Source organism: Mauremys mutica, chromosome 1 (assembly GCF_020497125.1).
Source record: "Mauremys mutica isolate MM-2020 ecotype Southern chromosome 1, ASM2049712v1, whole genome shotgun sequence".
NCBI classification, from domain to species: Eukaryota; Metazoa; Chordata; order Testudines; family Geoemydidae; genus Mauremys; species Mauremys mutica.
Window position 1 is genome coordinate 246,729,003 of NC_059072.1, and position 104,399 is coordinate 246,833,401.

The window sequence follows — 104,399 nt, forward strand, 5'->3', positions numbered from 1 at the left end:
TGTCACAGTCAGTAATAAGCAGAGCTGGGCTAAGAAATTCCTGGGCCTTTGACTTCAGTGTTTCTTCAGACCAGGAGGTGCTTATTACTTCAGATAACCTCAAATTATCATCATCATTAGGCTTGGCAAGATTCAGTTTAAATTGCTAGGCGTGGGTAAACGTCAATTTCACCTGACACTGAAATCAATGGGAAAAAATCCATCTATAAGAGTCGGCAAGCGCAGCCTACCTCAAAGGTAGTGCCCCCAGGGAGCTGGTGCAATGGGCACATGGCCACGCAGAGGGCCCTCTGCAGCCTCACTATCATGGCCCCACTCCCTCCCTCCCAGGTGGGGAGTACAGATGATGTCCCCGGGCAGGAGCCGCTCAGCAATGGGGTGGACTTCCCTGCAGATGGGGATTTGTCCTCCTCCTCATGGCTCTGGCCAGGAGTCCATCCTGCCAGGACTGCAAACTCCCCCGCTCCTCATGCCTGCAGGGATCCAGTGGCACTATCTCCAAAGCCATGCAGAGAGCCCTGGCAAGCTCTGCTGCCACAGCCCCACTCAGTAGGATGACCAGACAGCATGTGTGAAAAATCAGGATGGGGGTAGGGGGTAATAGGAGCCTATATAAGAAAAAAAAAACCCCAAAATCAGGACTGTCCCTATAAAAATCAGGACATCTGGTCACCCTACCACTCAGCAGCCGAAAACATAGGAGACATGCCCAGGCAGGAGCCATTCAGCCATGAGAGTGGCCTTCCTCTAGACTGCAGGGTCGTGGATTTGCTCGTGGCTCTGGCTAGCGTGGTGGGTATCTGCTCCACTGGGCCAGGATCACAGCCGATCCCTCACCTTGCACCCAGGAGACTTGGGCCCCTTGGCCGTGCTGGGCCCTAAACCCAACCCCAATTAATTTCCTGCAACTGTGATAAAGTCAAAAATCAAAGAAAATACTTACAAATAAAAATCTATATGAATCCTCAAATTTAGACAAAAATGGAATTTTGAAAAGCCCAAATATAATACTATTTTTGACATATCCCTGTTTGTGATTATCATTGTTCCTTTTGACAGCAAAGATGCACATATTAAGGTATATTAGGGTGTAAACTCTAAGCAGAACCATGAGAAAACTGGAAGAAATGGCAACGCTCAGCAGATTTGTTACAGAAAATAAGCTGCGGTCACTGACTTCTGACATCAATATTTATTTCATGAGTGGATGTCAATGTTTTACCATGGTCCTCTCTGACCTGAAGCATAAACACTAATTTTCTCAAATAAAAGAGTGAAAGCCTAGTAATTTGGGTAACAAATTCTCATCTTAAGGCCTCTTTAGGGACCTATTCTCAGTCCAACAGATCTCTAAAATAAGCATCACCCATGTAATACATGTTAAATTCCTTGCTAGCCCGGGATGGTCTTTCCAAGTGCTTTCGCATGAACAGCTATGGACATAGCAGTGTGTATTTTGTTTCTTTTGACTTATCCACAATCAAGCTGCCCCATGCAAACAAACAGAACTATTGTATATTTTCTTTTACTACTAAGAATTTAAGTTAATTATTTTCTGTATCAGGAGTGGACATATCACAGTCCATGATTGTTCTCCATCTATATCTGCTAAAAAAATACCCATTTCTTATTGGTACAGGCAACCAAATTATTAACTTCAAATCAATTTGAGGAAAGCTAGCTTTTTTGTTTTTTTCCTGTTTGTGACCTGTTCTGATTTCTGCAAATATATTAGTCATAATTATATTTACTGTATAGTACAGCCACATAATTAAACCCTCAGGTTGTTTGCAAATTCTACTTTAAATAGTTGGTGTTTGTGGTATGCAGTTGGTCACCAAAGTCATGGGATAATGTTAGTGGTCCCTGATTTAAAACAAACAAAAAAATACCTCAAGCCAAAACCAGAATACCACCTGGCACACCTTTTCATATACAAATACGAGTAGCCATAAGAAAAACAGATAGTTGTGTGAACAGCAACCTGCTGGTGACTAAAGCTACGGTTTAGTCATGGTATTTTTAATTAAAGTAATGGACAGGTCATGGACAATAAAAAAAATTCATGGCCTGTGACTTGTCCATGACTTACTATACCCCTGACTAAACCTTAGCTGGGGGTCCCCTACTCTGGGGGACCCTCGGGGGAAGCCACTACTCTGGGGAGTGCTGTTGGGGAGGCCCCGGGGTGGGGGCACTGCTTGGGGTGGGGGCAGGGCTAGTGGCACCAGCTTCCAGGAGCTGCCAAGCAGTGACTGTTCCTGCCACCCCCAGGATCGCTGCTCAGGTGGTCCCTGGGATCAGTCGCACTGGCTGCTGCTTGGGCAGTCCCCAGGGCCAGCTGCCTGGGGCCACCCGAGCAGCAGCCAGTGTGACTGGCTGTGGGGCCGCCTGAGTGGCTGGCTACAGAGTGGCTCCAGCAGCGGCCGGTTTGGCTGGCTCTGGAGCCAGCTGCTTGGGCGGCCCTGGGGTCAGCCACACTGACTGCTGCAGAAATCACAGAGCTTGTGAAAAGTCACGGAATCCGTGACTTCCCCAGCCTCCATGACAGACACGGAGCCGTACTTATAACTATTCCTGAATGACAAATAAAAAGGAGCAGCCCTTGGGCTGAACTGAACAGTCATTTGGAATTTGAACCTGCGTTCATGAGCACTCTTTTGGCACTAGGGTGATCAGATGAGATGAAGAAAATATTGGGACACATGGGGGGAGTGGGGGAGGTTGTCCACCGGCGGAGGGGGAAAAAAAAAAAGCCGAGTGCTGCTGGCAGAGCAAAATATCGGGACAAAGATCGGTCGGGACGCAGGAAAACCACCCAAATATCAGGATGTCTGGTCACCCTATTTGGCACTATTCCACCAACTCTAGTTATTAGCTGTAGGTGAACAATGCGAGATCTGTAACACAATTCATTCAACAACCGATAGGGCTTGGACTAGGGCATATTAGGCACAAGGAGCAGGAACTTGGGACACTGTACTCTTCTTTTTGATATTCAGTTATGTGCTTTTTCCATGAAGACCAGGGCCGGCTCGAGGCACCAGCGCAGGAAGCAGGTGCTTGGGGTGGCCAATGGAAATGGGTGGCATGTCCAGGACTTTGGCGGCAAGTCCCTCAGTCCCTCCTGGAGGGAAGGACTGGCTGCTGAATTGCCACCGAAGAATTAAGCGGCACAGTAGAGTCCACGCCGAAGTGCCACTGATCGCGGATTTATCTTTTTTTTTTTCCTTCACCGCTTGGGATGGCAAAAAAGCTAAAGCCGGCCCTGATTAAGACTAATAACTTTACAAAATAAAGCAGAGTGATTTATTTAAAAAGCCAGAAAGAAACAACTAATGCACTATATTAACCCACTGCTGTTGACTATTCACTGTGGCTTACTCCAATACTTCACAGAATTGAATTGACCGGTAATGGATTTTTCACCGCTGAGTTACTTTACAGTGAGAACAGCACGTGTATATAAATGCATATTCAGTAACAGCAGATAAACCGTTTATGATCAAGAGAAACAGCATAATTAACCAACAGCTTGCTTGTACTTCTTTTCGTACTGCCGACTGTGGAACTGGAACATTATACTAAATGTAAGAGCATATTACATTACTGTTTCACATGGCTAAACACTATTCATTTTGCTTGGTTTTCCATCACAGTGATTACCTTTTTACATTCAACACTTAATATCATTTCAAAATCTACAGAGGTTTCAAATCTCCCAAGTTTCAAAGTACAGCATTATGGCATCAAGTGTCCTGGTAATGCCTCTTTTGCAGCTGGGGGTTTCAAGCATTGTCAGAGGTAGTCTCTCCAGCTTTGCAGCCACCGATTGTGTCTTCTTGGCGCTAATGAAATACAAAATTAATAATAGTAATGCCATTACTAATTCCCTGAGCCATCCAAGTCCCTGGTCTTCAGATATTTAAATACTTTTCTTAAACAAAAAAAAAAAAAAAAAGGTGATTGTGACATTGGCAAAGCAAGTGCCAGCTCTTGTCAAGGCTTTAGACCTCAACCCAGGACTGACAAGGGAAACCAGTCCAGCTCACCTGTGTGGTAGTAGGGTTAAGATGGGTATTGGGCTTATCACAATGTGTCTAGACTTTACGAAATGCTTGCAAGACACTACATGTATTAATCCTACTCATAAGATCTGTATCCCATGCTATAAAGGTAATACTTAAGTTTCTGATTTAAAATGGTTAAAAAAAAAATGTTCACCCTGTAACTGTCGACCCGTCAGAAGGGCTTGAATTCTGGAAGGAGGAAATAAAGATAGTCAAGAAAATTTCTCATCTTTTTTACTAGTTGGACTCTCAGAGGGCAGGAGCAATGAAACAGAAGAAGAGATCCCCAGGGTCATAAAATGGAATCATAGGAGTAGAAGGGACCTTGAGAGGTCAGCTAGTCCAGTCCCTTGCATTCATGGCTGGACTATGTATTTTCGAGACCATCCCTGACAGGTGTTTGTCTAACCTGCTCTTAAAAATCTCCAATGATGGAGATTCCACAGCCTCCCTAGGCAATTTATTCAAGTGCTTAACCACCCTGACAGTTAGGAAGTTTTTCCTAATGTCCAACCTAAACCACCCTGGCTGCAATTTAAGCCCATTGCTTCTTGTCCTATCCTCAGAGGTTAAGGAGAACAATTTTTCTCCCTCCTCCTTGTAACAATCTTTTTTTTTTACCTACTTGAAAACTGTTATCATGTCCCCTCTCAGGCTTCTCTTTTCCAGACTAAACAAACCCAATTTTATCAATCTTCCCTCATAGGTCATATCTTCTAGACCTTTAATAATTTCTGTTGCTTTTCTCTGGACTTTCTCCCATTTGTCCACATCTTTCCTGAAATGTGGTGCATAGAACTGCAAACAATACTCCAGTTGAGGCCTAATCAGCGCAGAGTAGAGAGGAAGAATTACTTCTTGTGTCTTGCTTACAACACTCCTGCTAATACCCAGAATAATGTTTGCTTTTTTTTTTTTTTTGGAAAAAGTGTTACACTATTCACTCTTATTTAGCTTGTAATCCATTATGGCCCCAGATCCCTTTCTGCCATACTCCCTCCTAGGCAGACATTTCGCATTTTGTATGTGTGCAACTGATTGTTCCTTCCAAAGTGGAGTACTTCACATTTGTCCTTATTGAATTTCATCTCATTTACTTCAGACCATTTCTCCAGTATGTCCAAATCATTTTGAATTTTAATCCTATCCTCCAAAGCTGCTTGCAATCTCTCCCGGCTTGGTATCATCCACAAACTTTATAAGTGTACTCTCTATGCCATTATCTAAATCACTGATGAAGATATTGAACAGAACCAGACCAATGACTGATTCCTTCAGGACCCCACTCAATATGCCCTTCCAACTTGACTGTAAACCACTGATAACTACTCTCTGGGAATGGTTTTCAAACCATTTATGCACCCACCTTATAGTAGCTCCATCTAGGGGCTTGGCTACACTTGCAAGTTGCAGCGCTGGTAGAGGCTTTCCAGCGCTGCAATTAGTAACCGTCCACACCTGCAAGGCACATCCAGCGCTGCAACTCCCTGGCTGCAGCGCTGGCTGTACACCTGGCCAGGTTGGGGTGTAGCGATTGCAGCGCTGGTGATCCAGCGCTGCTCATCAAGTGTGGACACACACCAGCGCTTTTATTGGCCTCCAGGGAATAAGGAGATATCCCAGAATGCTTTTAACTAAATTACTCTCTTTGTTTTGTTATGCAGCCTCTCTTTGTTTTGTTGTTGTTGTGTATTTGGTTGTCATGGGTTTTGTTACTATGGCAACTGAGTTAGACTATTAAGGGATAGCTCAGCCGGTTTCAACCAGCTGAGTGAGCTCTCTGTTTCTGTAAATAAAATGGAGGTTTTGGTTAGCTGTCTGCTCTCTGGCCTCAAGTGATTGTTTCCTACACCGGCTGCCCCAAGGACTTAACACTGGCGACGAGGATGGGATCCTGGTGCTGCTCCAGTAACAGAAGGAAGTAGAAGTCAAGGTAAAGACCAAACAAAGAAAAAAAGCTGCTTGTTTGCACTGACTGTGAAAGTGAAACTAAAAATCATGGCTACTCTGACCAGGCCCCTGGAGCCTTTTGATGAGAATACAGAGCAGTGGCATGTGTATACTGAGCGTTTTGAGCTTTTTGGTATTGCAAATGACATTACAGAAGCGAAGAAGGTGCCAATATTCTTAACTGTTGTAGGGGCTAAAACCTACTCTCTGCTACTCAGATAAAGAAGGCAACCCGCGTTGACCCAGTATTATCCCAAGTTATGGACCTGGTGATGCATGGAAAATCTCGACAAACCTCTCCGGTCTCACCCGACCTTGTTCCCTACATGTCCAGGCGGACGGAGTTATCGGTCCAATCTGGTTGTTTGTTGTGGGGGAGGCGTGTCATTATTCCACCACCCCTGAGATCACAGATGTTAGAACAGCTACATTCCGGTCACTGTGGAATAGTGCGCATGAAGGAAATTGCACGAAGCTATTTTTGGTGGCCTAGATTGGACAGTGCTATTGAAGAGAAGGCAAAAGCTTGTATGTCATGTCAGAGTGTAAGAAATGCACCCCAGTGGGCACCCCTACACCCATGGGACTGGCCTGAAAACCCGTGGCAACGTATTCACGTTGACTTTGCTGGCCCCCTTGAAGGAAGCATGTTCTTGGTGGCAGTAGATGCCCATTCTAAATGGCCAGAAGTCTCTATAATGCAGTCCACTACTGCAGAGAGTACTATCCAAAAACTATGAGGACTTTTTAGTCGTTTTGGTCTGCCAGAACAACTTGTGAGCGACAACGGACCGCAGTTCGTCTCTCAGGAGTTTCAAAATTTTATGAAGGCAAATGGGATACACCACATCACGTCAGCACCATATCATCCGTCCACCAACGGATTAGCTGAAAGATTTGTGCAGACAATGAAAAACGCTTTGAAATCAGCAAAGGGACAACACTCCATTCAAAAGCGTCTGGATACCTTCTTACTTTCCTATAGAAACACACCTCATGCTACGACCCAGGCTTCCCCAGCCTTTCTAATGATGGGACGACAGCTGCGCACTTGCTTTGATCTGCTGAAACCTTCTGAACCCAGACAAACTGTGCAACATCAGCAGCAATATCAAGTCATCAGACGGGCACCCAGAGCAAAAGACCGAACCTTTAGCCCAGGACAGCCAGTTTTGGCTCGGAATTATACTTCCAGAGCTAAATGGGTCCCGGCCACAGTCATCACTCAAACAGGACCTGTTTCCTATACAGTCCGGACTGCAGAGAATCTTACCTGGCGGCGACAGTTGGATCAGCTGTTGCCAGGTCATGCCAGTCTTCAGGACCCATCTGCAGTTGAGGGGTCTGACTTCACCCCTCCTGGTGAGACACCGAATCATGAGTCACCTGTTCCTGACTGTTCTCCTCCATTACTGCCGGCAGCTGAGATACCCCTTTGCCCAGCACGAGCTGATACCACCTCCTCACCTATTCGTGCTGCGGACCCTGAGCCCCTAGTACTTTTGGGTGCAACAACACCAGAAGTTCGCCGTAATCCACCTAGAGACAGAAGGCCTCCTCATCGGCTGGATCTTTAGTTAGGGCGAACCCACGGTTATGGGGCAAAATAATCCCCAGGGTTTAGCCGGGAATGGAGGCAGTCTACCCTCCTTCTCTAGTTTAGTGTGTGTTTTATTTAGGGGATGTTCTTATTAGGGGGGGAGGAATATGTTGTGTATTTGGTTGTCATGGGTTTTGTTACTATGGCAACTGAGTTAGACTATTAAGGGATAGCTCAGCCGGTTTCAACCGGCTGAGTGAGCTCTCTGTTTCTGTAAATAAAATGGAGGTTTTGGTTAGCTGTCTGCTCTCTGGCCTCAAGTGATTGTTTCCTACACCGGCTGCCCCTAGGACTTAACAGTTGTGAACTCCGATCGGAGCTCCGTTGAACTGCTTATCTAAAAAACAAACACTGATCACAGCAAACAGGAGCTATCTGTACCTGGCTGTGAACGATCAAATGAGAGGCAAGCAGTTTGCTTGACAGAGAAACAGCGTTGGATGCAGGCTGTTTGCAATTAAGACTAAGGGTTCGCGAACATTTTGTGATTTTTAAATCCAGGGAAGCTAACACACAGTGTTGGCTCCAAAAATCCACTCTCTATCTTCCCCGCTCCCTGTCACAGTACACCACCCTCCACCCCCCTCTTTTGAAAAGCACGTTGTTGCCACTTGAATGCTGGGATAGCTGCCCATAATGCAGCACTCCCAACAGCGCTGTAAATGCTGCAAATGTGGCCACACACCAGCGCTGGTAGCTGTGAGTGTGGCCACACACCAGCGCTGGCCCTGCACAGCTGCATGACCAGCGCTGTAACTCCCAGCGCTGCAACTTTCAAGTGTAGCCAAGCCCTAGGTTGCATTTCCCTAGTTTGTTTATGAAAAGATCATGCGAGGCAGCATCAAAAGCTTTACTGAAGTCAAGATATACCACACCTATCACCTCCCCCCATCCACAAGGCTTATTATCCTGTCAAAGAAAGCTATTAGGTTAGTTTGACATGATTTGTTCTTGACACATCCATGCTTACTGCTAATTATCACCTTATTATCTTCTTGGTGTTTGCAAATTGATTGCTTAGTTATTTGCTCTATTATCTTTCTGGGTACAGAAGTTAAGCTGACAGGTCTATAATTCCCCGGGTTGTCCTTACTTCCTTTTTTATAGATTGGCACTTTCCAGGCCACTGGAATCTCTCCCATGTTCCATGACTTTTCTAAGATAATCGTAAATGGCTCAGATATCTCCTCAATCAGCTCCTTGAGTATTCTAGGATGTATTTCATCAGGCCCCGGTAACTTGAAGACATCTAATTTGTCTAAGGGTATGTCTACACTACGAAATTAGGTCAATTTAATAAGTCAATTTTTTAGAAATTGATTTGATAAAGTCGATTGTGTGTGCCCCCACTAAGCGTATTAAGTCGGCGGTGTGCATCCACAGTACCAAGGCTAGCATCGACTTTCGGAGCGTGGCATTGTGGTAACTATCCCACAGTTCCCAGCGTCTCTGTCGCCCATTGGAATTCTGGGTTGACCTCCCAATGCCTGATGGAGCAAAACATTGTCGCGGGTGGTTCTGGGTACACGTCATCAGGCCCCCCTTCCTCCCTCCCTCCATGAAAGTAACGGCAAAAAAATTGTCTCTCACCTTTTTTCCTGGGTTACCCATGCAGACGACATACCACGACAAGCATGGAGCCCGCTCATCTCACTGTCACCGTATGTCTCCTGGGTGCTGCTGGCAGACACGGTACTGCAGTGCTACACAGCAGCATCCCCTTGCCTTGCAGACAGTACAATATGACTGTTAGCCATCATAGTCGTCCCGTGGGTGCTCCTGGCTGGCCTCGGTTAGGTTGGTCGGGCAGACATGGGTGCTTCTGGCTGGCCTTGACAAAAATGGGGTGCCTGGACAAAAATGGGAATGACTCCAGGTCATTCTCTTCAAGTTTTGTCTAATGGAGATTCAGTCCTGCCTGGAATATCATGCCAGCTGGAGGCTTCTGCCTCAGGCTGCTCTCCCAGTCGGCAGCACTGTGTGGTCACACCTACCCCAACCTACCCCTTGCTCATGAAGCCTGGAAGTAAGGAGCAGTTCAACTATAGGCTGAGCAAGTGCAGAATGGTGGTAGAATGTGCCTTTGGACATTTAAAAGCTCGCTGGTGCAGTTTACTGACTCGGTTAGACCTCAGCGAAACCAATATTTCAATCGTTATTACTGCTTGCTGTGTGCTCCACAATATCTGTGAGAGTAAGTGGGGGAGACATTTATGGCAGGGTGGGAGGTTGAGGCAAATCGCCTGGCCACTGATTACATGCAGCCACACACCAGGGCAGTTAGAAGAGCACAGCAGGGCACGCTGTGCATCAGAGAAGCTTTGAAAACCAGTTTCATGACTGGCCAGGCTATGGTGTGAAAGTTCTGTTTGTTTCTCCTTGATGAAAACCCACCCCCTTGATTCACTCTACTTCCCTGTAAGCCAACTGCCCTCCCTTCCCCCCTTTGATCTCCACTTGCAGAGTCAATAAAGTCATTGTTGTTTCAAATTCATGCATTCTTTATTAATTCATCACAAATGGGGAGATAACTGCCAAGGTAGCCCAGGAGGGGTGGGGGAGTAGGGAAGCACAGGGGTGGGGTAGTTGTAGGGGCACCCCTTAGAAGGGCATGCAGCTCATCATAGAAGTGGCATGTCTTGGGCTTTGACCGTTTGCCTCTCTGGTTCTTTGGTAGGCTTCACACAGCACTGCTGCGGGTCCATTATAACCTCTGTCCTTCATGTCCTTGGAGATTTTTTTCAAATATTCCGGCATTCAGTCTTTTGGAACAGAGTTCGGATAGCACGGATTCATCTCCCTATACAGCGATCAGATGCAGTACCTCCCATTCGGTCCATACTGGAGCTTTTTTGCGACTCTGGGACCTGTGCTGATGAGCTCTGTATGGTCACCTGTGCTGATCAGCTTGCTCTGTATGGTCACTTGTGCTGGCCAAACAGGAAATGAAATTCAGAAGTTCGTGGGGCTTTTCCTGTCTACCTGACCAGTGCATCTGAGTTGAAAGTGCTGTCCAGACCGGTCACAATGGAGCACTCTGGGATAGCTCCCGGAGGCCAATACCGTCGAATTGCGTCCACACTACCCCAAATTAGACCCAGCAGGGTCAATTTCAGTGCTAATACACTTGTCGGGGGAGGAGTACTGAAATCGATTTTAAGAGCCTTTTAAGTCGACAAAAATGGCTTCAGCATGTGGATGGGTCCAGGGTTAAATCGATCTAACGCTGCTAAATTCGACCTAAACTTGTAGTGTAGACGAGGGCTACGTAATTTAACTTATTCTTTCCCTATTTTAGCCTCTGATCCTATCTCATTTTCACTGGCATTCATCATGTTAGACACCGAGTCGCTATTAACCTTTTTGGTAAAAATCAAAAAGTCAATTTACCACTTCCGCCATTTCCACATTTTCTGTTATTGTCCCCCCCCACCCTATTGAATAATGGACCTACCCTGACCCTGGCCTTCCTCGTGCTTCTAATGTATTTGTAGAATGCTTCCTTAATACTCTATGTTTCTAGTTAATTTAATCTCATTTTGTGCCTTGGCCTTTCTAATTTTGTCCCTACATACTTGTGGCATTTGTTTATATTCATCCTTTGTAATTTGACCTAGTTTCCACTTTTTATAGGACTCTTTTTTGAGTTTCAGATCACTGAAGATCTCCTGGGTAAGCCAGGGTGGTTTCTTGCAATACTTCCTATCTTTCCTATGCAGTGGGATAGTGTGATGTTATCTGATTAAAATATGACCTGTAGATCATTGTGGCAACCACTGTTATATATTTGAAACAAATCTTGCATAAAATGTGGCATCTAAGATGTCTATGATTCCCTCATTGGTGGCAGATATCGTCAGTAAGGGGAGGCTGTGCCTCCCTAAACAGCCTACTGTGGCCCCACCCCCAGGCCAGCGTACCTCCTGTAGGGACTTGGGGCCACTGAGGCAGCTGGTGCTGGGCTGCGCTGCCTGCCTGAGCATTGGGACTGGGGGCACAATGACTGCTGCCCGCCCGCCTGAGGGCGCTGTCGCTGCAGCGCACCAGGGTTGGGGCCTTGACCCCTCTCTATCCCCAGCCGTCCACCAGGGGGCCGCAGTGGGAGGTCTTTGGGCTCTTGCAGGGGATGGGGAGTGAGGAGGGGCAGAAGGGGAAGTGCGGGGGCCTCAAGCACAAGGCGAGGGGGTGGGGGTTAGCCTCCCGAGGTGCCTGGGTCATCAGCCACCCATGGATTCGCTGAGTGTGATTATGCTAGCTGTATGCATGTATCACTTTTGTATTTGAAGTTATGAATACTGGCTCTATACCTGGATTTCAAATGTTTGCTCCTGGGGTAATGCACATGAAGTAGTTAGCCAGCATATCTTGGAGGGACTATTCAAATTGAGTGGCCCATCAAAAGGACACTTGTTACTGGGACAGTGACATCTAATTATAGAACATACCACCTGTTTGTCAAAAAGCAGGGCAGAGACCCCAACCTGCCCTGAAATTGGCACTCACTGTCCTGAGCCACTCTGGACAGCGTGGCAGTAAAAATGGCAGTTTAGAGTGATAATTGTTTTCCTGCTGTACCAGGTCCCAATACATTAGCAGCACTACCCTGGCCCAGGCAAATAAAGAATGAATTCAAACTCACACGGGTGCTCCAGGGAGGAGCCATACAAGGAGTCACTCCAGAAACTGGAAGAGATTGTGTTTGGGAAAAGACTGCTCCCCAGGCCCGTGGGTATGGGTTAACAACGTGTCTCAGCAGGGGATTTCTAGGTTTTGTTACCTGTTCTGCAACTGAGAAAAGTAGGCACCCCTGAAATTTCTGAGTCACTTCACCAGCCTAGTCACCTTTAAGGTACTGACATTCCAATGGAACATGGACGTTCAGTGAAAGGATAAAGGAAACAGTATTTTAATGCAGGCAAGCGGAGATTAAGGCAGAATCATTAGACTTTTGGCCCAGTAGTCTAAGGAGGGATCTAAAATAACAGCACTGAGTCATTGATAAACCAAGGGCCCTGGGACACCATACTCAAGATAATATGGTTGAACTGAAGGCATGCCTAGCAGCAACAGACCAGTGCTCAAGTCTTTTTTTTTTTTTTTTTTTTATTAAAGTGCCAGAATGCATCATTTCACCAGCCATACATACGGCCAGGTAGAGAATGAAACCAGTTACCAATCATCTCTTTGTTTACTTTACAATTATCAGAAGTACTGGAACACCATTCCGGCTCCCCACAAACATGCCAGGAGAGTGCTCACACACGACTCAAGCAGCCACAGAGCCTATGGAAATTACAACGTAGCTGGTAGCTAATTGCTTTAATGTCACAATCCTCTCCTAGCTAAGAAAGAAATGAACAGAGACAGCTGGAGCTCAGTGAGATGAGGGTCTGTAAATCCCTTGTGTGATTCACACAAGCTTACTTAAAAAAAAATGCAGTGCACTGTGCAGCTTTCTCTACACCTGTTAAGCCTTTGAAAAGTCTCCCATCGTACTTAATGCTGCTGAAGCACCAGCAGTGCTGACATTGAGAGTGCTAGCAGAGACCAGCATCCAAACAGTCATTTTACACACCGTATAGATTAGAGCGGCTCTGAGCAGGGTTAGACGACATGGTGCTAAGACCACTGGTAGACAATCTAGACCTGGTCTTTGTCTTCACTGATAAAAAAAAAAAAGGTGTTTTTAACATGCATTAGCAAACCTGCTATAAAAGCCTAATGGAGACAAGATGCTGTAGTTTTATCGTAAGGAAAACTAGGTGGGGTCAGCCATGTTGACCTCACATAGTACCTCAAGGTAAAAATTATAGTGCCCCATCTGTAGTACAGTTTTGCAGTCAGATAACTATCATGCATTTATTATCTCGCTATAACCCCCTCCCCGCAAACCGTTGGCAGTAAAGCCATAGTGCAATACAACTCACTCTTCCTAGCACTGCTCAGCTAACCAGTAGCTGCAATGGTTAGAGTCCTATAGACATTGAGAGGAATACATTGTTTCAGGTACTGATGTCTCAAACCGGTTACATTTTGTCTGCAGGTAAGGTATCCTATCCACCCAAAAAATAAAGCACAGGAATCAGTTCAAGAGGGGCTGAGTGCAACTAGCTAGAAGTACTCAGAGCAGACTCTATTTGCTGCAAAGGCAAAAAAGTGTTTGGATAGGGGTTGACACACAAAGTTTTCAGTCAAATTCTGAAGAATTCACTTTAGCCACAGAACTAAAATCCTCGAGGATCAGAGAAGAATGTGTACAAAAAACAAAACAAAAGCCTCTCTAAATGTGATGTAGGTGTTATTTAGAGACAGTAAGGAAAATCCTCTCACTAAAGGTAGCCTTTCAGCCCAAAGGCTTTTGCTCATGAAAGTTGTTTGGATATTTTAAACACTGTTTAAAATGCTTTGTTTGTATTAAATATAATTCTTTGCTTACTAAGCAATTGTGTGGTGTTCATTTTGGTAACGATTGGGAGCTATTAAAATCTAAGTTCAGAGTTACACCTGGGTTTGGCTTGGAGTAGTGCTTTCTCAAACGATTGAAACCTGGCCAGCGCATCAGTTAAAAGCTGAGGTGAAGGAGGGGAGTGTATTAGCAGCTGTACAGATTGTCCTGATCTTCTGATTAGACAGGTGCACGAAGATGTTAAATAACATTCTGCAAGAGGTGATAGGTGATCCACGGTAACCCAAACAAAGGCTTAGTAAAATGAATAAATGTTAGTACTCCAGTTTATATACAAACGAACGACTGAGGTACAGAATCTTGACCTTACCTACAAGTTACCAAAACCTGATTTTTGGCTCTGGAGTGAGTTAATAAGGTGGTTTTGTACATAACCCTTCTATCAGGTGGAGTCAGCAGAAACGAGGACAGAGTTCAATATCTAGGGGTTCCTCTTAACAATACAAAACAGGACCAGTTCAAGACCTCAACCAGTAATCTGGGAAAATTAAACACCACCCCAGACACCTGTAAGAGGCAATACTTCCCCTTTTCCAAGCATTGAGTCTGTGTATAGCAAAGGAAAGATTTAACAAAAGGTGAAGGACCCCAGAATTAATTGGGGAAAACACCACAGCCACAATTCAATAGCATATGACCATGAGCAAAACACTCACCCCAGAGTATGCTGGGCAGTGACCTTTGCCTCAGTTTCTCACCTTGCCGTGTGAAAGGCCAAATAAAAATGTTCCTCTAATACACCACTCCCCTCTTCCTCCACTGCACCCCACTCCCAGTTGCTGTTCTTAATCAATGAAGACCCAGAGTTCAGAGGTGTGTTCATGTGAATTCACCTCTGACCCTGGGGTGGAGAGGGATGAGGGGAAGTGTTGAGCAACCCCTCAGCTGCTGCGCCATCACAACTGGCTCACAGTTGCTGCTGTTCACTCTTCCACCATTGCCGCCCTTGGCTACTGCTGCCAGCCCCTGCTACCGCCAGGGGCGGCTCCAGACCCCAGCACACCAAGCGCGTGCTTGGGGCGGCATGCCGCGGAGGGCGCTCTGCCGGTCGCCAGGAGGGCGGCAGGCGGCTCCCGTGGACCTCCCGCAGGCATGCCTGTGGAGGGTCCGCTGGTCTCATGGCTCCGGTGGTCAACCAAAGCCGCAGGACCAGCGGACCCTCCGCAGGCACGCCCGCGGGAGGTCCACCGGAGCCGCCTGCCACCCTCCCGGCGACCGGCAGAGCTCCCCCCACGGCGTGCCGCCCTGCTTGGGGTGGCGAAATTTCTAGAGCCGCCCCTGGCTACCGCTGTCTCTCTCTCTGTTACGACGTCACATTGTGAGGTTCCACCACCTAACCCTGCTCTCAGTGATTTCAGCAGGTAGTGGGGAACCTCACTGCTAATACAGGTTGTGCAGCCTCTTTCTCTGCAATACTGTCCCACACCAGGTCTAAGGCTTAGCATTTGGTTATCAGCAATTTCAGCTCCAGTGATCACTGAACAAAACAAGAACTTTCAATTGAGTCTAATCAGCTCTGTCTTTAAACAGACACAGTTTGACCCTCCCTCTCCACTATGATTTCTTAGGCAGAGTCCACACCATCAGGGAGGAACACCTCTCCCCAGTCTCTCTCCCCCCTTCACTGGGATTTGGTATCCCCACCCCTGCTTAGCAAGTGCAGTTCAGTTTAGGGTGACCCCTTCAATCAGGGCACGTTAAAGGGCAGCAGAACTGTGCTTACTCATACAATAAGGATAGCATTTCATTAGCTCTAAGAAAATTGAATCCAGGGGTAATGTTAAAAGATTATATAATACACAAGTTAAGAAGAGAGTGTCTGTACATCTGGGTATAGTACTTAGATTTAAAACAAACTTTGTATTTGTGGATAAAGTCATAAGATACATATAGTGCATAATCAGCAATAACCCAAATTTAGATAAATTTAATGATACAGTTTAGATATTAGAATCCAAATACTTGGGTACATCACTCATGAAAAGTTATGCAGAGAGTTGGTTGTAGAAAGCAAATATAGGAATGAACGTAGATTGTCCCTCAGTATTTGAGAAATTAGGGTAGGTTGTCCATTATTGGCACGCCAGCTCATCTCTCCTGGTATTGCTGCTGTCCTCTAGATAGTGATTTGTAACCCAATACCAGCCAAACGTGATCATTTCAGCAAAACAACTCCATCATGCTATCCACCTAGGCAGAGTAGCATGTCTGTGCAAACACTGTCTACTCCTGAGGTCTTTTCCCCCAGCGCATCACTAGGTGTCAGGGGAGAGCTCATTCAGACACTGCTTACATATATAAGATTGTTAAGTTTGGATAAAATTAGATGCATGTCATTGAGAGCAATACAGAAGTTTCACTGATTGCCCTCAAAACACTTCACGCCATCCTGAATCCAAAGATTTTAATTCTTTCATCTCTGCCCCTTCCCTCTCTTGAAAGGAGTGAAAATGACCCCCATCCCAGCAGGGCAGCTGTTAATTATGATTTGAGCTGGTAGAAAATAATTTTTTGCTAAAACATTTGGGAAAATATGATTGCTTCCCTCCCCCTTCTCTCCTTTTCCATCTTTTGCCTACAGAAGAGAAAGGGGGGGGAGGAAGGAGGTGGGGAGAAGAATGGGGGGGCCCTAAGACTCACCCACAATATTTTCATGAAACAAATTTTCTGCAGAAATTTTCATTTCCATAAAACACTTCTTCACTGAAAAATGTTATCCAACAGAATAGTGATCAGCTGTATTATGACAAGCTTTCTATCTAGGTTTTTCTACTGCACTCATGACTGTAGTATCAGAATGGATTCCAAAAAAGTCAGACAAATATTAAGAGTCTCTGTTCGTTCTCTCTCCCATGTCCACAAACATCTCCCGCACTGGCACACACCAACAGTATCTGTAGGACCAGTAGGGAATTTGACTCCAAGAAGGGGGTAATTGGCAAGAGTCTGGAGCTGGCAGCAGTAAAGATTTTGAAGCCATGGGGAAAGAGAGCTGAAGGAGCAGGCAGGTAGGAACAGGCATGGAGCCAAGCTTGAACGAGGGAGGTTGTGGTGAAGGGGACTTGGGTGTGTTGGAGAACTTTCCAAAGTTTCTTTGGACAAAATGGCACGTAATGCTCATGCATTGCTGCAGTGCTTATGCATCGCTGTAGTGACTGAGGGAAGGGCTGCTACTAGTCACTGCAGTAAATAGTTCTCTACTGGTGTAAATGCATTTCCTACCTCCAGAGGTTGAGAGCTGATCATTCTCAGCTATCACCTTTCCATTATGATCTAAAAGAGTAAAAATGGGCCAGACCACAGGTCCATCTAGCTCAATATCCTGTATTCCGACAGTGGCCAATACCAGGTGCTCCAGAGGGAATGAACAGAACAGGCAATCATCAAGTAATCCATCCCCGCCTCGCCCATTCCCAGCTTCTGGCAAACAGAGGCTAGGGACACCATCCCTGCCCATTCTGGCTAATGGGCACTGATGGACCTATCCTCCATGAATTTATCTAGTTCTTTTTTTAACCCTGTTATAGTGTTGGCCTTCACAACATCCTCTGGCAAGGAGTTCCACAAGCTGACTGTGCGTTGTGTGAAAAAATACTTCGTTTGTTTTAAACCTGCTGCCTATTAACTCAGCATTTGATCTGAGCAGTGTCTGTACTGCAGCCACCTTCCTAGCAGGGACTAGAAATAGATGATTTCCCACCACGGATTCTGCTCTATTCTGCATCTGGTTCTCTTTTTAAAAAGACACCTCATAATTGACATGGGGAGATCAAACTAGGACAAATGTAAAACCTTGCACATTGACTTGTATATGGACTGCCTGCTCCTCCTCCTCTCTCCTTTTCTCTACTGTCTTGTCAATATAGTACCTAACCATACCCAACCTTTTACATTCATAGGTACAACATACCTAGAACTTTACCTCCACCCTCCAAAAAAGTGCAAGGGAACAAGCTGTCCTAAGATAATCCTGAATGAGTAAGCCTGTGTCTCTGTTTCTTTTTCGCAAGCAGAGGGCCCCTACGTGTTATTTGCAGTAGCTGTTTCTTCATTTCTCCCTGAGCTGCGCATGTTAGACGTGAGCAGTCCTGTTCCAGGAACCACTCCAATCTAATACGTGAGGGCAAGCAGACTGACTCCCAAAGCAGGGACAAATGACTCATGCTCGTATTAAGAAATATTTAACCCCTTGGTGCCAGTAGTCAGGCTTTCCAACATTAAGCACTTATTAAAAAAAAATGCAACTCCAAGCAGATATTAACTGAAAGAAGCAGCTGAAAGTATACAGGCAGCTAGGTTTTTGTTTTAAATTCAGGCTAAGACCTCTTATAACCAGAAGTACCTCAACTGTATCTATCTTAGCACACATTCTCCCCTCTCTAAGGCAGCATTATTATTGATTGTAAAAACTCAAAAACGTCCTACATTAAAAGTAGGCCATGGAGGCAGATGACATTCGTAAGGGGCCAGACAAAACTGACACACACACACGATCAATTACCAGCACTCTTAACAAAAATTACTTGTCTGATGGCCCAGAAGGCAATGGCCTCACGAAGGAGCCACCACTAAAAGACACAGGATGCCAGCAAAAGGCTAGAAATTCAAATAAATCCAGTCCAGCAGCAGTCAAAACAAACAAAACCAAAAACAAAACAAAAAACCAACCCAGAATGTTCTTAATACATTCTAACAGGATTGAAAGTATTAAATGCTATTACATAAATCAGTGGAATGACCTCATTTAGACTGATCACAATATTCCATCTAAAAAAAGGAATTCAGAGACAGGCAACAAAAAGTAGAGGAATAGAAAGTTGTTGATGACAAGAGTGAAATACTTGATAAATAAGAGGGGATATGATAATGGTTTACAGGATATTGAATGGCACAGAGAGGTAGAGCAGGCATTTCTATTTATCTTCTCTTAAAAGAAGATAACGGAGACTCCAAGAAACAGAAAGGCAGCAGATTTAATGCTTGTCGTTTTATTCAGTACAATTAACTTGCAGAACTCATGACCACGTGATGTCAGTGAGGCCACCAGCCATCCAGGCTTCACGAAAGGATTGGATTTTTTATGATGATTGACGGGAACATCCAGAGTTTCAATAGTCAGGATTTAAAAACTAAACACACCAGAAGTTTGCAAGGGCAAGAAACGCTCATTTTTCTAGGCACAAACCAGCTGCTAATTGAGGGGTTCGAAAGGTCCTGTTATGCAGATTGCCCAGTTGAGGGTTTCTTCAACCTTCCTCTGAAGCATCTGGTAAGAAGCCACTGTCAGAGACAGGATACTGGACTAGACAGACCTCTATGGCAATTCCTACGGATATTGTACAGAATCACACCTCAGCACAGACAACTCCTGTCTCCTGATACTGGGAGGAGAGGGGGGAGAAGAGAGGGGGATTGAAGGAAAGTCTTGCTTGGCCCCTGTCCCCAGCAACCAGGCCCAGGCAAGGAGTGGCCTGCCACAGAACAGCAACCCGGAGTGGCGGGTCCCTCCCCTTCTGCTCTCCACCCAGGCCCGGCTGCCAGGGACAGGGGCTGAACATGGCAGGGGGCAGGCAAAGCAGCAGGATGGAGCCCCTCCTCCCCACCCCGTCAGGCCAAGCAGAAATCTGGGGAGCATGTGACCCCACATATCCCCCACGCATCATCTATTCACTTCAGTGTCTCATCTTGTCTTTGCTTAATGTGAGCTTTAATATTAAGCTTTTAAAAAAAATGTTTAGGCATCCTTAATGGTAGCGTCACAAAAACAAACAAAAAAGCTATGGCAGCCAGGTTGCAATATTTTCTATTTTTTTGTTTTAATTGCACTCCAGATACCATACCTTCTTGAACTATTCCACCTCACTTAAGACTGAATGAAGAGACACTCCTGCAGTTCATGGACATGGTATAAACCAATGGCTTGCCTACTTGTGGCAGTCCTTAAAGCGACATTAATCTGCAAATGCAGATCAATACTAAATACTGAAAAGCCTGAGTAGAATTTAGATGAAAAGCCGGGTGCTTTGTGTGCATGCTAGCCACTTTAGCTAATTTAGACTTTTCAGAAACCTCAGATGCATCAAGTAAATATTAAATAGCATTTCTTCCCCTGGAAATAGGCTGCACAGTTCCAGGGAAAACTAGAGAGAAGGTTTTCTGAGATTCCCTTGCCTTTACTGGTTTCCCCCAATTCATTCTATGGTGGTGATACATTGCTCCTCTCTGGAATGAATAACAGTTTGCCTCCAAAACCCCAAAGCTCTCCCAGGACATATAAAACCATCTCCACTGCATTGGCTCTTGGCCCCCAGCCTCTCATTGGGGACTCAGACTGTTGTGTATTTGGTTGTCATGGGTTTTGTTACTATGGCAACTGAGTTAGACTATTAAGGGATAGCTCAGCCGGTTTCAACCGGCTGAGTGAGCTCTCTGTTTCTGTAAATAAAATGGAGGTTTTGGTTAGCTGTCTGCTCTCTGGCCTCAAGTGATTGCTTCCTACACCGGCTGCCCCTAGGACATAACACTGGCGACGAGGGTGGGATCCTGGTGCTGCTCCAGTAACAGAAGGACGTAGAAGTCAAGGTAAAGACCAAACAAAGAAAAAAAGCTGCTTGTTTGCACTGACTGTGAAAGTGAAACTAAAAATCATGGTTACTCTGACCAGGCCCCTGGAGCCTTTTGATGAGAATACAGAGCAGTGGCATGTGTATACTGAGCGTTTTGAGCTTTTTGGTATTGCAAATGACATTACAGAAGCGAAGAAGGTGCCAATATTCTTAACTGTTGTAGGGGCTAAAACCTACTCTCTGCTACGCAGCTTACTACACCCTGTTAAGCCTGAGACTAAATCTTACAGTGACATAGTGGAAATCCTGGGGTCTCATTTCTCCCCAAAACCACTGGTAATTGTTGAAAGATATAAGTTCCACAAAAGAGACCAAAAGGAAGATGAAACAGTTGTACAATTTGTAGCCATTTTAAAAAAAGCTAGCAGAACACTGTGAATTTAAAGAGATGTTAAATGATGCCCTGCGTGACAGGTTAGTGTGTGGCCTCTGCAGTGAAGCTATACGGAAGCGCCTACTGACAGAGGCTCAGCTTACATTACAGAAGGCTGTTGATATTGCTGTCTCCATGGAACTGGCTACAAAGGAGGCACAATACATCGGTGCATCCCCTAGGGTGCAAAAAGTGTCACAAGAACTGACCCACAAAACGGTGCAGAGTCAAGAATGTTACCGCTGTGGTAAGCTGGGTCACCAGGCATCAGAATGCTGGTGTAAGGACCTGGTGTGTCGACACTGTGGCAAAAAGGGACACATTGAGTATGCCTGTAAACAAAAGAAAAAGAGGCCTGTGGTCTGGCCGACAAAAAGAGGAAACTTGCATACCCTAGAGCAGACCCAGGATGATCAAGGTGACACCTCCTCACAAGAGGAAGTGCCACTGCATGTTTTGTCTTTGGCAGCGGGCTCACATGAATACTGGGTAAACTCCCTTATTGGAGGGCAAACCTATACGCATGGAACTAGACACCGGTGCAGCTGTCTCGCTGGTTCCTGAGACTGTGTATAAGGAAAAGCTACAGCATCTTCCACTTAAGGCAACAAAAACTGTTCTGAAGACGTATACAGGTGAAGCTGTGCCCATGTTGGGCACTATTGATGTTAAGGTGGAGCTCAATGGACAGGCGGCTAAATTGCCACTGTTTGTGGTGAGGGGTGACTACCCAGCCTTAATGGGTAGGTCTTGGCTTGGGAAGATTCAGCTGAACTGGGCAGAAGTGCACCGGATGACTAAAGAAGAAACCAGTCTAACCCCTATACTAAGGAAACATGCTGCTGTTTTTGGAGATGATTTGGGAAGTATGAAGGGAATCACTGTGACATTGAACATTAAACCTGGCAGTCCACCAAAATATCTGAAAGCCCGAACTGTGCCATATGCCATCAGGCCAAAAGTTGGTGACCAGGCGCTCCAGGTCTGCTTCAATGGAGTCCTAATACCAGTTACCCATAGCTCATGGGCCACTCCTATCGTTCCAATAGTGAAGAAAGATGGCTCTCTCCGGATTTGCGGTGATTTTAAAGTCACTGTCAACCCAGTGTTGTGTGCAGAGCAATACCCGCTTCCCCGCATCGATGACCTCTTCGCAGGCCTGGCTGGGGGACAAAAGTTCAGTAAGATTGATCTGAGTCAAGCATATTTACAGATGCACGTCGATGAAAAGTCCCAAGAGCTGTTGACTATTGTGACTCATAAGGGGCTTTATCGATACTGTCGCCTACCCTTCGGAATCACATCGGCTCCCGCCCTGTTCCAGAGGGCTATGGACCAGATCTTGTGTGGCTTGTCAGGAGTTCAGTGCTATCTGGATGATATCCTGGTCACTGGAAGAAATGAAGAGGATCACTTAAGGAATTTAGAGGCTACCCTACAAAGACTGGAAGAGTATGGCCTATGAGTTCGCAAAGACAAGTGTGAATTCTTCAAGCCCTCTGTTGAATATTTGGGACACATCATCGATTCTGCAGGTCTTCATAAGGCCCCTGCAAAAGTTAAAGCTATTGTGGAGGCTCCCCCACCTCGAAATGTAAGCCAGCTACGCTCATTTCTAGGACTACTGAACTATTATGGAAAGTTCATCTCACAGTTAGCCACACTGCTAAAACCACTTCATGAGCTCCTTGGGCACAACAAGGCCTGGAAGTGGACTGAAGCCTGTGATGTTGCATTTAACAAAGCTAAGGATGCATTGTTAAATTCTGAAGTTCTAACGCACTTTGATCCATCCTTACCCCTGCAATTGGCCTGCGATGCTTCCCCTTATGGAGTGGGAGCGGTCGTGTCACACATTATGCCTTCGGGAGAAGAAAGACCTGTTGCTTTTGCTTCACGCACTCTAAGCAAAGCAGAAACTAACTACGCCCAAATCGAACGTGAGGCATTTAGGAATTGTTTTTGGAATTAGGAAGTTTCATCAGTACCTGTTTGGGCGAAAGTTTACTCTTCTTACAGACCATCGACCTCTGACATCAATCTTTGGACCCTACACAGGCATTCCCCCATTAGCTGTAGTCGTATGCAACGTTGGGCATTGATACTTTCTGCACACACATATGAAATCAAATATCGGAAATCCACTCTGCACGGCAATGCAGATGGCCTCTCAAGGTTGCCTTTACCGGTCAAACATCAAGATAGTGCCCAAAAGGAAATCTTCTACTTTGAACAGGTAGAGAATACACCCATCACTGCTACTCAGATAAAGAAGGCAACCCGTGTTGACCCAGTATTATCCCAAGTTATGGACCTGGTGATGCATGGAAAATCTCGACAAACCTCTCCGGTCTCACCCGACCTTGTTCCCTACATGTCCAGGCGGACGGAGTTATTGGTCCAATCTGGTTGTTTGTTGTGGGGGAGGCGTGTCATTATTCCACCACCCCTGAGATCACAGATGTTAGAACAGCTACATTCCGGTCACTGTGGAATAGTGCGCATGAAGGAAATTGCACGAAGCTATTTTTGGTGGCCTAGATTGGACAGTGCTATTGAAGAGAAGGCAAAAGCTTGTATGTCATGTCAGAGTGTAAGAAATGCACCCCAGTGGGCACCCCTACACCCATGGGACTGGCCTGAAAACCCGTGGCAACGTATTCACGTTGACTTTGCTGGCCCCCTTGAAGGAAGCATGTTCTTGGTGGCAGTAGATGCCCATTCTAAATGGCCAGAAGTCTCTATAATGCAGTCCACTACTGCAGAGAGTACTATCCAAAAACTACGAGGACTCTTTAGTCGTTTTGGTCTATCAAGTAATCAGACGGGCACCCAGAGCAAAAGACCAAACCTTTAGCCCAGGGCAGCCAGTTTTGGCTCGGAATTATACTTCCAGAGCTAAATGGGTCCCGGCCACAGTCATCACTCAAACAGGACCTGTGTTTCCTATACAGTCCGGACTGCAGAGAATCTTACCTGGCGGCGACATGTAGATCAGCTGTTGCCAGGTCATGCCAGTCTTCAGGACCCATCTGCAGTTGAGGGGTCTGATTTCACCCCTCCTGGTGAGACACCGAATCATGAGTCACCTGTTCCTGACTGTTCTCCTCCATTACTGCCGGCAGCTGAGATACCCCTTTGCCCAGCACGAGCTGATACCACCTCCTCACCTATTCGTGCTGCGGACCCTGAGCCCCTAGTACTTTTGGGTGCAACAACACCAGAAGTTCGCCGTAATCCACCTAGAGACAGAAGGCCTCCTCATCGGCTGGATCTTTAGTTAGGGCGAACCCACGGTTATGGGGCAAAATAATCCCCAGGGTTTAGCCGGGAATGGAGGCAGTCTACCCTCCTTCTCTAGTTTAGTGTGTGTTTTATTTAGGGGATGTTCTTATTAGGGGGGGAGGAATATGTTGTGTATTTGGTTGTCATGGGTTTTGTTACTATGGCAACTGAGTTAGACTATTAAGGGATAGCTCAGCCGGTTTCAACCGGCTGAGTGAGCTCTCTGTTTCTGTAAATAAAATGGAGGTTTTGGTTAGCTGTCTGCTCTCTGGCCTCAAGTGATTGCTTCCTACACCGGCTGCCCCTAGGACATAACACAGACAATGTAGCTCCAATAGGAAGATGTTGCTATGCATCTGAACAAATGAAGAATGAGTCACATTTAAAGGTGAAGTTATTTCCCCTCTATAATGTATTCAAGTTTCATTTATCAAGCTCATTCAGAGAGCAAAATGCCAGACCATCCTCTGAGTGAATTTTGATTTAGAGATAATACAATCCACACACACAGAACAAGTCCAATAAAAAAGCCACACCCAAGCTGTTAAACCTGTACGAAGAAATTGTTCCATGAATGTAAAAGTGCTGCCATTGAGAGAAGTGATTCACAACTAATCTACTCAAATCGCCTTTTACAGTGCATAGATTATAAATCTTCTCACATTTGTTATTCTAGTTTACTCACTTGTTTTATACTCCAATGGTTCATAATGAGCAACAGTGAGTATTCAGCACTCCTGTTCCAAAGTGTAAGCTGTGCTGGACAGTAGCAATTGCCCACTGGTAAAATGGAGTTTCTGTTCCTGACTGAGTGAAGGTAACAAGCATGATAACTTTTAGCCACCGCTGCAGTTTTCAGTCCGTGGGAAGCATCATGGAAGATTGAGAGAACTGGAGAAAGCTCTTAGCTTTTCCTTTTTGGGCCACACAACAGCCTTAGCAGAGAAAAGGCTGCAAGAAAAACCTCTTGCTACGGTGAGAGATTTATTGGTTGTGTGCAGCTTTTTCCCCAGCTGCCACACAAAGTAATTGTGGGTATGATTTTAGCTGTGAAAGGTGCAGTCAGAGATCCTTGTCTGGCTCATTTAATTGCCTCTGTGCTGGGACTGTAGAGATTTTGGAAATCATCTTTAGTGTGTTAAAGCAGCATTGTTTTAATATACTTACATATAGATGTAATTACTTGAACAAGTGATCTTTACTTTCACTCTACAGGAGCACTACCACAACTGAAGCTCAATTGCTTAAGTACTCACAGAAAACATATAAAGGAAGCACAAACCTGGCTGAAATCAGCTTTTTTTTTTTTAAATACATATTTCCAGTATTAGGTTAGCTATCATGCCTGACATTCCCCTTCATGGCAAGAGCGACTGAGATATTCCACAGTCTATCAATATTTTCCTCTAACCCTCAAAATTGCATTTATATATTTTCTGCATAGCTCCTTGGCAGAAAAACAAAAGCCAGTATGAGCAGAGAATACATCCTGACATTTTTGTAAGGTACATCTACTGACCATTTCAAACCAAAGAATAGGTGTGGGTGGCTGCAGTGTCTCAACTATGAATGTTAAGAGTCAATAAACCAGTTCAATATTTGAGGGGAGAAAACTAATTTGAAAATTTAATTATAAACCAGTCAGGTTCGGTTTAAAAATCAGCAATCCAAGCTCCCTATGCTGGAATTTCTGAAACAGAGAAGGTAACTATGTAACCTCCATCCTTAACCCTGCTCCATTGCCTCCCACTTTTTATTTTATGTATTCATCTCTAACTCCCCCTTTTCTTCTGGTCTCATGTTCTTTACTATCCTCCCACCCCATCAGCACTGCCTCTTCCCATTCACAACTCTCTCACTGTTACTTCCTTCTCCGTAGCTGGCTACATGTCCGAACCTTGTCCTTTTCCAGATGCCACAACTCTTGCCTAATGTAGATGAGGCACTTTCCACTGCCATGTCATGGCACCCCTGAAGTACTTCAGGAGCTTGTCCCAGAGTGAGTAATTAGATCAGAGATCTATGGTTTGGGGTTATTAAGAAAATGAAAACCAGTCCCTAATGACCATTTTAAAGGAGGCCAAACTCATGGCTAAAATAGCCAATTGGTCAACTGGACAGCAACTGTCTCTGTTCAGAAGCACTATTTAGTGTACAGTAATGCTAGAATTTTTTGAGGCCTCTGCCATTCTTGGTGGATAGTGTGCTGTGGTCTAGCCATTGCCAGTCATTCTTATACCATGCTACCAAGAAAAATGGAAGGCTGCTCCCTGAGATATCTGGGCCTAAAATAAACTGATTTCTGTCTTGGCCAGGTTTGTCAGTGGAGGAGTGGGTAGCTGAATTGTCATTTTCCCCCCACCCCTGCTAGAAGCTTAGGAGATAACCTAGGGTTGGAAGGCCAGCAAAATGGCTAAGGAGTGAAAGGCATCAGATAACTGACACAGGTTAGACTCCCCCAAGCACAGGCTAAGTAGAAAGAGCTGGACCTATAAAAAAAAAGGTGGAGAAAACTTTTGAGGATCTGATACTTTCACTGTGGTATCTGATAGCATGGGAGTCAGTGCAGCATATAACTGCAGATAGAGCAGCTGCTGAGAGCGAGAGAAGAGGGGATTTTGGATGCGGTGTGATGCCTCAGTAATGGCATTGACTGGCCAAGAAAGGAACTACATTACACTTGTATGCTGACAAGATGCAGTTGAGAGGGGAAAAAGAAATAAAAACAAACAAACAAAAGGATGCTCAAGACACTAGGAAGGTTTCAGAGAACCTGGGATGGAAAAAAAAAAGAGGAATAATAGATAGTCTTTAAGGTGCCATTGGACTAAAATTTATTTCGGCATAAGCTTTTGTGGGTAAAACACCCACTTCTTCAGAGGCATGGAGTGAAAATTACAGATACAGGCATACATATATAGTGGCACATGTAAGGTAACTCCCTTCTCTTCATGTGCCACTATATATTTATGCCTGTATCTGTAATTTTCACTCCATGCCTCTGAAGAAGTGGGGTTTTTACCCACGAATTACCCAAATAAGTCTGTTAGTCTTTAAGGTGCCACCAGACTCTTTATTGTTTCTGTGGCTACAGATTAACATGGCTACTCCTCTGATACTTAGTGGATAGTCCTGCATCTTAGAAAGCTTCTGGTTTAGCCTCTCTTTAGAAAGGAGACAGCTTCACAGTGGTCATAGCTAAGGCTGTGAGTCTGTCATGGAGGTCACTGATCCCGTGACTTTCTGGGACCTTTGTGATTTCTGCAGCGGCTGGTGCAGCTGACCTAGGGGCCACCTGAGCAGCTCGGGCAGCTCCTGAGCCAGCTGCTGCTGGGGCAGGCTTGGGCCACCGTGCCCCCACCCCAGCAGGAGTGAGTGTGGGAGGAGGCTCCGGGCTGAGACAGGGGGTTGGGGTGCGGGAGGGGGTGAGGGCTCCGGGCAGCACTTACCTTGGTTGGGGGCTCTATGGAAGCAGCAATATGTCCCTCTGCGCGCTGCCTCCCCCTGCAGGCACCACCCTCGCTTCGCCCATTGGCCATGGTTCCCGGCCAATGGGAGCTGTGGAGGTGGAACTTAGGTGGAGGCATGCTGCCCCCATCCCAAGAGCAGGAGGACATGTTGCTGCTTCCAGGGAGCCTGCCAGCCCCTATCCCCAACAGAAGCGGGAGTTACCCACCCCCTTTACCACCCACGGCACCCCTGGGCTGGCCCCAGACCACTGAACTTTTAGTTAGGGGTATATATTACAAGTCATGCACAGGTCACGGGCCGTGAATTTTTGTTTACTGCCCGTGACTTTTATTAAAAATACCCATGACTAAAACATAGCCTTAGTCATAGCTACTGAAGAGCGAGAGAGACTCCTACAGCTTTAAAGCAGATCTCATAAGGGATCAACTGGGAAAAGACATGCTTAAGTCCCAGAAAAGACTGCAAAGAGGAAGAGAAAAAAGGAAACCCGAGAGTACCTTTTGATACAGGAAGTGCAATACATTCTTCCACCATCCTTTCACTTGTGATCTATAATCACCAGGACCTCTTACAAAGAGCTTCAGCCTTCCAACAGTAGTTTGACGACCCCAATTAAATAAAAATTCCAACCCCTACTCCACATCATGTTAAAGAAGCATTCTTGGGAAAACACTCATGTGTTGTCTGAGTGGTCTGCCCCAAGACAGATTTACAGACAATTAAGGTGTTTAAAATTACAAGAAGTGCTAACGGAAACTGATTACAAGGGCCTACAGCCCTAAATCCAAACTAACAGCAATAGATTCACACATGCACACTTCCAAGTAACCATAACATTTCAAATAGGATGGGTTTTTGTTAAAAAACAACACACTGCTAAATGTGATCTGTTTATTCAAAATGTCACATAAAATTAAATACATTTCCCATGAACATTGCAAATATACATTAAATGAACATTGCAATTTTTAAAAAAAAGTTTGGCTTTGCTTATGCAACAAGTACCAAATGTGGTTAGAACATGGACTTGTCCTGAATTTACTAAATACAAAATGGCAGTTTAATTTATATTTATACATATGTACATACAGTTTCATAACTAGCTTTAAAACAGTAAAAAAAATTGTTTCAAGTTTATCTACATTACGCATACTTGTTTTAATCTGGTCACAAGCCCCAGATGAGATTTTGTTATTGATACAATCATCTCACAACTGCAAATTTAAGGCGCTACCAAATACCAATTCCACCAGTGTGAAAGGTAATATGAACCGTGTACAGCTTTTTGAACAGCTTTATATTTCAGTTTCAAAATGGACTGGAGTATGAGAAAGGGAAGCAGTAAGAAACTGAACTGACCATCAGCATGTTAGAAATCCAAAGCAGTCGATTAAATGAAACACAGACTGGACATGTTAAAATACAGTAGATAACAAAGGCCTTGATGGCAAACAATTTACATGCTTCTTGAAAGGTGAAGCTACAAAATATTTTTTGAAGTCTTACAGGTGACTCACAAGGGAAAAAAGTTAGATTTGGACATTTTTGTTTCTTTATGATGTATAAAGGATCTCTCCAAAGTGGAGACTTTTCTACTACATTGCCCACGCTAGGAAATAAGTACGAAAGAAGTAGTGTGTTAAAGGGCAGCGAAACACCTGTCTTTTCCAGCTGCTTAGCTCATGGTTTCAATACTGTACCATGGAGACAAGAACTAAGTAAAGATGTAAGATAGCTGCAATAAGGACATTGGCCTCTAATCCAGAGAAGAGGCAACTGGCTCCTCCATCTATTTGCTGCTGCACAAACCACGACAGGAGAACTTGACAGGAATAAAACACGCACTAGAGACTCTGTATGTGCCCATGAATAGGGATTCTCTTTAGCTTTGCTATATGATCCAGTATTTGATGTTTTGGAAGAAACAGTGAGTTTGGGTTGTTAGTTTAACATCTGCATACAGATACTGACTTTCATATTATTTATCCAAAATGTTAGTCACTTAAGTGTTTAAAAAGAAATATTAATTATTCATATTAACGTAACACCCAGGAGCCCCAGTCATGGACCCGGACCCCATTGTGCTAGAAATAGTTTAAAACTCACCAAAAATTCTGTTGCTCAGCTTTCACTCAAGTGATGACATTTCATTAGTTATCCTGGCATCCTTAGACTAATGTAATTTAATGCAAAAAAGCTAATTAAACAAAAAAAGGAAGACAATCTTAAGTCTTCTTTATTGCTGTTCTATGATGTATTAAAAGTAACACTTGGTTTTGTAGTGTCACTTTTAAAAGTACTTAAAGGACAGACATCTTAAATCACTGGCTTTTGCAAAGAGGAGAAATTCACATTGCCTTCAGTAATTAGAATTCAGGAGACAGCAACTAACATTTCAATTCTACAAGGAGGCATAACTGTGTAAGGTTACGCTTGCATGCAACACTGTGCAGGTGCAAGGCCTAGGATTGTATGATTCTGTCAATGTCCCTTTGCAGCCAAAACATTAAAACTCAATGCATGAACAGACAAGGAGAGAGAAATGGACAAGACAAAGACAGAGCAAGGACAATGATGACAAGAGTGGCATACAGAACAAAAAACAATGTGAAAAGTTCACAAAGAATTCATTTTCCCAACTGAAAATGAGTTGGGTTGCCAAACTCTGAAGGTGAACTATCTAAAGTGCTGGTAGTCTAAAATGGGTTAGCTGGAAAAACACTGGGATGAAGTATGAGAGTTACTAATGCATGGATGGAGGGGGAAGTGCCCCAAAAGACTTCAAGCTGTTTCGTTTGCAGCTTTGGGGCTTGGATGCCTTCTCAGAATCTCATACAGCTTTTACTTTTAGTACTCTTATGACAGTAGCAGAACTGCAGCAAGGCTATTGTGGAGATTACAACATCATTGGTTGTAAGTTATGCACTTCACAATTCAAAGGATAAATTACAAATCACTAACTAGAAAAGGTGTGGTCAAGGTAGAGGCAATTACAGTACATTCAGAGCAGGTTACAGAAACCACTTCTGGTAACGGTTTGCGGAAAGAAAAGTTAACTAGATCACTGGTTTTCAACCTGTGGTACGTGGACCCCTGCAGATCCACAGACTGTGTCTAAGATTTCCAAAGGGGTCCACACCTCCATTTGAAGTTTTGTAGGTGACCTCAAATGAAAAAAGTCTGAAAACCACTGCACTAGATACTTTAGTTTCCCAGACCACAAAGGTTGTAATTACAGTATCCAAGAAAGCAGGCAATACATGTTAATGCATTTGTTTATGCAGTTTTCTTCCAGAACTCATGTGCAAATTTTTAATATACATCTTCATGGACCAAAAAACAAACCAAAACAAAAAAAAAAGATTCAAAGCAAACTAAAAACTAGGCACTTTAAACATGTAGATAAGACACCATTTTTATCATACCAGAGTGTTGCACATGAACAAGTGTCTCTAAAAGCATCTTGCTATACTTTGAGCACAGAGATTCTGGCTAACTTTTCATGTTGGTAAAATTACTTCTACTTATAGGAAGCTACACAATTAAATTAGTAACACTGTTCATTATTTCAGTCACTCTTTAGAAAATTAAGTAGTTTGACTAACCAGCAACATATTCAATAGCTATCAAAGAAAGATATTAACAAAGCCAATATATTAAAAAACCAAGACAAACAAATGAAGATGACACCTACACTTAAGCTTGCATTGAGACTTGCCTTTTGTTAGAGTTCAGTTTGGACCTCCTTTTATGATGTCATCACAGACCAAGGTTCTCACCATGTGCAGCACTTGTGATATAAAACACAACACTAACTTTTAAACTCAAAGTTCTAACAAATACTCGTTCTAATGTAACATTAGCTTGGCACATCATTTGAAGGTGGGAAGGGAAATGGAATCTTCCCCAATGCTTATCCTAGTCAAGTTTACTTTAAGAACACGTCAGCTGAGTACTACAGCATGCTTTCCCAGAATTTGGAGTGAAATCGCTATTTTCACAACAGCCTTTGACTAGTTTCATGTTTTAGGGAATTTGTTTTGTTTGTGTTTAGTGATAACAGACCAGCTGGGATTACTTTGATTTTCTAAAAATAAATGCACGCCTTTGACATTTGATATACTCATTCCACTACAACATGCAAAATCACAACACAAGGAATTACTTAAGGCTATCAAATTGCTGTTCAGTAGCTACTACTCTTTCCGACACACAGCTGTGCCCATGTAAATACTATGCTCCTGGACAATCTCCAAAACCTTAATCTTGAAAACTGTTTTATAGACCAATATTTCTTGAACGAGTAGATCAAAGTGCAGAGAGAATCTACCAACTCATTAAGAGAGCATCCTGTCAGCTATGCACTTTGTTCACAGGGAAAGTTGAGTTTCCCTTCTGCTGACCATCTCAGGAAAATTGTAATAAATCCATCTTCAGTCTGTGATCCATAGAAGGGAAAATAATTCTCTGCAAAGTGTAAATCCAAACTGCACATAGGCCATTTGTGGTGTTCTAGTACTTTAAATTCAGTCTCTCACAGGCTAGAAACATCAACTCTTGATTAGGAATAGTACTTCAAAGTAGTTATCCACAACTATCAACTACATTGTAATTGTAGCACAACTTCATAGGGGCTCAGATTTCACTAGGACGACAGGCACAGAGTGCTTATTAATTACAGAGTAGAGTGCAAAGTTTGGTGAACATCCAGAATAGCAAATGTCAGACACAACCAGAAAGAACTGTTCATCTCTGCATGACGGTTTTTAAAAACATATCTACCAACGTACAGTCAGTGCCTGTTCACAGGTAAGTGCATGTCATCTGGGTCTCTTGCGTGTTACAAATATTAGTACACGTCTGATGGCAATAAGACGATCTTTAAGGGAAGTCATAGCAAGTATAGCCAGCTGAGCCCTGTTTTCTAATGGCAACACTGCCAATAGCCACCAGTACCAGGCTGGGCCACTGGGGTTACTCTGCAAGAGAAAAAAAAAAACCTGTTTACAGATTACAGGTTAGTGTTAGCAATCTTCCCTCCCGTTTTTCCTCTATTTTAGTAGATACAACTAATGTCCATCTATATATTGGGGGTTTCTTGAGCTCTACACCAACTTCAAATGTTTCCTCTTTGTGCAATGAAGTAGCAATGACATCTTCAGAAGCCAAAACCACAGGGAGTAGTTGGCAAAGTTTTTCCAACCTTGATTCTAGTGAACTAGAACTGGGTAAACATCAATAAGCTGAATGTGTGTGAGACACAACAGACCCTTCTCTATCAGATATTTGACTGGGAGCCCCATAGATCTAGGGTGGTAGTGCACGTTTAGGAAATATTTACCTGTGGCTCCGATTCTTTTCCTGGCATTGATCCAAAATGATTGAGAATTTGTGCTTTCATGTTGTCTTTAAGGGAAGTAAACCAGGCAACAGCTTGATCATAAACCGAATCATGAAGACGGACAAGTTCTTCATACTCTGCTCCCTCCACCTTACCAAGAAAAAGAGGATATAAAAATCAGATTCATTTCATATTCTGTAAGGAATAGGGAACCAATTTAAACCCAATTATGGGTAACAGCAACAACTGCTCCTTACTAAGGGATGGTTATGCCACTTAAAGTGGATCTCTCCAGCTAGCAAAGTGGTGCATAAGTCTCATGCATCCCAAACTCATGCCAGTTTGGTTTTTTGATCTCTCCTACAGAAGTTTTAGGTCCTTTTAGCTGTAGGGATATTAAAGAAGGTACTAACAGTGATTCCCTCAAGTGACAGTGACCCCCCAGGTTCACCAAGTACAAAAATATTTTAAGTTCTTATGTTAAAACTTGTAAGCTCCTGTCTGCAGAAAACACTGATTGTATCTGTCCTGTGAAAGATACTCTATTACTATGTAAAACTTACAAACAAGTTAATTGACTTTGTTCTTGAAGTAAACACTATGCTAGCCTTAAGCTGTAATTGATACAATGTAAACAAACAGACTCCCACCCTCTGTGATTACAGGGCCGGGAATCTCATAGGAATTAACACACCCCAAAAGTGGTGGAGACAGTAAATTAAAATATGGTTAAGATATGGAATGTATGTTGATGAATGTTTGATGTACGTGAATGGTTAGGGAGGTGCCAGCCTGGAAAGGATCCATCGGCCGAAGAATGTGTCAAGTGCATTCAGACAACCCCCGGAGGGTAAACCACCAGACAACCCCCGGAGGGTAAACTGGGATCCACCCCAAACACCTGGAAGGAATGTGCCACTTTAAACAGTGTGGAGCCACCAGGAATGTGCCATCTGCTAATTGAGCCAACCACAGCAGGATGAAACAGTCCCATAGACTAACATAGGAATTAATTCCTATAAAAATGGACTCTAAAAACTGAGGACTTTGAGTCTATGGTTCTGCTGCCAGCCTCCAGGCGCATCAGGTGCATCTGATACAGACTCGGCTCCATCCTCATGACCAAGATACCTGGCCAATAACTTGGCATGAGCAACATCTAGGCTGGTAACTACAACACCTATACAGAACCTGAATGAATGATTGTGTGAATGAAAGTGAGTGTGAATGAAAGTGAGTGTGTGTGTGTAAGGAATAAGTAGTGATAGGAATAAGTAGTAAAACGTTGTTTGCTTTACTATTATATTTGCAATAAATGTGGCATCTTTGCCTTATCCCTTTCAATAAGATCCTGCTGGTTTTTATTATATTGGTATAACACAGCAACCAAGTCATAAGTATTGCTATTCGAGTCTTCAGTTGATTAGGACTTCCTCTGATTGAGAATGAGGAGCCCTCCTCCTAGGGCTTCTGCATTAAGGGGATTCTACTAAATAGTAGCGTTGTTTTCAAATACAGTAGAAGTGGTACTCAGGTCAAGGGAGTAGTGGAAGGATGGCAGGGAGAAACAAAACAAGTAAGTGAGACTGACTTCCCAGTACCAGGGATGGTATTAACGAGGTTTCTGCCAACATACACAAACATTTGATCTGACTATACACTTCACCTTCACTCAGTGGAGACCCTGAGCGGTAACATGGGATATTAGACTACTTTAACCTTGGAGACACATTTTATCCCCATTCTCTCTTTTTCTGTGTGTGTGTTGGCAATTGAACCACACAGCATAAATTGGGAGAACCCTCCTAGAAATTAACAGGCTTGCAGTTAGCTGTGAAAGTCTCTGCTTGGGAACCGTGTGACCTGACTGGACTTTGCTAATGCCATCCACTGGCCTGAACTCTCCAATGAGCGCACTGTGAAGCGGTATCACTGTTTTACTGGCACTCATTTGAGAAATCCAGCATAACACTAGACATTATGCAGGCCATTCTGGTTTTGGCCAATAAATTCCATCACATGATTTTGCTAAATTTTAGAAAAAAAGTTATTTTAAATTGGCAAATTTCCTTAGATGCCATGCATACACAAGCATTTGAGTAACAAAATGTATTAGTACCAAGTTCTCTTCTTTAAAATGAATTCTACCTTTAAAAAACAAAAAACAACCCCCCCCCCGCTTTTCTATTCAGAGGTCAGAGATCATCTGTGGGAGCTAGAAACAGATACTGTGTATCAATGCAAAGTATGGAATCCTAAGCACTTAAATAAAACTTAGACGTGTGTGTCTTTAGAAGGGTCTTGAACCAGTGTCATTTTTAACTGCTACTGTAGAACCTGATACAACCTATCTTTTCAAGTATCAAAGGTTTGAAAGCTACCCTGAGATTTGATGATGACATAAATACCACTGGCAGAGATGATTAAACTACAGAAAGCTAGTGACACAGTCAGAAAGGCAAAATAATTTATTCCATGGTATCAGAAATAAAGAAAATATGTCTTATGACCATGTAAATAAGTAACTTCAACTTGAGATGTGACAGGGACAGAACATTTAAGTGAACCCAAGGAAACATGAATGCACAAGAGATCACCTTTTTATCTTCAAGATATTCAATGTTCGCAGTGTTATACCCATCTCGTTGACCGTGGTTCAAGACCTTAAACCGACGAACACCAACCGTATCAACAACTGAACGCCCATCAGGAAAAAACTTTACATCCCTGATCTCTAGCATGCAGCCATAATCGGCAAACCTGAAATGATAAAAGGGCACAGAAAATTAGGGAGTCACACTGACAGGTGTATACAAGTTCAGACATTTATAAGCATACTGGACCCGATTCACCACTGTTACATTGATGGAAAAACGAAAGTAACTCCATGATTTTCCAACACAATGATGCTTTTGGTACGAAAGTCTCTCTCTCTCTCACCCCCCCCCCCCATGATTAAAGCAACAGCTTTTTAAAATTAGAATTATTTGTGGGGAAGGAGGGAGGGGCAGGTTTTTAAATTGAGCAGATTTCATGCTGTGAGTTCCTGAATGCTGGGGGCAATTTATGCAGGGTTTTGCAACTATTTTATAAAGAGATAGCTCTATTTCACTGCTGAGGAAGGCATAGTAGTGCCTAGAGAAGATGCTAAAGCTGTGCAAGTGAAGTGAATGTCTTTTATTGCTTCAACACACTTTTACTCCACTTGGGCCTCTGATAAATTTTCCTATTGCTGCTACTACTGGTTCAGCTCCAATCGTGAAGACAATGATGGGACATTTTAGCAAAAACAATCTTAGCACAAGACATTGAAAGTTAATTAACATTCCACTGTAAGCAAGTTCTGATAACTTGCACTCTAAGAAGATTGGGAGTATCACCCACCATGTAGATAATAAATGATGCACTCCAAGGGGATTACTACTCCTCTCCCTCTCTCTTTATTTCTGGTTGGGTGGGGAGGAAGAGAAGGAAAAGAAGTTGCCACCAGTACTTACAGAGGAAATCAGGGAGAGAAAACCTTAGTTGCTGTTATTACTACAGCTGGTCTCTGCTGGGTGAGAGATACCAACCAGAGACTCCCCACCCACCAGCTGCCAGTGCCACCTGCAACTGGAAGAGCAACCAGGAAGAGGTATTTTGTCAGGAAAGTCCTCTCCTGTTCTAGAGAAACTCCATGTAACTGGGTTGCACACTACACCCGTTTAGAAGAAGGCAACTGGAGCTAAAATCATGCATTAAAATTCAGGCTAATTACTGCTGAGTCATGATGGCAGGTGGGTCCAGTAGCTCCAGTGTGAATACATTATTTGTAGTACCTAGGGACACTGACCAAGATTGAGACCATGTGCGCCAGGCACTGTACAAGTCAGGAGGTAAGCTCTTCAGAGCAGGGATTGTCTCTCTTCTAATAGCAAGGTAACGGGAGTGTCTGTGCCAGAAAGAATTAAGCCAGAGGTGTTCTTACCGATAAATCCTAAGAACAGCCACACTTGAGAAACAGCTTAAGTTGATGTTTACACTGTGTTATTTCCATGTTACCAATAAAGCTAAGCCCCCAGAAGGGGGAGGATTTTGGAAACTAACTATTTTGCATGCTCCAAGGACAGAGCAGAGAATCCAGTTATTCTCCAGTTCCTCCCTCTTTCAAAGGAATCAGCAATTCACTGCAAGAGTCCACTGTACATGCTCACAGCTACACCATGCCATCAGGGGAAACAGAACCTCCACGACCTCTTTAGGATTCTTTGATTCCTACAAATGCAAAGCTCGTATCTAGTGTCCTCATCCACCAAGCATGTAATTCTCACTCAAAGAGCCTAATTTTCCACTTCAAACACCTACTGTATGTCCAGCTTTATTAACCCAGGATATTCATAAAAGTCTGATTTGAACCCAAAGCTTAGGAGACAGGCAGATGTTTTAGGGTACATCTACACAGGAATAAAAGACTGATGGCATGGCTGTGGCTGGTCTAAGTCAGCTGACGCAGGCTCATGGGCTAAAAGTTGCTGTGTAGACTTCAGCTGCGGCTGGAGGCTGAGCTCTGGGACCCCACCCTCTGAGGATCCCAGTCCCGAACATTTTTCCGCCCCAGAGCCCACACCCCGAGTCTGCTGACCCAGGCCAGCCATGGGCTTTTTATCCCTGTGCAGACATACCCTTACAGAGCAGGCAGACAGAGCAACCCTCACCTTGATTTAGTTAACAGTCTTTACTGGGAACCAAACTGTGCATCAGAAATTGCCATAATGGGCTCTCTGTGGTTCTACTGGCCCCAAACTAGTCATACATAACGTAATAGGAAATAGATGCCATGTGCACGCCAGTCTTTTGACATGTTACTATTTTCTAGTTAAATATAACATAACTATTCCAAAGCATATCCCCGATGAAACACTTTCCAGGAATACATAAAGGCAGTTGGATGGATAGCTAGAGCATAAGTCAACTTTCTGGGTCTAACACTGAGATATTAGAAATCTCAGTAGAAAGGGGATGTTTATAGATTATATAAAAACCTGGCAACAAAACAGTAACATTTGCATCTGCTAGCGTGAGACCTAAAAAGGATCCAACTCATTGTGGAAGACCAACAGTACTATGGTTCTCCACTGGTTTCCAAAAGTCTTACAACAGGGATGTTCTCAGCAAGATTCCTTACCCTTTTAGTTCATCAGCTAAGCACATGCCAAATTGTTTGGTACCAGTTTCCATGCATCTTCTTATCATTAGCCGATACCGAGGTTCAAAGACATGAAGTGGGCAAGGGATGGTAGGGAAGGCCATGGTACACACAAAGATGGGAACATCTTCATTCAAACTGCAAAAATACAAATACTAGGTCAGTCTCCTCCCACATACTGTATTTATTCAGCACAAAATCTCATAGTTGAGGTTTGATTAGAGTGGTTTCTCAGACTCTTTTCTCATAAAATAAGCTCTAGGCCAACAAAAATGTGTTGCTTAAACAGGCACCAGAGAACCCAGGGCTCTCCCAGCTATTATTGTACTCTAGGTACCAATACCTCCATTCTTTGGATTTAATAGAGAACATTCGGAAAATGCAATCACATTCTCAAGCATGTGCATGGAAAAAAGCATCTAATTTGCACATCACCGAGTCTTACAGCTTTTAACTGTAATTTTAAAAAAGATACATTACTGTATACTACATATACTTTAAACATGGCAGGAAAGCAATCCTTATATTCCAAAGTGACGTGGGGTGTTTGTAGAAATTCAGTGGAAATGGGGACTCACAGACAGAGTTAACTTTCAGCCTCTAGTTTTGTAATATACATTCATGTTACTTTCATTTTTCTGTTGTGATTTTTTTATTCAGCTATATGGCAAGTACAAGTAATCATGGATAAAACCACCAATGCACCTACTTATAAGCATGTCCTTCTCCTACTCCTAATCCCCTACTTCCTACTCTCAGGGAAGATGTTTTTATTAGTTCTAAATTATGCGGGTTTTATTCATAGGAAATAAATCACTATATTTATTGCCAAATAAACTTAATATTTTCCATTGATGTTGTGCACCTCTCATATCCAAGCCTAGTTTTTCCTTGATTACTATCTACTACAAACATGCCAGCATGGGAACAGATTAAGTGAACCTTTGAAACCTACTTTCATAAATAAATTAACGGTTTCTTTAGTAATCCGGATCAAAATAAAATTTTACAACATTTAGATACAACAGAAAAACAACTTACTTTGATAACTCCTTCATTTCTTCTTCATAAACTTTCTTTCTTTCGGACAATTCTTCCGGCAAGTAACGAACTATTAGTTCTTCTGTAAGGACAGTCTTTTTATAAGTTCTGCTTGCCAAAAACTATTGAGAAGAGAGTTAAAGTTTAAGTACTAATATTTAATCAGTTCTGTCTAGCCCCCACTCCAAGAGCAAGATAGCTCAAGATGGTTCGCAAACAGTGACAAAACAATGAACGCAGCAGTAGTTCTAATCCTCCTTCCTTTCTCACTCTTTCAAAAATGTAACATTATCTCTAGGATACAAGAGGGGGGAGGGATAGCTCAGTGGTTTGAGCATTGGCCTGCTAAACCCAGGATTGTGAGTTCAATCCTTGAGGAGGCCACTTAGGGATCTGGGGCAAAAATTGGTCCTGCTAGTGAAGGCAGGGGGCTGGACTTGATGACCTTTCAAGGTCCCTTCCAATTCTAGGAGATTGGTATATCTCCAATTATTACTTATTATTACTTGAAGAGCGGACACACTATCCACTTCAGTGCCCATAAACTTCCAGAAGGGCGCATTTGTCATAGGTTCTATAACATATAATAATAATAATAAAAAAATAGGTACTCTTCAGACCTGTGAGAATAACTGACTTGCAATTCACTGGCAGTGCCAAAGAGTTGAAAACAGTTCAGTTAGACTCGAAAATTCCAAAATATTTCAGGTTTGGTTCACCATATCAAAGCGTTGGGAAAAACTTGTATCAGGCCATCTAAAGGAAAAACATTTTGGATAGTCCCTTATTTACCTAGCTGTTAAAGCACTGACCCAGGATGTGGAAAACCCAGGTTCCAATCCCCACTCTAGAACAGGGACTTGAACCTGGGTCTCCACCACTCCCAGGTAAATGCCCCAACCACCAGGATTAGAGAGTATTCTCAGTCTCTTCTGTTGAAGCTATTGCACTCTGTATAAAGTGTTTAAGTATTCACTGGACCAGAGAGAGTGAGCAAATGAGAATGACTATCACCCGGTGGTTAAGGCACTCTCCTGGGAGGGTAGGCACCACTCAGGTTCCAGTCCCTGCTCCAGTGAATATTTAATCATGTATGCAAAGTGCAACAGCTTCAGTAGGAGAGAAGTGGGGAGGGTGCTTTAACCGGGCTAAAGAGTGTAAGTGGTTCACCACCACTTGTAGTTTGGTGAATCTAACGAACAAAAACAAAACATTTATGTTTCAGAAGTGTTGAAACAAAGCTGGTTTGACATTTCTGAATTTCTTCGGACCCTTAACCCTCTGCCTCCACCATTTTGACTGGAACAACTAGCTAAAGCAGACAGGAGTTTGTGAAATGTTTTGGTCTATGCAAATCAGCATTTTTCTGCTAAATATTTTCTGTTTCTCCCTCACCACCACCACCACAGCCCAAAACACTTTTGCTTACCTCTAGTCCTCTTTACTTAGTGTAAAGGACATAATCCCTTTTGACTCTAAAGCTGCCAAGTTATTGCCACCTGAGGAGTCTAAATATTTGGGAATCACATTTCCCGCAGCTGAGCATACATTCTCTACACCAGAATGGCCAGAAGCGTACTTTGTTCCCCAACCCAGTATCTGTAGAGATACTGCAGTGACAGTACGGCCTCTTCAGCATTTTCGGAGTCTTCGTTAGAGACTACAAAAACAATGAAAGCTTATGCCCAAATAATCTGTTAGTCTTTAAGGTGCCACCGGACTCCTCGTTGTTTTTGTGGATACAGACTAACACGGCTACCTCTCTGATATTTGTTAGAGACTGTTCAGACAAAAACTAAAACGCCTCATTTCAATGTGAGAAAGTAAAATGCAAACAATTTTGGTCAGTACTTCCCTTCCCTCCAGCCTGCTCCAGATTATTAATACAGCTTAACAAAGACTAGTGTTTGTATTCAGACTGTCTGGGCAGAGCACAACAAGACTACTATGTTGGCCCTATACTGTTCAGCTGTATGAATGCATGCAAAGAGATTTTGCACAATATGCCAAGATCTTAATAAGAGCTTCTAAACAAATCCCTCACAAATACAAAAACTTACTTCAGAAAGCTTTTCTTTGCAGAGTGGGCAATAGGGGTTATGATCAAGGCAACGCTCGAGGCATTTGAGACAAAACGTATGTCCACAGGGAGTGGAAACAGGCTCGTAGAATAACCTGAACAAGATAGGTGGGACAAAATAAAATTGGTTCTTTATAATTTCCATCCAACACACAAACAATACAGATAGTAATGAGTCACTAAGCCTATCATTTTTAAAGCTATTTCCCCTCTGCACGTCAATCTTATGAGACATTATTATCTCGTCTCTAGCCTAGGATGTAAAAGGGATTTCATTTTTAAAATAAATTCATTATGTTGACATGTTGCAAAAATAATTTCAGCCACTCCACTGATGTTAACATTTATTACATTTTTGCAAAGATGAAACAAAACCTTTAGTTCATGTTAGAATAGCTTCCAGTACAACCCTTCCCTCAAAACCAAATACATTTGGCCTAAAGTTTAGGAAGACTCAGCTCTATGCAGTCATACCTCATGCAGAGGGAACACTCAAAGTCAGATGCATCCACAAGGATTGCTGGTATCTCACGTAATGCAGAGGTGGCAGAGTTTTCAAGTACAGTATCTCCATCTAAGGGAGAAGGACAGCTCTATGTCAAACATTCAGGTAAAGCAGGCACTATGTATTATGGAATCAGAGTAGTGACTCCAGGCTAGTTTTCTACGATGAACCCAGTTTTTGTATCGGTTCTCTATGAACACAAACTCCCCAGCAAAAAAACTCCTTTCCACCTGAAATATTACACATGACCTCCTGCCAGAGGGTAACTTTTCTGAGAGGGTACTGTTGGAGAGCCAAAGTTTGAGACAAGACAAAAAACACTTCAGAGTTGGAAATAGATTTTAATTTTTCAAGAGTTTTTCCATGTTTCAAACAAACAAAAAAAACCCACTCCCAAAACAAGCTTAATTTAAGAACTCCACATTTAACACCCCCTTCTCCCTCTGAAGTCAGGACTATTGCATTTAAGTATTTTTTGGGAAGGCCGGAGGTAAATTTGCTAACACATTTGAATCTAATAACTTGGCTGTTGCAGTAATGTTTTGCGTTCTCAAGGGCAGGCACTCTTTATAGAAGAGTGAAGAGCGTTAAACTTCTAGCACAACCTGCTTTGTTGGCAAGTTCTGTATAGCTGAATTCCTGATTTTCAATAATTTTAAACTTAAAGCACAGCCCAGAGCATTAAGCTCTGTGACTAAACCAAGCCGGCTGAGTGTTTAAGGGCTGACGCCAGAACAGCTGAACTAAGAGACCTTAGTAAATTCACAGGCTCAGCCTAAGTCCCCCAAATCTGCAGACTCCTAAATTCTTGGGTCTTGAGAAACTTACAAATGCTTCAAAACCGAGTGGACAACTCTTGTCTCCCTGTAGACAAGATTTCTACAAGTTTGGACCTATAAGCTCTGTAGCAGTACAAGCTCCATAATGGTTACTCTGGCGCTTACAAGGTCTGATCCTGCAATAAGATCTCTGCAGGCAGATTCCTTCATCTGTGCACAGCTCACTGCCGGATCAACATCTTTGTCCAATAATTTTAACACTGTAGTTCAAAAAGCTTAAGCAGCAGAAAGTCTAGATATACTAAGCAAAAGTTCCAATACCATTGGCAACTCTGCCTCCTAACCCTCTGGTGGTGGAGTCTAACTAGATGTCACATGAAAAATTAATTTCCCCCCCTTGCAAGCAAGTTACAACACTGATTTGTTATAGGACAACCTGTACACAATCCTCTGGCCTGTATCAAGTACAGGGGAGAGATGGAGGGCATTGGGGTCTTGTGGCTGATAGATTAGTGGTTTTCATGGAAAATGGTTCTTTAAACCTATATCTTGAGTGTGGGATCCCTGAATAGCAGCAGGACCCTAAATGGGCTATTCAGCAGACAGTAAAATGGCATCACATCTTGTGTAAACCGTAAATTGACAGAGTGTGAAATGGCTCTAAACCCCTTACTGTGAAGGTAGGGGAAGGTTAAATTTCCCACTCCAGTGATTGGGTGGGTTTGCCGTTCACAGGCCACCCTGTAGGAGTTTTCCTATCACAGCAGGGTGGGGACCATTTTTATTACCTGGAAGAAATGTGTTTTGTGTGGAGAGGTGGAAAACAGACAGTGGCATTTACAGTGTGTAAATTTCAAGGCAGAAGTCAGATTTCTAACCTTCAACATTTGGTGAAACAATGAATGGCAATACAGTGGAGATTTAAAAAAAAAGAAAAGTCCCATTAACCAATTATTTCACTGTACAGCACATTACTGCCTTCTAACATTCCACTGCTAACCCCTTTAGAGATCTTTGTTTAAAAAGTCTGAAATATCTATGCAAGAAGATATATCAAATAGCAGAATGGATGGGGCTACTGCTCTTTTAAATGGATTCTTTGTTTCCGGGAAAAAGAGATATTAACATGCGACGCAAATTAGCTCCCCCTCGTTGGGCTTACTGTGCATCTTTTTCATGTAAAGAGAGACACTGAAGTTTAGCTATACCTCAGAGGCCTAATAACTACAGCACTCTTGTCACCAGCAGTACATTAGATAGTGGATGAAACATCAGAAAGGCAATATTTGGAGAAGTGTGTATTCCTTAGATGAATCAAGACTGTTCTGGAACAATATATTGATGTTTGGACAAGGGTTTCAACTCTGCTCATCACAACAAACAAGAATGACTAGTTGTCTAAAGTCATGTTGCAGCCGTGTAGCCCTCTGACCACACATGCCTATTTGTCACCTACCACCCCACACTAGAACCCATATGGGTATCAAACAATTGCAACCCATAGCCAATGGGAACCACATCCTGAAAGAAATCTTTCCTGAACTCCCTCTTCTAGCCTTGAAACAACTCCCCCACCTCACCACCAGAAGCAAGTTCCCCACTATGATCTTGAGTGAACTCGCACACAAAAAACAACAAAAGAAAAAACCAAGCCACCATACCATCTCTGGGTGAATGCTTTTCACAAAGCGATCACTCTATATCTAACCTATCAGCACTCATCCTCAAAGGAAACCTGCACAACACCCTCCAAAGATGAACCTGGGAGCGTAAATTCATAACTTTACTAGACACTAAAAATTATGGTCTTAATAAAAGAGACAGGATTTCTAGTTTATTACAACAATTTGTAACCCACTACCTCCCCATTTTTGTCCTATTACTGCAGAGGTGTTAATGGGCCACTTCACATTGTAAGTCTCTTAGATTGTGTCTTAGCCACTTGTACTAAGGTTATGTCTACACGTAAAATGCAACAGCAACACAGCTGCACCACTTCAGTGTAGACCAGGGGTTCTCAAATTGGGGGTCGGGACCCCTCAGGGGGTCGCGAGGTTATTACATGGCGGGTCGTGAGCTATCACCCTCCGCCCAAACCCTGCTTTGCCTCCAGCATTTATAATGGTGTTAAATATAAACACAAGCGTTTTTAATGTATAGGGGGGGGGGGGGTTTGCACTCAGAGCTTGCTGTGTGAAAGAGCTCACCAGTACAAAAGTCTGAGAAGCCCTGGTGTAGACACTACCTACACCGGTGGAAAGGCTTCTTCTGTCCGCATAAGTAATCGACTGCCCTGAGAGGCAGTAGCTAGGTTGATGGAAGAATTCTTCCATCAACCTAGCACAGTCTATGCTGGGGGCTAGGTCAATATTGCTGTGTCTCAGGGTGTGGATTTTTCACACCCCTGAGACACATAGCTCTACTGAAGTAAATTCCTAGTGTAAACCAGGCCTGAGTACCTTTCCTAGACCTGAAGAACAGCTCTGTGTAGCTCTCTCATTTTCTCTCTTTGAGTTTTACCTACAAACAGTAACAAAGCAGTGTTATTTTCCTATCTATTTTAAAATACAGTGCCATAACCCAATCCCCCACCCAAAACACAACAGGACAGACCTTTTTTAGGAATCTTATTAGGGACATCCAAGCTTTGTAAATCCGTCAAGTCACTGGATAGCTTTCTTTTTAAACGTGCACCAGGTAAGCTGGAGAGGATTGTTCCCAATGACTTTTTATTGTCTTCAAAATGCAAATCCAGTACATTGGGAGAAAGAGACGAATTAGTGCTTCGAAGTACATCGGGCTCTTGGGACAGGGCTTTTGTTAATCTGAATACAGTATCCTGAAAAGAGACAAACTGTATGAAAGTCAGACAGATTTTGTTTCCTTGTTTTCTGCACTAATTTTATCCATAGAAATAAGACAAGACAGTGTCATGGTGGCAACCTGGTAACTGATCTGAGCCAATACTAATAAGAGATACTTGCTCCAATTGCCTCAGAAATAGAGGGCTATTTCTCTCATTACAATTATCATTCTTTTCTAATCACACCTCCTGACATATTATAATTGTGCATTCTCAAAGCGCACACAGAACAACAAAAAAAAATGTTATTTAAAACATGATGGGACACCATATGAAAACAGCAATTTGGCTCTTTTAGAAAGTGGTACCCCAATCTAATTACATTAGGCAGCCTCAGGGTATGTCTACATAGCAAAGAAAAACCCATGGCTAGCCCGTGCCATTTGACTCAGCCCCACAGTCCGAGCCTGTTTCCAGGTTTGGGCCCGAGCTCGGAAGTCTACACAACAATGAAACAGCCCCACAGCCCAAGTCCCACAAGTCCGAGTCAGCTGGCCAGCCACGGGTTGGGGTTTGTTTGTTTTTTTTAAACTGTGTTGAGAGATCTAAATACAATTCATACTTCCTTCTATCTTTTTATCATAGTGCTCTAAAGCTAGATTCCCGCCCTAAAATTTGAGAGAGGAAAAGATGCACTAGTAATAACTAAGTTTGTATATAAACATATGCAACTATTCAAGTCAGGTAGATCGGATACAACAAGATGCTTCAAATTTACTCTTAGTGTTAATATAGTTTGAATATTTTATTCTTTACCTCAGAGCACCCAGCAGCAGAACCATCTTCAACTGTATTTAAGCTGCTTAAAAATGCAGGTTTCAACCTTGTCCGACTAGAGAAAGGTGCAGCGAGGCTGTCGTGCACATTTTCAAAGGCGGGGAAAAACATCTCACACATTATCTAGTAAATGAGAAGAGAATTTTTTGAGGTAGAGTTACAGAAACAAAGACGTGTGTAGTCTAAATGAAGGTTGGTTACTTGTAACCAGGGTTGTTCAAGATGTACTCTGCATATTCACAGGTGTAGCCTGCACGGTTAGAAAGAACTCTAGCTAGCAGTAGCTCTTGGAGCACTCACATGCCTTACCCAAACCTTCCCTCAGTGAACACTCAATGTTCCAGGGAGAGAGTATAAAAGGGGCATGGCACCCCAGCTGCCTCAGCTCCTTCCCCATGCGACAAGCCCTCTGTAAGACAGACTCCAAGACAGTAGGGAAAAAAAACAGGCAGGGAGTGTGAATACGCTGGTTACAGGTAAGTAACCTTCATTTCTTCTTCAAGTGCCCTTGGCATATTCCCACACATGAGACAGTAGTCCTCTGATGAAGGATGGTGGGACCATGGAATCCTAATTGACTAAAGGACTGCAGAATAGCCATACCAAATATGCATCAGATCTAGATTCTACTTATGCATTTGAGTGGTCGACCTGCTCAGGTGATATACAAGGGTATTTTGTTCCCCCCCCCAATACATGAATTGTTATTGGGTGATCACCTTGTTACAAATCCCAGACACCTTGCCTGTATGCACAACTGTAGGGAACGAGCTCCCCTTCATTTCTTCAGATCATATAAACATTGTCCTATTGTCTGTCATGATCTGGCATACCCTATGTTTGACTTGAGGCAGAAGTGATTTGAGAGCCAACCTGATTGCTCTCTATTTTAAGATACTGATATGTAGATTCTTTTCCTTTGGCGACCAGTGAGCTCTTACCAATAGATTTTTGTTTAAATGGGAACCACCCAACCCAGCATAGATGCATCAGAGATAGGTATTACTGACAGCAAGACAGACTAAAAGGTATAACCTTCATTACATTTAGAGCATTCACCACATCAGCGTTGTTAGCTTTTAAGGTAGAATTACCAATTCACAATGAACATTGTGTACGCCAAGTTTGTAATTTCTCCTAGCCAGTTCTGCAGGTCTCATCTGAAGAGGAGTGTGTGGGTCACTGACGTGACTGATGCTAAGAGACCCAGTAACTGGGGGAGAATAAGGGGGAGAGAAGAGCATTGACTATTGTGGGGACTGCCAAAGATGCTTCTGGAAGAAACACTTTGTTACCTCGAATCTAATATGACCCCTATGATAGGGATCTTTTGGGTTGTTGGATTTAGGAATGGCTTTTCCCAATTTATGCATAATCCAAGATCGGCAAAAAGTAAAACATATTTGATCCGCATGTAAAATGATTTCTTCCCTCAATAGACACTAACTATCCAGCTATCTAGGTAAGGATATACATAAATCCCATTTTCTCTGATATGCTACCATTATAGATGAGCATTTCATAAACAGCCTTGGAGCTCTAGATGAGCCAAAGAAGATGACTATATACTGAAAATGGTCCTCTCCTACCATGAAATGAAGATATTTCCAGTAATATGGTCTTACTGAAATATGGAAATGTGTCTTAAATACAGAGCTGCAAATGGATCCTGAAGGGAAAGAGGAGTGATTATAGAGGTTGGAGATAATACAGAAACTAAACTTTTTGATGTTTTGACATGAAATTCATGGAGCACCACCACACTCTCTGATGGTGATGATGCGGATGTGTCTGATGTTCTCCCCTGGAGAAGGCACCCTTCCAGAGTCTGGATCCTATTCTTGTATCTCCACTAATTCTTCCTCTTCTGGTAACAAAATCTCTTACCACTGTAGGACACCTTTCAGGACTTAGAAGCACTCTTGGCTCTATACCTTTTGGTTCTGAAAATTGAATGTTCTCTTGGTACCAAACTGGCGAAGGTCTATTTTTATACATAGAAACATCTTGATAAGGTTAAGAAGAAGATGACCAGGAAGACCACAGCACCCCAGGGGGAACTTGCCAGTCAGTTCAAAGGCCCACACTCAGATCTGGTGGGAAAACCGGTCTCTAGATTGGACTTCCAATTTGTATCTTCTCTGAGCCAAGCCCTCTCTCATTTCAGATGGAACTGGAGACAGCACTCTCCTTGGCTGAATAAAAGACAGCGTGAGGGGAAGGGAAAGCACACACACAAAAGAAACCCTTTCCTAGAGACCTAGAAAGGGGTCTTAAATAGTGGGGGCAGAGGAGAGATCCTGTCTTCAATTCTTCTCTGTGCAAGTACTTAATTGAATCTGTTACAACAAAGTGTCTGTAACTCAATTAAGCAGGTAATGGAACCAGAGCAGGATTTCATAGATGAATTTGTGCCATAACTACTATTTGTTGTGGTGCCATGTCAGAACAGGTTATTGCATCATCCTATTCTACCCCCTCATCGGTTCCTGAGCTCTTGTATCCAGGATTGGTTCCTAGAAGACCCTCTGGCAAACAGTCTTTCTCTTGAGGATCAGCTCTTTGCAAAGAGGCCGACACCAGTGAGAACCCAGAGCTCATGCTCACCATGACAGTTGTGTTCTTTTGTCGTGGATTGGCTCTAGAAACAGAGGCCAACATCACAATAGTTGTACTCATTCGCTCAGTACTGGGTACCAAGGTGGAGGTTTTTTCCTTTCCCTCAGACTTGCTCAGAGCCGACACTGGTCTATGAGATTGTTCAAATCTTGTACTCTCTTGGTTCTGGGTGGTTAAGCTTCCTTATCCTTAAATCTCCGTAAGTCTGTTCAGTCTCTCCTTTTCAGCTCATGTTGTAAAATACAAGCAAATCGAGCATTCTGAAGGTGAATGTGCCTCACCTAAGCATGCCAGGCATGTGGATTGAACGCTAGAAACACTACCAGACATGACATCTTTTAAAACTGGGCTTTTTATTTTTTTGTTTGGCAATCAAAGAATCCTGAAACCAAAAGATTTACAACATAAACTAATGCTAAAATTAATTTTATAGTTAGAATTAGTTAACTAGCTAGCAAGGTGCAAATCCAGGAGCACTTCCTGATCCATTCAGCAGGCCACGGTTGGAAAGAACTGAGATGGCTGAAGTGCCACATCCCTTTTATACCTGCACCCCCAAGAACATTCGATGTTCATGGAGATCTGAGGGACAGCGGGAGAGGTGAATGAGTGCGCCAATGGCTACTGCTAGTTAGAGTTCTGCCATTCAAGAGACACCAGTCGGGGCATTCCCATGAGTGGGAAATGCAGACGACACTTGAAGAGCTGGTGCGTTGGGCGGGAGGGGGTCACAGACACTGCAGCTTCTCTAAGATGAACTCACTGAACACACCAGGGCTGTTTGCATCCATTCATTCTCCCTGCTCTGCTGCCCACACAATGCCCTCTCTTTTAGGGACTCCATGAAACACCCCCACCTCTCCTTCATGGCAGAGGCTGAGTCCCTCTGTCCCCCACAGGTCCCTCCATATGACTATCCCCATTCCCCCATGCCAGGATCTGTGCCCCTCCTCCTCACTCAACCCCCCACCCCCCGGTTCCTGCTATCCCCTACAATATTCTGCATAAGACTCTCTTTTATAAGAGTCCAGGCTACAGACTCTCTTCCCCCCCCTCACCGCAAGTTATGCTGCTGATTCTGATTTCTCTGCCTGCAGCATGGGTGAGTCTGATTTTCCTGTGAATCATGCTTTTCCGGTGTTCTGATTTGCACCAACAAAATTTAGGTCTGTGCCCACTGATAACCTAGATCCGTTCCCTGAAATTCTGGAAGTCATTATTCTATTAGACGGACACCATTAAGTTGAGGTTAGACCTCACTTCACTCAGCCTATGAGCATCTGCAACTTGCTTCCAAAGGACAATGGTAAGGCACACAGTTTAGTAAAACTCACCTACAAGACAGACAGGCAGGTGATCAAGGAGATAGAAGTCTCTCCCATGGCACAGTACTGTGCAATTAGACACACTAGGGTTTTATTTGATATTGTGCCAAAATGTGGTGGTGGTTTTTTTTATTAACGTGGAATGTATCTGAATCCTAAGATTTTCCTTAGCTGTAGGGCACAACAGACCCGCATACAAAAAAGAATGGCATGATGTAGTTACTGTACCTTTTGGGCTTCTTTCTTCATTAAGCTCCATTCAGGATTTAAGGCAACACAATAAAGAAACTCCTTCAGTGCTTCCTCAGTCCTTCCCAATCCAGAAAGAGCTTGTGCTTTCACATAATGACCCTGCATGCAAACAAAAGGTATGTGAAACTGACATTTCCAAAGTGACATTGTAACACGAGACCAATGAACACTGCTTTTATTTTCTCAAGACACATGGCATTCTTTCAAATGGAGCAGAAGTTAGAAATAGGATGGAGAGTGGGTTGCAGTGCTCGGATCTAAAAGTACAAGATGATGCTTCCATTCCTGTTGTGGCCTTTCATGGGCTGCGGAGACCGGGAATGGAACAGCTTTTCCTGAAATTTTTGCACAGCTCCACAGACCCTCTGGATAATGTCAAGTGATCTCATTTGAGCAAACCAATAGGTAATCCTTTTACTTCTGGGCTGAGAGAGTTTGGCACCAATCATGGGGTTCAACTTCAGATAAGGGTAGTTGGGAGACCTGCACATAGATCTGAGGCATGAGTGGGTGGCTTCTGATGCTGCACTTGTTCTACCTATCACTTGCAAAGAGGCATTAGTTTTTCCCCTGTTGTACTTAATGGACTGCTTCACAATGTACCATATAATCTCTATTTCTTTCCACAGTGTCTAACCTCTTTCTCCTCCACCTCCCCAAAAAAAGGGCAGCCATGGGTCATGTCTAAGATTTAGATACACACATTGTTGAACCAAAATTGAGTTTAAAATATTGAAACAAACAGCATTTTCCTCAGAAAAGCGATGCAGTGTAGAGGGCTGGTTGAGCCACTGGGGGAAAACACAAATCTGGAGGGAATTTCAGGAGGTGGAGCATTCCCCTACTGCCAGTGACTGATGGGTCTGGTTCTGTCCCGAAGCATGCCAACGTACCCATTTTAACAGATCAGTGGACTTTATCATGAAGGACCAATGGATGTACACGCCACAGCAATTCCATGCACTAGCACAGATTTAAGGTTCCACCACAGACCTTGTTGTTTTATGTAGAATTTAAGCTTTCATTCAAGTGTCTAGCCGTTGTTTGCCAAAATAGCTTTCCAAAAGTGACCTAGAAGAGTTCTGTCCTCACCACAAAGAGACGCTGATACATATTTCTGTCTCTGAAGCATGAGAGTACCGTACCTTGGGCCACAGGGGTTTGTTTTGGCAGAGTGCATCTGCATCATGGAGAGCTTGTTGATAGTTTTTCATGGTTATCCACAGTTCTGCTCGTTGTGCTATTAACGAACATTTGCAGGGAGCTGGAAAACAAAACGAGAAGGTTAAGAACTCCATGAAGTGAAGGATAATCACATGTAAAACACAATATCCTAGCCTGAACTTGAGTTCTCCCCCCCTCCCCCAAATGCTATTGCAATGAAGTATTTTATTTGTATGCTTACCTACTAGAAACAAAAAATTCCTCCTCTTCGTCCTGTAAGCTATGTATATTCTTTTCTCAGCATGGCACTAATCAATTATTCTCACATATATAAAGTTCAGGAGAGTCTTAAGAGTTTATGAATAGGGCTGGCAGAATTAGATTTTTTTTTCTAATTATGACAATCAATACTGATGCTTATTTAAGGTTTTTTTCTCCTTTTTTAAACTATTTTTTTCCCCCACAGTTGCTGGGGGGAGGTCAGGTTGGGGCTGTGGGGGGGTTCCCAGCACCAAACAGTGGGGCCCATGACAGCAGGGAGGCTGAGGTCCTGGCCCAGAGGAGCAGAGACCTTCTCTTCCCCGCTCCCCCCAGGATGAGTCCTGGACCTGGAGGCCACCCCACTGCCAAATGGCTCTGCTCCTGGCCAACAGCCATTCTGCAGTGGTCTGGCTGCCTCCAGGGCCAGGGACTCGTCCTCCTCCTTGCAGTCCTGGCCTGGCATCACAACTCCCCAGCCAGGACTGCACGTCTTCCCTGCATCTTGTGCCTACCGAGATCCAGTGTCACCAATCCTGCGGCAGCACAGGGAGCCCTCTGCCACTCCACTGTCATGAACCCACTCGCTCCTGTGACAGCAGAGCTGGAGAGGGCTCCCTGTGCTGCCCCAGGGCTGGTGCCACCTGAACCCACAGGCCTGCTGACTGTTGCCCATTGATTTCCAACCCCCCCCCCGAATCAATTTCGGGGTCTCAGCTGAAATCCATGTTTACCAACATTTATTGACAAACTGAATCCTGAGAAGCCTAATTATGAATACATAGCAAATAACGTCCTCTGACTCTCCACAATTCTGTTGTATGCTTTGACTACCCATTCCTTGGGGGAAAGAGACCCAATGTCAGTAGTGCCAAGCACACTTCTGGGGCAATACAGACACTACCTGACATACACAAGCATTCCATTCTGGAACACCTTGCACAAGTCGAATTTTGTGCAAGTCAGGGACGTATACTTGACAATTATGGAAAAAAAAACCCCCAAACCCCTGCTTACAGGACGTTTTCCGTAAGTGCGGGTTTGCGTAACCCGAGGAGTGTCTATGTAGAAAAACTTAAATCGAAATAAACACTGCACACATTCACTGAAAAGTATAAAATGCACAGAGTAAAGGCACCCTAAACTTTATGATCCTGTTTACCACCATGCTATGTCCCTGCCATCCTCTAACCTCCACGTAAAGTAGATATGGGTCTATCATAGAAGTCTTTTAGCTAGCTGACAACTTAAGCCTTGTATACTTTGGTGGCAATTCATTCATGAATCCGATGAACTGTAGATTGTAAGCCACTTAAACATCATGGCTTCCCCTCCCCTGCCCCCCAGTTCCCTAAAGACTTGGGTATATGGAGTTTAAGATGCTTAGTCCTACAGCTCTGAGGGTATGTCTACACTACCCGACGGATTGGCGGGCAGCGATTGAACCCTGAGCGTTCTCCCGTCGACTCTTGTACTCCACCACCACAAGAAGGGCAGGCAGAGTCGACAGAGGAGCGGAAGCAGTCGACTCACCGCAGTGAAGACACCTTAGATCTATTATAGCTTTCCAGATCTATTCTCCCCGACACTGTAAACCAGGCCTGAGCCAGCACATACCTGTATCTTCCCACAACGTTTGAACTCTTCACCCTCACACCAAAGCTCTGCACAGCACTTTCCTTACTCCATTGTGTGCCATGGGCTCTGTCTTTTTCCTCTGTTACTTTTCCTTTCATGCCTTTTTAAATATTTTCCCTTTATACCTAGAATGATCTCCATTGTCTCCTCAATATGGACTCTCTCTCTCTGCTTGGATTTTCACTGCAGAGTTCCCTTATTTTCTCCCCAGTTACCCAGCCTCAAATTTTAAAAACACTCTATTTCATACCCATTTATAATATAACTTGTATTTGTTTTAGCCCTTATCCCACTTCCTTACCCTTTTTGTATCTTATCTTTATTTTATGCATGTTTCCTGGCTCCCCATTTAAAGTTCCATAGCCATCACAGTTCAGTTACAAGCTTATCTTCAGAATCACAAAAGCGTTTCTCTCTTTTAATGAAAGGAAAGCAGCAATTCTGGAACACAGCAGTGCAGGGAAGGTTGAATTCAGCAGCCAATTCCCAAATAGCCAAGTACATGAAAATATATGAAAGGAGAGAGCGCTGCTCTTTTTCCTCCAGAAGTAGTACAAAAGTCAAGAGTTAGATCAAAGAAGACAGTGACAAGTACAAGCTACTTCAGGATCACTACCTCCGTTTACTCTGAAATGTAAGGGCATGGCCAATCATGAATAATGGTCTATAAATGTTAGGTCGACCAGAAATAAGACTTTCCAGAACTGCTAGAGCAAAGTTTACCAAGAATATAGATTGAAGAAAAACAATGTTCTCCAGAAAGATTAGTCCAGTGGCAAGACCCAAGCCTAAGCAATTGGAGTTGTGTGCGCACAACTCCAAATGAGTTCACTTGTACACAAAGCTTAGACTGAACTACTTACATTTGTAATCTGTTATCATTCTCGCACAGCACACCGCATTGAGAGTTTAAATTTACTAACTATACAATTCAAGAATAATAGACAGATTAAAGTACTTCATGCTGGATCATATCCAGAACTAACTGTCACCAAGAAAATATATTATGGTATAAACTACTACTGAACTCATTCTACAACACTAAATTAAAGCTGATAAAGTAACAGTTTTCGGCAAACACAAGGGTCTTTCAAAGCTCCCATCTATCCAGCCCCTCTTTCAACAGCTGGCCAAATGACCATAGTTAAACTTAAACATTTGACATTTCTCTGGTTTTTTGTTTTTTGTTTTTAAACCTGACTTCTACACCCTTTATGAGATCACTAAAATTGCTACCACAGGGGTCTGATGACATCCTGTTCACGCTTGAACAATAGTATCAAGTTGTTCAGGTTGAAGTATTCTATGAGAGCGCCCACCTGAATTTATTAATGAATTAGCTTCAGCTCTGCTCACATCCCCTTTGAGTTCAATTTGAAGGCATTCATCAGAGTGAGTTTTACTCACATAAAAAGTGAGTAAAAAGCAAGTTTTGAGTACACATGTGCCAGCATTCACACCAAAAACTGTTACACTCTACGTGGGTTAGAACATTGACACAGCCTGCAGAACTTTGAGGAGTGCCCTGGCATACAGACAATTAAACAATCCAGACAACTGGCTGTAAATACTAAAGATAGGATCCTGTACACACATTGGGTACATTCAGGATGATTAAAGTCATTCTGACAATAATTCTTATAGTAAATAGTTTTTTCCAGGTATCAGGTGTCAGCCAAGCCACATGTTGCTTGGAAAGGAAAAATATTTCAAGTTTCTAAAAAAATTCTCTTAATCCTGCTCAGCTACCATCTCTCCCTGAAATATTAGACACAGTTTCTTCAAGTCATTTTCCCAATGCTAAATGAGTTACACATCCAATCAAAACAGTACCATTAACCCACATGTTCAAAATTTCAGCTTAGGAAATGGTCTATTTCAAAGTCTCCATAACTGCCTATTGTTCTCCTGAGGACTCCGAGCTGTCAAGGAAAACCTGGAACTGTATATGAATGTCTTGGGTCCTGATCCTTTTTATCTCAGGTCTGCTTGATGCTTCATGCAGGCTTGAGGGCACAAACAAACAGATTTGGCCCAAAGGACACTACTGATAAAAAGATTGTGATCTAGTGTGTGTGTGTGTGTGTGTGTGTGTGTGTGTGTGTGTCCCATGCACTAGAGAAGTGAACACACACACTCGAAGAATTGATTTTACACATACCTAGTTCAGCATACTTAGCAGATGGTTGGCAAAAGACAATATACAAAAACATTTTACCCAGGAGCCAGTGGCGTGGTTTTTATTTTAAAAATCTCTCCTCTAAAGATAAAATGCATGTTGCATCACCATTCTCATCACAGTTTAGAATTCCAGCTAGTGTGATTTGAAAGCTTCTACATCCCTTGAGCTGATTCACAACGGACTAGGTAGGAGGCAGATGTTAATTATTACACAAATAGTGGACAGCATTTCAGGCCAGTTCCCAAGAAAAACGCTGATTTTAAGTTGGGAAGTTCAGTTGCAAAAGACAGCATCTTTCCTGACATACATGAAAGTGTTCACAAACTAACCAAGTGATGCTTAGGATTCTAACTTGAGTGTTGTCATTAATTTGGAACCCAGTGTACAGAAATACTTTAGATCACTTGTTTCAATGTGCATTTCTTTGAACACTTAATATTTACTACCTAGGTACCTTAGGTCCTCCTGAATAGTCTCAGGCCTGGTCTACACTAGAAAATTAGGTCTGTTTAACTATGTTGATCAGGGGTCTGAAAAATCCACACCCTGGAGTGGTGTTGTTAAGCTGACCTAAGTCTCCATGTAGATAGTGCTAGGTTGACAGAAAAATTCTTCCATTGACCTAGCTAGCACCTCTCGGGGAGATGGATTACCTACATCGACAGAAGAACTCCTTCTGTCGGCATAGGTAGTGTCTACACTGAAGTGTTTCAGCAGCACAGCTGTGCCACTATGGCATTTAAGTGCAGACAAACCCTCAGTTTTTAAGACTTATTTACCCACTTATCCGAGTCATTAATATATTTGTACACCAGATTTAGACCACATTTTTAGAGTACCCTGTTATTAGTGTCATTCCACACTGAAGACTAACCATTTCTTGCCACTTCATTTTCTAGCTTATAATTTTTATTTTATTTTTTAAACAGACCAGAACTTTGTTCTTTTCACACTATGATTACCTCCCTTAACAGTTTTTGCAAGGGATTTTATTAAAATCTTTTTGAAAATCCAAGTAAATTGTTTCTACCAGTTTTCTTTTGTTCGCTATTTTACTGAAAAGTGTTAGAAAACATTAGATTGAAGAAAATTATTTTACTTCAAAGTGGTTTATTGCTACTATATCAGGCTTATCTAGGTGCTTTATACCTCCATTCTCCTCCTCTAAAACACCCCCAAAGAACTTCCACATGCTATTTCACTTAGTACGGAACAAAGACTCAGTGGCTTCTAGTTTTCATATCCCTCCCCCACGCCCCAATTTTAGAGATTTCAGCTTTCCCCAGTCCAGGAGCTATTTTAATACTACTACACAGGTATTTATGGTACTCCACAGAAAGTAAAACAATACAACTCAGACTTACAACCTATGTTAAAAATACCTCATAATCAATATAATATGGACACTCAGAATGGTTTTTCTACATCAATTAATAGGTCCTCCAGGTAGCAGATTATGTATATTTAAAAACTGCACTGCCATCACCACTAAATCTTGCTAATCACCGAGATAATTAGCCAAGAAACAGTATAAGAGATTCTAAATTCTGCCCAGAAGAAAATCTGACATCAAAAGGGAATGACTAGCTTCCTCCCCTTACCTTGAGATTACATCTCTAAATCTAATGAGGAAGGAAGTAGTCCTACATCAGATCAGCTACATAATTTATATATAATGTCTGCAGTCTTACCCTCAAAGATGCTAGAATGAACTTTGAACAGTGATCTTCCCCTCCTTAAATACAAAGAAAGGCAGCATCAGAGAGATTCAAGAGCATTCTGGTGCAGACTTAGATTTGCTTATACCAAACATTCCCCCCTCCACTCCCCCATCAAGATCCAAATCACCCAGCACTTTTGTTGGAAGTATATTGCTCACCCTAGGAACTGTGTATGTGGAAAGCCAGTTCCCTCCTATGGGAACTGAAAACACTTCTGGGCAGGGAGGGTGGTTTCTTTGTACAGTGCCTAGCATGATGGGACCCTGATTCCCATTGTGGCCTCTGGGTACTACTAGAATATTAAATACCTCTCTGTGGGGAAAATGTTTGTACAGAGCTTTGTATACTTGAGTGCTAAGCATAATTTTCAGAGTTCAGTGGCTCTATCAATGTTACATTTTGATTTATGTAAGCTTCAGCAGTATACCTCAATTTGTATCAATGGATACCAACATGGACTGGGGAATCAGATAGCCTTGGCCCAAAACTGTTATAATTCAGTGAAGAATTAAAAAGAAGAAGCTACTAAGGAACATCTTTTACTGCTCATACATGACCATACACTATTTTGGCTATGTAGCTAATAGAAGGAGCTAGTTAGCAAACCCTGTTTTGTAAATGTTGACAATCACTGATGCTTATGAAAGCAAACAAGGCAAACAAGAGCCACCATATTTTCCTGCTCTCATGAAACAGGGCAAGGGATATTTAATGTTGCTAAACAAAAAAAGGACAAAGCATGTCGTGAGTGAAGAGTAGAGAAGTTTCCAAGACCATACTTTATCTCAAAAGAGTACAATACACACAGGCTTGGCAATATCTTTCAAGGGAAGCTACTTATTCACTGACTTCCACAAGCAGAACACCTGGTATCTCTTGCCTAAGGAAGGTGGTTGTTGACCAGGAAATTTCAGTGGTAGAGCTGCATTCCTCAGAGAAACACAGCAGTGATGTCTCAGAAGGAAGTGGATGTTTTAATACCATTTCTGTCCACCTCTTCCCCCATTTGAAGTTTACTTAATGAATCCCTTATTTGTAACACCCTGAGGCCTTAATCAGGACTGGAGGCTTCATCATGCTGAGCACTATAAAGAAATAGCAGCTAGCCCTGCCCCCAAAGAGCTCTCAGTCTAGTTGTAAGACCAGACGTAAGTGGCTTAAAAAAAAAAATCAATTAAAAAGGGGCAGGGCTGGGGTGGGGGTGCTGTGGCACCCCACAAGGGTAATAGCAGTAAAGTCAAAATTATATTAGCTAGCTAGCAGTAAGCTTGATTAGTCCAATACAAATCTTTAAAAATAAAAATTTTACCATTAAATATCCTTTGCCTATCGTTTCAAAGCTTTGCTTTCTTTGTTCCAAGATTGTTTGTTTTCTGGGAGGAAAGGGGAAACAAACAAACAAACTTACTTTTAAAAACCTCTCCCTTTTTCTGCAGCTGACTGAATATTTTCTCCAGTAATAATGCCCTATTGCTTTATTCTCTTTTGTATTAAGGGTGCTTTATGCATCCCTAAAAACCTATACCAATAAAATATTAAGTAATGCACACAGATAAGGGTGAAATAAGCTATTAATTTTCATTTTTATAATTAGAATTCATCTGTATTTTTATAACTTTATAGTCTTGTTTTCTGTGAAAAAACTCATAAAACATTTGAGCAGCAAAGTGAAAAAATAAGCGTGTCCTGAAATGAACTTTATAAAACTTTATAAAACTAAACAAAAAAAATAAGATAATTACAAAGTTAGGATTAGTTCAAAACTTTGCACTCCCACTCTATTTCATCCCTTTCCCCATTATAGCAAGAGAGACTGCAGTTAACATACTAAAAAAAAAAGTTTTAGACAATGATGTTCTTGTATTATTAGTACATCATGCACCATTTAATTGTCCATACTACTCTGCCTAATTTTAAAAAAAAACATTTAGTGTACTGCACATCCAATCCCATAACCTATTCTGTATTTATTCCTCCTCATCCTTCATCTCCCTTGGATGTTATCTGCTCTTCCACCCACTCCTGTATCTGACCATTTTTCATTTAGGTCCTGAACCTGCAATCTAATCTACAGACTCCTGCACCCAGGTGTAACCCTATAGGCTTCAGAGGAACTCTGTGATCAGGCAGATCTGCTTGTGCATGCCCAACCACAGGATCAGGTCCTTAAACTGTAAACTTTTTAGAGCAAATTCTCATCTGATATTTTCAGTAAATTACTCAGTGTATTTTAGACCATTAACACCAGAAACAGTATTAATGCTCTTCTGCAATCAAGCAGATTCAATTGTTAAAATAGGAACAGAAATCTGCAAGATAAAAAATAATCCATATGTAAAGAATCCCTGCCTCATAAGAATGAGTGGCTGAGATAGTCTCTAGGTAACCATAACTCCCACTTTAATTTCTTTTTTCTGTGCACATGCAACAGCTAAAAGGAGCAGGTTTCTGAGTCACGTTTTAAGCAAATTTGATATATAGGGCACTTAAGGAAGGGCATGAATTTCCTTTTTAGCTCAAACCCTTTCCAGAAAGGGTATCGTTCATTTGAAACATGTGCTAGAGACACACGCACTTCATTTGGTTTAAAAAAACAACCCACATCATTTACAGTCATAAGAGTGTTTTGTTCTGAGATCTCTCACAGAAGGACTAAAATGCGTAATCTGACAAAGGTTATACGGTGTTCTATACTGTGTACTGAAAATTAAACATTACCTTGATTAATTTTTTAAACAGCTGCAAAAGATCTTCCAACCCAACAATCAAATTAGTTGTTTTTTTGCTAAAGATCATTCCATTTTGAGAAATATTTTTCAACTTAACCAAAGCCAAATCAGACACCACGAAGTGCTTTGGAACTATTCAAATAAGTAGTAGGCAAATCCTCTTTATCACATAGGAAAACTAGGTCAACCAGACCCTCCTTCCCCTATTACCTCCAAAAAAGAGAGAGGACAACCATAATCCTTGTGAACAGCTCAGGAAGTCCGACTTAGAGTCCCTCCTTGCTCTTCTGGGCTAGGGAAGGTTGTTGAAATGCATGGCCTTTCAGAAAGGCAGGCAGAAGGGAGAGCCATTATTATTTGCTATTATGTAATCAAGTACTTAGACTAGGGGTCGGCAACCTACGGCACGTGTGCCAAAGGTGGCACGCGAGCCGATTTTTGATGGCACGTAGGGTGGGCTGAGCTGCTCAGCCTGCCGCCACTCTGGGGTTCCCGCTGCTGGCCCCTTGCCAGCCGGTTATCAATTTATAACTCAGAAGCCTGTGTGCAGCTTAAAGTATCTAAATAGGTGCCACCAGACATTGGAAAACTCAGCAAGGAAAAGCAAGGGCAAGGATCACACTAAACTAATAAGATCTGTATTTTAATTTAATTTTAAATAAAGCTTCTGAAACATTTTGAAAACACTGTTTACTTTACATATAACAGTTTGGTTATATATTATAGACTTAGAGAGACCTTCTAAAAAACGTTCAAATGTATTACCGGCACGCGAAGCCTTAAATTAGAGTGTATACATGAAGACTCGGCACACCACTGCTGAAAGGTTGCTGACCCCTGACAGACTGTAAACTCTTCATGGCAGGAATCACCTTTTCTGCCTTGGTACAGCCCCTAGCCCAAGGGGGTCCTGATCTCTGGGGGATGCTATAAAACACTTATGTCATAGTCTTCCCTTAACTAGTAATGGAGTTCCAGTAAATTACGTAAAAGCCTCCACTTTTGACCAGGAATTCTGTTTCTTCACTTTTTAGAACCAGATTTCTGGCTTTAGCTAACATGGATCATTTCTCTAACCCCCTGCAGCCCTCTACTACAGGGTGGGATGTGGACTACTTCAAAACAGATCGTTGTAGTGCCTTATACTCAGTTTACGTACACCGTTTTTCTGAAGCAAGGAGGGGAGCAGACTCAGAGGAAGAAAGATGAGAGCGCAATTATGATGTGAAACCTGGAACGTAGCATACAAACACAGCTAACGTAACTGTCAATGGAAGTATGATTGCCCAATTCTAGGACAGCTCCGCTGAACAATTTACTTTTGTCATACTCATCTAGAGTCAGTTTCCCAACCTGTGACTCATGTTAAAAGTCCAGGACTGCATTGGCTGTGAATGTGTTCCCCTGTTCATACTCCATCTCTATAAGGAGAGTTGCTTCACATTTCAGAAAAATATGGGAACTCAAAGAAAAAGCACCTAAATATTTCACACACCGAATCATAATTTCTCCTTTGTAAAAAAAACTGCAACTTTTATGACTTCAAGTCTCAGCCTTTCAAGTTAATTGTTTCTGATATGAAACTTGCTGCTTCTGTTCTAGGTCAGGTTTTGACAGTGAGCTATAAAACCTGGTTGAGTCCAGAGCAGCTCCAATAACTCAACTCCAATAACTTTTACGCAAAGTAAAAGTTTACTTTGAAGTTAATAGGAACTCTCAAGTACCCCTCTTCTGGCTCTGCTCTGTGGAGGGTTCTCTGGGAAGGGGGTGCTGTGGTTCTTAACCTGTGGCCCAAAATGATATATAGGTTGAGAACCACTGCTAAAGCACATATGAGCTCTCATCATAGGCCAGGACCCCATTGTGATAGGCATTGTACAAACACAAAATAAAGAAACGGTGCCCACCCCGAAGAACTTAAGTAGACTGTCCCCTGCTTCACACTTTAGTTGAGAGAATTCTTACGCAGGGCTCCCACCAATACCGTTCCACCAAACAGATGGCTCTTGAGAGTGACCACCACTCCTGCTACTCCCACAGACAACTGGGGCATCGCATCACCCTCCTGCAAATTCCATTCCTGGAGTCAGAGCAAAGCAGCATTGCCACCATCCTTGGAGTGTTCTGAGTGGTCTTTCCCCAAATGCCTCCTGCCCCCAAGCTCTGTGAACGCTCTCTCATCAATTCAAAAATTTTAGAGAATGTTGCCAGCATCAACAGGCACAAGCCTAGTGATTTTGGTGCAGATTGGAATACTATAAAAGCTTGAGTCAGTGGAAAAATTGTGGGCAGAGGGGTCTAGTCTGCCTAGTGTTGCATGGACAGTAATCTCTCTGGGGGCCACTGCTGCTACCTACGCATATGAGAAGCAGCAGCTTAATTTGCTGCACAGAGTGACTGTCTGTAGCCTGGACTCTTACAGAAATGGGAGCCTTCCAGGAGGGTTTTATGGGGGGCAGGGACCCATAGGGCAGTGGAAGGGTGGAACAGGAACCCACAAGGGAATGAGAGGAAGACATGGTGGAGATGAGGAAAACAATGGCTGGGGGTGGGAGAAGAGATGGGGAGAGGAGGGGAAAGGAAAGCAAGGACCTGGCTGGGGAGAGGAGAAAGCAAAGGCCCTGCTATGAGGGAAGGAGGGAGAACGAGGGCAGAGACCCTGGCATAGGAGACAAAGGGTATAAAGGAGAGGAACAGAGAACCTGACTTGAGGGAGAGGCAGGGGGTTTGTAGGGAGTGTCTGCAATAGAGAGGGATAGGAAGGTGGCACACGGGGAACTTGTGGGTAATGGAGGGATGCAAGGAGCTCCTGGTGTGCGCAATGAGCTCAGTCTACACACGCTACAGCGTGCGCAACCCCCTAGTAGAAATATCAGGAATGTGAAGCGCAGCTTTCCCTTGGAGCTCCAATTTGGGATAGCAGGAATGGTTCCTGTGAATGCTCATCTCACTGAAAGGGCAGGTGCACTGCATCTTTTACAAACATACCCTTTATTTAAAAGGTCAGCCAGTCAAGTGTATTGAACAGGGTGGATTTTGATTAAAAACAAATAGATTTAAATCATGATTTAAATCACTAGTCAGGAAGACTCGATTTAATCATGGATTCTTACATAAAAGTGCATTCTTGTGAAGAATTTGTATTAAGGTTATAACAACCAACAACTCATAGATGTAGGTTTCATTTTTAGAAGGTACACGCTATACATTTTTAAAGTGATTTATTTTGAAAAAACTTTTCAGATTAGTTTTACAGCTACATCAGAAAATGAATGACTGGTTATTCCATTTATCACAGGTAACTGAAGCAGATATTTATGAAGTCACTGGGAGGTAAACTATCTCCAATTCAACAGGTTAATCATTAATATTTTGAGGATTTTCTTGCCATGCTGTATTAGGAGGAGATCACCACCAGTCAGACATTTAAATTGTTTTATTAAAACTAAAAAACAACGTTATGTATTCTGGATTTTTTTCTTCAATGGCAAACATAATATTTTAACAAAAACAAGCGTAAGTCCCTCGCTTCTCACATTTATCTCCAGACTTCTTCTCCTTGTCCAGATCTATTCTGCCCCCAACCATCTTCTATTCACTGAACTTTTTGAAACTTTGCACTTTTAGAGAGAGGTAAGGGATTGACTCTGTGTACACAAATTTGCAGAGGACCAATAGAGTTGAAGTCTGTTATTTCTCACCTCTATATATTAATTTATTTTAAAAACATTTTTGCAGTTAACAAGCATGTTATCTCTGGAGACACAAATCCAGTTTGAGAACTGCAAAACTAAGCATTTCTGATATCTTCTAGTCGGAGCACTGAGTCCCAGGTAGATAGAAAGATTAACCTAAATAATGTATACAGAAGCCCCTGGGACCCCATAAGATTGGGTCCCTAATCCATGAACGATTGGAACTCATTTACAAAACTTTTCTTAAGCATTACATGAATATATTGCCTCATACTATAGAATTAGAATTCATAATCCCTATTCCATGATGAGATATCTTTGAGCTATAATGTATCTTAATTAAAAAATTTTATATAGGTTTTCCCCCTCAAAAAGCATTTTATAAAAAAAAATCAGATTTTTAAAATTTATTTAAAAAAAATCATTGATTTTTATCCACCTGGTATTGAAAATGAACAGGGACTATGTTTCTTTTTTCCTTTTGCAAGTCTCCTTTTAAAATTAGAGACCATTCAATACAAAAGGTTTTGTTTATTGTTTTCTGCTTCCACATGGTGATGCACAATGAAGAGTCAGAAGGCTGGGGAAAACAAGAGGATGAAAAATACGAAAAAACATTAGCAGTATGCATCTACATCTGAGATAACATGACAATTCACAAGCTACATCATCTATTAGACAATTTGTGGCATTAAGGGCTAGCAGGTAGGAAAGCACCAGACAATCTACAGAGTCACTTTTGGTCAGCTTTGTCACCTGCAACTGTGGAAGTGAGAGAAGTGTTACATGCACTACCCTGACACAATGTTCAGCAGGGCCCACAAACAGGATTTTAAAAATTTGTTTAACTTTTGGGAGAAAAATGCTGCTTTATTAAGTTTAAGTGTCATTTATTGTTAAAGCCCTTACTAGAAATGGTTGCTATTATATCCTCAAGTCAGTGCACTTTACACAAAGATAGCATCTAGCTCTGCTGGCCTCACGTTAGGTAAGGTTCGTGCTCACGTTCAGATATTAAGCAAATGTACAGTCTGGGCTCCAGAATGTCAGTTATTGTACAAAGTTTAAGGGCCATATGCTGTCTCCAGGTAAACAAAAAGGTCTCATTAACTTCAACAAGAGCTTTGCCACACTTACCCGTGAGCAGAATTTCACAGTTATTTTACAAGATGTGCAATCTGTTCAGGAGTTGTATGTGCAACAGGATGAGTATGCTGACAATCCTAGTGAGAGGAGGTCTGAACAGCAGTATTGTACACAAGCTCCATCCTGGGAGACCATTAAAAAACTGCAGTTGTCCAGTTGAGCATGGAGAAGGAGATCATGTGGCTACTGCCACAAAACTACTGCTCTCTTGTTACCTTTGAGAAGGGTCTATTAGCCTTATTTATGAGGTGCTCAGAGGCATGATAATTTGTTCTTTTGGCTTGATAGCTCAATGTTTGCTATCCAAAGAGGTTCAGAGGAACTTCTGGCAACAGAAGGCACCAATTCCCTTTACAGTTTCCCTCCCCTGCCTTCTCCCCAGCCAGTGACCAGTCTGCTCTCGCCCTGGAGTTGATCACAGCCCGGATTCCATTAGCTCCAAACTAAACTTAAAGCCAGCAGTGTGGTGTGGAACACACAGTACATTCCTTCTCAGCCCCCACAGGAATGAAAAAAGACAATATGTTAACTGGGTATAATCTTCAAAATGGAGCATATTCCAGATACATACGTGCAACTCAAACATTTCTAGTTTGTTAGCAAACATATATACATTTATGAAGGCTACAAACATACAAAACCTGAAAGACAGGCAAAACATTTAATCACTGGACTATATTGCCAGTAATTTATTAATGTAGCTGCATACAAAAAAAGCTTATATGCCATATTTAATTCCTTTTTATTCTATGCAAGGAAGTCAGATGCAATCTATGGTCACAACTGGGTTTTGTACCTTTGAATTGCACACCCTTACTCAGCCAACTTCCTTGCTGAGTAACTGCCACCTACTTCATCCAGTAATTGCACAGTTCCTTAAAAACCTACAGTTTTAGCCCAGCTTCAAAATATATTTTTATTTCGTTACAGAAGAAGCGTTTGTGTTCAGAGGACACTTCCAAGGCTCTGGAAGATATACAGAAATACTGTATTATTCTTAAATCTAGTTATCAACAGAGTACTTTTATCTCAGACTCTGGGTAAGAGGAAGGATTTGTGTGGGTGCCATGGCAGGGGCCTTGGGCATTGTTGCACCTTGGTTCCTCACACACTCTGCCTGTGACACAATAGTGGAGCTAAGGGAAAAGCTGATATCCCAGATCACATGTGCTTGTTAACCTGTAGTAGTATATGCCAACATTTGACAGTTTCCTGGTCATTCTCCTCATACATCTACCATTCCATTCCTCTATTCTTGTTTATGCTACTGTCTCACTACTGCATCAAATGAAACAAGTCGGAATGAAGTAGCAGATCAGTATGAGGCAAAGTTAAATTGAACATCGGCTCTTCAATCAGCTTGAATTCCAAGAAACCCAAATCAGACAAACATCAACAGGGTTATTTGGCACTTCAGTCACTGGAGTTAAGATCTGCTGCTGTGAATCTCACTGAAGATCTGCAACATTCCAGGCCATAGGGGCCGACTCCGAGAGTGCTCCAGGGCTGGAGCACCCATGGGGAAAAATTATGAGTGCTCTGCACCCACTGGTACAGGTGCTCCCCACCCCACCTCCTTCTCTCTGCCTCCTCCCCTGAGCATGACATGTCCCCACTCGCCCAGCTACCTCCCAACTCTTGCTACCACCAAACAGCTGTAGCAAGCTCCGGGAGGGAGTGGGGAGGAGCGGGAACATGGCATGCTCAGGGGAGGAGGTGGGGAAGAGACAGGGCTGTGGATTTGGGGAAGGAGTAGGAATAGGTGCAGGGAGGAGGGTGGAGACTTTGGAGAAAGGGTTGGAACGGGGCTGGGGCAGAGGTGGAGTCGGGGCCACCAGCGCCAGTAGAAGTCAGTGCCTACGTTCCAGCCTATGGTTCTATAGTTTAACAACTAGTAAAATATATGCAACTAAGAACTTTCTTAGAACAGTGCAGGTATACATCACTATTTTTTAAAAATAGTTAGGAAAGTCAAAGATAACTATTAAGTAATCCAGCTACACTCATGCAGTGAGGCAACTGCCTCCAAATTAGAACATATCAGTTACAATCCTGGTTATTTTAACAGGGATAGCAACCTTATTTAAGTCCCAACATCTATACACACCACCAGATTTATTTTGGTAGGTCCCAAAAGTGGACTACGCAGTTTATTAATGACGGAATTAGTGGATTAAAGCAAGACTTCACAATACAAGATCAAAGTATTTCTACACATAAAAATCCACTTTTGATACTACCCCACATCAAGTCTGTTATTTCTCCTGCTCCACTTGAGCTGTCTGTTCTGCCCTCCTCTACGTTAGCATAGATTATTTTGTTGAGCTGTATGTTTGTTTTAGGATGAGACTTTAAAGCAGGAAGAAACGGCCTGTCACTTCTCCACAGTTAAGAGGGGAAAGGAAACTAACAAACAGCTTCTCTGGCCCAATCCATATTTGCCCCTAACAGCATCACCTGGAAGAAGTACAAATGGTGACCTCCCCTGTCTTAATGCTTTGTCCACGACTTTGAAAAGAGGAGAAGAAAGGGAGCATGTTTTCCATAGACAAGTGTCCTCCCTAGATCAGACAGTGGAAGGGGAAGCAATCTTACTCAAGATAGTGATTCTCCATTGATGATGAAATATCTGATCTGTTTTACTGTAGTTGTCTTTTTTGTACAGTAGGAGATTCACTGGCATGTTTTCAGTTGGTGTATGTGGTGCAACAGGTTTAATTTACCTTTCTTTTGCTGCTAATCCAGATTGTGCTTGGTCCCATCCCTTGCCCCCCGCCTCCCACCTCATCTAAACATTTCATTTTTGCATCTCCAGCTCCACTCCCTTTAAGTTTTTGGTCCTCATTTCAATTTAAAAAAAATTATACTATGTTGCTACAAAGTGAGCAGAGTACACATACTGCCCAGTAGAGAGACTGAAATCAATTATTTTGTTCTAAGAGACTATTCAAGATTGTCCTGCAAAGTGAGTGTAAAGGTGGAGCAGAAGGAAAAATGCAGGATACCCACATTTTTTATTTAATTTCCCCATGGAAGATGTTCTGCAGAGAACACCTTGCACATATACTTTTTGCCTAAATAAAATGATGTGCCTGTTTGGATGGAATGGTATGCAGACTCAGATAATCAAACAATAGATACACAGCTCCTCTTTGTGGGTCAAACATGGTTTCATATTTAACAGTGCAAGACATGGAGCCCTTTGTTTTATTTACAGCCATGTCAACTTTTCCTAAGACAATAATGTAAACATTAGTAAGTTATTTCTAGCAATTAATCTTGTTGAAAGTGTAACTGTGTATGGCCAAAAGCTCACAGATCTGATTACAAACAAGTTTCTCCCATGCAACTATGACAGAGTGAAGCAGGAGTTTCCAGTACATATTTTACATGAAGGACCTTTTCACCACCAGTCTGAAAGGATTTTCTAGAAATGCTGCATAATGAGTCATCAAACGCAGGCAGATAAGTGTTTCATTTTGAAGTCTGATGCACTGGATACAAAATCAATAGTGGGACTAAAAATAAGAACTACCATTCTTTACTGCATTTACCAGCATTCATTCCCAAGCTTTCACACTGTGAAACATCCTAACAGTCTCTCTCAAAACACTTTTCATACCATTAGCAATCAAAGACTGCCTCTTCTATTTGCATGAGCCCTCTATAGCAACTACAGCAACTGTAATGGTCTTCAGTGCAATAAGTCAAGGATGCGGAACTGAGCATATACCAGGATTTACTCCCACACTAGCAGGCGAACACAGAAAACACCAACAAATGTCCCAAAGAGATCCTTTCTCAGAAGATACTATCACGGCAGGGACAGCCCTAACTAACAAGCTTCAAGAAGAAAGGCAACAGAAATGGAAAGAACTGAAGGAATAGACATGACCCACAGTAATAGGAAAGCATTGTTGACCTTTCACAAGCTGAATAATGACCCGAAAAAAGTAGAGCAACACCACAAAAGTCAGCCAATCAGGTAGCACACTGGCTTCTGCTCAACAGGAAAGCTCTGAACAAGCAGCTTATAGTCCTAATTGTAGTATTTGTACTAATTGCAAACTGATCTGGAAGAAAATCATATCAGCCTGTTGTACACAATAAATGAACTCAATGCCGGAACAAGTCACTTGAAGAATGACAAAGCAGCTGGACTTGACATATGCATGGAGCAAATTAAGCACTATGGTCCTGCAACCACCTTATGGGTATTATGCCTTTTTAACAATTGTTCATCAACCTTTAGATTACCCAAACTATGGTGACAAGCCTGTGTATTAGCTCTATTGAAGCCAGGAAAGATTGCCTGGTCCCAAAGAACTTCAGGCCAGTATCACTCCTATACCACCTTTATAATCGCCTTTCACGTCATATCTAACACTGCCAAATTTAGATTAGGAGAGTCCTGCACTGGCCAAACACTAAAGACCCTCCAGCATGTAGAAGAGGGATTCAAGAGAGGGATGATAACAGGCGGTGTGTTCATAGACCTTTCAGTTGCATACAATACAGTCAGCCAACAAAACCTCCTTGCCAAAGTCTACGATACAATGCACGAACACCACCTAGTGCAGCTCATCCAATCTCTTCTGGAGAAGACACATTTTTACATAGCACTGTGTAAGAAATGGAACCGCTTGAGACAACAAAATTGTCTCCCACAGGACAGTGTGCTACCACCAACCGTCTTCAACATTTTATATTATATATACACACACACACGTGTGACCAGCCCATACAGAGCAATACGAGGCACTTCACATAGGCAGATGATCTATGCATCACATCACAGGAGAAGGACTTTGCCATTGACTAGAACAGACTATGAGCAACATCTCAACTTACTACATCAAGAACCAGCTTCACATCAACCCAACCAAGATACAGGTGATAGCTTTTCACTTATGCCATCGAGAACCAAAGTGGAAACTAACCACCAACTGGAATGGAATCCCACTGGCTAATCACCTGAACGCTGTCTACCTGGGGATGACCTTGGACCAAATGCTTTCCTTCAAAGCACATGCAGACACTAACTTTCCCTTTCACCTTCTCTACAACATTCTTTGAAAGTTGGTTGCCTCAGAGTGGGGACCTATCCAGCTACTTTGCAAACCACTGCTATTGCTGTGTGCTACTCCATTGCAGAGTATGCATGTCCAGCGTGTGAACGATCCATCCATGATAAGAAACTAGATCCTGTCCTAAATGACAGCTGTCATGTAAAAACAGCATGTCTAAAGCCAAGACCAAATAATATCCTGTACTTACTGGCTGGTGTTGCACCACCTGATATCAAGAGGAAGGCAGCAAGCCAAAGTGAAAGATCACAGCAGATGGCATCCATTATATGGTCACACAGGAGTAACCAAATGCCTTAAATCACAAAAGAGTTTTACGACTAGTATTGTGCCTTTGGATATAACAGCTGGCAAGGCACTCCTGAGTTATGGAATGAAAGACTGCATGTAGTCAGATGCACTGAAACAGATTTGTAACTCCAAGAGGACCTTCCTGGAGGGGCTGATTAAGTCTGTTTAATGTGTTGATGTCTGAATCACCTATGTACTCAAACTGGAGATCAAAGACTAACATGATCAAATGGGGCTACTCTAAACACTAATACATGCGAGTGTGGTGAAGTGCAGACCAGGGATCACCTGCTTGTTTGCAGACTCCTTGGGGAGACCTGTACAAAGGAGGACCTCGTTACAGTGGTGGAAACAGCAATCGCTTGTGCACAGTTCTGGAAAAATGTCTAGTCTGTGACGAGGGATACAAGAAGCAGTATTTTGTCTTTTCTTTTTTTTAAAAGAATCATTCTACTTTTGTTTTCCCATTTTATCTCCACCTCCCCCCTATTCTCCTCTTCTCTCCATTGCACATTACTACTGTACTGCTTGGTCCTTCATTCACCAGATCCTTTTACCCTACCTCCACATGGTACACTACCAATTGATTCCCTTCTCCCCTAGACATTTCTCTGCTACTGGCAGCTCCAGCCACAGAAGATAAGAACACAAGAATAGCCCTACTGGATCAGACCAAGGATCCATCTAGCCTAGTATCCGGTCTTCCGACAGTGGACAGTGCCAGGTGCCCCAGAGTGAGTGAACAGAACAGGTAATCATCAAGTGATCCATCCCGTCACTCATTTCTAGTTTCTGGCAAACAGAGGCTAGGGACACTGTTCCTGCCGGTCCACTGATGGACCATTCTTTTTAGGTGACATATCTGAGGAACTGTCCCAGATTGAGATATCATTAGAGGTGGTTTTGGACCAAATTGATAAATTAAACAGCAATAAGTCACCAGGACCAGATAGTATTCACCCAAGAGTTCTGAAGGAACTCAAATGTGAAATTGCAGAACTACTAACTGTAGTCTGTAACCTATCATTTAAATCAGCTTCTTTACCAGATGACTGGAGGATAACTAATGTGATGCCAATTTTTAAAAAGGGCTCCAGAGGTGATACTGGCAATTACAGGCCTGTAAGCCTGACTTCAGTACTAGTCAAACTGGTTGAAACTATAATAAAGAACAATATTGTCAGACATATAGATGAACATAATTTGTGAAGGAAGAGTCAACATGGTTTTAGTAAAGGGAAATCATGCCTCATCAATGTACTAGAATTCTTTGAGGGGGTCAAACAAACATGTGGACCAAGGAGATTCTAGTGTGCTTAGATTTTCAGAAAGCCTTCGACAAGGTCCCTCACCAAAGACTTTTAAGCAAAGTAAGCTGCCATAGGATAAGAGGGAAGGTGCTCTCATGGACTGGTAACTGGTTAAAAGATAGGAATCAAAGGGTAGGTATAAATGGCCAGTTTTCAGAGCAGAGAGAGGTAAATAGTGGTGTCCCCCAGGGGTCTGTTCTGAGACCAGTGCTATTCAACATATTCATAAATGATCTGGAAAAAGGAGTAAACAGTAAGGTGGCAAAATTTGTAGATAACTATCTTTAGTAATTTTATAAGACCCAGGCAGACTGCAAAGAGCTACAAAAGCATCTCTCAAAACTGGGTGACTGGGCAACAAAATGGCAGATGAAATTTAATACTGATAAATGCAAAGTAATGCATATTGGAAAGCATAATCCCAACTATACATATAAAATTACGGGGTCTAAATTAGCTGTTACCGCTCAAGAAAGAGATCAAGATGGCGCCGTTTCCTTTCCTCTTCCTGTGAAAGACTGCTCTTTCAAAGGCAGGTTTTTGGGTTTTTTTTAAAAGCACATGTATCTATTAAAAAGGTGCTCTTAGGGCAGTGTGACCTGCCAACTCTCCACAAATCAAGGAGTGGTCTGCAGACCACAGTAAGTACCAGTGTTTTAAGCTGTTTGCACAATTTTACAAGGCCAGAATTAATCCTTCATTTGAAATTTGTCATACTAGCGACTGTTACTTGGCAGTGCATTTCCAAATACAGTGCCAGGTTTGTATTTATATTCCTGCACATTCCAAATACCAGCCCTTTCTTTGAAACAAACTTTTAAGATATTGGGTATATTTTACTATAACTTTTGAGGCATAAAGGCTCACAAAACCATTTCAGAGAGAGAGAGAGAAAGAGAGAGAGAGAATGAATGAAGAAATACTCTAGGGGCTTGTCTACACAAACTTACACCAAAATAATTAAACTGGTAATTCACACCTTTTGATATTTCAGCGCAAGTCTGTGTGTGGACACTTATTTTGATTCAAGAGTGCCCTGTTTCAATTTTGCTTATGTAAGTTAAACTATTTAAGCTACATCAAATAGGGAATTTTTCAACACAGGTTTTCAAAATAAAGTTTTCACAGGTCAAGACCAGTAGAAATACTTCCATGACCACTACATTTCAATAACAAGACAGTGCCGGATATATTTCCATCGCTGCTTTGCTATTCCACTATTCACCGCAAAGAACAAACAGTCCCCGTCTATGTTTAGCAGTCAATCAACTGCAGTGTTGAGTAAGCAATGAGAATCAGTGTTAAGTGGACACAAATTGCAAAACTGACTACTCTGTCTATATTGTCCCAGGTAAAAAAAAGGTAACAAATAGTACAAATACTAAAAGAATTATATTGCTTCGCTATTCATTACTAGAAAGGGATGAGAATTCCCCCACACACACACCTGCTATTAAGAAACACAATCAATTTTAAGGGGTGAACATAATTACTGTCAATTAATATCAATTCATTGACAGCACCTTGAGCTTCCCCATATATATCATTTGCATGGATCTTTTACACACCAACAGGAGAAAAGTTTTGTTGTTATTGCTGTTCTATTTTTAAAGGAAAATGTGATGGTAAAGCCTAGAAACTGGCAGGACAACTCAAGGCCAGGTGTAGAATCAAAAATTGTGTAACTCATTTACACTGACTAGGATTTCAGGTTGATTTCCTCTATATATTTACAAAAGTGTGGCAGAGTTTGGCAAAGCAGAAAGCACCCACCCCCTTCTTTGGCTGCTGCCCAGGTGCCCCCAAATATACTGTGACAACAGTAGCATGTGGCACTGCAGGAGCAGGGTGGAAAAGGGGAGGTAACGGAGAAAGTAAAGGTGCTCAAGAATTGAACATTCAAAGAACCATTCTAGCCTCTTAACACATACACCTTATGTCTACATAAGGGACCTGTTCCAACAGGCTGACGTGCATGCGGGTCTGTAAGGGGTCATTGCAACCCCTTTCATTGCCAGAGTGCACCTGGGCTAGCTGAAGCGGCTCAGTCACTCCTCTCCCTGGAGTACACGGGTGGTCGTCACTCATCTCCCAGAATCCACTACGCTGTGCCCGGCCTCTGGGCCAGGGGGCACAAGGGAAATGGTTTAGGACAGCGGTGGTATGAACTGGAGGCTAAACTTAGAACCAGGCGGCGGCAGCAGCACGCGCCGCTTGAACACACTGACCCACGTGGACTTAACACAGGGCAGCGCGGCCAGCCCCGAGGCAGCGCCTAGAGACAAAGGCCACTGGGGGAGCCCGGCCCGGGGGCTGCTGCTGCTGCAGCCTGGCCGCGGGCAGGACAGGGCGAAGGGCCCCGCGCAGGGAGGCCGGGGCCGGGCGGGCACTCACCGGTCTCCAGGGCCTGGTTGTATTTCTCCAGCGCAGCCGGCAGCTCCTGCCTGTCCCGGAGCTCGTCTCCCTCGGCGCGGAGCCGCCGCGCCCGGCTCTCCCCCTCCAGCCACTTCTCCAGCAGGTTGCCCAGCACCACGTTGACCCGGGCGCTGGCGGGGCCGGGGGCGTCGGCGGCGCGGCGGGGCCGGGGGCAGCGGCCGCAGTCGCCGGGCTCGGCGCAGCGCCGGCAGCGGGTGTGGCCGCAGTGCTGGGTCACCGGCTCGCACAGCAGCCGCCGGCACAGGGGGCAGCCGAGCAGCTCCGGCGGGCGGCAGCAGGCGGGGTCGCCCAGCGCCTCGCCCGCCCCCTCGGGGCCGCCGCCGGGCCAGGGCGGCAGGCGCAGCGCCTTCTCGCGGAGGCGGAGGGCCAGGCTCTCCGCCAGCTCCCGCAGCTCCTCGGGCCGCAGGCGGGCCAGCCGGGCGGCGGCGCTGTAGGCCTCCAGGGCCTCGGCCATGCGGCCGGCGCGGGCCAGCGCGTCCCCCCGGCGCAGGCAGAGGCCCCGCTCGGGCTGCGGCAGCTCGGCCAGCTGCGAGCCGTAGATCTCGGCCGCCAGCTCGAAGTTGCCGCCGCGAAAGGCCTCCTCGGCCACCTGCAGCATCTCGGCGCAGGGCCCCGGGCTCGGCTCCATGCCGCCCGCTCCGCTCGCCGGGCCGCCCCGGCCCCTACTCCATGCCGCCCGCCCGCGCCTCCTTCCCGGCAGGCTCCGGCCCGGGGGGCGGCGCTGCTTCGCTCGCTCGCTTCCTCCCCCTGTTGCGGGCGCCGCCCCCACCCCACCGGCTTATTTATTATGTAATGGTTGTGTAACGCGCCCCCGCCCGGGGCGGCGCCGCCCCCTGCCCAGCGCCGCGGTGGGGAGCGGCGGCCCGGAGACGGCAGCGCACACGCCCCCTCCCCGGCCGGGCCGAGCGAGGGGAGCCCCCTGCGGCCTGGGAGCCTGCTCGGTGCCGCGCAAAGGCCCGCGCTCAGCACGGGGGGGGGACGCTGCGCTGCGCAGACCGCCCCGCCGCTGCGAGCCCCTCTGCGTGGAGGGGAAGGGCCCCGTCCTGGCTCCGAGTCCTCCGCGACTTAGCAACTGGAGCGACATCAGCCCCCCGCTGGACCCCTGACTTGCTCTGGTGCCGAAGGGGGCAGGGGTTAGTACACTCCCCCCCTCCCCGCACACACACTTACAAATAAGTTTGTGAAAAGAGCGGCTTGAAGTTCCTGCGCTGTTGCTTCTCACTGAGCCCTTTTCACAGTTATCTTTAGATAACTAAAGATAGTTATCTACAAAGCTTATATGTAAAACGATGTAAGGTCTATTTTATTAAAACAGCCTCTTGCTACTTGTCAGAAAACAGAATTATCTTTCTGCAATCTGACTGCCTTATATTCCTCCCTGTTTTTCCTGTACCGAGCTCAACCATTACTAATGTCTGAACACACTTGCCTTTTTCTCTCACTTTTGGTACTCTGTTCTTCTCTCCCCAGTGTTGCAGGGAAGAAATATCTCTTGATGGCTAGATTCACAAACAACAGTCTTAGATGCCATGCCATCCAGTGGCATTCACAGACGAGAGCTAGGTCCCTAGCCTCTCCCCACTCCCATTCATTGTATTGGGAGAGTTAGGCACCCAAGAAAGGATTCTTAAAAGCCAGCAAACTAAGAGTGCCTAAGCTAGCCAGCAGTGACATGCAGAAGAAAGGGGCAGGGCTTAGGGCTCAGATCCACAGACAGCTAAACACTTACTTACTAACCCAGGAACCTATCCTTGCAACAAAGCCCGATGCCAGCTCTGTCCACATATCCATTCAAGTGACACCATCATAGGACCTAATCACATCAGACATGCCATCAGGGGCTCATACACCTGCACATCTACCAACGTGATATATGCCATCATGTGCCAGCAATGCCCTTCTGCCATGTACATTGGACAAACCGGACAGTCTCTACGCAAAAGAATAAATGGACACAAAGCTGACATCAGGAATCATAACATTCAAAAACCAGTGGGAGAACACTTCAACCTCTCTAATCACTCAGTGACAGACTTGAAGGTGGCAATTTTGCAACAAAAAAACTTCAAAAACAGACTCCAAAGAGAAACTGCTGAACTCGAATTAATATGCAAACTAGATACAATTAACTGTGGCCTAAACAGAGACTGGGAATGGTTGGGTCATTACACTAATTGAATCTATTTTCCTATGTTAAGTTCTCCTCACACCTTCTATGGGCCATCTTTATTATCACTTCAAAAAGTTTTTTTCCTCCTGCTGACGATAGCTCATCTCAATTGATTAGACTCTGCCTGTTGGTATGCATACTTCCACCTTGTCATGTTCTCTGTATGTATAAATATCTCCTGTCTGTGTGTTCCATTCTATGCATCCGAAGAAGTGAGCTGCAGCTCACGAAAGCTCATGCTAAAATAAATGTGTTAGTCTTTAAGGTGCCACAAGTACTCCTGTTCTCTAAACACTTAAGTGACAGACAAGGCTCTAGAAGGAAACTATCTCAAAGCAGGATTCACAGCCATAAACCCTCTCCTGGAGATGGGTGTCTAAGCCAGGGCAGCCTTTGTGAAAAAAATGGAGAGAGATCCCCATTCACACACCCATTTATAGCCCAATGGTTAAGGCACCCACTTGGGCTATGGGAGACCTGTTTTCAAATCCTTATCTACCTGATTTAAAACAGGGACTTGAACCAAGGTCTCCCACTTCCCACCAAGGTGCTGTGGTGTGGGGTCTTACTTTTTCCCATTGAAGCTGTTCCACTTTGTATAAACAACTAAATATTAATTGGGAAGGAAAAAGAAAATGAGAGCTTCACTCTATAGCTCAGGATAGTAGGGTTCAAACCCCTATTTCAGCAAATGCTGAATTATTTATACAAAGGAGAACAACTCCAACTGGGGAGAGGGATAGCTCAGTGGTTTGAGCAATGGCCTGCTAAACCCCAGGTTGTAAGTTCAATCCTTGAAGGGGCAACTTAGGGATCTGGGCAAAAATTGGTCCTGCTAGTGAAAGCAGGGGGCTGGACTTGATGATTTTCCAAGGTCCCTTCCAGTTCTAGGAGATTGGTATATCTCTTATTATTATTAGGCAAGTTTGAGAAAGACCCCATCTCTCACTCACCTGTGATATATGAGATCAGAGTTCAAGTGCCTCTGCCAAATCAGGCAGAGTAAGGATCCCAGCTGAGTGCCCTAATCACTCTGGGTCCAATAAAACACTAGCCAGCCCCATCCCCCCCAAATTCTCACCCCCAGAAGTCAATTGTGTGGGTTATTAGGCATGTGCCTACTGGATCAGGCCCTGCATTTCAGAGAGGCAGGGAAATGCCTTGTTTGTGAATCCTGCTGCAACTTAGGTGTGAGGGCACCGAGCTGCTTGGCAACATCAGGACTGAAGTGGTTTTGCCCATGCTCACCAGTGAAAACTTGGCATTTAGGGAATTTAGTCACCTTACAGGGTTAGGTGGCAGCTGAGCAGGGGGGCTGAGAATGATATTGGCACCTAATTTTCATATTTAGGCACCTAAAGAGACAGTTAAGTGCCCAAGTCCCTTTGTGAAACAAGTCCTGTGGACCTAGTGATAGCAGAGTCTATTTCCCTGCATTGTGTTCTACTCCTCAGCTGCTGTTTCCCAACTGCCACCGATGTCTTTGACTTGGTGCCACTATGCTATGCCAGTAAGAATTAGCTCACCCCAACAGCTCAGCTTAAAGGGGCATATGTAAACCCCATAAATTAGGTGTTCTTTGAACACTTCTCACTTCTGTTTCAGCTTCTGAGTAAAATCCTTTCCCTGAAAAATCTTCCTGGAGAGCAGGTTATAGCAGACAGTAGTAGTTTGAATAAAAAGTGTGTCAGAGAGGAAAGCTGATGGTCTGATGGGAATGTGGTGAAATGGACGGGGATAACAGCAAAAGGAAGGGAGAAGAGAGCTGCCACTAGTTCAGGAACTAACTAGGAGATAAATCTGGAGGCGATGGTGCTATAGGAACCAGATAGTCATAGATGGAAAAAACTGTATTTAGTGCTAACAGTTTTCAAAGTAGATTGATATTCTAAAGCAAACAAAAATACATTAAAGGGGAGACAATAGGTTCATTAATTATTTTGTTAACCGCTCCTCCTTGTAATTAAACAAAGGAAAGAGAAATAATATTTGTTCAGTCAGCTTAGTGGCCACCTGAGCAGGGTTATTTGTTCACGGTTAATAAGCACATCAAGAAGAAATCCTGTCAGGAGTTCTGGACCAAGGGTGCCATGAAGCTGTGTGCTCCAACCCTATGACAACTTGAATCATTAGGAAACCAGGTTCACAAGTACTTCATCACACACACACACAAAAACCCCAGTAAACCAAAAGTAATTTGTGGTTAAAGCCCCAGGGCATGTTTCAGTAATAATCTCTACTCTTCTAGAGTCTCTAATTAAAACTTGACCCTGACTGTAACTGTGAAATTAAACTGAACTTTTAATTTATTTTAACTGGAGCCATTCTATAGGGTTAAGATATAGTCTATTATAGGGGACCAAACACGAGTCCACACCCATTGAAGTCAATGGTATTGACTTCCGTGGGGCTGAATCAAGGCCTAAGAGCCCCATTCTGCCAAAATTAGCCATCACAGTGGTGGGGCCTTGGAAGCTGCTCCCTATTCCCTCTCAGTAGTGGCTTCATAATGCTAGTTCAAGCATTAAACATCTGCATGAGTCTGCCTACTTTCTAAGAAGAGATTCACAGAGGTCTATGCCACTAGTTTATTCATAGTTAAATTAGCCACTTCATAGTTAATGGGAACCTAGCATCAACCTATCACCAGCCCTATTTTCAAATTTCCCACACCCAACTTTCCCCTAACAAACTAATCCCCAAGCTTTCCTGCGCCACATATTATCCCAGAGTATAGTTGTTCTTGAAAAGTTTTGAGGAGCAAGATTGAAAAAGGCATTTCAAAATTACACAGTTTAAGAATTTCAAAGCACTGGATTTTTTTGAACATTTAACTTTTTTTTTTTAACTCCAAAATGGCATTAGCTGACAAAAAGTTAATGGGGGAATTACAAAGATATGCAATATTACACACACACAAACTACACTAAAAGAACATTATTAAGGTTACAAAGTCAAATACCCAAAAGTTAGGAAATACCAAAATTAAGGTTATCTGTGCAAGTAAAATTTTAATTCAGCACCCTTTTGCATATACGTTATGGTACCGTCTTTACAGTCTTTCCTAACTTTTGACATTGTGACCTTAATAATGCTTGACATTAATAATGATTGACATTGAGACCTTAGTAATGCTCTTTAAACAGTTTTTTTGTGTGTAATTCTCTAGGTGTTTAACAGAGCAAGCTGAAAAACAGAAGTGTTATCCTATTCCCACCCACATGAGTCCTCAGTAAGGTTGAGACCTTTGGATCCACCACAGAGACCTCTACTGCTTGAGCTAACAGAGTAACTGACAGTTGTAGTAGGTTGGCATCCACTATGAGAGCCAGCACTAGAGGGGGACACGACACACACTCTGCCTGTGGGTTTCACAGATAGGTGCTGACAGTAGAGGAATCTTGGGTTAAAGTCCAGACTCTGGAGGGGAGTGTGCTCTAGTGGACACAGAGTCTTCTTCCCATTTCTCCCAAGCATGACTCCCTCGGCCCACTCCCTCCAACCTTACCTTGTCACAATTCTTCTCTTCACCACTTCAGGTGCCTTGTTCCAACCTCATTCTCCTTGCCTATCCAGTCCCCAGGTTTCTCATCCCAGTCCAGGTCTACTCACCCAATCAGCCTAGTCATGCCCTCTGGGTTTGCTGCCTGAGTACCAGTCTCTACCCCTTACCATACCGTGACCAGTCTCATTGTCCAGCCACTCCCAGTTCCCCCCTCCCAGCTCTTCCTCAATCGGTCTCTCCTTTCCCCACAGTGGCTCCCAGTCTCCCTCCCTGGGCTCCCCATCCAATCTCAATCTCCCCTACACTCACTCCCTAGCTCTTTGCCCCAGTCTCCTAACTCCCAAGCTCCTTGCCCCCTATCTTTATCCAAATAGAGAAGAAATTTAAAGGGGACATACGCTGAATGAAGTATTCATTGGGTTGACAACTTTAGGATTAGAGCTGTCAGCAAGGAAGTCGAAGAGGGCCAACATGGCCTGAAAATTATTATTAGCAACCTGTCATACAAAAGATACAAATCAATGGGCGCACCCTATTGGGTTGACATTCAGATGAAGCTTTCTGCCTGCAAGATTGCTGATGGGTGGGGCAGAAGAGTCCCCATTCTTCCCAGGTGAGCACAGGGAACCAGTCAGTTTTCCAGCAAAGTGTTACACAGAAGAGTTATGTCAGCCCTAGGGCATGCTGGGTTGGAAGACACTCTAATATCACACTACAGGGAGCTGTGGGAGGCAGGTAGTACATTTTAAATGAAGTCTCTTGTCCCCTGAGCAGCTCCACAACACTCCGCCATGGAGTTAGGGAGCTTTCACTCTTCTGTGCTGGGTCACTTTCTGCTGAATAGACCAGTCTCCTTAAAAAAACCAGAACCAATAGCTTTCTGGGATGTTCATGGTCTGGAAGACCATAGATATTTTCTGTTATAATGGGCTCCAGAGCTATAAAAATAAATACATTATCACTTTTGATAATGTGCTCTGTATTTCATCTTGTTGCTTACGCTTTCCAGATCTTCTGCATGCCCACAGGCAGCGATACCCAGGTGGAAGGTTCTCTTGTATAAGTTGTCTATCATAAGAACCACCTAGGAAAACACGGGCAACTGTTTTAGTTAATGGTTAACTAGGCAGCTTTTCCAAAGGAGTCCAAAACCACACACTCAAGTACATTGTTGCACAGAAAGATTTAAGCACATGCCTAAATACTTTGCTGAACTGGTGCTTGAGAGATGAATAGTTGTAGGAGACGTCTAGTGGTGTTCAGTAGTAGATGTTCACATGTATTGAATATTGTATACAGACTCAGTAACAATGAAGGGAAGCTGTCTGATCTTGAAATACAGACAATGGAAGAGCACGCTACCAATCCAGCTCAATTAAAAAATATAGCCAGGTAGAAGTCATGACTGCTCCATACTTCTCAACCTGTCAAGGCTCAAATGTGGGGTGTAATCTGTGGCAAAGACTCAAAATAAAGGATAAAAAAATTATTAGCTTAAGCAACTGAAAATGTTGTGGAATGCATTCATTCCTATAGCATACATCAGTTGTTTGCAGCCAGAGGTACAGATACCCCTAGGGGTACACAGAGGTCTTCCAGGGGGTACATCAGCTCATCTAGATATTTGCCTAGTTTTACAAGCAGCTACAGAAAAAGCACTAGCAAAGTCAGTATGAACTAAAATTTCATACAATGACTTGTTTATATTGCTCTATATACTATACACTGAAATGTGAGTAAAATATTTATATTCCAATTGATTTATTTTATAAATATATAAGCAATTTTTCAGTACTAGTGTGCTGTGGCACTTCTTTATTTTTATGTCTGATTTTGAAAGCAAGTAGTTTTTAAGTGAAGTCAAACTTGTGGGGATACATAAGATCAATCAGACTCTTGAAAGGGGTACAGTAGTCTGGAAAGGCTGAGAGTCACTGGCATACATAACTCTATAACCTTAACATAATGATTTATTTCCAATGTAAATAATTTTCAACAATAAAACTGAGGGGACATCAACTTTGTGTGGAACATATGGAACGCTTGAAATGAAGTTGAAATGAAGGATATTTGATAAGTATGGCTGTAATGTAAGGCTTTTGATTGGGGGTGGGGAAGGGTAAGCAATTTGGACAACTCTCCACTAATCATTCTAAGCCTACAAAGGGAATGAACATATTATAACATCTCCGTGTACTTTCCTTCTGAGGTTTGACAGGGTGGCCAAGTCTGTTGCCCCTCACGCCCTCATGTCATAAACAGATTTCTTTGCCTTACTTCAGCTGTAGGGAAGGGGAAAGTGACCCAATACATAGGTAAAGGAACAAAGATATAGGGCTTCCCCAGAGTCTGGGGTACTCCAAACATGAGACCATCCCAGATCCTATTGTACCCTTACAACTCAATGGAAAGGCTACCGGCAGTGCACAAGCTCCCCCACCACAAAAAGACAGATGGGCTCCAGATTTGACATTAAGGTAAAGAGCTAGATCTTTGAGAAGCACTATGGGTCCAGGTCCCGCCTGTGCTCTGAGGTTGATTTCCTGAGTCTCTCTCCTTCCCTTTCCGCACATGGCTACCCTCCATGGAAAAGCTGGGCATGGCTGAATGGAACCTACAGAAAGCTCAGACTCATGTACAATTGCAGAACTGTCCCAGGAGTAGAACTGTCTTTGCCATATAGACATTAGTTTATGGTCAGGTGAATATATATAATTAATAAGACTGAATAAGCCCAGGGCTTCTCAGCATGCTTTCTGAATATCTCTATAGGGCATTAACTATCTTCTCAAGTGCTCTCTTGCATTCTTAAGTTTCATATATTTATATTTCCTTTCTTATTTTTCAGTCCTGAACATTGTACCCATTCTTCAAGAGAGACCGATTGGTTAAACACACAGAACCAACAGTAGAAAAGATAGAAAAAAATAAAACACACCATATTTTAACTTGAATCAGAAGAACATCTGTGCCTTCCTTCAGTTATTAAAACCTAGGAATTACACAGTATGTCAGCACAATTCTGTATGTTTGTACACTCAGGGCTATATGCTGTTACTTTTGAGAACATGGGAAGGATGTACTGGTTTTACCCTCTAGTAGTTGGAGGTGACAGATTTCTATAATTTACGTGTAGAGGACCAAATTCTAATTTATTTATATCTAGGCAATGCCTTTCATTTCAGTAGTGTCACATGGGGTTAACCAAAGGAGAATTTTGACCTAGAATCATTACGTGGGGTTTGTTTTCCTACCTGAAAATTCTTACCTTCCAATAAATCTTTTAGTCCAGCATAAAAAAATGTATAATATAAATTATAGGCAGACTAATATGCAGATTGTTGTTTGCCTGTAGGAGACTTGTTTGTCCCCTTATGTTATGTTGCTAAGTACAGTAGAACCTCACAGTTACAAACTGACTGGTCAACCACACACCTCATTTGGAATTGGAAGTACACAATCAGGCAGCAGAGACAAAAAAAGCAAATATTGTACAGTACTGTGTTAAATGTAAACTACTAAAAAACTAAAGGGAAAGGTTATAAAAAGATTTGACAAGGTAAGGAAACTGTTTCTGTGCTTGTTTCATTTAAATTAAGATGGTTAAAAGCAAGATTTTTCTTCTGCATAATGAAGTTTCAAAGCTATATTCAGTCAATGTTAAGATGTAAACTTTTGAAAGAACAACCATAACATTTTGTTCAGAATTATGAACATTTCAGAGTTACAAACAACTTCCATTCCCGAGGTGTTTGTTACTCTGAGGTTCTACTGTATTCCTATAAATGTTCTTCAGAAGATGACATTGTTTCAGTGAACTCACAGATACAGCATTTACAAAAAATCACATTGCAGGGAGCACAGGGACTATAGTACAGCACTGACAAATAAGAAAACAGGAGGTTATATTTCAGCAGCTGGAAGGGTCACACTTCTGGGGGTGCGACCCAGACCAGTAAGGGGTTGCGTCACCACTTGTCCTGCAACCTTGGTTGCCTTACAGTGCTTTGCTGCTTTAGCTCCCAGCCTGGAATGCTCAACCAGCCTACACGGATGCAAGTCACACCCTGAAGGGTCTGTGTGCTAGTCAGCCCTATTTCAGCAGGTCTGACCCCAGCAGCCTGTCTACCCAACAGCTTTCATTATAACCAGCAAGGTGACTCCAACACACTCCCAGTCCCAAATTTTCCCCAGACCATGTGCCCTGAAGTGTCCAGCCCTCTCTTGGACAGCTCAGAGAACTGATATGGTTCATTGCTTCTTTAAAGAGATAAAAGCACATCCTTCCCTTCAAACACAGCGCTGAGTTAATTTATAGTAAAAATACAACAAATTTGAAAACAACAGGACACAAGTTATGTGGTGCCAAATAAAAGGAATAAAATGACCCCCTTGCCTTCTGGCATGGGGATGTTCTTAGGGCTGCAGGAAAGAATTAGGGTTACCCTTTTTCATCCATGGGAATCATGCAGTGTTTTCCTCAGACACTATACAAAATGTACCCCCAGGAGCCATGCTACAGCCTGCCCATTTTTACTGTAGTGTGCACCTCTGATGAGTGAAGGTGGCAGACCTGTAAATTATAGTGTGGATCATGCTGTATTGTGGGAGGATCATGCTGTATTGTGCAACATCTATAGCTACAACAAAACTTACTGAACATTTATGTTGCAGTAGAGACTAAATGCTTGCCAGGTTGAGCCCCTCATGCTGTACAACATATAGAAGATGACAATCCCTGTCCCGAAGAATTTCCAGTCTAAAAGACAAGACATACCAGGTAGGGGATGAGACAGACAAGCGTGTCCTGATGTCGGGGAGCGGAGGGGAGAAGGACAGCGTGACAAAGCAAAACAACATGTGAATAGTTTTCAGCCATAATTTCCTCCTTCCTAGCCATGATCTGGTCAGAAGAGACGAGTATTGGGGAGGGACTTGAAGGAGGAGAAGATGGTGGCTTTCCATATTTTTACTCAGTTTTTACATTTATAAAGGACTGTGTAGCAGAAAGCATGAAATGCTTGTTCAAAAGAAAAGAATTGGGTGATCGAGGCAGGCATCCTTGGTGGAACGAAGGAGGGAGCTGACCTTGTGAAAAGGTCTCATAGCTCAGCCCTGCCTAAGTTGTTAAAGATTTCAAAAGTAAGGGTGAGGAGTTTCTGTTTTAGGCCATGGAAGAGGGGGAGGCAGTGAAGGAACTTAAAGAGGGGGTAACAGAGCAATGAACCAGAAAGATTATTTTAGTAGAAACATTTGGAATGGACTTGAAGAGGGGAAGGCTAAACTTGCAAGTATAGTGGCCACAGAGGAGGGGATTACAGTAGTCCAGGTATGATACGATCAGATCTTGAACAAGAGTTGTGGCAGTGTGGGCAGAGAAGAAAGGTCAGATCTTGGAAATAGCTCACAGAAAGAAATGGTAATATTTAAACACAGTTTGGATGTATGGGTCAAAGGAGAGGACCATAAAAAAGATGGAGCCAAAATTACAGGCTTGAACAACAGGAAACATAATGGTGCTGTCCACTGTAATAAAATAGGGAAAGAAGAAGGCTTCAGATGAAACAATTGGGAACCCAATTTTGGCTATGTTATCATCAATGGCTGGACATCCACAAGAAGATGTTAGCAAGACAGGGTGAGATTTTGGTTTGGATGTAGAGCGCATGGGTGGTGGGTGGAGCCCTCCCTTAGGGGAGGCTAGCCCCCAGCTCTGCCCCTTCTGCCCACGTGCTCCGCTAGCCCCCCACAGCCGGAGCCCTGAGATCCCCTGCCCCTCCCCCATGGCCAGAGCCACGAGTCCCTCCCCACACCAAGAGGAGTTCTGAGCGCCCCACCACCACACCTGCCTGGAGGAGCCCCAGGTCAGCTGAAGCCCAAGTCTCCCCTCCCTCCTCCCAGAGGAGCTGCAGGCCAGCCACAGCCACACTGCGCCTCCACTCTCCAGACCCCAAGCTGCTGCAGGGAAAAGCCTCTCACAGAAGCTTTTCATGTGTCCCATGCAGGTTCTGGGGTGGCTGAGGAGGTGGTGTTTGCTACTCAGCTTCCTGGGTTCATCGGTAATCTCTCCGGAGTACAGGGAGATTACTGATGAACCTAGGAAGCTGAATAGCACATACCGCCTCCTCAGCCACCCCAGAACCTGCATGGGGCATAATAAAGCAAAAACTCCCCCCCCCCACAACTCCACAACCAGTGGTCAGGCAGCAGCAGCAGCACCAGGGGAGGCAGAGCCTCCACTGGCCTATTATACCCGCCTCCCACAGTAGAGAGGTAGATTTATGAGTCATCAGCATCAAGATGGTAGTCAAAGCCATGTTTGTGATGAGGTCACCCATAGGAGGGAAAGAAAAGAAAAGAAAGAAAGAGATTGTAGTGGGCGGCTAAGGACAGCGCCCTGAAGGACCCTAGCCAAAAGTGGGAGTGGGGAGGAAGAAGACCCCGTCAAGGAGTGATCTGAAGGTAGGAGAAGAAGATGGAGTTACCATGACAGGATTTTGAGGTGGTGGTGCTGATTATGGTCAACTGCCTCCAAGGCAGCCAATAGGTTGAAGAATAGGAGGATAGCCCTGAAAACTAGCCAGGTAGAGGTAATTAGAGAGCCATTTCAATAGAGCGTAGGGCATCTAGAATGAAATTGGAGGACAAGCATTTAAGACTGAATGTGCCATCCGCAGACAATATGAGTTTGGAGATAAAGAGTCACAGGGAGATAGGGCAATAATTGAAGGGACAGGTAGGGTCAAGGCTGAAACCAATGCAGTTTGAAAAGAGAGAGGCTGAGATGAAGAAGGAGAGCAGGAGTGAGAGATTGGTCAGGAGATGAGAGTGTGAATTGATTGAGGGAGGTGGAATGGTTAGATGTGGAAACAGCTTTATGTATCTGTGACAGGAGAGCATCATGGAGGAAAGGAGTGTGCAGGTGGAGAGATGTCGCCTTGGACTGTCTGTTTTTTTCTTTGAAGAAATTGACAAGATTCTGTGGGGTGGGGAGGGTTTTAAGAAGGAGTAAAAAATAGTGAACACACAGGTGCGCTTGCAAGAAGAGGAATCAGAGAGGTAATTACAACTGCTTGACCAAAAAGATGGCAGAGTTGAAGGGTGTTTTAAAATCTGGTTCCACTACAAGCATACATTTGTAAATAAAAGCAAAATCACCATAAGAAATTGGCAGCTAAATGCAGCCAATTACATGTGTCTAGGTTAGCTCAAATACAAAGGAGATTATCTTTGATGCCCTTTTATTCAGTGTTTTCATCCAGATTAATTTATTATCCATCCAAGAAATGGTAAATTCTAGGCCTAAGCCTACTCATAATAGGGCCAAAATTAGTTCCAGTCATGAAATAACTAGCTGCAGAAGCCCTGCTTGTTCTGTCCTTTCTACAAAGTGCAGGTATCAGCTTCTTCACAGAACATTCAATGAAATTTTTCATGCACACTAGTCATTGGTTAGAAGTAGGGGAAGGATACATAAGGGAGCGTATTCGCGTGAGATTTGTTTCCCCTCAATTGAAGATCTATTTCGGCAAAAGTAAAACAGCTCTCTTGCAGTTAATTACACATACATTATTCAAATACAAAACATACAGAGGAATTTGGCATCTTTTGGAAAATAAGATGGAAAAAGCAAAAAGAATCAGGAGTTGGTCTTTTGGCTTACGAAAATAAATGAGCACCCATTCAGTGCATAAAGCAGTGTTAGCATGAATAAGGAAAGCAGAACACACACACAAACAATATATTAATAGAACTTCAAAAGCCTCCTACGCAGAGTACTTAGCACAAGATGTGTTGGAGCAAAAAGATTTACAGTTTAAAAAAAATGAAAGCTAAACAAGGAATTAGGCCCCACAAAACCAGTTAAGCCTCTCAGATATTTGTGTCAACCTCTTTCATAAAGTTCATTTTTCTATCCAAAATAAGCTTCAACCTTGTAGCCTCCCCTCTCTCTTGTGCACGCGCATGCATACACTCCTAGTTTCTAGAAGCATAGAGATATTTTATAAAAGGTCAGATGAACTCCTTAAAACAACACACACACAGTTTGTTAAGTCTGAAAGGGTAGAGTAGCAGGGTAGATAATTAAATTGCATGTGTTATTACTGTGACACGGTGCCTTCTCCAACCTACTCTCAAACACAGTTCCTACTGTATGTATTATCCCAACTCCCCACTTTTCCTGGTTTTGTTAACTTAGAAATTTGTAAAAAAACAAAACTAAACTAAACTAAACTAAATTCACTTTACATCAGGTTTGGCTACTTCTACACTTCCTTCCTCCAGACTACTTAGCCATATATACAGGTGGGGTAAAAAATTACATCCAAGTCAGCAGAATCAATTTACAATTCTCCAGCAGGATCAACACCTGCTAACAAGGTGGGGGTATTTCAGGCAAACATGACTAGCCTGTTACAATTGACATTAATGAGTAATCTGTTTTTAATGTATGCTATGCCTCATTACTTTGCAAATTGCTAACTTCAGTGTAAAATTCAAACTAGTTGGCACTAGAAAGAAAACTTTCCAAGTCTGTGGAGGTGTACTCTTTTGTGACTTTCAGAAGATCAAAGGGAAAAACAACAGTACCATTAAGAAAGAGTATATGCAGTTGACTGACAGGAAGGGATTGACTGCTACAGTAGCTACTGAATGGCTGCAAAAATAAATGTGCCTTCTTGACACTATGCAAGTGATTCAGGTTTGAAAAGCCACCACAAAAGTGCATGAAACATTTCATGGTACACAATTGCTTGCATTACTTTACATCTATTTAGCATTCTGTCAGCCTGATCATGTGAACACTGATCAATCCATAACTGAAGTGAACAAGTCAAGGCAAAAAGCCATCACTATCTTAATAACCCAAAACACAATCTGAAGCAAGTACAGCAATTACTTAGCCACAAATAGTATGGTAACACTGACTAGTAGTTTGCTGCAGTTAGTTTTTTACTTGTCTTCTGGATACTTTTTCACTTGGCTTCTGTGATTGACTCTGAGAGGGGCTATACAGCTGCAATTCCTTTCCATGATTTAGGGGAATATCCTGCCCACTCCTCTGCAAATGTGGTGGGCTCCACGTACAGTGAAACTGGTATGGTCCAGCTGTGTGAGGTCAGCAGGCTTTAGGGAAGGGCTGTGCAGCCAAGGCCTGGAGCAGAGCCCAGCTTCAGGAGGGCTTACATGAGCTGTGATGTGTGCAAGGATTGGTGGAAGGGCAGGACATCAGGGATATGCATATGCTCTGCTCCTTCCCACCTCCATCAAGGAAAATGTGAGGGGTCTGGAACCTACTCCAGCTTTTAGGCTAGAATGGGCCTCAGAAAAAGACATCTTGTTATAGCAGACAACGGTATAACAAGATACAATGGCTGGAAATTGAAGTTGGGCAAATTTAGACTTGAAATAAGGTGCAACAGTGAAGGCATATAACCACTGGAAGTGGAACACCTTACTGAGAGTTATGGTGGATTCTCCATCACTGGAAATTTTGAAATCAAGACTGGATGTTTTTCTAAAAGATCTGCTCTAGTTCAAACAGGAATTAATTCAGGGAAGTCCTATGGCCTGTTTTATGCAGGAGGTCAGACTAGATGATCACCTTCTGGTTTTATAATCTGTGACTCTATGAATCAGAATGGAATCCTGTCCTTTTCTCCCTGTAGAATTTACCAGTGTATATCCAGTTACTCAGGCAAGTAATGGGCAAAATGCTTTGGTCTTTATTCAATAGATCTGTCTTTGCAACAGTCTGAAGAGCACTGTCAGAGCAGGGTTTAAGAGTATCTTAATTTCAGACTCAAATGTAATCTGTCTTCATTAATGAGGAATAATCTCTTTGTTCCAAAGTCTCTATGAAAAACCACAGAGTCTCTATGAAAAACCATCGGCCAAACTGTCAGAGAATGACAGAGTAAGGTAATATCAGTTATTTAAAAGGACACTCTCCATGAACTTTTCATTCATTTTATAAAAAAGTGTTACTGCTTTTGCAGTTTTTGACCAGAAGACTAGTTGGCTAGCATTTCTACTACACTCTGAATACTTAAGTATTGTGTAAGTGCTAAGTATTAACATAACAAATACCAAGTTTTTAGAGAACAAAACACTGATTGTATCTTTCTAAAAGTAATAAAATGTACACATAAGAAAAAGGAAAGAGAATTTCTGCCACCATCCCTAAGTAGGAAGGAAGTGGGAAAATCAGCAGCCTGAGACACATAACTAATAAAGTCCCAAAGATTCTTAATTGTTCGGGTTGCACCCTGCTTCACCAAAGGTGTAAAATTAGCCAGTAAGTAGACTAAAAATTCCCAGAGCCAAATTCTCCCCCAGCAGGATGGAGGTGACTTCCACCGTCTTCTGGATGGTAAGAACTGGGTCCTCAGATTTTCATACTTTCCTGAAAAAATATGCAAACAAGAAAAACCTAATACCTTACATTTAGATTGTATCCAAGGCCCCACCACCCTTCATATGTCATTTCTCTTCTTAGGCCCCAGTCCATGCAATGCACAGTGTAACGCTATGTCCACACAGAGCCCTGTTGAAGTTAGTCTGCCCAGGTGCTGTCAATTGCAGATCGGGGCCTTAGATTGGTAGCTCCTCAGGGCAATAACTCTGTCTTCCAACATGTTTGCCCAACCCCTAGATCAGGGGTCGGCAACCTTTCAGAAGTGGTGTGCTAAGTCTTCATTTAGTCACTGTAATTTAAGGTTTCGCGTGCCAGTAATACATTTTAATGTTTTCAGAAGGTCTCTTTCTATAAGTCTATAATATATAACTAAACTATTGTTGTATGTAAAGTAAATAAGGTTTTTAAAATGTTTAAGAAGCTTCATTTAAAATTAAATTAAAATGCAGAGCCCCCTGGACCAGTGGCCAGGATCCAGGCAGTGTGAGTGCCACTGAAAATCAGCTCACGTGCCGCCTTCGGCACATGTACCGTAGGTTGCCTACCCCTGACCTAGAACAATGGGATTCTGTGGCAAGCACTGCCACAGTAACAATAATAGTTTTCCCACATCTTTCTTGTCCCCTGCCTTCTCGCCTGTTCTTATTCCTGCCTCCCAGCCTATTCTTGGTTCCTGTTTTCTTGCATTGTTCCAAGTCCCTGTTTCTATACCTTACCCCTGATGCTGACCTCCAGCATCGACTCCTGGCTTGACTCCTGACTGTGGTGCCAGCTCTGAGCTTTGGCTTGGCATCTAACTCTCACCCCAGCTCCAGGTCCAGCCCTCTGACTCTAACCATTAGGCATGACTGTCCACCCAGTCCCTATACCCAGTAAGGAAGCTGGAAGGGAATCCCAGGGAAATGGGATGAGACTATTGCCATGGGGGAAGCACTCCCCATCCTGTGGGAGACAGGGAGTGTTGCACTGGAGTAGAGCTCTTTCTGTGGTGAGCTGGCCCAGTGTGAAGAATAATATGAGTTTGCAACGAATCTTTAAAAAAATGTTTGTTCATACTTTGGCCTCACCAGCTATGACAAGGTCTCTGAGCTTATATGGCAGCATCCCATTTTTATTTTAGGCTGCAGACTTGCATTCTATGATGAAAAATTTTAAAAAAGGCTGAAACGTAAAGAGGCATGTGGAATCTTAGTCTCCCTTGGCCTATAGCACATTGCCTCCCAGACACAATGCCTCAGAGATAAAAAGCTGTTGGTGAGTCAATGGAATGAGCTGATACGTCTGAGGAATTTCCTTGACAGGTGAAATTGCTGCTCGTGTTCTGCCCAGTGAGTCACGCCCAGATGACATGTTGCAAACTTTGAAAGCAGTGTGTGTGAGTGAGAGATCACGTTTTTAGGTTAAGGATTTGAAAGAAATTCTAGATGACAGGGTCATCCTAGCAAGGCACTCCTATGTATTTATTCCGTCTGGAGCTAAATTGGGTCACACTTGAAGTAGGAAAAGGTAAAACCTAATCTTGTCTACAGTGAAAAGAGGATAAAATGATTAACCTGTATAGTTTAACAAGGTAGCGATATGTTTGTGTATGGAAAACACAGAGGGCCAAATTCTGAGGTGATGGGTTAGTTTTATGCCTTGATTGCCTGGTGAAAGGAGGTCTAAGTGAATGTAAGAATTCCAGGTTGGTGTAACTTAAATGCCATGGGGCTGTCAGAAGGTATAAATGAAAGGAAAGAGAGGGCATTAACTAGGTGGAGAAAAAGTATGATATTTAAGAAAAAATACGATCACATAAGTAAAGACTATTGTGTAATGTAAACAGGCAGGGGGATGGAGTCAGCACACTCAGCCTTAACTTTGTTATTTATTACTTTGTAATGCCTATGTGTGGGCCAGGCACTTCACATACACAAACAGACTCATTCCGTGCTCCAAAAGAATTTACAGTTTACACATAGAGAAGACAGGGAGGAAGGGTAAAATAAAAAGGGGAGGAGAGGTGCAGGAAGAAGATCATGCCCTTGCCCCTCACCCCCATACTGACCCCTCTCCCTCCTAGCCCTATCCTTTCTAAAGCTCCTTGTCTCCACAAAACTCTGCCCTGCTCAATCTCTCATACCCTCCCCCTAATAACAGCTACATCTCCATTCCCCCTCAGTTGCCCTAATGCTACCCACCCCTTGAGCTCAATCCCTTCCCCCAGAGCCCAACCTGCCTCTACTAGAGAGACAATGTGGGCGCGTTAATATCTTTTATTGGACCAACTTCTATTGGTGAGAGAGACAAATGTTGAGCCTACACAGAGCTCTTCTTCAGGTTTCCCAGATCGGAAGACGAGCTCTGTGTAAGCTTGTGTCTCTCACCAACAGAGGTTGGTGCAATAAAAGATATTCCCTCACCCACCTTGTCTCTCTAATGTCCTGGGACCAACATGGCTACAACATCCTAGTCAAGTCAGGGATAGAGTGGATTGGAAAACTTTGATGAAAACAAAATTCAGATAAAAAAATAACAAATTTTAAATGTTAATTTGTGCCTGCAGTCAGGGAAGCAGGCTGGCAGCATCAAAAAACAAAAGTAGTCGATGGAGATGAGTACTGCTATTGGCTAATCTTGGCAAATCTCCATTTCGTTATGACTAATTAAGGGAATAGCTATGTTTGAGCTAGACTGTACCTTTAAGGTGAGTGTGTAGCTGCCCACGCCAGAAACATCTCCGGAAAGGAACCATGCCTCAGAGACACCTCTGAAACTCCTCTCATGAGCATGTCACATCTACCCATCAGCATATTTGCCCTGATCATGTCCAACCACCAGGGCAGGGAGCTGGGGTTAACCCTACTCCCCATCCTCTCCCTGTCCATTTGCTTGCAACAGGAAGTATGGGAATCACAATTCACAGCTCTCCTTCCTGCATCTATAGCTGAGTTTGAAGACTAAATTCAATTATTAAAATGTGAAACAGATGGCTGTTAGTCCCGCTTTAAGTGCAAATCTCAATGCACTCTTACATATGGAGTTGCTGCTGTCACTATCATTTGAATATACATTATGCATACACACAGTGATTCCCATAAAAAACAGTGTTATCCACTTGCAGTTAAATTTATTGTAATATTTCCCATTATAGAATCATAGGACTGGAAGGGACCTCGAGAGGTCATCTAGTCCAGTCCCCTGCACTCATGGCAGAACTAAATATTGTAAGTGCAGTAGACACCCAAATCCCATGAACCAAATAAGCAAAATGAACAGAGGCCAATTTTATCTCATGTACATTGTATACTCTCTCTCTCTCTGGGCAGGAGTGGAAATACACGGAGAGTTAGTTAGTTGATGCTATTCATATTTTGGTCACTAGAGGGTACCCATGTGACTTTTTCAAAGGAACTTATTCAGTGTAAATACAAAAATTTCACACAACATTCTTGTAGTGTAGTTTTTTAAAGGTGCAAAGTGAAGAACTCAGAAGTCAGGAAATACCAGCATGAAGGGTGCCTGTGCAACCCCTGTGCCTATGCATTGTGAGACAATCTTTACCTACCTGGTCACATACAATTTTTTCCCACAGGATCCCTGCCTCATTCAGTGCATAGGATGGATGCCACTCACAGAATGAACTGCTGTTCAATATTTTATTTTATCTCCATTTTTCAATGAATGGCCCTAGACCTTATTTACTTCACACTATTGAAACCCTGCTGTGAAGACAGAAGTATTAATTTCATCATGGGTTCTTCCAATGTGCTTGTGGCTGCAGCGTGGGTGGCTTGCAAACATTAACTTCATAAGAATCCTGTGAGACGAGGGGGTATTATTATCCCCATTCTACAGCTGGGGAAGAGATAGATTAAGGTCAAGTGTCCGCTAATTTTGGGTGCCCATTTTGAGACACCTAGGACCTGTATTATGCTGTGCTTATCATCATATAGCACTTAATATGTTCAAAGCACAATTCCCATTGACTTCAGTTGCACGTGTGAGTGCCAAGCACTTCTGCAAATCAGACTTCAGATTTGACACCCAGAAAATGAAGGCTGCACAATTAGTGACCCCCTGTGAAGAGTTTCGTTTAAATTACCTGCCTAGCATCACACAGGAACTCTGTGACAGAGACAGAGAGAGAGAGAGTCATTCTCCAGGGTAGCATTCAACTGCCCTAACCATGAAACTATCCTCTTACTTCCTGAAATTCCTGCCTCATTCACGACACAGCCTCCAACTTCTTTAACAAATTGTTATTTATTAGTTGTGTTATCCCAGTGCCTAGAAGCCCTAGTCATAGACTAGGAGCCCAGTGTGATAGGCACTGCACTAACACAACACACAACAATTCCCTGCACCAAGGATCCTACAATCTAAATATAAGATGAGACAAGAGACGGATAGAGACAGACGAGAGAGTCCAACTAAGCAATGAGACAATACTGATCAATATGGTAGGCAATGCTATCAGCAAACCCTAGCCGAACTCTTGTCAAGTTTTATGTAGGAAGAGGAGAGTTTTAAGGAGGGATTTGAAGAAGCTTTGCAAGTGCTTACAGAGAGCACCTCCCAGGCATAGGGGGCAGCAGGGGAGAAAGCACCAAGGTGCTCATTAGCAAATTTTATGAGTGGGTGATGGGGGCTGTCATTATGGGCCTATTGAAGGCAAGCACTGACCTTTTGCTACTGATTGAGGCAGGGACCCTACAGGCAACAGCCTCCTTTGCTAAACAACTTTGATTTGCCCTGAGCGCACCATCCATCCTGTGTACTGATTGGGTCTAGGATCATGTAAACAAACTGGTATGTGATGTAATTAAAGAATTGTCATGATTTATATACACAAAGGGGCTAAGCTAAGGCTGCATGCACCACCTTCATTCTAGCCTCTCTCAACCCCCCAGTTCCCAGTCCCAGTCTCCTCCCAGCACCGCTGCCCCATACACCCCTCCCCACTCACAGGGGCGGCTCCAGGCTCCAGCACGCCAAGCGCGTGCTTGGGATGGCAAGCCACTGGGGGCGCTCTGCCGGTCACCGCGAGGGCGGCAGGCAGGCTGCCTTCAGTGGCTTGCCTGCGGAGGGTCCGCTGGACCCGCGGCTTCGGCGGACCTCCTGCAGGCACGCCGCCTAAGGCTGCCTGCCTGCCATGCTTGGGGCAGCAAAATGCCTAGAGCCGCCCCTGCCCACCCAGGTCTGGCTCTTGTCCTCCCTGCATTCCAGTCAGGCTGATTCCTCCTCCAGGCTTCCTGGGCACCAGCAGTGGGAGCAGTCAGAGCACAGGAAAACAGGCTCCCTGCTGTCAGATGTGGTGTCCAGTGTCACAAGAGGCCCTACCAATGAGGAGCAACAATTGCAAGAGGCGTCCTGCTCAGCTCCTGCAGCCCCAGTCTACAGCACACCCAGCTACGTTCTCTTTGGAAAATTTAGCTGCCAAACTCTGTCTCTACTGAGCATGTGCACATTGAAATTTTCCAATGGCTTATAACTTGGCCAAATGTGAGGTGAGCCCCCCCACCAGCAAACGACACATCTCTGACACCAGAGTGGCTGGCTCCTCCAAATTTAAAGTCCCTGTTTCAAAGCATGGGGCACTAGAGTTTCTCAATGAAATGTCTGTAAGCATGGGTGGCAGGTATAACAGGCCAGGGGAGGCTAAGCTTCCCCTGGCGCAGCCACCGGCACCCCGCTGCCAGACGCCTGGACTGTGGTGGCTCCGCCTGTGCTCCACCCCTTCCCCAAGATCCCAACTGCCCACCGCTGCCTGATGAGTCCCTCCTCACTCCTCTCCTCCACGCCAGCGCCCCTCTCCAGAGGTCCCCGCCGCTATCCACATCCCTCTTCTCCTCCCCTCCCCTCCCCACGAGACCGCCCTGGCCTGCTGCATCCCTCCTCACCCCTCCCATGGGGGAAGGGGCTGGAGGAAAGGAGGGACACAGTGGGTGGTGGGAGGAGAGGAGGGATGCGGTGAGTGGCAGCAAGGGGGCGGCGAGGGCCAAGCAGGGAGGGAGCTGATCAAGGAGATGGTGGAGTGGGGGTGGGGTCTGGGGCAGAGAGGGGGTGGAGTGAGGGGGGTGCCAAGGGTGGAAGAGGCAGGACAGGGAACTAGCCTCTCCCAGGGGAAGTTTCACCCAACGCCCATGTCTGTAAGATATTTTTTTAACACAGGCAAAACATTATCACCAACTCAGGCCCTCAGGTTATCACTCTCAAAGATGACCTTCCTGTTGTGGACTCAGGTTTTAATCTCAATGTCCTGAAATTGACTGTGGCCCCTAATGGGCCTGTTGCTATAAGAAGATGGGAGGATGTGCCACCTCCCCGTCCATCCTCAGTGCCTTGTCTGCAGCCACCTCTGTGGGAGCAGGGAGTGCACTGAACAGATGGTCTCTTTCTCCTGCTGTAGGTGCTCTATGGCATCCAGCTGTCCACATGGCAGAGAACGCAGGGAGGACGAGATGCAGCCACCATACCCAGGCTATGTCAGGGTGAACCAAAGGAAGTGGGTCCGGTGATCGTTAAGTCACACAATACACTCTCAGCTATAAATACTGTCAGCTGGACATTCTCTGGGAAAGGGGTAAAAAAACTCTTTAAAAAGATTATTATTAGTATTAGGCAGGTAATGTTTTGGTGGATCCAGGCCCACCAGAGTTCTAAGCTGCCCTGCCTCCACAGAGGTCATCATGTGTGAGGTGAGCACTCTAGAGGCTAGTTAGCTGCTGGGACTGAATTAGGGAAAGACTTTTTTCACGACTCAAGCACACAGCAAGATTTCACATGCTCTACATCCAGAAAGCAAGTGAAGATTATTTGTTACAAAGAAAGCCCTTAACTAAATTTTAAGGTGGCTAATGAACCCATTACTCATAGCCTTGAATGTTAAATAGCGGCTCTGATTGCAACATATCCCTAGTGTCATTTATATGGTGCTGCAAAATTAAGTAAAATATCAAAACAAGCTCTAGCCAGCGTTCAAAGTAACCCGTACCAAAGAAGAGCAGTAAACATTAGCTGCCTAAACTGTGTGCATGTTTTTTTGATTGGTGTTCCAGTGTGGTTCACAGAAGTTATAATGTTTTCAAAAGTCTCCAGTGAACTCGAGTTCTCACTATGATAAAACAGTCATCAATATTTTGTCTGCTCCAACTTTATAACAACTTTACTCTGCACTTGACACATTACAAATATCTTTAATACATCCTACGCTTATGCAGAGAGCCTCATTTACAAGGTGCATTCTTTGGTAAAACTTATTTGACATATGGTCCCACCAGCAACCAGGTTTTTTGAAGGAGGTAACTAATATATTTGATAGGGGCAATTCCCAGCCCTGGGAAGAAGCTATTTGTTTCCCCCGTAAAATAAGAGACGAGATTTGTTGAAGCCGGGTGGGAATTCATGTTCAGAAGAATGTGTGTGGTGGATGGGGAAAAAAGCAGCTTTCCATAGGGTAGAGCTTCCTTGCAAAGCTCTGCTCTGACTGTGGTTCTGTGGGAGGTTTCATGTTTATTGGGCCTCAGTGACACGATATCCAGTGTGCTAGGTAGGCATTGAATCTAGATCTGAATCTTGGAGTTGACACTATTACTACCTCATACCCCTTTGGTAAGGAAGGGATTGGGAAAATAAAATGGACTCCGAGGGACAGGATGGGGAGATGGGAGTGGTAAAGGGTATTGCTACCCAGAAAACACCTTCCAAAGAGGAAATTAACTCAGAAAGCTTTAATCTGAGGGAAGCTGAAAGCCTGTCGATTAAAGGGAATAAAGAACAATTAAAACAAAATTTGAGAGAGATATTGAGAAGAAAGATTTCAGGTTGGCATAGATTTACGAAGGGTGAACGCAGCCAGAAATTGGTGACTTTACAGCAAAGAAAGCTGCTGCCTCATGTATTTGCTTAAGATGTTTGAGGCTTGGTGGGGAAAAGGTTACCAAAGCAAAGGCTAGTGGGAGAAAAAATCAGTGGCTTTGGAAAGCTTGATACAAGATTGGCAGATTCAATCTTTTGGCACTTCAGCTAGCCACCTGTGTATACCCTCCCATCCTGACCAAAGTTCCCTTATCTTAATGCTTGGTTTTCTTTTGTCTCTTTTGTTAACAAACTGTTCAAGACTAGCATGACAGGCTCCTGAGTTCTCTGAAAGTGTACCAGAAGCCAGCAAACAAATGAATGAAATATTGAAGAAACATACCTGCACAGTTGGCTTTGTAGAAAATGTGATTTTCTTTCATTGTGCGGAGAGGATCCAGCTGAAATAGGATTAGTTTGGAAAAAAGAGGAACTCAGAGATGACATTCTCTACTCATTGAGGTCCACTGTCCTTTCATTGTGCTCTGGGTCTCTCTTTAGTGTATAAAGCCTCTTCTTTTGATGACTTAAGAACTCATACAAAACATTTAATCATCAAAGTGACTTCCAACTAGAAGCTACAGAAAATAGACCCCAAAATAGAGTATTAAACTGTATAAATAAACTTATCCTGGAACAAATTGGCATGTAGAGTGCAAGTCTTCTGTACTGTACTTTATGCTAGTGCTACACCACTAAGAGGATTACAATTTAAAAATCCATATCTCATTAAGAGAATTTCTTTTGGCTAGCAAGAAATTAGATGACTGCTCTTTACATGGAGGTAATGGCAAATCCTTTATCAGTCTAACTTTAAAACCATAACCAGCTGGCATATGGGTGCATAGGGTTTTAGATGGATCCCCTTGGTCAGATATCTGCAAAATAGTTCACCAAAGGGTGGTATGTCAGGTTTCTAGAGAGAGCCAGGAGCCCTCTAGTCATCATGATCATTGTGCAATGTATATATGGATAATATTTAAGAAGTTATGTATCTATTACTGAAAATTATGTTCTTAAGGTCTTGATGGTAAAGCAGGTCACAAGAAGTGACATCCTCAGACATGTTCCTTCCAGGCAGGTGGTAACAGATGCTTATCTCCCTGTCTGGTCATTTGTGCATTATATATTGTCTGCCTCACAATGGAGGCCTATTTGCATACTGAGCCAGGTTGCAAAATCTAAGAGAGAGAAAATCTACAGGAAGGAACAAAACAGCAGGTGGATGTCCTACATATGAATGTAGATAAAGGATGGGACTTGTATATCTTGGGAGGCAAAGAAACACAGAGGGTCCTTCACTGAGGAGACAAGCTAGTAGCATGTCTATCTCATGAAAAGAGGATCACAGCCAAACCTGGCTGTAAAACGCTGCAAGAACTTTGGGTGACATATACTCTAGAAGACATGAGTGTATCTAGTTAATTAAGTCTAGGTTCTAGAATGTATGTTATGCTTTTATTCTATATGTAACCATTTGTTTCCAATATTTCTACCTGCTATTACGTGAATCTCTGGACTTTGTTAAACAAACTTATACTTGCTTTCACTCTAAACATACCTGAGTGCTGTGTGTTCAGGGGAGCGATGATCGGAAGTAGAACTGGTGGGCTGGGGTGTACTTGTTCTTTGGAAACAGCGAATCTGTGACTACTGTGTCCCCAGTGGAACAGGGGCTGAACACTCCAAGGAGACATTTGGAGGCTTCAAGAGCTGGAGTGTGCCTATCACTTACCCGCAGAGAGACAGTGGGGCCTGCGAGGCCTAGGGGGGAGTGCTGGTGTTGCCTCGGCTGGTAGAGTTTGGGAGCTGACACAGACAAGGGCAGATGGTAGTGAGGTGCCTCACAATTCTCAGTACCCACAGAAAGTGTCACTGTGGTATAGGCGGCAGGGTCTAGACCCCATCTGCTGGTTAGCCAAGGTCACGCTCCAGCCACTCGTATACCAGACAATATAAATACTGAGTGATTCAACAGTGAGAAGGTTGGAAACTGGTAAAGAAGGGGTACCGTTTGTTACTTTCTGTTTATTTCAGGTAAGGGAGATAGAACAAAGGAAAGGACAGGATGAGCAAGCTGGAGACACTTGCTACACATACCAAATTGCAGTTGGAAAAGGGTTAGGTGCTCAACACACTAGAGGCAAATAGAACGACAAGGCCCAACTTCCTAGATGGCAGGAGCATATGTGGGTGTAACTTATCTACCAAGGAGACAGAAGGGTGGGGTTGCAGCAGGAGAGCAACCAACAGGAGAATATAAAATAACATGCATAGGGAGGAGATGGTGTGGAACTATTTAATCTTACAACCCCTGCCCTCAGTCCTCTGAGTGCTCATGGCCAACATGGAATTTCTACCACCATTTCTCACCACTGAATTTGATCCCCAAATCCTGTCCTGAGGGGCTTTACAAATGAAAGTTAGACTGACAATATGCTAATGAAGTATCTTAGTGAAGAAGACAGAATTCAGAAGACAGGGCCCTGGATTCCCCACAGAACTGTCTCAGCAGGCTGTGTGATAGCTTCCTTTTTATACTGTAGTTTGTAAGTAATTCTATATCTCTTAAAACAGAACAGTGGCATTCATTGGTTAAGTAACACTATAAAGATGGCAATTCAGTGCAAAGGATACTGCAAAGCCCCTTGAAAATAGATTAAGAGCAAAACAAGTGGCTCCAAATAGAGACTTTACAACATGTCAGATTTCAAATGTAACTTGCTGAGAAATGTTATCAGAAACCACCGAAGTAGTAAGAACGGAAGTACAGGATAAACCGAGGGACAAAAAAAATGCAATAATTATGCAGTTAGCAAGATTTATAGTATTAAAGGCAGATGAAATATCTAAAATCAATAAATGTCACATCACCAAGATCCCCACCCCCATAGTAAATTATTTGTAATCCATAGCAATTCTGTCTCTATATGCTACACTCTGAACTGTGGCATGATCACACTATAAAGATACGCATTCAGGGAAGTGGCTACCTACAATCTTCTATCTTTGCAAGGGAGGAGCAGTGAGTGTAGGTCACAGCATATTATCTTATGCTGCCAGGGAGAGAGAGTGAGAATTGAGAAACATAAAAAGGCTACAGATTGAAGAAACAGAAAGATCTATAAGAATATCCCTATTTACTAAATCACAGTAGGTGCGTAACTTGCAGTTGTTTCAAAGAAATGTTCGTTACTCCATAGGGGGTTTTAAAGTGACTAGCAGGTGTGGTTTTCAGTGCTGTCTGGAACATTTGTCAAGGTCATTGCTTGTTATGACTCCAGGCAAACGTACATTCCTTTCCCCCTGCACGCCTGCCTTCCTTGATAATAAGGGGAAATGATGATTAAGTGTTACTTAGCACTAAGCAGCAGCATTTGTCAGCTGTTGTATTTCCTCTGGGTAATGTCAGCCTGTTGCCATCAGCTGTTCAGCTGGAAGTGTATTGCTGCTTGCCCTGTAGGGGCACGTCTCTTATTACAAGGCAAGCCACACTACAGTGCATTCAGAGCTCTACAGCTGCTCTGGTGGCAGTGGGCTGATGGCACCTCAAGCAATTGCAACAGATGACAAAGGGAAACCAATGGGGCATCCTAAAGTTAAATAAAACACTGCAATGAAGTTCTGCACAAGGCAGCACCAAAGTATGGTGAAAACTTGAGGGAGACAGACTCAATTCTCTTCCAGAGGGGAGGCATCAGCCTGCAATGCATTCTGGACAATCACACTGTGGATTTGATTGCTAATAGAAAAAGAATATAATTCTGCAACTCCACAGCAGTGCCACAGAACACACACACACTGCTGCAAATTAATCACACTACAAGGGACTAGCAGCACACTTCTCTGTCCCCCTGCTGTCTCGCAGTTGCAGGCCATCTGTAAATCTGGTGACCTATGGGGATGGCGTGCAGGGAGCAGTTATCTAGGTGCTTAAGTCATTTAGCTAAGTTAAGCCTTTCGGGTCCAATTCTCATTTTATGCTGTCATAAACAGATAGTAAGGGTTAAGGTCTCTTTTACCTGTAAAGGGTTAACAAGCTCAGTAACCTGATGAACATCTGACCAGAGGACCAATCAAGGGACAAGATAATTTCAAATCTCTGTGGAGGGAAGGCTTTGTCTGTGTCCTTTGTTTGGATTGTCGTTTTCTTTTTGGATCTAAGAGAGGCCAGACATATTCTTCAAGTTCTCCAAGTTTCCTGAAGTATTTTCTTCTATTCAGTCTAGTGAATATTAGAAAGGCGGACTAGTCTTATAATTTGATTTCTACATTTGCAATTGTGTGTTTGCTGAAGAAATATCTTTAATTCTGTTTGCTGTTACTTTGATTATTCTGAGAAAGGAGGTGGGGGAGAGCCTCTCCAGGTTTATAAGTTAGACCCTGTATTTTTCCATCCTGGTATTACAGAGATAGTGTACTTCCTTTCTTTCTTTTTAATAAAATCTTTTCTTTTTAGAACTTGATTGATTTCTTCCCTTGTTTGGATTTTCAGGGGAAGGGGAGGGGGGAAAAGTGAATCCCTCTTTGTTTGATTCAAGGAGTTTGAATCCAGGTATCTCTCCTAAGCACTAGGAGAGGGGAGGGGGGAAATGGGTTGTTTCCCTTTGTGTTGAGATTCAAGTTTGGATCTGTGTTCCCCAGGGAGAGTTTTGGGGGAACAGGGAGTGTGTCAGACACTTAAAACTTGACTGGTGGCAGCAAGAACCAGATCTAAACTAGGATTTTAGTTTAGAGGAGTCCATGCAGGTCCCCATCTTGTGAACGCTAAAGTTCAAAGTGGGGAATAAACCTGTGACATATGCCTACCTTAAGACCACTTTGTACTGACAGGGTGGTGTAAAGGGGCATTAACTTACATCATAATTGGTCATTAACTGGCTATACAATTTCCTCCCTCCATTTACAATTAACTGATTCCTGTCAACTATGTTCATTATGAGCGCAGGCCTGGCCTTACTGTTTTGAGGAGGGTCAGCAAGAAGATTCTTTGAGCCCCCCATACCTACTTGACTCATTTTATATAAAGGGAATTTGGTAGAGGAGAGAGCCAGGCCACCATCAGTTTTCTCTGGTGCAAGAGAAGTGGAGCTCAGTATGTAGAGCCACCAATACAGACACTATCTCAATGACAAACTGTCATGGGGTAAGAAGGAAGGTCCTTTCATGGATCAGTAACTAATTTAAAGACAGGAAACAAACAGTAGGAATAAGTGGTCAGTTTTCAGAACGGAGAGAGGTAAATAGTGGTGTCCCCCAGGGATCTGTACTGGGACCTGTGCTGCTCAACATATTCATAAATGATCTGGAAAAAAGGGGTAAACAGTGAGATGGGAAAATTTTCAGATGATACAAAACTAATCAAGATAGTTAAGTCCAAAGCTGATTGCGAAGAGTTACAAAGGGATCTCACAAAACTGGGTGACTGGGCAACAAAATGGCAGATGAAATTCAATGTTGATAAATGCAAAGTAGTGCACATCGGAAAACACAATTCCAGCTATACATATAAAATGATGGGGTCCAAATTAGCTGTTACCACTCAAGAAAGAGATCTTGGAGTCATTGTGGATAGTTCTCTGAAAACATCCACTCAATGTGCAGTGGCAGTCAAAAACGCTAACAATGTTGGGAATCATTAGGAAAGGGATAGATAATAAGAAAGAAAATATCATAATGCCTCTAAAATCCATGGTGTGGCCACATCTTGAACACTAAGTGCAGATATGATCGCCCCATCTCAAAAAAGATATACTGGAATTGGAAAAGGTTCAGAAAAGGGCAACAAAAATGATTAGGGGTATGAGGAGAGATGAATAAGACTGGGACTTTCCAGCTTGGAAAAGAGACAACTAAGGGGGAATATGATAGAGGTCTATAAAATCATGACTGGTGTGGAGAAAGTAAATAAGGAAATGTTACTTACTCCTTCTCATAACACAAGAACTAGGGTTCACCCAATGAAATTAATAGGCAGCAGGTTTAAAACAAACAAAAGGAAGTATTTCTTCACACAACACACGGTCAACCTGTGGAACTCCTTGCCAGAGGATGCTTGAAGGCCAAGACTATGACAGGGTTCAAAAAAGAACTAGATAAGTTTATGTAGGATAGATCCATCTGTGGCTATTAGCCAGGATGGACAGGGATGCAAAACCATGCTCTGAATTATGCCTAGCCTCTGTTTGCCAGAAGCTTGG

The 104,399-nt window shown here is 43.4% G+C and overlaps 1 protein-coding gene across 4 annotated transcripts; it reads right to left on the bottom strand.

Annotated features, from left to right (window-relative positions):
- Positions 1-9,341: 9,341 nt before the first annotated feature.
- LONRF2 (LON peptidase N-terminal domain and ring finger 2) lies at positions 9,342-99,835 on the bottom strand. Of its 4 annotated transcripts, none has more exons than XR_006576992.1 (13): positions 74,224-74,998; positions 51,754-51,872; positions 50,585-50,707; positions 46,392-46,535; positions 45,386-45,626; positions 41,963-42,062; positions 41,469-41,583; positions 39,409-39,530; positions 38,347-38,505; positions 35,780-35,942; positions 33,183-33,332; positions 31,536-32,820; positions 9,342-9,470 (listed from the first exon to the last, which is right to left on the bottom strand). XR_006576992.1 is itself a non-coding variant. In XM_045005884.1 (13 exons), the coding sequence occupies exons 2-13, from the start codon at positions 98,580-98,582 to the stop codon at positions 32,662-32,664; spliced, it is 1,635 nt and encodes a 544-aa protein (XP_044861819.1). In that variant the 5' UTR covers positions 98,583-98,600; positions 99,761-99,835; the 3' UTR covers positions 28,719-32,661. The 4 variants fall into 4 exon arrangements, 3 of the variants coding, with proteins under 3 accessions (XP_044861819.1, XP_044861812.1, XP_044861799.1); XM_045005884.1 differs by lacking the exons at positions 9,342-9,470; positions 74,224-74,998 and adding exons at positions 98,543-98,600; positions 99,761-99,835 and having other exon boundaries at positions 28,719-32,820; XM_045005877.1 differs by lacking the exon at positions 9,342-9,470 and having other exon boundaries at positions 28,719-32,820; positions 45,386-45,611.
- Between the last annotated feature and the right edge of the window lie 4,564 nt (positions 99,836-104,399).

Coding starts and splice junctions, on each gene's coding strand:
- LONRF2 (XM_045005864.1), bottom strand. CDS start 74,893: ATGGAGCCGAGCCCGGGGCCCTGCGCCGAGATGCTGCAGGTGGCCGAG. Junction 45,627..46,391: donor CTGCTGCTGGGTGCTCTGAG/GTAAAGAATAAA, acceptor ACTTTCATACAG/TTTGTCTCTTTTCAGGATAC. Junction 38,506..39,408: donor GAAATGAAGGAGTTATCAAA/GTAAGTTGTTTT, acceptor GTATTTTTGCAG/TTTGAATGAAGATGTTCCCA.